At 38.2% G+C, this 144,179-nt stretch overlaps 8 protein-coding genes across 18 annotated transcripts in view; 5 read left to right on the top strand and 3 right to left on the bottom strand.

The window, feature by feature from the left end:
* Nucleotides 1–7,037, top strand: part of trpm5 (transient receptor potential cation channel, subfamily M, member 5) — a 17,473-nt gene extending 10,436 nt beyond the window's left edge. The window contains exons 15-26 of the mRNA XM_083549878.1: nucleotides 1–8; nucleotides 158–256; nucleotides 356–617; nucleotides 2,559–2,677; nucleotides 2,913–3,045; nucleotides 3,307–3,481; nucleotides 3,693–3,861; nucleotides 4,040–4,218; nucleotides 6,070–6,202; nucleotides 6,288–6,360; nucleotides 6,461–6,551; nucleotides 6,641–7,037. The exon at nucleotides 1–8 is cut by the window's left edge and continues 105 nt beyond it. Coding sequence (XP_083406004.1) covers nucleotides 1–8; nucleotides 158–256; nucleotides 356–617; nucleotides 2,559–2,677; nucleotides 2,913–3,045; nucleotides 3,307–3,481; nucleotides 3,693–3,861; nucleotides 4,040–4,218; nucleotides 6,070–6,202; nucleotides 6,288–6,360; nucleotides 6,461–6,551; nucleotides 6,641–6,708 — 1,509 coding nt within the window. The 3' untranslated portion in view covers nucleotides 6,709–7,037. The remainder of the gene's footprint in view (nucleotides 9–157; nucleotides 257–355; nucleotides 618–2,558; nucleotides 2,678–2,912; nucleotides 3,046–3,306; nucleotides 3,482–3,692; nucleotides 3,862–4,039; nucleotides 4,219–6,069; nucleotides 6,203–6,287; nucleotides 6,361–6,460; nucleotides 6,552–6,640) is intronic.
* Nucleotides 7,038–7,913: 876 nt separating this feature from the next.
* LOC310731588 (proline-rich protein 5-like) lies at nucleotides 7,914–12,780 on the top strand. Its single transcript, XM_083551244.1, has 7 exons — nucleotides 7,914–8,288; nucleotides 8,411–8,491; nucleotides 8,775–8,823; nucleotides 9,273–9,380; nucleotides 9,429–9,522; nucleotides 9,638–9,954; nucleotides 12,278–12,780. The coding sequence occupies exons 1-7, from the start codon at nucleotides 8,191–8,193 to the stop codon at nucleotides 12,578–12,580; spliced, it is 1,050 nt and encodes a 349-aa protein (XP_083407370.1). The 5' UTR covers nucleotides 7,914–8,190; the 3' UTR covers nucleotides 12,581–12,780.
* Nucleotides 12,649–21,753, bottom strand: traf6 (TNF receptor-associated factor 6). Of its 3 annotated transcripts, XR_014534967.1 has the most exons (9): nucleotides 21,660–21,696; nucleotides 21,300–21,508; nucleotides 19,171–19,457; nucleotides 16,956–17,106; nucleotides 16,595–16,753; nucleotides 15,765–15,836; nucleotides 15,597–15,674; nucleotides 13,676–14,887; nucleotides 12,649–13,568 (listed from the first exon to the last, which is right to left on the bottom strand). XR_014534967.1 is itself a non-coding variant. In XM_083549993.1 (7 exons), the coding sequence occupies exons 2-7, from the start codon at nucleotides 19,455–19,457 to the stop codon at nucleotides 14,012–14,014; spliced, it is 1,623 nt and encodes a 540-aa protein (XP_083406119.1). In that variant the 5' UTR covers nucleotides 21,300–21,519; the 3' UTR covers nucleotides 12,649–14,011. The 3 variants fall into 3 exon arrangements, 1 of the variants encoding a protein (XP_083406119.1); XR_014534966.1 differs by having other exon boundaries at nucleotides 21,300–21,753; XM_083549993.1 differs by lacking the exon at nucleotides 21,660–21,696 and having other exon boundaries at nucleotides 12,649–14,887; nucleotides 21,300–21,519.
* Nucleotides 21,754–34,357: 12,604 nt separating this feature from the next.
* Nucleotides 34,358–55,970, top strand: acana (aggrecan a). 5 transcript variants are annotated; one of them, XM_083549712.1, is made up of 21 exons: nucleotides 34,385–34,519; nucleotides 38,984–39,069; nucleotides 39,330–39,713; nucleotides 40,718–40,892; nucleotides 41,059–41,186; nucleotides 41,275–41,568; nucleotides 41,720–42,025; nucleotides 42,733–42,907; nucleotides 43,051–43,178; nucleotides 43,859–44,152; nucleotides 44,256–44,354; nucleotides 44,451–44,681; nucleotides 44,730–45,209; nucleotides 45,258–46,760; nucleotides 46,926–47,039; nucleotides 47,856–47,969; nucleotides 50,955–51,113; nucleotides 51,192–51,274; nucleotides 51,358–51,502; nucleotides 51,587–51,769; nucleotides 54,459–55,970. In XM_083549712.1, exons 2-21 carry the CDS (start codon nucleotides 38,991–38,993, stop codon nucleotides 54,533–54,535), a joined length of 5,151 nt encoding a protein of 1,716 aa, XP_083405838.1. In that variant the 5' UTR covers nucleotides 34,385–34,519; nucleotides 38,984–38,990; the 3' UTR covers nucleotides 54,536–55,970. The 5 variants fall into 5 exon arrangements, with proteins under 5 accessions (XP_083405840.1, XP_083405841.1, XP_083405838.1 ...); XM_083549714.1 differs by lacking the exon at nucleotides 47,856–47,969 and having other exon boundaries at nucleotides 34,358–34,519; XM_083549715.1 differs by lacking the exon at nucleotides 47,856–47,969 and having other exon boundaries at nucleotides 34,366–34,519; nucleotides 44,730–45,065; nucleotides 45,114–46,760.
* Nucleotides 55,971–57,264: 1,294 nt separating this feature from the next.
* On the bottom strand, nucleotides 57,265–61,656 carry LOC310730665 (hyaluronan and proteoglycan link protein 3-like). Of its 2 annotated transcripts, XM_083549716.1 has the most exons (6): nucleotides 61,575–61,656; nucleotides 60,782–60,857; nucleotides 60,194–60,346; nucleotides 59,028–59,396; nucleotides 58,519–58,821; nucleotides 57,265–57,682 (listed from the first exon to the last, which is right to left on the bottom strand). In XM_083549716.1, the coding sequence occupies exons 3-6, from the start codon at nucleotides 60,315–60,317 to the stop codon at nucleotides 57,399–57,401; spliced, it is 1,080 nt and encodes a 359-aa protein (XP_083405842.1). In that variant the 5' UTR covers nucleotides 60,318–60,346; nucleotides 60,782–60,857; nucleotides 61,575–61,656; the 3' UTR covers nucleotides 57,265–57,398. The 2 variants fall into 2 exon arrangements, with proteins under 2 accessions (XP_083405842.1, XP_083405843.1); XM_083549717.1 differs by lacking the exon at nucleotides 61,575–61,656 and having other exon boundaries at nucleotides 60,782–60,881.
* A 525-nt stretch (nucleotides 61,657–62,181) lies between these two features.
* On the bottom strand, nucleotides 62,182–77,611 carry mfge8a (milk fat globule EGF and factor V/VIII domain containing a). Its single transcript, XM_083550022.1, has 10 exons — nucleotides 77,356–77,611; nucleotides 76,516–76,641; nucleotides 76,294–76,425; nucleotides 67,336–67,449; nucleotides 66,436–66,617; nucleotides 66,186–66,341; nucleotides 65,942–66,086; nucleotides 65,063–65,265; nucleotides 64,340–64,495; nucleotides 62,182–62,946 (listed from the first exon to the last, which is right to left on the bottom strand). Exons 1-10 carry the CDS (start codon nucleotides 77,432–77,434, stop codon nucleotides 62,803–62,805), a joined length of 1,437 nt encoding a protein of 478 aa, XP_083406148.1. The 5' UTR covers nucleotides 77,435–77,611; the 3' UTR covers nucleotides 62,182–62,802.
* A 1,311-nt stretch (nucleotides 77,612–78,922) lies between these two features.
* Nucleotides 78,923–101,116, top strand: cpt1aa (carnitine palmitoyltransferase 1Aa (liver)). Of its 4 annotated transcripts, none has more exons than XM_083549938.1 (19): nucleotides 78,923–79,291; nucleotides 79,947–80,131; nucleotides 81,873–82,015; nucleotides 82,314–82,485; nucleotides 83,226–83,330; nucleotides 83,759–83,896; nucleotides 85,774–85,851; nucleotides 85,946–86,053; nucleotides 88,369–88,453; nucleotides 89,114–89,309; nucleotides 90,314–90,502; nucleotides 90,588–90,693; nucleotides 90,827–90,943; nucleotides 91,257–91,421; nucleotides 92,168–92,299; nucleotides 97,555–97,707; nucleotides 98,154–98,267; nucleotides 99,460–99,552; nucleotides 99,686–101,116. In XM_083549938.1, exons 2-19 carry the CDS (start codon nucleotides 79,991–79,993, stop codon nucleotides 99,764–99,766), a joined length of 2,316 nt encoding a protein of 771 aa, XP_083406064.1. In that variant the 5' UTR covers nucleotides 78,923–79,291; nucleotides 79,947–79,990; the 3' UTR covers nucleotides 99,767–101,116. The 4 variants fall into 4 exon arrangements, with proteins under 4 accessions (XP_083406064.1, XP_083406062.1, XP_083406065.1 ...); XM_083549936.1 differs by lacking the exon at nucleotides 88,369–88,453 and adding an exon at nucleotides 86,362–86,449 and having other exon boundaries at nucleotides 78,972–79,291; XM_083549939.1 differs by having other exon boundaries at nucleotides 79,051–79,459.
* A 4,835-nt stretch (nucleotides 101,117–105,951) lies between these two features.
* On the top strand, nucleotides 105,952–110,130 carry igf2a (insulin-like growth factor 2a). The gene is made up of 4 exons (XM_083550077.1): nucleotides 105,952–106,239; nucleotides 106,942–107,083; nucleotides 108,337–108,512; nucleotides 109,319–110,130. Exons 1-4 carry the CDS (start codon nucleotides 106,153–106,155, stop codon nucleotides 109,577–109,579), a joined length of 666 nt encoding a protein of 221 aa, XP_083406203.1. The 5' UTR covers nucleotides 105,952–106,152; the 3' UTR covers nucleotides 109,580–110,130.
* The last annotated feature ends 34,049 nt before the right edge of the window (nucleotides 110,131–144,179 follow it).

The following is a 144,179-nucleotide window of genomic DNA, read 5'->3' as shown; positions in this document are numbered from 1 at the left end:
AAATTCAGGTAGGAACCCATTAGAAAACAATGCCATTCCTTATGGCACAGATAATCACCAATAATGATGGTTTGAAGTCAGAATTGAGAGTCGTGTGTGTGTGTGTGTGTGTGTGTGTGTGTGTGTGTGTGTGTGTGTGTGTGTGTGTGTGTTTCAGTGATGAGGAATTGGAAAATAGAGTTGGTGGAGACCAATTTGCAGAGCTGGACAGCTTGGAAACTGAGAAAGCCCTGCTACTGACTGATGAGGACCCAGCGTTAGTAAATTTTTGGGGGGATTTTTCAAAAGGCTTTCCAAATGTTTCCAAACTTTAATATCTGTTTCGTTTCTGTCTCTATGTATATGTTTTTTAAAGTGATGTGGAGGCAGCTGGTGATGCTGCAGCTCAGAGCTGCGGTGCAGCCTGGAGCCAGTTCCTCCTGCGACGTTGGAGGCGTTTCTGGAGCGCCCCTGTCACTGTGTTCCTGGGCAATGTCATCATGTACTTCGCCTTTCTTGTGCTCTTCACCTATGTGCTGCTGCTGGATTTCCGACCTCCACCTCCCAACGGCCCTTCGCCGGCTGAGATCATTCTTTACTTCTGGGTCTTTACGCTAGTGCTGGAGGAGCTCAGACAGGTGTGAATATGAAATAGGAGTCAGTCAAATTACTCTATTTAAAATATAGAACCTGTACTTAGACAAGTCACAGTAGCATAAAACATTTATCATCCCTCATCCCTTCCCATTCATAGTAATGAATATATCAGGAATTGTGTAAGTTAGCCAATGAGGCAATATCACTATATCACATAAATGAGGGAAGGTGTGGACTAACTGCTTAGTGCTTTTGGCCCAAATACTCACATATTTAATAGTCACTAACGGATGTTTTTTCACAGTAAAAATCGCTTTTCAAATACCACTCCTTCTGGTGGAACAGGGTTTGTGCCCAATCAGAATCCTCTAAGGCCTGTTATGTTATATTAGCCCTTCTGAACAATGAACAGTCCATGATTCCTTGATAAAGTTCCGCACTTTAAGGTCTAAAATGCAGTTTTTATCTTTGACACAGAAACAAATTAATTATTTTCACTTTCCAAGAATATGCAAATTGGAAAGGATCTCAAATCTTTGTGACCAGTCTGTTGTGCGGTGATGCACGACCTGCATTTGCATACTGCAACAGGATTGGTTTGGTGCTATGATCTGATTTGACACACATTTCATATGATACAGTTTCACTTTCATTTGCCGAAAGTTTCAAGAGTGACTTCTATTTGTGTGTTATAGACTCTGCACATGTTCTCCTGATCAAACACAAACTGTGACCTTAAAATACCACCAAGATAAAACTGGTACAATGATGGAAATAGCAAATATTTGGGGATTTTACACTTAAAAGTAATTTTAACCCCTTTTTAACCCCTTATACCAATACAAATAATACTCCTGATAAATACACCAAACAGACATAACATTATAAAATTATGAGATAATATCATTATGGCAGGTGAAGTGAACAACACTGATTATCAGTGTTCATCATTGCACTTGTTAGTGGGTGGGATTTATTAAAATGTGTTAGAAGCAGAAAAAATGGGCAAGTGTAAGGATTTGAGTGAGTTTGACAAGGGCCAAATTGTGATGTCTAGACGACCGGGTTAGAGCACTGATTGATGTATATTCCTTGTGTCTTGAAGGAGTAGCTGCATTCTGGGATAGTTGATGTGTATCGAAGTTGCTCGTAGGAAGTCTTGCCAATAGCAAGATTGCAGTAATCCAATCTTGAGATGACAACAGAATGAACAAGCAACTCAATGGTCTCTGGTGTGGGAAACAGAAATGAGGCAGGAAACACGATCAGATTATTGATCAAACAGTATCTGATAAGATCTTGGCATGGGGAGGAACGTCTAGCATCCTTGATGAGATTTCTGCCAGAACTGTGAGCAGAAACATTAGACTCCAAGGCTGGAAAGGGGAGAAAACCTGTCATCTGCCCAGTGCAAGCAATGATGTTACAGGGAGCATGGAAAAGGACCAAGCAGATAGCTATGTGGGATTATATCTTAGCAGATAAAACTGTACCTTCAGAAAACCACTGATATGCTGGGACACAACTTCAACTTCTCTAACAATGGCCAGTTTTGTTGATGAGCATCTCAGTGACTGCTGCAAACTCAAAAATGATCAGTTTTGAAGATATATTTGGCTAATCTAGCCACATGAAGCTTCTAAGTAACTCACTGGGAGTACCAGTGATGTTTTGTAGTTAGCTTTATTATGGTACAAGAAGAGATGTGATGAGGGTCAAGAGTTGTTTTCTGGAGTCGAAATTAGTATATCCCTGTCTAGAAGGCAGTCAGTAAGTGACCAGATGTACGCAAGCCATTTACAGTGACAGTGATCATGGACGTGAAATGATGAGCAAATTTTGTTAATTTCTTTGCCAGAAAATTGCATGGTCATCTAATGATTAGGTGGAAAGGAGGAGGAAGAAGGGAAAACTAGAAGTAGAAAAAAAATTCTCTAACTATTGATTTTGGAAAATGACATTCAATCTTCCATGTGTCCCAGAGTTTCTTTTCGGATGAAGACATGAGTATACTGAAGAAGTTTAAGCTCTATGTAGAGGACAACTGGAACAAGTGTGACATGGTAGCCATCTCTCTCTTCGTCATTGGGGTTTCATGCAGGTATTGTCTTTTATTGCACTTCTACTATAAGCAGCCTTTATTAAATTAAACCTGTCTTTGACAACATATTTCTTTCTGTCCCAATTAATCTTGCAGCTCTAATCGGCAATTCATAGTAATAGTAGTAGTGTTTTTGCATGTGTATGTTTTTTCATTGTTCTGTGTTTATTTTACTTTTGAAATTAAAACATTTTAACCCTTTTCAGTTAAACAATAATGCATCCTGTGTGTATAGGATGGTGGAAGGAACATATGAGGCTGGACGCACCGTCCTGGCTCTGGACTTCATGGTTTATACTTTAAGGCTCATCCACATCTTTGCTATCCACAAGCAGCTTGGGCCCAAGATTATCATCGTGGAGAGAATGGTGACTAAATTATGATAAATTATTTGAAACCCTCAGGGATGATGATATCAATGTAACGTCTTGTAAAATCTCGAATACACACCTTTTTATTTTAATCGTGCTACACATTTACATTGATGTAGTGTTTTCAGCCACAACAAAAAAAATACAAGAAGTCCTAAATTAACAAGGTTCTTTGTTTTCTTCTTTTTGATAGTAGTGGTAGCACCCAATTATCATTGGCTTGGTTACTGATTTGGGAGATTCATGTATTGTTTTCAGATGAAGGACGTTTTCTTCTTCCTGTTCTTCCTGAGTGTGTGGCTGATTGCTTATGGAGTAGCGACTCAGGCGCTGCTCCACCCAAATGACCCCCGACTGGACTGGGTGTTCCGCAGAGTGCTCTACAGACCATACTTGCACATATTCGGCCAGATTCCTCTCGAGGAGATCGATGGTGAGGTGTTTGTGATGCAACTAAAAAATAGACTACTCATTTATCTCTTTTGACATGAACGAATCTTTATCATATGCCAGAAAGTATTAAAATAAAAAAGATTAAATGTATATTTTAGCTAGAGTATTATCAGTTGAGAAACTACCACAAGATGGAGACACAGTGCAGGTTGATCATGCATGTTATTCATCTGCTGCACCTCCATCCACAGCGGCTAAAATGCCCCAGGATAACTGTACCATGGATCTGCACATGATCATTGACGGCACTCTACCCCCCTGCCCAAACATCTATGCAAACTGGCTGGTCATCCTGCTGCTGGTTATCTATTTACTGGTTACTAACGTTCTTCTGCTCAATCTGCTTATTGCAATGTTCAGGTTAGAGAGGGTTCTAAATCAAATAACATAAGTTCATAAGATCGAATGTATACCAACTAAACCATTGAGCCATTCAGTGATTTATTTTATTTTTTTATTCTTTTAATGCCAGATGATGTGAAATAATCTATTGTCAGGCTGCATCAGCTTTCACATTTCTGTTGTGCACCTCTCACAGCTATACGTTCCAGCTGGTGCAGGGGAACGCTGATATCTTCTGGAAATTTCAGCGGTACAATCTGATTGTGGAGTACCACAGCCGGCCTGCTCTTGCTCCACCCTTCATCATTATCAGCCACATCTCAGAATTCTTTCTGTCCCTGTTTGGAAAGGCTGAGGAAAACATTGAGATTCTGGGTTAGTCTTAGTTTTATTAGTAATAGTTTTCTTTTCCTTTAATGATCAGAGGATAGTTTCACATAGTTAGAAGTGGTATTAAACTGCAATTACGTATATAATAGGGGGGTCCTCGACTAGACTTAGGGTTAGAATCAGAATTGTATAACGATTCCTCGTAATATTTTGAAGAAATTATATACAGAACATCACACAAAGATATCGAAGAAAATGTTTAAAAATCATAAATTTATTTCCAGAATGAAAAACATGCCAACAAGATGCTCCTGTGTCGGTCACGGATGATGTGAAACTTAAATATGTTATTTACAACATTACCATAATAGACTGTGTATTAACTTATTGGGAGAAAACTGGTAGTTCTATGTGAAATCAGACACTGAGCACCCTCATATAACCAAACTGGCATGATTCTCATTTCATAGCATCTCTGCGATGATTTTGAGATTGGTAGACAAATCAGGATCCTTCTATCCATGTATTAAATCTTGAAATATTCAGAGTCACCACTAATATATAAAATCACTAGTTTAAGGTGCACTATAGTCATCTTCCAAGTTTTTTACAAGCACAAAATAGGTAATTTATTTTGTTCGAGAAAATTGTTCATCATTATAAAATGCAGAAGTAATATCACGAGTAAGTGTGCATTAATGCTGAATATGAGGATGGGTGTTATTTTGCTGCATACTCAAGGCTGCAAGGCCACGTTTTACCAGACACTTAGTCTACAGTTTTAAAAACAAAGAAACAGCTTTGACTCGTCACATATGTATCACAGCACAGTGAAATTATCCCAGTGAATTTATCGTTCCTAACTATTCCAGTAATGTTAGGAAGCCAGGATCAAAACGCAGTGCCAACCATGATATAGCGCCTCTTGAGTACATAGGGTTAAGGTCCTTGCATAAGGGTCCAAGAGTGGCAGCTTGTAGACACTGGGACTTAAACCCCTGTACTTCGGATCAGTAAACCAGAGCTTTAGCCAATGAGCCACCACTTATTGCTTTGCTCTATAAACAAGAAATTATTATTAATAATATTTAGTGAGAGACTTTTTGCTCAGTGAATAGAAAATAGGTCTCAAAAAATCTACATTCGCTTTATAGACCATTGGCTGGACTTGCGGAACGACAAGAAATTATTTGTTAATACTGTTAATATGAATTATTATAAATAAAAATTATTAATGTTAATAATCCATTAATATTAATACCGTATTTTCAACTGGATTATTACTTTGCATGTGTCTTTTAAACTAACTTGTTTAGCTAGGTAACTTCTTCTCCTTTTGGCGTCTCCCGTTAGGGGTCGCCACAGCCAATCATCTGTCTCCATATCCCACTGTCCTCTTTTAAACCAACTACTTGCATGTCTTTCCTTACCACATCCATAAACCTTCTCCTTGGCCTTCCACTTTTCCTGCTTTCTAGTGGCTCCATCGTCAGCATTCTCTTACCGATATACCCCATGTCCCTCCTCTGCACATGTCCAAACCATCTCAATCTCGCCTCCCTCACCTTGTCTCCAGTACGCTTTCTCTAAATCCACAAACACACAATGCATCTCCTTCTGACCTTCTTTATACTTCTCCATCAACATTCCCAAAGCATATAACGCGTCTGTGTTGCTCTTTCTCGGCATAAAACCATACTGTTGTTCACAGAAGGTCACCTCTTCTTTTAGTCTGGCTTCCACTACTCTTTTCTTCATGGTGTAACTGATAAACTTTATTCCCCTGTTTAGACTAACTTGCTACCCCAAATATTAATTCAAACTAATCCATAATGCTTTACCAGTATTTCCCTGTATAGTAGCTGGATTTAATGTGATACTGTATTAAATGGTCAGAGAGGGAGCTGTCACCAGGGTTGGATCAGAAGCTGATGACCTGGGAGTCTGTGCAAAAGGAAAATTACCTTGCCAAACTGGAGAAACGCCGCCTAGAGAGCAGTGAGGAAAGACTCAAGAGCACATCCTCCAAGTGAGTCCTCCAGTTTTTTTTGCTGGAGTTATGTGCTTTTTTTAAGTTCCTTATTATTAATGCCACTACTACGGTCACAATTTAGGGTACAAAGCTTGCTGATAAGTGCGGCACGGTTTAAAGAGCAAGAAAAACGTTTGGCCTTTATGGAGGCAGAGGTAAAATTTTAATATTACTTCTAATATTCCATAAAAAAAGGTAACTACTACCACTCCACAAGATGACTCTGACCAACACAGCTCTATTTTTGACCTTAAGGTGAAATATTGTGGAGAGGTGCTCTCTTGGATGGCAGAATGCTTCAAAAAGAGTACATTAAAGTGCGAAAGAGATGTTCCCAAAAGCCCACGTAGGTCTTTCTGGTAATAAACACATCTCCAGTGCTCCAAATATAGTGGCTTTGTTATGTTAACTTTACAGCATTCATGTAATTCACAGGCACCAAGTCGAGCAGTGAAAAGGCTGGAAATTCTTCAAAGAAAGATGATAAGGATGGACAAGCTTGAGCAGGAGTAAAGAAGGAACAGTGTCATGTTGTGGAATGTCTGTAGTATCAAAATATTTTTTTGTACTGTAAATTCCACCATCCTAATTAATCAAAATGAAAGTTTGTACTTGTAATATCATGCACTGCTGTTTTTTTTTCCCCCTCTTTATTTTCGATGTTTTATTTTTAACAATTAAAAAAAAACTGCATTATGTATTTAAAACATAATGTTGACTGTTGATGTCAACGCTGTGTGTGAGAATCACAGGAATCACAGAATCTTCATTAATTTATCCTTGTTTTTGACTAAATAAACAGGCCTGAAAATTGCAGCGTTCACACTGTTCACATGATGTCCGTCTGAGCCTTTGTGTGCTGATTAGTCATTATCGGAAGGACCGACGTGATACATTTACATTTAGCAGACGTCCTTGTCCAGAGCGATGTACAAAACTGCTTTGAGTCTCGATCAATGATTAAATCTACACTGGTACGCAAGATTACAACTCAAGATAAATCAACCTACAACTCTGTTTAGAGGTTTTTTACTTATTTTTTGAACAAAGCAAATTTAAAAAGTAGTTTAAGTGTTACACGATGAGGTAGATCTTCACCCGTTGTTTGAAGATAGCCAGGATACAGTGTTCCCTCAGTTAATAAATAAATAACCTAAGGAAATAACCAGAAAAAAACAAACAAAAAAATAGAGCATTAGCAGTTTGCTCAGAGCATTGTTGGAGAAAGTCACCAGCTGAACGATTACTCTCTGGGTCATAAGAAATAGTTTGTTAATTCTAAGTGTAAAGACTTTGAAGATACAAAAAGAAAAAAATGTCTGGATATAACATTTACCTATATAGTTTCTACTTGGGTATGTAGTCTATTTATCATAATCCAACCAGCACTGTCTAAATCTGAGTTTAAAGTATAAATGAGATTACAAAAATGTTATAGTAAAGGGCGTGTCTGGGTGGGTGGGGGAGGGGGTTTAGATCGGGGCAACATATATTTGCAATTCTGCACAATGAAGGTGAAATAAACTGCAAGGTGAATAGACTGTAGACAAGAAGTTAACTGGGGATTAGTTGTTAATAAAATGGGTTAAATTTTTTATCAGTTATATTTTCAACACAGTTAATTGCACCAGGTTTCTCCTAACGTATCACCTTAAGATGTATTCGACGTCCCTGTCACTCAGCTGAAACATCCTCAGGGCTGAGTGGTGCATTTTTTTGTGTTAATCAGTAAACACGTATGCACACTAGGCAGTATTGGTAACAGGAAGTTAGTACACCACAGGAAGTGCAGCCTTCCCACCTGGCCACTTTCACAAGCTCTAAAAATCAGTCACCTTTTACAACTTCCAATAGCTTCAAATTAATATTCAGATATAATCAAATGGGACACTGATTCCAAATGGAGCATATGTTCACATTTTAGCAGAATAAATACGATATGATAGGAAGGATCTTTCTTTGTTGGTGGGTTAAAGCAAAGCAAAATGAGCCTGAGTCAGCAGCGAGTGCTGAGCTCGAGCACCATGACTGTACAGGCATTACCTCAAGCGCAGTCTAACTTCAGTGTCAATGATATGAACAGGTACAGACCTCACCTTTAAAACTAAATAGGATCACTAGACCTGCAAAAGTCAAATTATTCCGTTTTTTTTCTTATTATTAACTAGCAATAAATGTACACACCTTATGCCTAATTTGTTTTAGTATTTATTCTGCAGTCAATAAGGTGTTTCGAGGCGAAGGGCTGCAAATGAATGTGCTGTACTTCTTAAATGAGAGAATTAGGTACGTATATAGATAGATAGATAGATAGATAGATAGATAGATAGATAGATAGATAGATAGATAGATAGATAGATAGATAGATAGATAGAGAGAGAGAGAGAGAGAGAGAGAGAGAGAGAGAGATTGTGACAAGCCATGTATAAGCGTTAAACGATACGAAAAGAACATATATGTAATAAGTAGGGATTTGTATGAAAAGCAATAATTCATATTTCATATTTGGTGATGCAAAAAAGCTGAAAGAACATGATCAATCTCAAATCCATTCCCTTTATTTAGACAGGTGGCTTTTAAAAACAGAAATGGGTTCATTCATTGAAGAGTATTTCCAGGTACTATATATGATCTGCTCGAGCATAAACACCATAAAAGGTTGTGTTTTTTGCTTATGGAGGAAAAAAATGGGTTAGGGCTATACTTTAACAAGTATATTACACACACACACACACACACACACACACACACACACACACACACACACACACACATACACACACACACGACATATAAATCTCAGTAGATATTTTGCTGCACATTTTACATTTTATTAAAAGATAGTATTGATGATAAATCAGATTTTCAGATAAACTCACCCTGTGGCTCTAACAGGAAGCAAAAACCTTGCAAAAACTAATTTTCTTGATATGTTGTTGATTCATTCTTGCACTTTAATTCAGGAATTGGTTGAAGTCTGGTTTCAGCAAGAACCCTAAAGAAAAAGGCTATTAATTTTTAATGTGAGGATTTGTTTGACTTTCATTCTTTTTTTTTCTTCTGGTAGAAGCAGCTTCTAAATAAAGGTCTTGAGTCTATTTTGGAAGAGGTTCCACTTTATAAAGGTAAGAAAATAAACACTGACAGGTCCGTACGGTCCGTACATGGCAGCTTAGTACAAATGGAATACATATACGTAAATGAACAATTTATTTGTTTCCAGGAGAGGGGCAGCTATTTTTTTTGGGGTAATGTCTGGATAAGATTTTTCTCTGAAATTCTGCCCATGCTGCAAGCCATTTTTTTATCCACTACAGGTATATTTGACATCGAGCATATCACAAACCACACAAGAAATTTGGGCTAAAAGCATAAACCCTGAACCAACTGTCCAGTTTATCTTTCCTGTTTTTTGTTATGGCTTGGCCCTAGGTCACAAATTTACAGTAAAGCAGATGGCCCTGCTTGCCTTCAGGGATCGTGTCTTGATGAGGCTTCCACTGGAGGAACTGATCCCTACCAACCTTTCTCTGCTCCCCACATCTATCAGACAGATGCTGTTTGTCCTGCAGGCGCCTTTTCCACAAAAACACAGAACATGGACAAACACGCACACATCTTTATCGAGTGTTCTTGTATTTGCTTTGTTTATGCCCAGGGAGTCCATGAGCCCAGAGGTCCCTCAATGGAATATTTTCGACTTGAGAAAATGTTGGATTCTCCCTATCTATGGAACTTCACACACAAAAGTAACATACTGTGTGTGTGTCTGTGATATATATATATATATATATATATATATATATACAGTGAGGAAAATAAGTATTTGAACACCCTGCTTTTTTTGCAAGTTCTCCCACTTAGAAATCATGGAGGGGTCTGAAATTGTCATCGTAGGTGCATGTCCACTGTGAGAGACAATAAAAAAAAAAAAAAAATCCAGAAATCACAATATATGATTTTTAAACTATTTATTTGTATGATACAGCTGCAAATAAGTATTTGAACACCTGTCTATCAGCTAGAATTCTGACCCTCAAAGACCTGTTAGTCTGCCTTTAAAATGTCCACCTCCACTACATTTATTATCCTAAATTAGATGCACCTGTTTGAGGTCGTTAGCTGCATAAAGACACCTGTCCACCCCATACAATCAGTAAGAATCCAACTACTAACATGGCCAAGACCAAAGAGCTGTCCAAAGACACTAGAGACAAAATTGTACACCTCCACAAGGCTGGAAAGGGCTACGGGGAAATTGCCAAGCAGCTTGGTGAAAAAAGGTCCACTGTTGGAGCAATCATTAGAAAATGGAAGAAGCTAAACATGACTGTCAATCTCCCTCGGACTGGGGCTCCATGCAAGATCTCACCTCGTGGGGTCTCAATGATCCTAAGGAAGGTGAGAAATCAGCCCAGAACTACACGGGAGGAGCTGGTCAATGACCTGAAAAGAGCTGGGACCACCGTTTCCAAGGTTACTGTTGGTAATACACCAAGACGTCATGGTTTGAAATCATGCATGGCACGGAAGGTTCCCCTGCTTAAACCAGCACATGTCCAGGCCGACTTAAGTTTGCCAATGACCATTTGGATGATCCAGAGGAGTCATGGGAGAAAGTCATGTGGTCAGATGAGACCAAAATAGACCTTTTGGGTCATAATTCCACTTAACATGTTTGGAGGAAGAAGAATGATGAGTACCATCCCAAGAACACCATCCCTACTGTGAAGCATGGGGGTGGTAGCATCATGCTTTGGGGGTGTTTTTCTGAGGGCGACTGCACTGTATTAAGGAGAGGATGACCGGGGCCATGTATTGCGAGATTTTGGGGAACGACCTCCTTCCCTCAGTTAGAGCATTGAAGATGGGTCGAGGCTGGGTCTTCCAACATGACAATGACCAGAAGCACACAGCCAGGATAACCAAGGAGTGGCTCTGTAAGAAGCATATCAAGGTTCTGGCGTGGCCTAGCCAGTCTCCAGACCTAAACCCAGTAGAGAATCTTTGGAGGGAGCTCAAACTCTGTGTTTCTCAGCGACAGGCCAGAAACCTGACTGATCTACAGAAGATCTGTGTGGAGGAGTGGGCCAAAATCCCTCCTGCAGTGTGTGCAAACCTGGTGAAAAACTTCAGGAAACGTTTGACCTCTGTAATTGCAATCAAACAAATATTAACATTGACTTTCTCAGGTGTTCAAATACTTATTTGCAGCTGTATCATACAAATAAATAGTTTAAAAATCATATATTGTGATTTCTGGATTTTTTTTTTTAGATTATGTCTCTCACAGTGGACATGCACCTACGATGACAATTTCAGACCCCTCCATGATTTCTAAGTGGGAGAACTTGCAAAATAGCAGGGTGTTCAAATACTTATTTTCCTCACTGTAATATATATATATATTATACACAGTACAGACCAAAAGTTTGGACACACCTCCGCATTCAGAGTTTTCTTTATTTTCATGACTATGAAAATTGTAGATTCACACTGAAGGCATCAAAACTATGAATTAACATGTGGAATTATATACATAACAAAAAAGTGTGAAACAACTGAAAAATGTCATATTGTAGGTTCTTCAAAGTAGCCACCTTTTGCTTTGATTACTGCTTTGCACACTCTTGGCATTCTCTTGATGAGCTTCAAGAGGTAGTCACCTGAAATGGTCTTCCAACAGTCTTGAAGGAATTCCCCGAAAGATGCTTGGCACTTGTTGGCCCTTTTGCCTTCACTCTGCGGTCCAGCTCACCCCTAAACCATCTCAATTGGGTTCAGGTCCGGTGATTGTGGAGGCCAGGTCATCTGGCGCAGCACCCCATCACTCTCCTTCTTGGTCAAATAGCCCTTGATGCCTTCAGTGTGACTCTACAATTTTCATGGTCATGAAAATAAAGAAAACTCTTTGAATGAGAAGGTGTGTCCAAACTTTTGGTCTGTACTGTACATACATATATAAACACACACACACACACACACACACACTGTATATTTCTAATCAGTATCAAGTGGTATCAAAATGATGCTAGAGTCAGCATTTTCACATTTTAAAACCTTGCTAACTAAATTGCACCTTTCGCTCTTCCTCTGCCAGGCTATGAAACCGAAATGAAGCAAAGTAAACGCCTAATTCAACCCGAGATAAGGATCACACAGCATATTTCAGAGGTGTCCCTTTTGACTTCTTTACCAGAGCATGAGGGAGAGGAGCTTGTGGAGAGAGGCCTACGGCGTTACCCTGAATCCAAAGGCAGATCAGTCATCTCTGACAGGCAGCTTCTCACTGTTACAAGTAGAATGCATTCTGAGATAGAAGATGCCTGTAAAATGGATCAGATCAGTCGCACATTTAAAAGCCAAAGTTGTTGAGACAATGCTGAACATTCTTATTTTTCAAACTAAAAACATCACCATTCAGGAAAAGAACGAATAAGAAGTGAGATGTATCCTGAACATTTATTTTTTATGTTTTAAAATGCTTTCAGTATTCTAGCCACACAAAATCAAATCAATCAATAATATGAAAATAAAACATTGAAATGGTGACATTTCAATATCTGGCATATGAACAGTGGGTCGATTCTTGAAACTAGATACAATTACACATATTCAACAATTCCAAATACCTTAAAATACAATTCGGTAAAAAAAAAACTTTAACTTAACATGGTTCATCATATCGCTAATTGTTTTTGTTTTTTTTGTTGGAAAAGTCACCAAATTTATATAATGCCCTTCTAAACATGTAGTCCCCAAGTTGGTTCGACGTACGATTTGTAGATTTTACGATGATTATAGCGATAAAAAGTATTAAAATTGCATTGGGACTCTGCCAGGACGTACGCATCAACCTCCTTTTGAGATGCCTTGCTAGCTCGACAGAGTTTATTTGTCTCTGTGTTTGAGTGTGTATTTTTTCTGTGTTTTTGGTGTTTCCAAGCCCAATTTGGAACACTGAAACAGAGGCTAGCATTTGAACATGCGCCCACTGCCACATAAACAGCAAAGATTAAACATTACTTTACTGTAAATTGCTGTTTTTGTAAATTATATACTGGAATTTGTTAAATTATTAATTACAGTGTACTACCCCATACTGATCAGCACTATAATCCTGAGTAGTATAGGCCATGTCTCGGCTTACGATATTTTTAAGTTCATCAGGAAACATCTCAATCATAAATCAGGGACTACCTTTCATTTCTCATTTGTTGAGTGAAAATATATATATTTTTTAAATAGAAGTATGTCGGATATGAAATTAAGTCAGCACAGTCACTATGATTCAGTGAGGGGGATTTTAGGAACTTAATCATCAGTGCATTTAAGGTAGAACTATGTATAGATGTTAGTTTCTCTCTTACACACACACACACACACACACACACACACACACACACACACACACACACACACACACACACACACACACACACACACACACACACACACACACACACACACACACACACACACACACACACACACACACACCCCTTTATCAATCAATCAATCTTGATTTGTGCTGAAAATTATATATAAAATACAAAAACTAACAGAAAGCAATTTTGAGAGTACACCAAAAAGAGCTGCTCTCAGGATTTCTTATTTCTTTCATTTACTGAGTTGATGGTGCCCCATTTTAACAGCAATTCCAAAATCCTTACAGCTCACTGCTTCAAAAGTCTTACATGTAAATGTACTGTACTGTAAAAATAATCTCTTGAAACAAACTAACAAATAAATGTACTATTAGGGTGTGTCTCTGAGAACTTGTGACGCGGTAACAAAATGACGAGCTTAGAGGGATGGGTCAGGTCCTCGAGGTTGCATTCCCTCTCTCCTGAGGCTGCTGTCAAAGCGTGGATTGACCTCGCATCGCACCAGCAACACGTCGTCCCTGACAAAGCCTCGTTGACGCAGTGCCTGCAGCTGCATGAAGGTGACGTAGCCAAAGCCTTTTGGGTTGCGCTGCACTGTGGGCCTTTGGAAAGCTTGCAGGTCTGGTTTGGTCTCCATTATTTCAACGTGGTGTTGGGATTCTGCCTGGTCCAGAATTAGCAGACGGATGGTACCCTGCAGGGGCCACGGGAGCTGGCTGTCAAACTCACCCTGCATCGTATGTACGAACAACGAGATGTAGTTAGAGCAACGTGGCGCACTCGGTGTCTGCAGGTGCAGTCGCAGACACAGCTTATAGCCTGGTCTCCCAGTGTAGAAAGGTGGGCTATGGAGCACAACTGGTTGTCCAGCTTCTTGTTGGTGCAGGTGAGCTGAAAATCCCTCTATCCTCCAAACATAGTCACCTTGGTACTGCTGAGCTTCAAGCTCATGCACTTTCTCTTCCAGCGATGCCAGCTTCTTGCGTAGCTCCGTGACCTGTGTATGCTGCGTATCATTGCGGATGCTCAGCTCCCGTATTTGGTGGTCTTGGCGCACAAGCCGGCTTTCGAGTTCCACGACAGTCTCACGTAGCTGCTGCATGTCCTGGTTGCACTGGCATGGCTCACTCGCTCTGGCATTGGCACCATGCTCGACCAAAGGCGAACACGAAGGGCTGCAGTTTGAAACAGGGAGAGGGCCATTCATAGTCTGGTTCCTCAGGATGTCGGCCATGAAGCGCATGTGCATCTGGGTGAACTCCTGCATGTGTAGGGCCAGGTCATTTCTCGGCATCTAAGGCAAAATGAGTCAATTATTTTGTGAAATTCTTCGTGAAATTGATAAAAGCACTATACAAATATAATGAAACTGAATACAGGGTCTTATTAAGAATCCTTTCACGAGTCTATTTGATATACACTATATTGGCAAAAGTTTGCAGACACCTTGGGGTAAGTTTGGTACGTGCTTTTTGAGCGTCGCATTCCACATTTAGTCCCAATTTGCTCTTTTATAATTCCCTCCACCCTTCTGGGAAGATGTTCCACTAGATTTTGGAGTGTGCTTGTGGACATCTTGTGTTCATGAGCCACAAGGCTGTTAGTAAAGTCAGCTACTGATGAAGGTGTGGAGGCCTGGGGTGCAGTCAGTGGTTCAATTTATCCAGTAAGGTTGAGATCAGAGCTCTATAGCAGAGTCAAGATCTTCCTCTCCAAATTATGTAAACCATATCTTAATGGAGCTTGCTTTGTGCATTGCCATGCTGGAACAGGCTTGGGTTGCAAAGTAAACGCAAAATTATATGATACCTCATCCAAAGATACAATACAATCCACTATACAACTGTGTGCCTCCAGCTTTGTGGTAACAGTTTAGAGAAGAACCACATACAGCAGGAAAGGTCACGTGTCCCAATACTTTTGCCCATATAGTGCATTCTTTCTTCCAAAGTGAAATAAATGAGTAATAAGTGTGAAGCCTCATCTTTGCAGCATAGCTTTACCTTTTCTTGACAACCAAATACGCTGAAAGTGCAGGCAACAGGAGCTTTCAAGCAGTCCGTGGCACAGTGTGAAGACAACTGAAAGAAACAGATATGCTCCACTTAATAAACAGATTACACCGATCTATATTCAATGGTTAGGAAAAGATGTCCATTTGCACCACTCACCTGGCCACGAATGAAATCCATGTTACAGTACTCGCACACCGTATTTACAAAGGGACACATCTGCTCATGAAACTGCAGAAAAGACCTTAACATTAACCACATGGTAGAAATCCTTTATTTTTTTCCTCGCAGTAGTCTTTACACCTAACTTAACTTCATACTCTCACTCTATACCAAATAATTCTTGCACGAAACATAATTTAAAGTCAGGTTGATGTAATTAATTATTACTCTGTAATACCAGCTTAGAATATGAAGTTATTTAGTTTGGCACACATTTTTCTAGCCTATATTGCTAATTTACAGCATTAATTTGAGTCATGTGTGAGTATGACAGGAAAGTGGTGGCTTATACCACAAAATACCCTCAGGCCAGAGGTGAACCTCATTCTGGTGTTTTAAAAAATGTTTTGGTTTCGACACGTCACGAGACATTTTTAGCACTTATCTTGATTCTACACTGCTAACAGCACGTGCTGTACTAAAGTGTGGACAAGTGGCTGTCCCCAGTGTCAGTGTAAACAATATATACACTGCATAAAATTAAACTTTTTTTGGCTTTGCTTCCTCTTTTGCTGACACCGGATTTTAAAACATATCTGATTAGGCTGTAAAATAAATACCAAGTGTAATGATCAAATAAACATTTCATACTGGTGTCCAGCCTTCAGAGTGTAAAACTTAACCATGCAAAAAAAACAAAGACAACTAAAGGGAGGAATCTGTGAATGCTCAATCTTTGTCTCTCTCGTATACTTAAGCGCATGAAAACGCTTCAAGAGTTGGTTTTAAATCTAAAGGAAAAGTCCTTTACGTGGGTAACCTCCTACTTTTTTGTTATCAAAGATGATACTCTCTGCACAGTCAGGGCATGTGATCAGGCGCTGTAAACAGTCCTGGCTCATATGTTTCTCGATACTATTCTTCCTTACAAGGTCCATACACTGGCAGCAAGGTATTGTGGCAAATTCGCAGGTGATCAAGTGATTCTGCGGAGGAAAAACATGCCTTAGTTAATAAAAAAAATCTAATAAAAAAAACGTGTGTATAAATAATAGAATAGAATAGAATAGAATAGAATATATATATATATATATATATATATATATATATATATATATATATATATATATATATATATATATGAATGTAATCAAGCTGGAATGTTTACCATATTTAAATGACATTTACCTCAAAGTGTCTGAGCTCCATTTTCTCACTACAGCCGTCATTGCGGCAGCGCACAGTCAGAGACAGGATTTCCCTCTTGGCAAAGTTATCTGGAAAAAGCTGGTCTTCTGTCAGTACTTCATTGTCAACTGGACATTTCTGCCCTGTGTCCCTGTCAGAAAGACAAACAAGTTCTACAATAGTTTTGTTGAGTTTTACTGATTCTCACCTGGGAAGATTATATATGTGTAACGGTACACACATCTGTATTAAACCGTTTTGGTACAGGGCTTTCAGTTTGGTGCACATGATAAGGAATGCAATCGTTTTTACAGGCAGAACATGATTAAAATCTGTTTGTATTAAGTGGGGGACCCCTTTTTTTTTTTTTTTATCTCCGCCTTGCACTTCAAAATAGTGTCACTTTTTCCTTATTATTAATATTATTAATATTATCATCATCATCATCATTATTATTATCACCATTATTATTATTATTATGCCAGGGGTATAAAAAGAAACTAGAGTTAGCGCAGTTTCACTTTGGCTACTCGCTCCGTACCGGAAATAGGATTTGCAGTGCGTTTGTTTTTACATCAGTATAGCAGTATGGATTCCATTTATGAGTTTTACTTAAAAGGAAAAAATCCTGACAATTCCGCTCATTGAGGGTGTGAATGAATAAAGGATGGAAGGAATAAATAGACGTTTGTTAAAGTATGCTGAAATAAATAGAACAGTTAAGTAGATCATATCATTAGAAAATGTAATATTAAATGTAAAACACACACACACACACACACAAATTAGGTCTAACAAATGTAAACTATTTAATGAAATTGTATCATTCATTTAATTATATATAATCAATATAATTTGTGCCAGTTTATTTGATTAGTCAATTTAATCAATATAACAATAAGTATATTGTAATCATTTAATGTATTTTATTTGTATATTTTATTTTATAAAATATAATACAATTTTATTTTATATATCATTCAAACCAAACAGGCATTTTATTTAAAATTGTTTTTATTTCTTCTCCTAACTAACAAAATTGAACTAAACCGTGACTTAAAAACCAAGGTACAAACCAAACTGTGAATTGAAAACTGTGCCATCAGGAAAGACAAAAATACATTGATGAAATAACCTGATCATTCAGTATTTTCAGTTAGTCAGCTGACCTCATTCTTAGGGCACATAACGTTGCTGAACCGAGACCTGACCAACTGCAGCAACCCCAGATCATAGCACTGTGCATACAGGCTTGTACGGTAGGCACTAGACATGATTGGTGCATCATTTCATCCGCCTCTCTTCTTACCCTGAAGCTCTTATCACTCTGGAACAGAGTAAATCTGGACTCATCAGACCACTTGACCGTCTTCCATTTATGCTTCATGCTTAATGTTTAATATCTTGAGTTCCCTTCGCACTGTGTGTGGAAATGCTCTTACTTTCACTATTAAACAGAGCCGTGAGTTCTACTGTTGTTTTTTTACAAAGTGATTTCACCAAACGTTTAAGTGATCATTCAAGATTTCTTTCATGAGGATAATGATGATTCCCCACTGTCCTTCCAGTTTTTAATAATGCGTTTGACAGTTTTTAACCCAATTTTAGTAATTTTAGCAATATCCTTAAATGTTTCTCTGCAAAAAAATTATACCATTCTAAAACAAATGAACATATTTCCACGATCCACAGGATGTGTGTTCCGACAAGGTAATTGTACATGTACTGTAGTGTAAAATCAACAAAAATAATAAAAATTAATATTTTATTTACTACTTTAAATGAATAATACAATAATAAATAGTTTTTCAAACATTTTTATATAATTTATTCCTACAAACTTTGTTTTGAAATCTTACTCAGGACTTTTGAGCCATTTGCGACTTCTCGCGAACTACTGGCGAGTTACTCTCAGTCCAGTTCCAAATCAAAAAGTCAAACTATAGAGGTTGCGAGTGTCAAGGTTCCACTGTGTATGTGTACGAGATTTTATATATATATATATATATATATATATATATATATATATATATATATATATATATATATATATATATTTATTTTATATATATATATATATATATATATATATATATATATATATATATATATATATATATATATACACACATACACATACACACACACACATATACATATACACACATACATATACACACACACACAAGACAACAGCAACAAAAAAAGAGATCACCTGATGGATTTTTTAATACAGCTGTTGCAGAAGCGATGGCCACATGGTGTCTGAACAGCTGACCTTAGACCCATTAGGCAGATGGGACACTCATATTTGCTCTCTAGTGGGGGGTCAAACTCAACATCATAGCCTTGCTGTTCTGATTGGAGTCCCGATAAGACACAAAGTGTGGATGGGTTTTCTGTAGGGCTTAGATACGACTCCCTTTCTTTCTCCATTTCAGCCATACATCTGGAGTATGGATACTCATCTGGGTTTGACTTGTGCATGTCTCCACACGCCATCTATATAAATAATAACAGGAAAGGAAATGAGAAGAGGAATATGTACAGTTAATGATGTGTTGGAGCTTTTCGGCATTAGGCATCAAACGTTATCTTACATACATAAGAAGAAAGTTAGTAAAATAATTGAAAATATACAATATTATATAGGACTACACTCTCTCGAGAGAGATGCCACCCAAAAACTTACAGTCAACAAATCCATTGTGATTGAAAAGCTGTCAAAAGGATGAAGACTACACCGCTTTCAATCAGCAGTGGATGAGAAATATAATCTAACCCTTCTGCCTTTTTTATTTATTTATTTATTTTACACGTCACATTTCTACCTCTACCTACCCTTGTTTGGCTCAGTACCACTCGCTCTTTCAATTTATTCTGAAAACAGAATCCCTGATCACTACAGTTACCTCTGACCAATCTTTAATCACCACTGTTAACCCCTGGCCAATCCCTGGCCTACTGATGATCACCACTACTTCCTCCTGACCAATCCCTAATCACCAATCATTCCCAGGGACCAATACTTAATAACCACTGTTCCTCCAGACCAATTCATAATCACCATAATGCCTTCTCTTGACCAATATCTAATCAATACTGTTTCCCCTAAGACCAATCCTTAATTACCACTACTTCAACCTGACCAATCACTAATTACTACTGTTTCCCATCGACTAATGCTTAATCACTACTACTACACCCATGACCAAACCATGATCACCACTTCTACATTCTGACCAAACAATCTATGCTGTTTCCCCATGACCATTCCTAGATCACTAATGTCCCCCGTGACCAATCAATAATAAACATTGTTACCTCGACCAATAAATAAACACCACTTTCCTCCTGACCAATCACTAATCACCACTCCTATTCAATGACCATCCTTCCACATTCTTCTCCGCATTCCTTTTACTTCCTTGCATTCTTTTCACTCCCACAGTCTGCGTTTCTAATAGCAAGTATACCATTTCCAAATGCATACAACTTTACGTCGGCACGACAAACAATGCCTTTTTATCCCCCCCCCCCCCCAAAAAAGAAAACAAAACTCCTCTATTATACACTATTCTAAAAAAATCTTTATTCTCTTGTTTTTAGATTCTAACTGATGCTCTCTTGTACTCTAATTTGGTATTTCACAGGCAGTGATGAAAATATATATATATATATATTATGCAAATCAACTTGTTGCATCATCGACCAGATTCCAGGAGAAACCCAGAGCCAAACCCAAATGATAAGAGAATTATAGTATCATGGGCAAACCCTGATAGGAGACCATTACTGAGTGAAAGAAATAGTAAATAGATGAGTGAATAAAATTTTTAGAAGGTTATCTGATGCAGGACCTCGGTTATGATAAAGATAAAGAAAACACACACATTTGCACAACCAGACACACACTTATTGGTGCACATACCCAAAAACAGATCACTGGCGGGGCTGTGGCTGGTGCAGGGTACCAACTTTTTTGAAACTTTGCTTTCTTCGGCTTAACATTTCCCAACTAGCAACTTAAACTCATATAATACATAATACATTATTCAAAAGTAGGGCAGATATTTGAACAAATTATATTTTGAGTATAAAACAAAGTTTAGTTAACTAACGCTAACTGGATTAACTTCAGTTTCGCTAGTCTAGCTTGCTAACTATGGAACTAGCCAGCTAACCTAGCTTACTCTACTTATTATTATTATTATTTTACAATTCTGCTTTTTTAAGCTAGATATTTGTATAAATCTTCATATATTATTACCCATTCGCCAATTATTATTAATTCGCACAAGTTTTCTGTCAAAATTTCCTTTCTAAAGTATTTCAGCAGCTTACCTTTGCTAGCAACGTCTGAGCTCGTGAGTCACTACCTCTTCCGGAATCCAAACGTCACGAGAGCCAATGCCGCGAGATGAATGTGTTGCCAAGTTCCGGGAAATCCCCTATTCGTGGGGAGAAATTCCCTCCGAAATGGGAGGAATTTGAACAATTTTCGTTGTGCCATTATTTCCCAGCCATGTCCCCTGACCAATTCCTGATTACTACTGTTTTCCCTGACCAATTCCTGATTACTACTGTTTTCCCTGACTAATTAATGATTACTACTGTTTCCACTGACCAGTTTCTGATCAGTACTGTTTCGCCTGACCAATTTCTGATCACTACTGTTTTCCCTGACCAATTCCTGATCACTACTGTTTTCCCTGACCAATTCCTGACCACTACTGTTTCCCCTGACTAAAGTCTGATTACCATTGCTTCCTCCTAACACTTTTCTGATCACCACTGTCGCCCAGGAACTGGCCTCTGATCACAATCTTTTTCCTTATGTTTAGAGTATTAAAACTTTTTTAAAAGAATTTATTTAAGGCACACGTGATTGATTGTGATTAAATATTTTCATAGATTGACAGCCCTAATATTAATTTGACATGAGGTCCAATTACCAGCGTGACACTTAAACAGGTAGTAGTAATGGCTACTTTTAACTTAAGTACATGTCAGAGCCCAAACGTCTTTACTTTAACTTGAGTAAAATAGTGTAGTCAGTACTTAAACTTTTACCAGAGTATTTTAAAACGTGAGCATTTGTACTTTTACTTAAGTGAAGGATGTGTATACTTTTACCACCTCTGCATCTTACAAATCCCTGATCACTACTACCTTCTCCTGAGAAATCCCTGATCACTACTACTTCCTCCTGAGAAATCCCTGATCACTACTACGTCCTCCTGACAATTCCCTGATCACTACTACTTCTTCCTGACAATTCCCTGATCACTACTACTTCTTCTTGACAAATCCCTTATCACTACTACTTCCTCATGGCAAATCCCTGATCACTACTACGTCCTCCTGACCGATCTCTAATCACCACTGATTCCTCTTGACCAATCCCTGATCAGGACTGCTACCTCCTGACAAATCCCTGATCACCACAGTTTTCCCAATGACCAGTCTATAATCACCACTATTCCCCTTGACCAATTTAAACAACGCTTTTTATGATATTCTTTTCTAATCATTCCCACGGAATCCCCCAATTCAAGTCAAGTCAAGTCAAGTCAAGTCAACCCTACACTCAAGTCAAGTCAACCCTACACTGCATTTACAATTTGCTCATGGCATAAGAGTATAGAATCACTAAAAACTGCAGTGCAAAAAAAAAACACCAGACCCCATAACACTGTGGGGTAGTCAGCAGACAATATAGCAGTAGACTATTATTGCATGTGCGGTCTTTGAAAGCTAATAAAACAAAACAAAACCCTTTAAATCACATTAAAATCCATATATGAACATACATTATTTATTGTATATATATTTTGATATTTGAAATAACCTTTTTGTGAGATTCTGTGAAATGTGTGCCATTTGTGTCTCTGTGTGTTGGATGTTACTATAGAAATTACATTGTATTGGTAGAAGCACATCAATATAATCCATTGATGAGAAATACAGATGGAACTTCTGTCTGAGCCATGCGGTTACAGAAAATATTCCACACCTTCTCACCAATCAGACAGAACATTTCAGCAGCCATGTGGTAAGCCACAGCACTGTTGAATTCTTGAATTAGAAAGTGTTTAGTCATTTTCCATAATAGCATGACTGTAGGCAGTAGTTCTGGCTGTAATGAAAGGTTTACATTATTGTGCTCATTCTATATTATCGATTCCGTATTGAAAAATCCTTCACATGTATTATGGGAAACATTTATCTAGCATTTATGGAAGGATTTTTCAGTGTCAGTACAGTAATTCCCTGCTTTACCGCTTTAGAATCTCACATCCCCTCCCAGGTTTATCGCAGAATTGCATTTGCCACATCACAAAATTTGTTTTGCTGATTTTCCCGGTCTCTCGTGGATAACACGATAACACCTAAAATTGAGCTAAAACTAGACTTTGAAACACCAAAAACACAAAACAACACATGCTCTAACACATAGACAACATATTTTCTTTAAACCCTTTAGTCTTTTTTCTTTTTTGCATATTGAGATTATTTTGTTTTGTCTTGATTATCAGTTATAATACAGAAAACAAAAAGAATTGTTGGTGTTCTGTGCTTTAGGCTCAAATCTGGCTTCACTTCACTCATAGTTGTCAGACCTTCCTCTGTGCCTGAGGTTGTGATGTTAGAGTCACAAACTCCATAAAGTTGGATGCAAGTGCAGATGATTTTTAATGTTGAAACAACAAAAAAGACAAATAAAACTAGACAAATGCAAGGCAAAGAAAACTTGCATCCAAGTAATATTCAATTAAATTTGTTTTCATTTGGATGGCACCTTTAACAATGGGCATTATCTCAAAGCAGCTTTACAGAGATAAAGCAGTTATGTATATTAGTAGTTATGTATAAGTTGAATGTATATATAATTGAATGTATAAATGTTCCTTATAATTGTGGCAACTGTGGAAAGGAAAAACTCCCACACTATGGCATGAGAAAGAAACCTTGAGAGGACTCTAAAAGGAACCTCATCCTCATCTAGGTGGCACTAAATGTCCATTTATTACAGTTTTATCATTGTTAAGGTGTGCAGTAAAAAGGTGATTAAATGAAACCTGTCAGCCTGAGCCATAGTAGCAGACTGCTGATATTCATTACAGTCTAAATCAATCCTCAAAGGTCCTCAATATCTGCTCAACAATACAACCCCAACAATACGACCTAATGCTTGCCAACTAAAGAGGAAAAACCTAGAAGGACGTGGGGCAGACAACGTAGGAAGATATTAAAATGTAAGGGTGAGGGTGCCCTCTGATGGTCCGAGGAGGTTTTTGGTTTTCATGTTCATGGTGAACGTCAGAATCCGAATCAAAAAGAGCTTTATTGCTAAGTATGTTTGCATTGACAAGAAATTTGGTTTGGTGTCAAAAGCTTTCAGTTTCACATTTTTATATATATATATATATATATATATATATATATATATATATATATATATATATATATATATATATATATATATATATATATATATATATAAAATAAATAATCAAAGGCCTTTCACATAAATGATTCATTTTATTCTTATTGCTAATGCGGAGAGAATTTACCTGTTTATAAGACAGATTGCCTAGTGGAAGAAACTTTTCTTGTGCCTGGCTGTCCTTGTGCTTAGTGCTCTTTAGCGTCAACTAGACGGCAAAAGTTAAAAAGAAGACGGCTTGGAGGTGAGGGATCCAGAGTGATTTTCTGAGCCCTCTTACTCACTCTCGATGGATACAGTTCATGAAGGGTGGGCAGAGAAGCACCAATAATTTCAGCCATCCAAACTGTCCTCTGTGGTCTTCTGATATCTGATTTTGTAGCTGAGCCAAAGCAGGCAGTTACTGAAGCGCCAGTGGTGGACTGAGTATACAAACCATGTACTTGAGTTAAAGTAGAGATCCACTCAGTAATATATGACTGCAGTAAAAGTAAAAGTGCTCCTTTTAAACTTTCAGTTGGGGAAAAGTACAAAAGTATTTGCAATGTACTTAAGTATCCAACGTGCTATGATTTATTTTTGCTATAATGTTCCTATTATCATTTTTGTCACATGACTCTTTACCTAAACAATTCAGTTTATGTGAAAAGACTCTGATGTGACTCTCAGCACACTGATCTGTTAATAGAATTATGTTAATGAGTCAAACACTGCTTGATAATTTTTTTTAATTGTCATGAACTGAAAAACATATTTTCAACTACTTCCAAAAAGAATCGTGCAAAAAGTCAATCACGGGTGTTGTGGCGAATTTGAGTCAGGAGTTTCTTCCATCATTTATTCTTCTCTAAATGTCTTGCTTGCTGTTGAACTGCTGCTGAACTGTATTTTAGTGATAAGTAGATATCACAAAAAACGGCAATCAAAACAAGTTTGAACAGTTTTTATCCGCATAAATAAAAAAGATTTTGCAAAATGTAGTTGAGTAAAATGTGAGATATTTGACTTTGTAGTATAGTACAGATATTTGAAAAAGCTTCTTAAGTACAGTAGGCACTAATTATTAGTAATTATAATTATACAGTAATTATAGTTAATGAGCTGCTATAATAGTTAATTAATGAACAGGTAATAGTTCACAGTTAATGGTTTAATCAGTAAATATGGATGCTGTGAAACTGACCACAAAATAGGTGCTAACTAATAACCGTTAATAGTTTAAATATTATAAATGGCAAATTTTAATTTAACATTTGGAAACTGAGCTGTTCTTTTTGTACTTTGTTTTTTAGATCATTTACGAATGACTTCTCTACGAGTTTGTTAAAAAAAAAAAAAAACTATAGCATTAATCGCTGAGCCATGATAACCAAAGCTCTGGCACACACACAATACCTCCACTTCCACAATGAAACAAATTTAAGCCATTATAGACAAGCATTCCTGTTTCCTGCATGCAGAACACAGAGGCTGTGTGTGAGCTCACGATCAGAGCCAAGACCTTGTAACTGATGTCAGCTCTTGGAGCTTTTCCTTGAGGCTCCTTTGTTTTTCGCTCGTCATACGCCAGCCTTGCAATTTCAGCAAACCTCCTCTCTGGCCTGGATAGGTGTGGTCACAGTGGGCCTCTATTTTGCTTATGAATAGAGCATTTTATAAATAGCAAGATCAACAATTTGCACTCACAAGGCTATCCATTGAGTGCACTCAACATGCGGAGCCCACCATCTTGCTCATATATAAATGCCATCAAATAAGCTTACACATCCATTTTTTATTTTTTTTTATATTTAACGAACTTCTAGTGGCGAGAAATCCTGACATGAGGTTGCAAAAAGCGCAAGCAGAAACAAAGCATCTAAGCAAGATACTGGCTAAAAGCTAGATCTTCTTGTTTGTGATTTGTGTGATGGTATTAAGAATTCTTCTAACAAATCCTTCAATTCAGTCTTGATGAAGCTCACATCACTTTATCAGATGTGTGACATGTAACAAACACCATGTTCACCTACTGGATTAGTTAAAGATAAATTAAGTCAAGATGACACAATATAGACCTTTATATTATTTAAAGAACCTTTTTTCCATCTGAAGAGCCTCATCGTTACGTCTAATAAACACCAACGATGACTCACTTCACGTGTGAAAGAAAAAAAATACCCTCAATGGCTCCAAAGGTCCAGTCAATGGTGATAATGGTGATTTGTTTATTTCTTTTGGGGAGGGGAGGGAAAAAAGCACCTGGAATCTAATTGTCAGGTTTCACCAGCAAGAGCTTCTTTAATGTGTAGAAAAAATATTAATGAGGAACCTAATGCAGAAGAAGTGGAGACTAAATCTTGGGCTTACAATGCAGCTAGCCAAAGCATTGAAGTTGAGTTATGAGTTAGACACAAGTTGCCTAATTGTAGATCTACAAGAGAAGATGATAATCACAATCGTGTTGAAAATAGAAAAAGTAAAACAGCTACAGTATTGTTCAAAATAATAGCAGTACAATGTGACTAACCAGAATAATCCAGGTTTTTAGTATATTTTTTATTGCTACGTGGCAAACAAGTTACCAGTTGGTGCAGTAGATTCTTTGATTCGTAGACACCCTGAGGTTTGGCCAGCTCCAGTCACCTCCCACCTCGTGATGATTACGGACCTTTGAAGAAGTAGATGCCGAACTCGCAAACATCCCGAACCATCTAGAGACGTACCAGTGCCATTTGGATCCCGCTACATGTGTGGAGTTTGACATTGGACCTCCTGGAGTGATTTATGATCAAACTCTTGATGTCACCCAAATGAGGATGAGTTCCCCTTTTGAGTCTGGTTCCTCTCAAGGTTTCTTCCTCATAACATCTAAGGGAGTTTTTCCTTGCCACAGTCGCCACGGCTTGCTCATTAGGGACAAATTCACACCATTCACCTTAACTGTTGATTTGTGTAAAGCTGCTTTGAGACAATGTCTGTTGTGAAAAGCGCTATACAAATAAACTTGACTTGACTTGACTTGACTTGATTCTCAGAAAACAAACTAGACCCAGCATTCATGATATGCACGCTCGTAAGGCTGTGCAATTGGGCAATTAGTTGAAAGGGGTGTGTTAAAAAAAATAGCAGTGTATGCCGTTGACTGTACAAACTCAAAACTATTTTGTACAAACGTTTTTGTTTCTAGGATTTAGCAATCCTGTGAATCACTAAACTAATATTTAGTTGTATGACCACAGTTTTTTAAAACTGCTTCACATCTGTGTGGCATGGAGTCAACCAACTTGTGGCACCTCTCAGCGGTTATTCCACTCCATGATTCTTTAACAACATTCCACAATTCATTTACATTTCTTGGTTTTGCTTCAGAAACAGCATTTTTGATATCACCCCACAAGTTCTCGATTGGATTAAGGTCCGGGGATTGGGCTGGCCACTCCATAACATTAATTTTGTTGGTTTGGAACCAAGACTTTGCTCGTTTACTAGTGTGTTTGGGGGCATTGTCTTGTTGAAACAACCATTTCAAGGGCATGTCCTCTTCAGCATAAGGCAACATGACCTCTTCAAGTATTTTGACATATGCAAACTGATTCATGATCCCTGGTATGCGATAAATAGGCCCAACACCATAGTAGGAGAAACATGCCCATATCATGATGCTTGCACCACCATGCTTCACTGTCTTCACTGTGTACTGTGGCTTGAATTCAGAGTTTGGGGGTCGTCTCACAAACTGTCTGTGGCCCTTGGACAAAAAAATAAAAATTTTACTCTCATCAGTCCACAAAATGTTCCTCCATTTCTCTTTAGGCCAGTTGATGTGTTCTTTGGCAAATTGTAACCTCTTCTGCAAATGCCTTTTTTTTAACAGAGGGACTTTGCGGGGGATTCTTGAAAATAGATTAGCTTCACACAGACGTCTTCTAACTGTCACAGTACTTACAGGTAACTCCAGACTGTCTTTGATCATCCTGGAGCTGATCATTGGCTGAACCTTTGCCATTCTGGTTATACTTCGATCCATTTTGATGGTTGTCTTCCGTTTTCTTCCACGTCTCTCTGGTTTTGCTCTCCATTTTAAGGCATTGGAGATCATTTTAGCTGAACAGCCTATAATGTTTTGCACCTCTTTATAGGTTTTCCCCTCTCCAATCAACTTTTTAATCAAAGTACGCTGTTCTTCTGAACAATGTCTTGAACGACCCATTTTCCTCAGGCTTTCAAATGCATGTTCAACAAGTGCTGGCTTCATCCTTAAATAGGGGCCACCTGATTCACACCTGTTTTTTCACAAAATTTATGACCTCAGTGATTGAATGCCACACTGCTATTTTTTTGAACACACCCCTTTCAACTAATTGCCCAATTGCACAGCCTTACGAGCGTGCATATCATGAATGCTGGGTCTTGTTTGTTTTCTGAGAATCTACTGCACCTACTGGTAACTTGTTTGCCACGTAGCAATAAAAAATATACTAAAAACCTGGATTATTCTGGTTAGTCAATTTGTACTGCTATTATTTTGAACAATACTGTATTTACGTTTCTTGTGTCTTTAGAAACAGTATATAGAGGAGATGTGAATTAGCTGAACAACTTAACTAGCTAAAGAACTGCCACATCACTTTCTTTAGATATACACAATATAGCCAAAGGTCTGTTGAACATAAAATTTGAATGTGCCTTTTAAACATTCACATATAGTCCCCATTTGTTATTATAACCTTCACTCTTCTGGGAAGATGTTCAACAAGATTTTGGAGTGTGCTCGTGGAGATCTGTGCGAATTCATCCACAAGGGTGTAAAGTCAGCTACTGATGTACAAGAGGTGAGGATGCCCGAGGTGCAGTCAGATTCACATTTATCCCAAAGGTGTTTAATAGGGGTGAGATCAGAGATCTTTTTTGTAGGCCACACAAGATCTTCTATTCCAACTAATGTAAAGTATCTTTAAGCTAATAGAGCTGGCTTTGTGCACAACAGCATTGTCATGCTGAAACAGGATTGGGTTTCCTAGTTTACATAAAAAGGAATATGTAATAGTATCACATGCAAAGACTTTCTACTCATTTGTGTGCCTCCAACTCCAAAAACCACATATAGATGTCCAAACACTTTTATAGTGCAACAGCAAGTCAATTAGTACTGAGGCTAGCTAGAAAATGTCAATGCAGTCTCTTATTACAAATCTTAAATGCTATTTATAAAAATGTGTTGTTATTATATAGATATATAATACTAATAGAAGTCATTCAGGGTGGATGTTTTCTTTTAATTCACTCCCCTTGAACTGGACAACTGAAACATTTATTGTAGCCTCAAACACAAGTTCATCTTAATACACAGTTTTCTTTTCACGTCATGAACTAACGTACATCCATGAGAGCAGTGGAGAAGTATTCAAACCGCTGACAGAAGAACCAACAGACTAAATAGGACCTTTGCCAATCTAATACAGTTATCCATCAACCTCTGGCTTTAACATACAAAAGCAGCTCTGTTTGCAGGCCCTCAGGAGCCCACCTTTCACATGTGTTTTCTATTTCGTGAAGGGTGTTGCGCATATAGCGTGGAGTCAGAGCAGTACAACGGGACCATTATAAATGCTCTGTATCTGTCCATTCTCTCAGACCGTACCAACGTGTGAGTTTGAGTTACACTGATAAAAAAGTGTGCTTATTTTAATGTTGCCTCAATGTTCTTATCAGCAGCTGTAAATGTGTCTGTATTTAAAGCCTTCTTTGGGCAGTTACACAGCCTCCAAGTCTGCTAGGTGATGGAATAAGATCATGTTATCTTTAAGTGGAAAAAACAATGTTAGCTTTCTGTGAAAATGACCTCAACGACCCAGCTATTTCCTACACACACACACACACACACACACACACACACACACACACACACACACACACACACACACACACACACACACACACACACACGCTAGTGGTTATATCTACCATATATTGCTGTTTATTTTAATTGGAACGTCATCATAGTAAAATTGCTTAAAGTAAGATTCTAAACTCTTGAAAAAGTATATATATGTATATGAATATTAATAATGAAAAATGGAAACAATCCATAAAAAAGTATGTGAATACCTGACAATCACATTCAGATATGCTTGTGGAAGATCCTGAACTGACTCTTTTGCTATTATAATAACCGATATTTAATTTTATTAATATTTCTTCGGCGGCTTTTGCTAGATTTTACTAAAGTGAGGTCTGATTGGAACTACAGTCGGTACTATTACCATACTGGTCCTGCTAAAGAAAATGTATCGACAATTCCAGAGAATTGTGGTGGTGGGGTATAAATATATATAATAGGTTTAACTGTAAAATATACATTTATAATAATCTACACACAAAATAAAAATCTGGTCGTTTTTGGTAACGTATTTAGGGGCTAAAATAACAACAGTTAGCATCTAATCTTCTCACAATCATGACCAACCATTAAATCAGATTTTAGATGATTGAGACTCTCGGTTTCTACAAACCTCTTTAGAACACTGTGACTTCTGACTGGTGGACGAGCACGTGTGAAAGTATGTGAAACATGCTAATTGTAAAGGACGCACTCTTTAATCAGCTGTTGGAGCCAGGCAAGAAGAATGCCCCTCTATGCCTTAGCATAAGGATATACTGTTCTGCTACTCTCTTCTCCAAACATTCGCATACTTCAGAAAACACATAGACCCTTACAGGAGCCATGCCGGGTTTGACTCCCCTGCAGGACGAGCAAACTATGGAGAAATTCATCGAGCGAATATTTAGATTTGCCTATGACGCACCGCCCTCGTAATTCTGCAGAGAGAAACAGTTAGTGGTGAAAGAGGTTGAATTAATTCTAGGAATTTCAGGAATCTATGTTTACATTCGCTAAGATATACATTAGCTAAAAATCACCCTTCCTGAAAAAGAGGTCATATAGAAACAGTATATTAATAGTTATACGTGCAAAAATGCGTCTAGAGTGCATCAATTACCGACAAATTGACCTGATTTTGAAAATGATTGTATTATTGGTTCTCACAAAGAAATAACTAATTTGCTCATAGCAGTAAGCATGCTAGAGACTAATCATCAAATGATTTTCTATACACGTATATAGGTGAAATACATCTTGTGCAACTCCAACACAGGTAAGTAAAACAGAAAGGGCATTCATTGCCATCTTTTCCACATAATGCACAATTCTTGTTTCATTTAAACTGGCCAACGCAGTGTTAGTCAAGTTCTAACAGTGCTGCTGTGTGTTTGACAGGTTAATGCACATACGTGCAGTGGGGTAAGTGGGCTTGTGTTCCATAAAGTCCTGGTGAGAAAAGGCTGGCTTCTGGGACTAGGATGGAAATCTAGCGATTCATGAAATACAAATGCCCTGTTCAACTTCAGCAGGAAGTAAAATAAATATATACAGCCCTCTCTAAAACCAGCACATGAAGCTTTAACAGAAGCACCCTGTCATAGAAATATCTGTTGGCAGGGGTCATTAGGTGGAAAAAACTGCTTAGGGAGTTTAATGAAAGACTAAAAAATGAATCAGTTGAGTCTTGCTGATATCGACATATTTCATAGTGGGTTTGAACTTTATGGCAGGTTTAAAATAAAGTGCAATAAAAAAACAAAAGGTCTATCATTCTACGTTCTCCACAATTGCATATTAGTCTCCAGTGTCCCTTCATCCTTTTGTCAGGTTGCTCAACAAACATTTAAATGCCAATAGGCAAGATAGTAGAAAAGCACTGGGAATGACAAGTGGCTGAAGGAACACTGTCTCCTCGCACAAATTTGTGAATAAGTTCATGTATTTCCACTGAGGTTTCAGTTTACTCTTCCTCATGACTGGCAATGAGGATGCTTGAATGATTCCAGCATTTGGCCTTTTTAATGAAAAGAGCTCTTGAGTACATTGAAATGGCCCCTGGTCTCTTGAGGCTTAAATTGAAACCGTGCGTGTCATCAATGTCAATCACTTGTTAAAGTCTACTATTCGGTTGTCAATAACATGTAGTCATGTGAGATACATTTTCTACTGGATTTCAATCATTTAAAATGCCAAACTTTATTTTCTCTGACAGCTTTTGGTAAAAGAAACTTATCACGTTAAAGTTGTCCAATGGGTTTGCAAGAGATGCAAGATAACATTCAGTGTTTGTTCATTCAGCAAAAAAAAAAAAAAAAGTCTGTTTCTGAGGTTTGTCTGTTTTTGGAGTCCTTGATAAGGAATTATGTGATTGAGCATCAAGTGGCACAGATTTTCACAAAATTATTGTTTAGTGAATGTCTAAAACCAACCATGTATTTAAATCCCATCAGATTTATCATAAGGTCAAATTGTATGAAAGATCAGCTCAATTCGATTTAAATTCATTCATGCATGGCCATGAAAGTTTGGGGCAAGTCAGAAAAGTCACACAAAGCACAAATACACTGACACAGTGGGAACCCGTTTGAAGTTTGCTCCAAGTAGTTCAGTTACACTTTTCCAGTTGGAATAAGAGACCCTGTCCCTCCCACGTCAACCTTTCCAGGGTTTGAATGGGAACTTGTGCTCTTGGAGAATCTACAACTGTAGCATGTAGATTATCGATGAGGTGATGGAAAAAAGTGCAGTATCCATAGAGGAAGATTTTTTTTTTGGGTGGGCATCATGAAGAGTTACACCCTTAGCAACACTGCCTAACGACTCATTCAAAACACTTAAAAAAACTCAAATTTAACCGAAACTGGTAAATGCAAGGAGTTAGGAATGTTAGATGTATACCTTAACATTAAGAATAGCATTAACATTACAAATATTCTGAAATATAACACTAGTGTTGTCCAGTTTATTACTTTTTTTTAATATGTGGTTTGCACATATATACATTCTGTATAAATCTGTGTTCCTTTAACACCAAGGATTTTTCCAAGTAGTACTGATTGGCGGATTCTCTGGATAAAATACTTGGTACCGGACTAGAAATATGTAAAAACCATTGGGGACATCGGCTCTCAACATTTCCACAATTCAAGAAATACAACGACATGCGTTTTGATTGCAGATTGAGCTAAATATGTATTTTGCTGCCTAATCTTTGGAATAACTGCTCATATGGGCCAAGCTGATCAAATAAGGGCTCTGTTTTGGGCCTTTCCTGAAGGCCTCATTTAATTCCACTCAGAGCAAAGACTACTCTTTCTTTTTCTAAAAAAAAATATGACTCTATTTGCTCATACTTTCTTGTTTTAGCAAAACCAATTTTTTTCCTCAAAGTTGCTTTTGCCCTACCCTGCTAAAACATAAGCAACATTGTTAAATGGCTCCATACTAAATTTTTAAACAAACGGAAAAAAAACATTTGCGGGTACTTCAGTCATCTCTGAGTCATTCTGACTACCAAAAAGTACATTTCAGTCCATTTAATGCATTAATTAATGCATTAATTGACATGAACCAACCAAGAATTTCAGCAGTAAAACACCTTAAGCAACATTAACAATGTACTAGCACTGTATAATTTTAATAGCCCAATTAATGACCTAAAAATAATCAGGTTTCATTCGATCATTGAGTAAAAATGGATGTACCAACACCTTTAACACATTATGATGTTTTTGGCAATGGGATAAAAAGATGGTATCCATAATGGGTGAATAATCTTTTTATGTTTACTAATGCAGAAAAGTTTCAGCACCGATTTTATAATTTTTTTCACATAGAAATGAGTTTTACACCAGCAGTACCAGTAAGATAATTTACGGTTTACCAATTAAAACATCACTGAGCATCCTTGTGATCTTTAGGGTGAACAACTAACGTCATGCCCCATCACGCGTGCGTGTTGCACACGAGTCTCGCACCATTACATCATTTAATTCAACACATAATCAATGCCAGAATAAAGTAAAGCTGCCTTTGTACCCTCCCCTTACAGAGCCTCGGTGTACTGACAGCTTGGAAGGTTTCTTCTTTCAGCCGGCTCTTTCTGCTCTGCGCTCTGAGAAGACACACAGCTCTCCAAACGCACCAAAAGCTGACTGTTTGCTTACCCAGAATTGCTTCAGGCGCCTGGAGACTCAAAGGATTATAGTTTTGGGGCTGCAGCAACAGGAGAACCTTAGCAACAAACAGGTAGGCTTCATCTTCAGTTTTTCCTGCATAGAATTTAACCTGATAGATAGATAGATAGATAGATAGATAGATAGATAGATAGATAGATAGATAGATAGATAGATAGATAGATAGATAGATAGATAGATAGATAGATAGATAGATAGATAGATAGATAGATAGATAGATAGATAGATAGATTGATAACCATCTGCTGTGAGCTTAAGTCTTAAATGAACTAATTAAGTGTTGAATGAACACCACAGTGTTGACAGTTCAGTCAGATAGATTATGGTGGAGAGAGAGAGAGAGAGAGAGAGAGAGAGAGAGAGAGAGAGAGAGAGAGAGATTGCAATTAATATCCATCTGCTGCAGGCTTAGATTTTAAATGAACACATTTTCGTGAATGAACAACATAGTGTAGATAGATAGATAGATAGATAGATAGATAGATAGATAGATAGATAGATAGATAGATAGATAGATAGATAGATAGATAGATAGATAAGATAAGATAAGATAAGATAAGATAAACCTTTATTCGTCCCACAGTGGGGAGATGATGATAGATAGATAGATAGATAGATAGATAGATAGATAGATAGATAGATAGATAGATAGATAGATAGATAGATAGATAGATAGATAGATAGATAGATAGATAGATAGATAGATAGATAGACCATATGCAGTGACCTTAAGTCTTAAATTAATTAATTAAATTAATTAAGTGTTTGAATTACAATTTGTTGATGAAGGTTTCATGGCTGCTTTTACATTTCAGATGGATATGGATATCTATAGATATTAACCTAATTAGATTAAGTGTTAAATCATTAAAAACTTCACCACTGATGTAACACCTACAATGTTCATTTGTCTTCATCTTTGTGAATGTTAAAAAAAAGATGAAAAGAATAGAAGAACTGAATCACTTTAATATGCCACAATGTAATTTGTATGTAATGTAGAAAGCAAGTTTTGAATGTATTGAAATTAATGAAAAGGAAATACATATAATTAAACTTTTTTATTATATTTTTGCTGAACTGATTTTTGCTGACTTGACCTGATATAGTTCTGAGTGGATTCTGGATCAATGTGATAATAATGAAGGGAACACTAGAATTATATATTATCAATAGAACTTATGGTAAATCAGACATGATTTAAACATGTTGAACAGCTGATTGTTATTGATGATTCTAGCCAGTTATTGTAATAACTCCTGCCTGTTTTCCATAATTGTTCCTGAATGTGGAAAAACACAAACATCATATTATTGCATTACAGGCCAATTTTGTATTTTTATTTCCATTTACTTCAGTTAATTCCCTTTCTCTGTTCTTTCAGGGTTCTCTGTGATTTTTTTTTTTTTTTACATGATTATACAATATGTGTAAATTGCACCTTCAAAGTAATAATGAGATGTAATTCATTTGTTTTATTTTCTATAAATCTGTATTATCCTGAAAAGCAAAAATAACCATAGGCACTGCTCATATGCCTCAGCTGCAGTTGTGCACAAACAACACTTAGTCACTATCTGTCATAGGAATATCCAAATAATCCTCGAGTTCTTTGAAGGACAACTTTTGGGACACTTTTGGAATGTTACATGGCAATGAGATTTGAAAGGTCATGTCGGACCATGAGTGAGAAAGTGACATTATTTCCTGCAAGAATATGCTGCAGCGAAATATCCATGGCGTATTGACTAGACGTTTACCAATGAAGGCGTGAAGGCCATAGTGTTAAATTCAAATGCAATCAAATGCTTTTACAAGAGGCCACAAAAGGCACACGGCAGGTTGCCTTATATTATCTAGGAGTCTATTTTGAATAGCCAGGGATACTGCTTTATCAGTCGGTTCCCAACAGCTCAGGCGCTAATTATAGTCTAGAATTCTTTAACAGTGCCACAAAAAACATTTGGTGTATTTTCTAAATGACAGATTGTTTAATATGCTGCAAATCGGCTGAGGTTGCTTTGCTTTTTCTATGCTCCTGGCCAACGACTGTATTTTTTCTAAAACAAAAAAAAAATATTACTTCCTGTTGAGTCACAGAAATCATATCATTAATTTTTCTATAACAAATTAAACTTGAAGTTGTTGCTTAGTGTGAAGTGAGGCAGGAGTGGCAGGGAGGGTATTGTGATTAAACAGATTTCTTTTTCGTTTGCGCAAACTTTTCATTTAATCATGAATAAAACACTCTTGACTTATATAACAGAAGAATATGAATATTCTCTTTGTAGCAAGAGCTAATAAATGTAAATCCACTATCCATCTTAATATAACTCTTAACACACATACACTCACTCGAACTCAACCTAAATCTGAAGCTTTCCTTGTGACTCACAGATTTTCCAAACTCTCGTTCAAGGAATAACATAAGAACACTAGGCTTTTTCTTTATTCATCCACTGCTGGCATCTGGTCATAAGTTAATGACACTTACAAATTGCCTGATTAGGTGGTGATGGAAAAAGTACCATACAGCAGCTTAGGAACTGTGAAGTTACTGTTTGTCTACATAAACCTAAAATTACAATGTAGTCTTATCACAAAATCACAAGAATCAGGCAAAAAAAAGATGAGTTCTAATGATCAGTTCCTAGAACTCACATTTTCCTAGATTCACTCTCACATGTAGGAACGTCTCACTATGCCATGCATCCAATGCATCAATAAATCAGTGTGTATATTACATTTAACTGATACACTACTGTCAGAGACTGCATGCCGGAATTACCGTAGCGGTCATATGTCGTTGCTTCACTGTTCAGAACAAACCATGGTAGCAATAAAAGCCGGAAAAAAATTTGCTGTGAATGAAGTTGCATCTCAAACATGTTAAAACTTTAATGCAACAGATCCCTTGCTAGCTCATGCTAACACATTGGAAGCTAGTGATAGTATGTGGTTGCTAGCACTAGCAGATCTGTTGTCTAGCTAGTTTTCAAATCGTTGCATTGGTTTATAATTGTCAGATCATTTAGGTTGGAAAGTTGAAAATGAAGAGATGTGGTAATAATAAAGGCAATTTGTAAAGCATTTTGACTCATTTTCAGGTAGAGGACTGAAGTGCTAAACCACTAGTACCCTCTCCAATCATCAATCTCTGCCTGGTATGACGAAGAAAACTCAAACATAGAAAGAAAATCATGCATGCTTTATTTATTTATTTATTTATTTATTTATTTATTTATTTATTTATTTATTTATTTATTTATTTTTTGCTAACAAGAACTGCTAGGAACACTAACACTATATGTCATGAGGCAAATGTTGATGCAAGAACATGTAAACAGCTGATTTATTGAAGATAAAGCTAGTGTTAGTACATGGTTTTATGTTGTAACATGGAAGACTATATCAATACAAAAGCTTCCTTATATACTGTGGTCTGTATTTGAGAACAGGTATGTGTAATGAGTAAGATTGCAAACTGTTGGTCCTTTGTGTTGTAGTCTGGAGGCCATGTTTGTACGCCTTGTAGTTAATTAGAGTTTACAGCATTGGCATGACAAAAGCTCCACTCCCCGAAAAAAAACCATGATAATCTGTGAGAAGCTCCTGAGTAATGATATATTAATTGCATTCTGCTGGTGAAATCTTCTGGGAGTGAAGTAGGCCATTCTATGGATTTTAGGTTTCTCCCCAAACCGTTTTGACAGGGCGGACTCTCACTCCTGTATCAGAGGCTTCCACTAGTGATAAGTCATTCATTAATGATTCATTCATTCTAAATAAGCCTTTAATATGACTCAGAAGAACAAGTAGTCTCAAAGAGTAATTCGGTTATTTTTTGCTGGATGCGCATGAGCAAAGCATCGCAAAATAAGTAGTCTCAAAGAGTATTTCGGTTATTTTTTGCTGGATGCGCATGAGCAAAGCATCGCAAAATCTCCATAGGTTAGGTACAGGAAACAGAATTGAGTAGTTTACCTCTCAACTCTTTTAGTCTGAGCCATTCATTCTTTTATCACGTTACTCCATTATACGCTATGCAGTCCATTACTCAGAAAACAGAATTGAGTAGTTCATCTCATGAGTCCTCTGGTCCGAGTCATTCGTGACTCCTATGCAGTTGTATAGAGCCCAAGAGGAAACATATAGCAGATGATACTGATACTTTACAGTGGCTTGATTGATCCCAAAATCGTCAATGCAGTGTCTTAAACCACCCTTTTTCTACTCCACAAAAAAGAAGAAGCTTGTGATGTTCAGGGAGTTGGTGTAGCCTTGCTGTAGAGCTTTCTAAATGTATTTCTTTATGATTTCCTTTAGCTGACAAATGGTAGATGCTGTTTTAGGGTGGTGTAGTTCCTGGCAGGAGCTCAACATTAAAATAATATGGCATTAGACTTGCACTTGTGATACAGTTGGGCCTGAGTCTAAGGGCTTTCTTTGGTCATCACAATTCTTTACATAGTATTTTTACTCTGGATGTGCTAACAACGTGTTATCAAACTTGCAGGTAAGCCATGACATCTTTGCTGTTACTTTGCTTGTGTCTTCGGGTAATCTCAGCAAAATGGATCATTCCAGACTACTCATATACAGGTGAGTAATTTTCAGCATTGCACTTTGGGCTTCCCCATTCGTATTAACCAGAATTAGTCTTTCTGCTAATAAATCCTTACAGATTCTCCAAGGTTTTTTTTTTTTAGCACTGTATTTTTTGCTTTTGCCCCATTGAATATTGAATGTGTACTGTTATTTTAGTAAACCTTTTAGCAGTTTTAGTTGGCTGTGAATGTGTAGTGGTATATGTTAAGATTATTAGTTTATTATTAATGACTGTTTCGTTGTATGTCTTTCAGAACCAGAAAAAACTCTAAGCGTTAGCATTCCCATTGCTGACCCTCTTCAACCCTTAATGGGTGATACAGTGGTTTTGCCCTGTTACTTCCAGGATGACACAGTGGATGACCCAGGTGCTCCCACCATATCCCCTTTGTCTTATCGCATCAAATGGAGCATAGTCACCGAAGAGAAGACCACAGACATTTTGGTGGCGATGGAAGGTCATGTGGTAGTGAATAAGAAGTACACAGATAGAGTTCAAATGGTGGCATACCCCACCAGTTTAAATGATGCCACCATTAAAATCACACAGCTTCTTTCTAATGAATCGGGAATGTATCGCTGTGAAGTCATGCATGGAATCGAAGACAGTAGTGCTTCTATTAATGTCCAAGTGCAAGGTAATGCACATCTTTTTTTTTTTTTTTTTTTACATATATACATTGACATTATAACATTATGAGTGGAGAAGTGAATAACACTGATTGTCTCTTTATCATATCACCTGTTGGGTAGCAAGTGAACATTTTTCCTCAAAGTCGGTGTGTTAGCAGCAGGAATAACAGGCAAATGTAAAGATTTGAACGAGTTTTACCAAATTGTGACGTCTAGATGTGTCAGGGCATCTCTGTTCCTGGTCTGCAGTGGTCAGTATCTATCAAAAGAGGCATGTGGTCTGAATGGTCCGATCCAACAGATGAGCTCCTGTAGATCAAATTGATAAAAAAAAAAGTTAATGCTGTTAATGCTTTTTTTTTATGCCTGCTTGGTGTGCCTGATCAATGTATATACAGTATCCCACAAAATTAAGTACGCCCCTCACATTTCAGAGGACAGTTAATCTGTACTGCTATATAAGCTGCACATTGGCTACTCTAAAATATATCCAAGTTTTATTTATTCATTCATATAGTATCGACCCTTGAGAAGATATACTACAATGTTTTCTAAAATATTTAATCACGATTAATCTCATGATTGTATGTTTATTATTAGTGAAACCATACTTAACATAGAGCATTAAGACAAAATATTCTTGTAAATGTTTTAAAGTTATGATATTTTAAATTAAACATTTTTGCTATGTTTCCACACGGACCGTTTTAATTGCCGGATTTTGGTCCTCAAATAGAGACTTAAAAAGATTTTTCGGTTAAGTTTATTCTTTTTTTTATATCTGAGTAAATAAGGGATGTTGTGAATAACTGTGTGTTGTGCTGAAGGTTTTAATTTCGCCTCTTATATTTATTTATTTATATTATCAAACAGAAATGCATTAATCGCACGTTAATTTGCATTAATGTGTTCATTCTGACAGCCCTGAAGTATATATATTAGGGTGCTGATATTTTCACTTAATTGAACACTTGAGTTATTTTCAAATGCGATATAATATTTTCTGTAGGCATTGTGTTCCACTACCGTGCCATTACTTCACGTTACACCCTGACGTTCGAGAAGGCAAAGGCGGCCTGTATTCAGAATAGTGCTGTGATTGCCACACCAGAGCAGCTACAGGCAGAATATGATACAGGATACCACCAGTGTGATGCCGGCTGGCTTTCTGACCAGACTGTTAGGTGAGTTCAGTGAACCTTTTCATTTTTATTAATTCAATCAATCAATCATTTAATCAATTATTCACTTATAAACAAAAACAATACACAATATATTTTTTTTTATTTAGTGCTTGTAAATTTCTCTGCAATTCTTTATATGATGTAATATTTTGGTGCTGTTCATAAGGTATCCTATCCACGAACCCCGAGAGGCCTGCTATGGCGACAAGTTTGAATTCCCAGGAGTGAGAACGTATGGAGTAAGAGATGTAAACGAGACCTATGATGTGTATTGCTTTGCGGAGAAGATGTCAGGTATACAAATGCAAACTTCAGGCAAAGTCCATTTTTTCTTTTAATTAACTGTTCACACATTTTATTTCTTCCATGTTTTATTTTACAGGGAGGGTATTCTATTCAAAATCCTATAAAAAGTTCACCTTTGATGAAGCTCAGGATCAGTGTGCTAAGCTGGGTGCTAAATTAGCCACAACTGGTCAGCTGTACCTGGCCTGGAAGGCTGGTATGGATGAATGCAATGCAGGCTGGCTGGCAGACAGGAGTGTCCGTTATCCCATCAACATTGCCCGACCCCAGTGTGGAGGAGGTCTTCTTGGAGTGCGTACAGTGTACCGATTCGTTAATCAGACCGGCTATCCTCCACCAGAATCAAAATATGACGCTATCTGTTACACAGGTGCACATATTGAATTTTATTTTCTATGTCCTAGTCCTGCCCAAGGTTTTTTTTGGCTTTACATAGCAATATAGATATATCATTAACAAACAAATATTTCTTTCAGCCATATGGATTTAGTGATAAAATATGTTTTTTTCTTGTTCTTTAGATGAAGAAGAAGAGGGCTCAACCTTATTCGACCATAGAATTCCAGATATACTGACTACAGAGGCTACAAGTGAGGTAATAAGTGTGGATATGGTGACAAGCAGCCCACCCGTATTTATTCCGCAGACCTCACCTGGGAGTGAGCTTATTGGCGTGGTTGAAACCCACAAACCCCCCACCACAACTGCTGACCTCCTGTATGTAGAACAGGAAATCACACAGCTGCCTTTGTCTTCACCACCCAGCATCATTGATGACTTTATTGCGGTGACTGCACAGCCATTAGAGCATCCAGTGTCCTTTACTGGTAAGATACACACACACACACACACACACACACACACACACACACACACACTAAATTTGTATTTATTTTAATGTCATATATATATATATATATATATATATATATATATATATATATATATATATATATATATATATATATATATATATATATATATATATTTGCATTGCATTTGCATATTCGCATAGATAAAAAAATGATTTATTCATATACAATAGCTAGTAGGTGTGAAACTTGTATTATTTAAAAAGTCACCAATAATATGTGACCAATATTTAAAACATAGATTGATTTCTCCTCGCTAAACTGTTTCTCACGGGCGTTCTCTCAGCACCATTGCTGCTACGTAAATATGACACTTCAGTGATCGAGGCGTCTCCTGAGAGTTACATAAAATACAGATTAACATGGCAGAGGTAGAGCTGCATCTTCCTAGAGACAGAACAGGAAACGAATGTCTGGTTTTATTTCCATTTGTCCGTTTTTTTGCACTACAAAGGCGTGCTTGTGAAAGAGCATTGCGTTAGAAGTCAGAAGGTAAATTAACTTAGGTAAATTGATGATTTGCTGTCTGTCTGAACCACAGAAATAAAAGTCAAACTAAAAAGTCGAACTATATTAGTTATGGAGATTTCCGATATATATTATAAAAAGACTTAACAATTATAATAGGGTTTCAGTAGTTGTTTCATGTCTCTTCCATCCAGGTATTGTCTTCCACTACAGGCTACGCCAGAGTCGCTATGCTTTCACGTTTGCCGACGCTCAGTTAGCCTGCCAGGATATTGGTGCAGTGATTGCTAGTCCTCAGCAGTTACAGGCTGCCTATGAAGCAGGCTATCACCATTGTGATGCAGGCTGGCTGGCTGACCAGACTGTTAGGTAGCTTACAATGATACCTTTCAGTTATTATAACATTTATTAGTATAAAAAAATGCATCAAAAGAAACAAGTTAATTTAATGTTAGTTATTACTGTGTTGTACATGCATTGCTTTTTTTTTTTTTATTTCTTACACAAATTAGGTATCCTATTGTACATACACGAGAGAGATGCACTGGTGATTTGGAACATTTGCCTGGTGTGAGGTCTTACGGTGTACAATCTGCTGATGAGCACTATGATGTATACTGTTACATGGACAAACCAAGAGGTATGAAGGCTCCAGCTTCAATATTTTAACAACTTTGAAGACAAATTAGATTTGGTTTGATTCAGAAATGCTGTTACAGAAAAAAATTATGTTATAAAACTGGAAATCGGAAACCCCTCCACAAAGAAAACACTGGTTTAATAAACCTACAGTATTATAAAAAAAAAGAAAAAAATATATTGTTATGCAAAAAACCCACAACCCTTAACCATATTTGGACCCCTTTTCTTGACATCTCACCACTGTATGACCCTATTGAATGACAATTCACATTTACTTTTTATTAATTTTTTTTGTTTGTTTGTTTTTTACTTCTGGACCTTATTAGTTACATATAATTACATTTATCATTGATGTATGTATTTGTATTTTTGGTTAAAAAAATGTTATGATATTACAAACGTACTGTGTGGACTAAATTAATTAATTAATTTATTAATTTATTTATTTTATACAGATGGTTTGTTTGTCTTTATAATGCAATAAAAAAATTAATGTGTTGATACATTTATTTATTTATTTATTTATTTATTTATTTATTTATTTATTTATTTATTTTTAATAAAACACCAGGGTAACTAGAAAAAAAAAAAGCATTTAGTTAAGTTTTAACTAAAAATTTACTTAATACATAAGAATGTAAGCCAAAAAAAGATACATTTCACTATTTTATTTTTCAGGGAATGTTTTTCATGTGAGTTCATCTGGGGGTTTCACATATGATAAAGCAGTGGCTTCTTGCCAGTCCCAGAATGCCTCCTTGGCCTCCACAGCTGATCTGTATGTGGCCTGGAAACTAGGCTTTGATAAGTGTCGTCCTGGCTGGCTCATCGACCGCAGTGTCCGCTATCCCATTAATAATCCCAGACCTCAGTGTGGAGGAGGGAAGCATGGAGTTCATACTGTCTTCAAGTTTCCCAACCAGACTGAATATCCTGATCTTCACTCCAAATTTGATGCCTACTGCTTGCAAGGTATATAACATTTATATAGTACTTACAACATAAATACTGTAGAGGAATTGTCCCAAGTTTTATATATAAATGTATACTGATACTTATTTTTATTATTTCACAGTTGATCTCCAATTAAATTTGTATGAGAATGAATATAATATGACACATATTGAAGAGGACTTGGTGAACCTGACCACAATAACTGATCTTTCCATGGCTGGTAATTGATTATATTGTCTGCATCTACAAAATTAAGCCTAAGCTTTTTAATATTTGGTTATAAACATTGTTAATCCCCATTCTTCCACTTTCATAGTGAACCACACCTTCACTTCATCCATTCCCATGGACATCTCTGGTTCTGGTTCTGCAGGCCTGCCATCTGGGGGCAGTGTTTTTTCTGGTGATGTATCAGCTAGTGGAAGTGAGGAGCAGCCTAGTGGGTCATCAGATTTAGGAAGAGAACTTTCAGGATCTGGACTTCCATCGGGGTCTTCAGGTTTTAGTGGCGAACTTTCAGGATCTGGACTTCCATCTGGGTCTTCAGGTTTTAGTGGAGACCTTACAGGATCTGGACTTCCATCTGGGTCTTCAGGTTTTAGTGGAGAACCTTTAGGATCTGGACTTCCGTCTGGGTCTTCGGGTATTGGAGGAGAATTTTCAGGATCTGGACTGCCATCTGGGTCTTCAGGTTTTAGTGGAGAACTTTCAGGATCTGGACTTCCGTCTGGGTCTTCGGGTATTGGAGGAGAACTTTCAGGATCTGGACTGTCATCTGGGTCTTCAGGTTTTGGAGGAGAATTTTCAGGATCTGGACTGTCATCTGGGTCTTCAGGTTTTGGAGGGGAACTTTCAGGATCTGGACTGCCATCTGGGTCTTCAGGTTTTGGAGGGGAACTTTCGGGATCTGGACTGCCATCTGGGTCTTCAGGTTTTGAAAGGGAACTTTCAGGATCTGGACTGCCATCTGGTTCTTCAGGTTTTGGAGGGGAACTTTTGGGATCTGGACTGCCATCTGGGTCTTCAGGTTTTGGAAGGGAACTTTCAGGATCTGGACTGCCATCTGGGTCTTCAGGTTTTGGAGGGGAACTTTCGGGATATGGACTGCCATCTTTGTCTTCAGGTTTTGGAGGGGAACTTTCAGGATCTGGACTTCCATCTGGGTCTTCAGGTTTTGGAGGGGAACTTTCAGGATCTGGACTGCCATCTGGAGCTTCAGGCTTAGGAGGAGAAATTTCAGGATCTGGATGGCCATCTGGGTTTTCAGGTTTAGGAGGAGAACTTTTAGGATCTGGGCTGCCATCTGAATTTTCAGGTTTAGAAGAAATTTCAGGATCTGGACTCCCATCTGCATCCTCTGGTTTAGAAGGAGAACCTTCAGGATCTGTACTGCCAAGTAGGTTTTCAGGTTTAGGAGGAGAATTTTCAGGATTTGAACTGCCAAGTGGTTCATCAGCCATAGGATGTGATTTTTCAGGATCTGGGCAAAGCGGAGACATGTCTGGCTCAGGCCTTAGTGATTTAGGCATAAGTGTGACTTTCTCAGGAAAAGACACAATAATCTCTGGTGATGTATCAGCTTCAGGGACACCTCAGGAACCTGGGGAGGGCAGTACAGAGATCCTCACTTTCATGTCAGGTCTTGGTTCTGGCTTCTTCAGTGGGGATGGGGATGGGTCTGGGTCAGGAAGTGGTTCAAGTTTTGGTTCAGCAGAGAGTGGGTCTACGACAGATATATTTAGCATTTTTGGAGAAAGCAGTAGAGGGGAAACCTCTGGGATTTCTTCAGGTCTTGATTCTAGTGGGGAATTCTCTGGATTCAGTGGTTTGCCATCAGGTGTAATGTCTTCTGGAGATGATAGTGGTTTCTCTGGAATTAGTGGCAGTGGAATAATGATGGTGAAAGGCCAGTGGATGGACGTATCCACTGCTTCAACTCTTACAGCTCAAGAGCTGGGTGGTAGTCAAATGTATTTCAGTGGCTCTGGAGCTCAACAGGGGTCTGGTTCAAGTGGCTCCGGTGTGAGTGGAAGTGCTGATTTAAGCGGCTCTGGAAGTGGTTCAGGATTTCCTGACATCACCTTTTTAAACTCAGGTCTTACTGATCTCATAGACCTATACAGTACAGAACAAGAAGCCTCTGGAACTTTGACATATGGATCAGGAGAAGGGAGCGGTGATTTCGATGAAGTCTCTGGTCTTTCATCAGGGGACACATCTGAACCATCAGCTAGTGGAGAAATTATTTCATTTACTGATGAGAGCTTGGTGGAAGTTCCTTCAAAATCCACGCAAAACCAGGAGCTCAGAAAAGGACCGGTCGAGCACAGCGGGAGAGAGAGTGAACTATTTTTGAGTAGTGGGCACCACTATACTACTATGTCAACAGAAGAACACCATCCCACATCCATCCCTAGTGAAGATCAGGTTCATTTAACTGATGAGCCAACAGTTCAAGTTCCCTCAGGGCTGCTTAGTAACAGTGAACTGCCACAAGAAATCTTGTCGAATGCTGCTAAATCCTCCTGGAATTCTGTGACTCCAACATCTATGACCGGCACCACTACCGACCCTGCCTTTTCAATGCAGACTCCGACTGTCATAGAGATCCCAGCCATCGAGAAAGGTAAACTAGTAATTAGAGATGCTAGCAAAACAAGAATACAGTAATCGGAAAGGATTGTCCAATATACTTAACCAAACGAATCATGAGCTAAACATGAGGTAATATTTTGTTCCACTAGTTCAAATGTTTCATTTTGTTTTCCTGCTGTCTATATCCATTTTGTAGCTGCTGTGGACCCATGTCATCCAAATCCCTGTGGTGCTGCTGCGTGTTCTGTGCAGGACGGGGTTGGCATATGCCACTGTCCACCTGGGGTGCCGGCGGAAGAGTGCCACTTTGGTGAGTCATTTAATCTGGCTATAACTTCTATTTAAAGTGTCAAACATGCATTTTAATATGGCATTTGAGTTTAATGTGATGTTAGACATTCTGTTGTGTGCATCTCTGTCACAATGATCTTATTCCCATAACCTGTTTTTTGTTTAAGTGTTCTCTCTTAGTAATGGAACACTCCTGTCTTTCCCTGTCATCGTTCCCTATCGGTGTGTGTGTGTGTGTGTGTGTGTGTGTGTGTGTGTGTGTGTGTGTGTCTTTGGGTCTATTTGCTTGTGCCTGATTGGCTTCCTCCGATTTCACAGGTTGTTTGGCATGTGTGTGACGATATCTGATTCTACCTGATCTATTTACAGGACCTACCAGTTATCAATTCAATTAATTGATTGTGCACCCATGTGTTGTTTTTGTTCAGCTCTGCCTTTACTCAAGTATGGCTTAATCATCACTCCATTTTCCAGCCTGCTACACGCCTGTTAACACCTGGTACATGCCTCTACTTTTCCTTCTACTTGATATAAATCTGTACCATGACCTGATGCAACACTTTATAAGCTATATGTAAAAAAAATCCATTCATTTTGAATCACAAGGGATTCCACTAAATTTATTTCAATCATTCAAACAACGATGCAAAAAAAACCCCATTTTCTCCCAAACCATTTGGCGAATTGGTGGTTTATTGATTTGAATGGGCCATATAAACATGTTGCATGGTTCATGGTTCCAGATTTGATCAGCGGCCGTGTTCTACCTTGGCGTGACCTAGCTCAAGGGTCTCTTTATAGTTCCCAGTCTTAACCGCAGAACCTTTATTTTCAGAGGTTGATGTGTGCCATTCAAACCCTTGTGCCAATGGAGCTACGTGTGTGGAGGTACAGGATGCTTTCAAATGCTTATGCCTGCCCAGCTATGGAGGGGATCGCTGTGAGATCGGTACGAGGTTGGCTTCAGCTAATTCTACTAACAATCTCTCAAAAACAACCAAACCTGATACCACTAAAGGCAGTCTCAGTGCTCTGGAAGCACTAGCTGTTGTTTTGTGTGTCATCAGTGTGCTGGAACATGCTTATGTAAAATTATAAAACTAGCCATTCATGTTTTTTTGCAAAACGGTGTCAAGTGGTTGGGATGAAAACTGTGCTAGTGGAAAGGGTGCTGTAAAGGAAGAAGTTGATCATTTAATGGTCAGTATGAAAAGGCACTTGGGGAAAACAGACGTTCCTGAGTGACTTAAGCAGGTAGGGAAATAATAACACTGGGCCAGTGATGTTTATGTTTTTCATTTGTGCCTAGCACCAGACTGTTTTTGTCCTCTATGTTTTGCCTGTTTATTCCGGACTACATATAGAAATAAATGAACTTCGTACAGCATGTGTGGATGAACAAAGAGGTATTGATATCCTTAGGGTGTATTTTGTCACAGACTTTCTTCCAATTCTATATATTCTATAATAACACATCCTAATATATTCATATTGCATTAAAAATGTATTCACAATGTGTTGCATTTCAAACACAAAAACCCACTTACTTATAAATGCTGGGCATTTACCATATAACTGTTCATAGATATTCTTATAACACAAAATGTCATTATAATACAATTTTATGATTCTCTGTGCTAGATTTTCTGTTTTCTTTATGATCATGTTGCTATTCTTTCTGATTCTATGTTGATCATATGAGGCTGCTACCTCATCACAGACACTGATAATGTCATATTTATTAGAGGACAAGCAACTTTTGTTCCTATTCTGGTTAGGGTTTATACTGCAACCCATAGAACTGTCCAGTTAAAATGTGGTGCACTAATTGGTGAGGGTCTAAATAACACACTGAACAAATTAAGCCACCATTGGGTCAGAGCCTGGTATCTCTGTATTTCTTGGGTCGAGCTTAGAGTGACTTCACCAGATTTTGCCCAGTTTTGCAAATGCCATCACCAGAGTCAGCCTCAAAAATGTCCAGAGCTGGAAAGTAACGAATTACATTCACTCACGTTCTACTTTTTAAAGTAGTGATTATAATCTACTATAATTTGAATTAGGTTTTTGTTCGTACTACTAGTGAATTGTAGTTATCTAAATTTTTAAATCATATCTGTTACTGCGTAAAAAGAAATAAAAAATATGCAAGGGGATAAAAATTTCGCCCCCGAAACGACTGCACTGATTGATCGATAGGCGGAGAGCAGTTGTGCTAAACTCGCAAGAAAAAATTATGGAAACAAACAAGATGGAGACTGCATAACGCCAGTGATAGAGACCCAGCCGAAAGCGAAATACAGTGGAATATCGATACTTGCGACATTGACACTCGCGACCTCGATAGTTCGCGACTTTTTATTTGGAACCGGACTGAGAGTCATTTGCAAAATATCTGCTAGTTCAAATGTAAAAATTTTTGAAAAACTATTAATTATTGTTTTATTTATTAAAAGTAGTAAATAAAACATTTATGACAAGTAATTCACAATTCTTGTTGTTTTTACACTACAGTACATGTACAATTCCCATTGAAAAAGGAACCATTAAAAGTAGAGTCAAAACCTTGCGATCTTTTGTTACTAACGAGGGGTTATAGAACGTAACCCCCATGAGTATCAAGGTTGCACTGTACTTTCAAATCGAAAGTTGTTCAATGCGTGCGGTCACTGTCTGAATTCTGAATCAGCATTTTTATAAATTACATTATAACAGGAATTTTTTTTGCTGCCAAAGGGCATAATTCATGTTAGACTCAAGTCAGTGTTTTTATGTGTTTTTTTTATTTATTCATACTTTTTATTTGTAAACAAATAGGTTGAGATTTCAAAATTCAATCAAATTGTATTTGTCACATACACATAAATACAGAGTACGACATGCAGTGAAATGCTTTTTACGTCTGTCCGGCATTTAAGCATAAAAAGGAATAGAATTTAAGGATAAAAATAAAACCAGAAAAAAAAGGTTGATAAATAAAAAGTAAAAACTACATAAAATATATGAAAATATATGTGAAAATATTAAAGTATATGCATATACATGGATGCGCATAGCAGATAGTGACAGTAGAAATTAAAGTGATTTAGTAATTGTCCTTAAAGTGTCCATGAAAGTGTCCTGAAAGTGTCCATTTATATCTCCTTGTCCTTTTTAACTTTAGTAGAATGTTTTATTACTCTTTCCACCCCTGCTAATGTTTCAAAAATAATTTTAATACGCAAAAAATTTTACCCTATAATGAGTCAACAAATTTGCTGTCTAGAGTTAAGACTCTGTTTACCTCCACCAACAGTAGCACATCTGTGAATGCGTGGCTCACTGCTTGGCCCTGGAAAAAACACTGCTTGCAGCATTAATATTTAACATTTTTCTTTCTTACTATTCTCACTTCTAAGCAACTATAAGGCATTTGTTTTCCAATGAGTGTTTACTGAAAGTTCAAATCATGATATCAGTTCTCAAGAGCGTTATATACATATACATATATATCCTTATGCACTATAACACTAAAAACAACTATAATATATAATATTGTGGGATTTTGTCCATGCGTATATTATTCTTAATGAACAGATGTTACATGCGCATTATATTATGAACCAATGTACTATTGCCTTAAAAGTGTTATGCATGTGACTGTAGCTGTTAATATGCAGACTATAATTTTATGCACTACAATGTGCTAATTATGTTATGTAACACACTATAAATGCTTTTATAATGCATTATAAATACAGGATTTGTAGGAAATGCTACACATATTTCTCATAACAAGTGTCGACAAACTTCAAGTTAAATTGTTTATCTAATAATCCTTTGTCTTCTCAGCTGAAATGTTATGCAAGTGTTTATATCCAGCCCAGTGCATACCAGGTTATTGCAACTCACTGGAATAAAGTGTGACCTCCACTATGCTTATATATAACTGCAGACACAGAAACATGTGAGGAGGGCTGGACTAAGTTTCAGGGTAACTGTTACTTACACTTCTCTGAGAGAACCATGTGGGAGGAGGCTGAACAACACTGCCGAACTCTTGGAGCTCACCTGGTCAGCATCACCAACCCGGAGGAACAAGCATTTGTTAACGGTAAATAACAATAACTGACACATTATATTTGTATGTGACTGGATCTTCACCATTATAACCGAGTGTCTTTTTTTCAAGGCAATGCACAGGATTACCAATGGATCGGCCTAAATGATAAGACTTTACAAAATGACTTCCAGTGGACAGATGGAACCCCAATGGTAAGTCTGTTCGGTTTATACTGCTAATAGAAATTAGCGTCATTTTCATCCAAGGTCATTTTTTATTGTAATTTTTGTCCCAGCAATATGAGAACTGGAGGCCTAATCAGCCAGATAATTATTTCAATTCTGGTGAGGATTGTGTGGTAATGATCTGGCATGAATACGGTCAGTGGAATGACGTACCTTGCAACTACCATCTACCATTCACATGCAAAATTGGCCCAGGTATGGTGTCATTAAAATTTAAATCATCTAGATCATATCTTAGTCGAGTGTAATTAGCATTTACATTGTGTTTCTTTTTCTCAGTAACATGTGGCCAGCCTCCTGAAGTGAAGAATGCTCGGTGGTTTGGGACTAAGAAGGAGCGCTATCAGGTCAACTCAATAATTAGATATCAGTGCCATGATGGCTTCAGGCAGCGCCATCCACCTGTGGTCCGCTGCATGGCAGATGGACACTGGCAAGAGCCAAAGGTGGAATGCATACCCCGTAAGTGACACGTTTACCGAGTAGGAAAACGGTTTCTATTACCAGATTCATTCTAAAGTCATGTCTTATATATATAGTGTCATACACTTACTGTCCACTTTATTAGGAACCATATAAACTTGCATATTAATGTTGTTATACAATCATCCAATCATGTAGCAGAATAGAGTTCAAGCATTAATAAACATCTCTTGGTATTTTTCTAATACAATTGAGTTTTATTAAAATTTTATTTGTACATTTCTTTTTACAATGGATAAATAATCTTAAATGAAATAAATGGCTTGGGTATATATTTTTATTTTTAAATTGGTCCCCGTAAGTTTTATCTCTAATGGGTACAGAAAGCTAGTGGCGATGTTTGCAAGAGAAAATACCTTGAGATGTTATTAGAATGAAATTTTAAGTGGAACCAGAAGGCAACCCACCATCATCTTGGTGACACCGAATGTCCATTCAGTGTAGTTCTCTCATTGTTGAGGTTATCAGCTGTTCTCTAATGGAGACTTGAGTGCAAAATTGCTAGCCATTGTAGCAAACTGTTTACATGAATCACTGGCCAAATCCATTTTTATAACCCTAAAGTGGAATTTTCCACAATAATCTCATGTATCTTTAGGATGTTGAGCCCCTCAGCGTCATTGAGTGGTTTTCAATTTATGAGAACTTAATTTAGAAGTAGGGCATTGGGAAGTAAAAGTAAAGTCCAGAAGTCAGAGAGGGACAGGATCTCTGGTATCTCAGGAGCGATCTTTAACTAGTTTCAGAGAGCCTGTGGCCATATTCTTGATCTTGGCTGACAGTAGTGGAACCCAATGTTGTCTTCATCTGTTTTTACATCATAAATCAGGCTCACAGAAGTTGGATGGAAAGTAGGACAAGATTGTATTGTCAAAAAGGTCATTAGAGATAATAAACCAAACAGTCTTAAAGGTGGACTCATTCAAAAGTGTTGAGGCAGTAACAAAAACAAGTTTTTGGCAAAAACACGCAAGAGAACAGAAATTGTTACACAATTAGAAATACTTTAAAGTATTGGCGTAAAACAGAGATATTTTGGGCAAACAGGGTCAAAATTGTGAAATAAAAAAACAGGCAGAAAACCAAAAGAATTCCAAAAAACACAGATAAAACAGAAGGCTTAGTAATGTCACAAGCCAAGGGAACAGAGCAAACACGTTGCGAAGAGAAAGAAAGGTGCTTCTAAAATGGAAAGCAGAACACATTATTGTTATTATTATTATTATTATTATTATTATTATTATTATTATTATTATTATTATTATTAATAATCATTATTATCATTATTAATAATGATTATTAATAATGATAATAATATTAATAGTTAATAATAATAATAATAGTTAATAATAATAATAGTTAATAATAATAATAATTATTATTATTATTATTATATAAAGTCCGCTGGTGATCGCTAGTGGTTGCTGATAGTTGTTAAGGGTTCCGTTTGTTTGTGTTTGTTGGATTAAAACAGAATTTATGCTGTGACACTTTAGTATTCTGTGATGTTTTTCTCCTCGTCATAGTGGTTATGAGTGATTATTAGTGGTGCTGGAAAAGCATCACTATTACAATCTTGAAAATTCTTCCGGACAAAATTCCGGAGTGTCCAGGGTTGCAAGCAAATCGTGCCCACAATAAGGTCACAATAATACAGGAGGGGGGGGGGGGGGGGACATGTGATATATCAACAGACTCAGCCCAGTATACAGAGTTGCACTGTGGGTAATATAGTGACGTCACATGAAATCGCCTTAAGCCACGACCCACCATTGGTAAAAAATAGGGGGAAAAAACAAACGTGCTCAGAAATTAGCATATGATATGTCGAAACACAGTGAGGGAGTTGAACCCCGGGTGAATTTTCGGTGTCACATGATGTCATAGGCCACGCCCACCATGCAAACATATTTGCTAACTGCGTCGCTATCCTCTCTCCGACCCGGACGTGTGACACCAAAAACCGCTCGGCACAGCCTGGGGAATCTCAGCCATATCGACGTGGGCACAACCATGCAAAAAAAGCAAAAACGGCAAAACGTAAAACGTAAAACACTCAGCATGGCGACAGCATTTGAATGGCGGGTAAACTTATGATGTCACACGACGTCACTGACCTCGCCCCTTCGGAAAACGAGAGCAATAACAGGCATGTGTGGTGTCGAAACCTTCTTTTTGAGTACGATCACATCTCACGGTTGGCACTAAAAATGACACGCCCGGTGCAGAGGTTCGTGCCCAGTGTCGAGTTTTGCACCGGCAAGCACCACTCACATTTTTTTCAGGAAATGTCATATTCTAGTTTGGGTTACTGTAGCTTTCCAGTCAGCATTATGCAGAACAGTTTGAATGGCATTTTTGCACCATTCTTTGTATACCCCAGTGTGTAAATCTGCAGTCTGATCTCACACTTCAAGTCAAGTCTACAATTTTGTTTATTTGATATAAAAATTTACAGCTTTTTTTGTCTGAAACTGCATGATTTCATATATTGTACTGCTACTACATGATTGGCTAGTTAAACAGGTATGCATTTGTTTCCTAATAGTGACCATTAAGTGTATGCACAAATGTATATACAGTGTGTATATGGGTATGCATGTTGTATATTGTTGAATTTTTTTTTTTTTTTTATCATTCAGTTTACATTATTTTCTTGTTATCTTAGAAACCAAAAGAAGACTACTGAAGAGATCCATTAGGCGCCAATCTGTTAAGAGGTCATCATTGAGGAAGCACCTCTAATAACTTAAAGAAGAAATAATTAAGAGATTGAAAAAAAAATCTTTTAAAACACATTTTTTCATGGCCTTGAAATTAATGAATGCATTATGTATTAAAAAGTGTTATTTTTAAAATAACTTCCCAACCTGTATATAGTGTCACTCCCAACATGTTGTAGTGCTTCGATAAGAAAAAGTAATCTGTTTTGTGATTCTTTTCCCAACCTCATCCAAGAAGCCTTTTTTTTTTTTTTTTTTCGAAATTAGTATTTATTCCCACAGTTAGTGTAATTTGATCTCTGAACTTACTGAATCAGATTGTCTCAAGGTATCAGCTGAATTTTACCCCAAAAAAAAAAAAAAAAAATTTCAGAGGAGGATCTTTCATCCAGACAGTCTGGAATTTTGTGGCAAAAGGAAACAGCTAAGAACCGTGTGCAATCCTTCTTCTTAGAGGGACAACGAAATAGGTTACTGTTTTTGTTTGTTTGGGGGTTTTTTGGACGCATGTTCTGTTTGCAAGTTAGAAAAAAATATAGCACTTATTGTATACAAGATAGTACACAAATTAAATTATGTGATGAATTATTATAATCTATAATCTATCAGAATGGATAGTGTGTCTAGAAAAATAATGCATAGCCATAAATAAGAGAGTTTACATACAACTAATTTATTTCATACAAATTATCAAAAAAAAAAAAAAGCTATCCTTTTTTGATATGTCTGATGACAGTAATGTGAAATTAAATGTATTTATTGATTTCTCAAAATATTACATTCTACCTGGCCATTTGACATGGTATCCCCATCTCGTTAGGCCTAAAATACAAATAAAAAATAATATATATACATGCATTAAAAAGCAGTGTTCGATGGCCAGATCCTGCAAACTGTCATCTTAAACATGCATATAGATCATTTGTGCTGTATGTTCCCATGTTTTTGACATATTGTAAGCTGTGCAGGGCACAGTACTGTGAGACCATCATCACTCTCCCTCTTTTAAATAGTTCTCAGTTTGAGTTCTCATAAGACCTCATTGATGTTTCTTTCTTTTTTTTTTTTCCTCTAATGCTTTTTCGCTAATATCAGTTATAACACGTGCCTTACGAATGTCTTTCTTACGAACTGCCCACGTCTTGGGTTTTGTTGAATATCAATTAGGGGCTGTGCCTCTTTCTTCCATCTTATTTTTAATCAAGAATGTTGAAGTGATAAGTGTAACAGTACAGTAGATAACTGTAACCCAGGAAACAAATGCAGACTCGAAAAAAGAGGACCAAAAAGAAGCCCTGCTGAAGAACAAGAACGAAAGACTGAAAGACGGAGGTTGCCATCAGATTTGACTTTAATCTTTTCACAGATGACGACACACAGCCTGTAATACATGTATGAAACAAAAGCAAAAAAAAGTGAAGAGATGAGAAACGCCAAATAAAACATTCTACAGATCACTTTTTAAGATTAATTGTGTGTTCTTTCAAAACAGTTACAAGCGAATAGAAAGTCACACGTCTGGTTTTAGGACTCGGGACTCGAGAACTTGCACTCTGAGACGTTATTCACAGTTCACAGGTGATGGAAAGTGTTTGCACCTTGGCCAGCCCAGTCTAAAAATGCAGCTGGGTTGCTTATTGAGCAGAGCTATAAGTACCCTGGGACTTACAAGAGTTGTAAAACGACAGGCATTGCAGTGTGCTCAGAAGGGTGGAGTGTAGGGTGGTCTTTGGCTGAATGGGCTCTTTTAGGGCTCCTCTTAAGCACAAGGCCCTTTCTCCTCTCTTACCTAGAGCTCCTCCACGTCCGCAGAGTAAACTCACACACTGAGACACCTACTGGAAGGACAAGCTCAGTTTCAGAGCTGAAGTGAAAATACTGTATGTAAAGCAGTAACTCATTTAAACACCTTGAATGTAATAATCTACATTCTGGTCCTCCTAAAAGGATTTATTCAGATGTAGATCTGAGCCTCTGAGGAACTGAGAAAGTTCATCTAGATTTGTTACTATAGTTAATGAGACAGAAAAACTCTAATGAGAGAAATACACACTATGTGGTCATTTTGATACTCCTTCAAACATTTTTAGCATAAAAATAGATTGTTTATGGTCAATTAAAACCACCACCTTTTACAATTCATAAAGGATATCATATTTTTAAAAAAAGGTCACAACAAAAACATACATCCTGTCTGGTAGTTCATAAAAAGAAATTCGGGATAAAATAACAATAATAGATATCTACAATTCTATGATTAAATAACCTTTTTTTTTAGCTCGTAAAGTGTTTCAGGGTTTCAAAGCTCCATGAAAATAATACTAAGCAATTCCCCAAAAATATAATGAATGTAACCGAAAAAAAAAAAGCTTAACCTTTCCTTATAAGAAAATCATGCTGGATCAATCAAATGATGATTTTTATTTAAATACTTTTTTAGGGAACAATTTGGTGTTTTTTGTGTCATTTTTAATGAGTTAATACAGTTAATACGGTAAATATTGTTCCCTGAAGCTTCATGCATAATGCAAAATGAAACATATTTTTAGAAAAAGTGTGTCTAAAAGTTTTCTCTGCACCAGAGTATTATTGACAAGAATGCGTAAAAAATATTTACTAAAAAATTGTCATTGAAATGATTAACTTGATACAATAACGTAACTCAGATTTCTCCCATTTACCTTAGCTGTTCTAATCAAACTGAGGGAGAAATTTTATGTATATATTTATATCTTAATTATATTTGGACAATGTGTACGGTTAAAAAATTAGTCCTTCCACCTCTTTTCATCAAAGTTCTTAGAAAAGTCCAAACCTACAGTTGGATAGAAGGTTGTTGTGTCTCATATTTCACATTCAGCAGGCGCAAAGTATCAAAGAGCTCTTTACCTAGATCTATAGCAGTAGACACCATGTTTATTGTATGGTAAAGGAAAGCCAAAGCTACGGACCCCTGAAATCTGAGGACCACAGCTTGGGCGAGGATTGCTGATCGGATAGCGCAGACTTCCATCTGCCAGCCATCCTGCATCACACTGATCCAGCTTGAGAAACTTCCACGCTGCAAAGAGCTGACCAACTTTGGCAATCTGAGCACCATCATCAATGCAGGCCTGGGCTGCCATGGTAAAGTTGAACTTCTGGGGACGCTGCAGGAAGTACACTTGTCCTGAACGAGAATAGAATAATAGATCACATGGGGTTTCATTTCGGTTATATGGTGAGACCTTTTGCTTGTAAGAGTTTGTTATCAAAGAATAAAAATAGCTTTGGCTCCACGGCTATCTGCAGTAGTTATCTGCAAGCGAACTGTCTAACGAAATACAGCTCTATACTAATCCTTCCGGATAAACAGCTTATCTAATGATAACCTCTTCAACGACTTTTGAATGATCTCTAATCAAGGACTCCGTTATTGCTTTTGAATTGCTTATCAAAGTGTTGAGTGTGGTTGAAGTAAGAATTGGTTATCAGTGGAGAAAATAGCATCGGCCTTCTAGTTATCTGCAGTATTAAACGAGGAAAAAGAAGTGTCTATGTACAACAGTGTCCAGAAACCTAGACAATGCACTATGCAAATAAAAACACTAGCAAATTAAGTTTGCAAACATCCTGGGTTTAACATTCGGTGTCATGCCAATAAACCCAAGGATTACCAACCTAGCTAACATGAACATTATAAATATGAATATTGTGGCAAGCAGTAGTCAAGATTTTTAGCAAGGTATTTTATACATTGTAATAGCTAACTAGTGTAAATCTTATGTCTACTTTGCTAGGTCTTGGTTTCAAATATAGAATATTTAGCTTTAGTTTAACTGAAAATAAATGATCAGACATGAATTAGCATGGTATTGTATATTATTTCAGTAGCCATTCATAAATTTTTTCAGGACACAGTTTTTTCCATAAATAATTGCACAATTAGTGAAAATGTACCATAACTTAGCATGAAGCATAACATAGTCAAAAGCCTGAGAAGTATGGGAGAAAATTTTGCTATACCTGTAACAGTGGAGGTAAAGCAAAAGACATCGTAGCGGTTTCTATGTTTGTGTCTGGCTCCATAGCTGCGTACCCCAGGAGCTAGTTCAAGGCCTCCACAAGGCTGTCGGGGCTGGACAATAGGATACTGCACTGTGCCATCTGACAGCCAACCAGCGTTACACCAGTCCAGACCTTCCTGCCAGGCAGCAAAGAGCTGAGCGAATGAGGCTACAGTAGCATCTTGGTCATTACAGGCTTTTTGGGCTTCCTTAAAGGTCAGGTGGTAGCGGCCATTATGCGGTTGGTAGGGAAACACCACACCTAAAACACATGGACCTAATTTATGATGCGCATGTTATAGATATATACATACACAAACGAAAGTAGGGCATGGATTTTCCTGACATTCAATATGATTGATGAAGGAAATCAGACAATGGGAGAAAATTCTTGACTACAACTACTACAACTAAAACAAGTTAAAGTGTTATGGTCAGTATTTGTAAGTATTTGTATGTAGTTCGCACCTCTGAGCCCCAAATCCACTGTTGCACTTTCATCCTCCAACCCGTCAATAACCTCACAGCGATACTGCCCACTGTCCTCCAGGCTCAAGTTGGTGATAGTGAGTGAAATGTCTCCATGGACGTCCTTGTGAAGATGTACTCGATTTTCAAATGCCCCAAAGCTTCGTTGACGGTGACCAATAGACACAAGCACATCAGATTCATGGTCCCTGGAAAGTGGTAATAGGGACCATTTCACTCTCACCCTGCGTGGGCTGATTAAGGGAGGCTCGTACCAGAAGCGGCAGGGCAGGGTGACATTACTGCCCCTCACAGCAAACACAGAGTGCGGCTGAGCCTCAACTCGAAGTTTAATGCCGTTGAAATGAACTGTAAAGATTAAACAGGACTTAATCATGATACATATGTGGCAATTGATTTGAATGAATTGTAGCAAACAGTTAAAAAAATCTGAGCTTGACCAAAATTGCCCTCAGGAATATATTAAGTTATGGACTACAAGTTTATTTAGCCTCCACCTCGCACTTTAAACCCATTTTTTATTATTATTATATCTGTATTACCTAAATGTGGTCTAAAAATTGTAAACTTTTTAATATTTTCATTTATTTTATTTTATTTAATCAATTTAATTGATTACTCAATGCAACCAATATAATAATAATGTATTGCATTATTTTGATTGATTCTATTTTATTTGTATTAAATATTATACAATATCATTTGATTATTCGAACTGAACCGTGACTTAAAAACCTCACTGGTACTCACTGAACCCTGAATTTTGTGTTCCGTTACACCCCTTATATATGACATTATATGTGACATTTGGACATTGTGTGTGTGTGTATGTATATATATATATATATATATATATATATATATATATATATATATATATATATATATATATATATATATATATATTATATATACACAGTGTTGAAATGTCACCAGGTTAGGAGTTTCATACACACAAATGTGTTTAATACAAAAATACAGAAATTGCATATTTATAAAAGGAGCATGTGCAAGCAAACATTCTGTTTAAAAATAAATTAAAAAAATTCTCTAAGGCCATAAATGTCAAACTGTTCCTGGAAAAATGACCAGTACAGTAGTATTCTAGATATAGTAATCGAAAGGCACTCCCATACATAACATACTTTCTCCATTTCCGTTTCCATTCAAGATGTCCTGGTAGAAGAAGCCATTAGAAAAAGTGGAGGCTGCATGGACAGTGTACAATACTTGCAGCATGAACACCAGTAGAGTGTGCACTTTTCCCATTTGGAACAGTTGTCTTGGAAATCCTCCCACTATAAAAGTGATAGCAGAACTGTTTAGGCAATAAAAAAAATATTTTTTTTAAATCACTGCAAGACACCCAATGGTAAAGAACCCCAAGTAAAACAAAGCCAAGAAATGAAAAAAGTAAAAATACAGAAGAGAAGGAATGAGAGGAACAAGAAATCTTTTCTGTTAAAATAATTAAAACATAAAAAAGTTTTTACAAAAAAAATGTCAATTTTACAGCAACGAGTTGCAAATTTATAGATTGTTGCAACTTAATTGTATTTAGCATCAAATATATAACAGATACATATAACATAACATATATAACATATACATATAAATACAATAGTGTAATGTATGATACAATAACCAATTATATATATATAATAACTATAAAATAAACAAAGCAACATACCAAGTTTCCAAACTTTAACAAGTGAATCCACATGTTTACTCACCCTGTGGTCATTAATTGCACTTTCCTCAATTCCCGTAGCTGCCTTTAAATGCAGGTTTACTAACGCTAAGGTGACGCTGAGGCGAGTGGATTGAAAGAAGGCAGAAGAAAAGTTGAGACATGGGACAAAAGGTCATTCAAAGCCCTGCTAGAGGAGGACCTTCTAGCCTTAATATATTCACATATGTCATACTGTAGAAAGAACAGTAAAGAATCTTTATAACATCTGAAAATTGGCGTTGTAATTTGCAATGAATTAAGCTAAATAATACAATAATTAAGAGGGTACAAGCATTTCATCGATTACTGTATTACAAATTGAAAACCATTAATTCATTGAAAAAAAGAGCTAAGATTAATTGCATCATTCAGTCAAAATGAATTATACTTGTGATTGTTAAAACCATTAGGATGTTCTAAAACAATTGTTTTCTTTGGTCCCTCAATCTTGGGATTTGTGGCTCTCAATTCTGCTGACAATTTTTTCCCTCTCTTTTTTGATGATGTTTTCATCGTTATGGTTCATTTATCACTACAGTCTGAACCATAACAGATGAGCTCAACAGGAAACAACTGTCATATAGTAAAGAAAGAAAGAAAGAAGAGAGACATCTTGCTACAAAGCATCCACAAATCTAATAACAGGGTGGGACAGTGCCAAGAGGATAATAATAGCTTTGCAGAATTGCAGTATCATGCAGCTGGTGTAAGTCCTAAGTTAAAAAAAAATGTTTATATTAATATTAACATTAAAAAAAATCACAAAATTTAACACATTTTAATGAAATTCTTACCTTTTCTTTGGAAATTAAAAAATCAAAAAACTGCACAGTTTCAAGACATTAAGAGCTACGTCTCACCACCGGTACCTACCAGCACAGACTGCACACACCTGGGCAGATACCAATCTGAAACTCCAGAAAAAAAAAAGAAAGGGGCTTAGCTGATTCGTCAGCTGTCTGAGAACATCTTGATTTCCCTGTCTGTCCTCACAGACAGAGAGCCATTACGTGGGTTAAGAGGGTGGTGTGTATACACTCAGGATCAGATGAAAGGCTTTGCTCCAGGGTAGGAATGCTGATCGGGTGCAGGGAGCTGAGGAGGAGCCTGTAATTTGTGTAATAAAGTTTAGACCACGAAGGCCTCGGCTGTAAATGTTAATATAATCCCTGGCATTTACCAGCTGTAGTATGACAATGTTTCTACAATGTGATGCAAACAATGAAATGGGATTCTTGGAAGACTGAATAAGGCAAAGTTCTGTTTTTACACTAGAGCACTATAATTGGGCATCAAGAAACGCACTATGCTGGAGTAACTTTTTTTTGGAGTAAATGTTTTTTTTTTTTTGCTATTTATTGCTTGTAGAAAGCGCTTCATGAAATCACACAAACAAAAAACAATTCTTGAACCATTTATTATGACTGACTGTTAATGGGAAACATACAGTGTATTTTTTTTATTTTTTTTATAAAAAGTACAAAAAAAGCAAAACAATGTTCTACACTTCTGTATAAATTTGGTTGTTGTACATACTCTACTGTAAATACAAAGCAAACTCATTAGAATTAGATTGGACTTAAAAAATGTATGCAGAATCAAACCAGTGTGATGTAGTATTGGGACAATTTCATTTTTACCAACAAATTAAGTTTTGATTTGCCTCAATTTCTAGAGCGTAATCCTTTACATTTTAGTATTTATGTTGATTCTACTTCTTTATTGCACATTCCCTGACTACACATAGTCTTTATCCAAAATCATGAGCGAAAAAAGTATGGACATCAGGGGACCAGGATGCTGCATGGGATATCAAAAAAATCACAAAATAGTGCAAGTATTAATCTAGATATATTAGTAACAGATACCAAAACAAATGACAACATTTTATGGTTCTAAATCAACCGTAAGCTCCAGTCAGTAGAATTTATTCTATATTCTTCGCTGAACTATTAACACCTAGTGACGTGCAGAGAAATCGCACACGATCAGACGAACGAGCCAGAATCCTCTTTGTGATTTTTAAGCATCGCAGCCCAACAGCTCCATCCTTAAAGTGATGCGTTCGTGCCAATCCCAAGGCAAGAAGCGCACGAAGCGGGCAAGGAAAGGTTGCTCGAACAAGTTCTTTTTGTGTGTATTGTTGTCAATGTTGCCTTGAAAGATCTGAAGCAGAAAATAAAATCTTGTGAGTCTATGGAGATATGACAAAATGTTTGGGTTATATACATAGTATTGTGATAAGACTTTTTCTGGAGCACTGGAATCATATAAGTGCAGTAATACTGCTTCTTACAATAACAATGAGACATACGCTTTTCTTTTGAGCTACAATGAGGAAAAATGCTGAGAGGATCTTCAGGAAAAAAGAAATTGACCATAAACTCTCAGAACTAAAACAAAATGAGAAATGAGAAATATACAATGCAAGAAACCACTGGCAGAGAAAAACATGAGTTTGTGCATACTAACCACTCGGAAATAGAGATAAAATTACAATTTTATTACAATATACAGTAAATATCCACAATTATATTGTCATAATAAAACCTGAAAGGAATTAAAGACTCAGGAATAGAACAATAAACAGCTGATTGCTTTCAAATACTGAAACTTATACTGTATGGACATATACAGCATACTGTGTACTGAAGTGTTTAATATCTTTTATACCATAGCAAGTTTACAGATACATATAATGGTGTCTTAATGGAACGTCTTCATTATTAAGCATTCGGAAGTTCGTTCTTTCGTTTGTTCATTCGGAAGGAAGGAAGGAAGGAAGGAAGAAGGAAGGAAGGAAGGAAGGAAGGAAGGAAGGAAGGAAGGAAGGACGGAAGGATAGAAGGAAGGAAGGAAGGAAGGAAGGAAGGAAGGAAGGAAGGAAGGAAGGAAGGACGGAAGGACAGAAGGAAGGAAGGAAGGAAGGAAGGAAGGAAGGATAGAAGGAAGGAAGGAAGGAAGGAAGGAAGGACGGAAGGATAGAAGGAAGGAAGGAAGGAAGGAATGAAGGAAGGAAGAATAGAAGGAAGGAAGGAAGGAAGGAAGGAAGGAAGGAAGGAAGGAAGGAAGGAACATTATATTTGTCACATATATTTTTACAGCACAGTGAAATTCTTTCTTCGCACATCCCAGTGATGTCAGGAAGCTGGACAAAGCGCAGGGTCAACAATGATACAGCACCTCTGGAGCACAGAGGGTTAAGGGCCTTGTTTAAGAGCACCATTAGTGGCAGCTTGTTGAGATTGGGGGCTTAAACTCTAAACCTTCCCAGAATCTTCCCAGCTACTACTTTCTCCATGAGTTCCTGTTATCACTTATATCATCTATAAGCATTTCATCAACAACCTCTATTTGTTTCCATCTTACAGTCCCTGTGAATGTCCATCTTCCCAAGTTCCTGTAATCTTTGTGTGTATTAATATGATTATTAATGAAACCAAATGATTTGTCAGCTGCTATGGAAAACAAAGCTATCAGATCAATTAGATTTGACCTTTCAGCTATGGTGGGGTTTAAAAAGCAGTAGAAAAAGAAAGTGAAGTAAACATTCACTAACCTTGTCTGCCTTGTTTTTTGCATCTTTTACAATGCTCCATGACTGACCATCATCGCTGTATGCGATCTTAAATTCAGACACAAACTGCACAGTGCCAAAGTCTTTTGCTCCCTGAGTGATGATGCCTGTGATTTTTTTCGGCTTCTCCAGGTCCACCTGATGAAGACAAAACAGGAAAGTTAAACCTTGATAAACAGCAATGGACCCATGGTATAACCGCTGAAACGGATTTATTTCAAAATAAATAAAAAAAAGCACTAAAATGCTATATATTTACCAAAAGATTAACTTTAATAGACTTTTAATCAGGCAACTGCATTAAAGTCAAACTAATTAATATGCAAATGAACCTTATTAGCATACAAATGTTGCAAAGCAGAATAATTGTAGTGTATATTTATCTACATTCAAATACTTTTTTTTATATATCTGGTGTATATTTTGAAGACAGAGACACAGCTGATATGAGTTTGCATGCAGCTATTTGATCAGTTAAAGCCTCATCCTATTATTTATTAATTTATCTGAACGCATATTGTCCTGAAACTACTATAAAATATTGAAGTAGCTAGAAAGAAACTAATCAAATTGAATAAATAATTCCAGCAATTTATGCCAAAATAAAATAAGTGTCCATGCCTCTTACTTATTCAACACACCAATACAATTGTTTTGTTTTGTCTTTTCAATGTGAATTCAAAGACTTTTAGAAGCACAAGTCACCTGAAGCCACTCAGTGCGGTTGTTGATGGCAGGGGACCAGGCGTTGGTTTTGCCCTGCTTGTCCAAGCGAGCATAGTGCGGAAGCCATGTAAACGCATCTATGCCCCAGGTGCGGAAAGCACTGGAAGCCGACAGCTGGGTGTCTGAGATAAGACGAGATTTCATACCCAGAGACTCAGCGCAGCTTACAGCATTGGAGTTGACTGTGTAAAAAAAAAAAAAGATGAAAGAGGAAGGTGATGATAGATGGTAGATGTGCTGGCAATGATATGATAGATATGCTGGCAAACGCAAAGAATAACATACTAAATAAATAACACATGAAAAGAAGAGCTCAGTTTCAGCCTGGGAGTAAGAATGGATGCTTTAGATAAAGATGGGAATAGGAAAAGTAATAGGAATAAAGTGAAGAAAGCTTCGAGTATATTGAAATTTATAAAAAAATGAGACAGGGACAACTGAACTCTGTCGACCGCTGGTGAGAGCAAAGCATCTCAGAAGTCATCTCCCGACGTATTGTAAAGCATACGCTTGTACGTTTGCCTGCCGTGCGAAAATGTAAAACGTATCGCTATGGTTATTGTAATGAAATGGAATTGCAATCATAAGATCGGGAACTACCTGTATTAGTAGACGAAAGCCTGTGGTTTTTTTTATATATCTATTTAGACATATGGATAGTTAATATATGAACATATGGATATATAAATATATAGATATTTTATTTAAATTTTAACAATACTGAGAGATTTAAGTAATGTATCTAAACAATGTGTGTGTGTGTGTGTGTGTGTGTGTGTGTGTGTGTGTGTGTGTGTGTGTGTGTGTGTTTGTGTGTGTGTGTGTGTGTTTTTTTTTTCTTGAAGTAGTCTAATTTACCATTGAGTTCACAGCCAACCAGCTCCAGGCGCAGTGTGCATGCTTTGCGGCACACCACAGGGATGATACGAATGTACTGAGCCACAATCGGTGGATCAAACAGGTTCGTCTTGCTGCTGTCATTATCAGTGTTCCCAATAAACACCTGCAAGAACGCAATGCGATGCGATACATGCGACGTAAATACCAAACTTAACCACAGAAAGAAATTGGAAATAAAAATGCAAAGAATTAATTTATCTACCTTTTCTTTCTTTTGGCCCGCAACTCTGTATAACGTGAACGTTTTACCATCAAAACTGGACGACACTTTGAAGGACTTGACAAACTCAGCCGTACCCATGCGACTGGCTCCCTGTGTGATAATGCCGGTCAGGCGCATCTTCTTCTGTAGATCGATCTAAAAGGCAAGTCAGGGTGCACATAATTATTTAACATGCACGCACAAATTATAACGCATGACCACGGGTTGTGCTATTGATATTTTGACCTACCCCAAGCCAAGGGTTCTTGTCACTGGGGTCAGAACTCCAAGCATTGACAAAACCCTGGTTGTTGAGGCGGGCGAGCTCAGGTCCCCAGCGCTGCAATCCCAAAATGCCAAAGTGAACCGAAGAGGCAGAGATCTGGGATTCGACAATTCCCCCTTCCTCCATTCCTAATAAAGAGATACAGCCTGCAAAAAAACAGAGACAGATTGTGATCAGAATACTTTACAGGGAAATTGTTAGGTTTCAATTTCTCACATTACAGTTGAAGTAAAATAAAATTTGAGAAATTCAAATAAAACATACATATTGTATTATACATTAAGTATCGATGCTGTACAATTAATTAATTTCCATTCTTATTGAAATATACTGTACGAAAATGTGTAGCAACAGTGAAACACAAAAGGTCAGGCTACATAGATACAGTTATACAAGTATATATTATATTGCACATGAAACAATTATTGCACTGAAATTATTGCACATCATTGGCCAAGATATGAACATTATATAAGTGTGGCATGAAAATCTATAACTATAACTATATCTATATCGTACGGAAGTCCTAAGAGGCAATGAATTATAAATGTTTTTTTCATACTTGTTTTCTCATGAGCTCGTCATAAAAGTTGTCCATAATATCACGACTTAATTTTCTCATGATCTTGTAATTAGTACTTAATTTGTCTGTGAATTTGGCATAAGAACATGTTCTAAAGGCAGCATCACTGCAGCATCATGGATAATAACTGCAAGCCACAAATGGTTATGGTAATTATGCATAATGCTGCGATGATGCTGCCTCTAGAACATGTCCTTATGCCGAATAAACAAAAAAATGAAGTACTCATCACGAGGAAACGATATTATTACTATTACTATTGCTCAGATCTATGAACTTACTTAGCTGACATTGCTTCCCTACATAGGGAGAACGGCAATGGCACATGTAGTCTCCATCCAGGTCACGACATATGCCTCCGTTCTTACAAGGTTGGTTATCACAGTCATTCACATCTGTAAAAATGGTGGGATATGTTATTCCAAGTAAACAGTAGTTCATAAAGCAATGTTGTGTAAACCGATGATTTTGATTCCAGTTAGTAAACAATTGTGCGTTCCATGTTTACACTTTCCACTAGGATCATTCAATCATTTCAGCTCCACTATAAGAACAAAAGATTGTGAACAACAGGCGATAAGATTCGTATGAGCTTTTTCATTTCACATTTTGTCTCCATTAGCTATTATGATAACCTTCACTTTTCACTGCGGAGGTGTTAGTGAAATCGTGAAATCAGGTACTGATGTTGGTAAAGGTGAGGAGGTCCGGGGTGCAGTTAATGATCTAATTCATACTAAAGATGTTCCATATGGGTGAGGTCAGAGCTCTATAGCAGAAGATCTTCTAATCCAACCCATGTAAACCTTCATGAACATGTCTTTGTGTTACAGGGGCACTGAAACAGATTTGGGTCTCTTATTTCAAGTGAATGGGAAATTTCATGCTACCGCATCCAATGATATTACAGTGAGGAAAATAAGTATTTAAACACTCTGCTATTTTGCAAGTTCTCCCACTTAGAAATCATGGAGGGGTCTGAAATTGTCATCGTAGGTGCATGTCCACTGTGAGAGACATAATCTAAAAAAAAAATCCAGAAATCACAATGTATGATTTTTTTAACTATTTATTTGTATGATACAGCTGCAAAATAAGTATTTGAACATTTGAGAAAGTCAATGTTAATATTTGGTACAGTAGCCTTTGTTTGCAATTACAGAGGTCAAACGTTTCCTGTAGTTTTCCACCAGGTTTGCACACACTGCAGGAGGGATTTTGGCCCACTCCTCCACACAGATCTTCTCTAGATCAGTCAGGTTTCTGGCCTGTCGCTGAGAAACACGGAGTTTGAGCTCCCTCCAAAGATTCTCTATTAGGTTTAGGTCTGGAGACTGGCTGGGCCATGCCAGAACCTTGATATGCTTCTTACAGAGCCACTCCTTGGTTATCCTGGCTGTGTGCTTCGGGTTATTGTCATGTTGGAAGACCCAGCCTCGACCCATCTTCAATGCTCTAACTGAGGGAAGGAGGTTTTTCCCCAAAATCTCGCAATACATGGCCCAGGTCATCCTCTCCTTAATACAGTGCAGTCGCCCTGTCCCATGTGCAGAAAAACACCCCCAAAGCATGATGCTAAAACCCCCATGCTTTACAGTAGGGATGGTGTTCTTGGGATGGTACTCATCATTCTTTTTCCTCCAAACACGTTTAGTGGAATTATGACCCAAAAGTTCTATTTTGGTCTCATCTGACCACATGACTTTCTCCCATGACTCCTCTGGATCATCCAAATGGTCATTGGCAAACCTAAGACGTGCCTGGACATGTGGTTTAAGCAGGGGAACCTTCCGTGCCATGCATGATTTCAAACCATGACGTCTAAGAGTATTACCAACAGTAACCTTGGAAACGGTGGTCCCAGCTCTTTTCAGGTCATTGACCAGCTCCTCCCGTGTAGTTCTGGGCTGATTTCTCACCTTACTTAGGATCATTGAGACCCCACGAGGTGAGATCTTGCATGGAGCCCCAGTCCGAGGGAGATTGACAGTCATGTTTAGCTTCCTCCATTTTCTAATGATTGCTCCAACAGTGGACCTTTTTTCACCAAGCTGCTTGGCAATTTCCCCGTAGCCCTTTCCAGCCTTGTGGAGGTACAATTTTGTCTCTAGTGTCTTTGGACAGCTCTTTGGTCTTGGCCATGTTAGTAGTTGGATTCTTACTGATTGTATGAGGTGGACAGGTGTCTTTATGCAGCTAACGACCTCAAACAGGTGCATCTAATTTAGGATAATAAATGTAGTGGAGGTGGACATTTTTAAGGCAGACTAACAGGTCTTTGAGGGTCAAAATTCTAGCTGATAGACAGGTGTTCAAATACTTATTTGCAGCTGTATCATACAAATAAATAGTTTAAAAATCATATATTGTGATTTCTGGATTTTTTTTTTTAGATTATGTCTCTCACAGTGGACATGCACCTACGATGACAATTTCAGACCCCTTCATGATTTCTAAGTGGGAGAACTTGCAAAATAGCAGCGTGTTCAAATACTTATTTTCCTCACTGTATATACATTTATGTGTCTCCAACTTTGGTGAAGTTTAGGAAAGGGAACCATGTATGTCTGGAAAAATCAGGTGTCCCAATACTTTTATCCATATAGTAAAAGTTTATAGTAAATTTGCAGTGAATGAGAGAGGTACATTGCAGGCACATTGTGTTTTTGCAGACAGATGCAGTTGCTCCTTGCTGTAAGCAAGTTGCAGCAGATGCAGATGCAGTAGATGCAGTTGCTGCTTGTTGCTCCTTGCCTGTATGATCTCCTGGGACAGTGGACTCACTGTGTCTCGCTCTGTGGGATAAGAAATCTCTACTCTACACAAAACACTCTCTAGAAATCTAAAAGGCTTACAATGGGCTGTAGAGCTTAATGTTTACGCAAGGTAAACGTTCACCAGTGTACTGCATGTAAAGAGAATTTCGGCTCGCAAATCTTCTACTCTTTCTTTATAACGGGTGGTAATTTACTTAATGACTGCTTTTAAACAGGCACCATTGTAGGAATGTGGTCACAAACAGAGGGAAGTCTGGGAATGCACAGTGCAGGGTCATGACCTCAGATCAAACCAGGAGCAATCACAGACAATGAAACATCTGCAGAAGGCACGATTCAAGTACAGATACCAGATAAAACCTATTAAAGGTTTGCTTTTAATAGAATTAAGAGGATAACATTTTGTGCTTCACCCAAGGTAAGAGTAAAGCTATAATGCCTGAATCCTTTAGTGGACATACAGCCTTTTGGTATATTTTACTGTACAATATATAACTGTATATAGCAAATATACTGTATACGTTACAATTTGCTCATGGCAAATTGCAGCCAAGTACTGTATATATGTATGTATTAACTTTATTATGCATAAAGTGCAATGCTTCAATTATATATTTATTATTCCCTCACCACATGCGGCAAAAGAGGCTTTCTGAAGTCATTAAACTGTGCGAAATGCAATTTTTGAATACATACATATATATATATATATATATATATATATATATATATATATATATATATATATATATATATGCGCACACACACATACACACACACACACACACACACACACACACACACACACACACACACACACAAACAGGGAAAAAGTGAAGCTCAGAAAGGCTCTAACATATATTGCTTTTATTTTATCTATTTATCATATTTGATAGATTTTGACCTGTTTTATTATTTAATGTAACTGACCTTGTGGGTAAGGCTCTTGAAATAAATATTTCAATGCATGCATGTTTCTGGACAGATTTATTTTTAATGGTCCTATAATCCTCTTGATGTCACCCAGATGAGGATGGGTTCCCCTTTTGAGTTCCCCTTTTGGTTCCTCAAGGTTTCTTCCTCATAACAGCTAAGGGAGTTTTTCCTTGCCACAGTCACCATGGCTGCTTAACAGGGATAAATACACATCGTTCACCTTCACTGTTAAATTCTGTAAAGCTGCTTTGAGACAATGTCTGTTGTGAAAAGCGCAATAGAAATAAACTTGACTTGACTTGACTTAATCCTTACTCAAACTTTTAGCTGATTACAGAGCCTTGTATTAGCCATTCAAAATAAATAAAATCTTCTTCTTCTTCTTCTGGCTTCTCCCATTAGGGGTCGCCACAGCTGTCCTCTACATCTGTCTCTTTCAAACCAACTACCTGCATGACTTCCCTCACCACATCCATAAACCTCCTCCTTGGTCTTCCTCTTTTCCTCCTTTCTGGTGGCTCCATCCTCAGCACTTTTACTCAATACCACTGTCTCTAATTTATACAACATCGCAGGTCTCACCACAGTCTTTTCCAACTTTCCCTTTCATTCTTGCAGATACTCTTCTATCACAAATCACTCCTGCTATCACTCTTCTTCACCCACTCCACCCTGCCTGCACTCTTTTCTTCACTTCTCGTACACACTCTCCATTACTTTACACTGTTGACCCCAGGTACCTGAACTCCTCCACCTTCTCCACCTCCTCTCCCTGCAACCGCACCACTCCACTGCCCTCTCTCTCATTCACACACATGTACTCTGTCTTACTAATACTGACTTTCATTCCCGTTCTCTCCAGCATGTACCTCCAGGTTCTTCTTACTACACTCACCACAAATCACAATATCATCCACAAACATCATAGACCAGGGAGACTCTTGTCTGACCTCATCCGTCAACCTGTCAATCACTACTGCATACAGGAAAGGGCTCAGAGCCGATCCTTGTTGCAGTCCAACCTCCACTTCGAACGTCGTTCCTACTGCACACTTCACTGCTGTCACACTGTCCTCATACATGTCCTGCACCACCCTCAAATACTTCTCTGACACACCAGACTTCATCATACAATACCAGAAAAATTATTTTAAATACAATAACATTTAATTAAATTACATTTAATTGTGTCTGGGATACCTTGCTTTCTTGTTTTTATTATCTGGAATTTTTAATTGTCAATAAACAAATATGTATTTTCACATTTATTTTCCTATTGCAATTTGCAGCTGTAGTTTTGTGAGGGGAAAATGTGATAGTCAACAAAATCTTAAATCAATTTATGTTGATTATATTATGTCACAAATTATGTTAATCTCATCAGATCAATTTAAAATGGCATTTCAAAAGTGTTTTATAAAATTCTAAAAAAAAAAAAACATTATTGGACTCGATAAAAACTTCCAGCAATCTTAACACATAGTGTACATTGTTACTCAGAACTGAAAACAGAGCTTCTGTCCTTATTCTATATTTTTCAATTAGTCAAAATTTAATCTAAAAACATACACATTAGTTTTAACACCGTCTGAACAAATTTGATCTAGTTCCAATTTTTCGTTCGTTTCCCTGTAATTCCCATTTGTCACCACTGAGTGGCAGTATGCTCTGGAGCTAACCAGAATCAAGGTGAAAAAAAACAGCCCATTCTGTCAAGGCTGTATTTATCATAGGCTTAAGTTACTGCAGTCCAAAACAAAACACTGAAAGACTCTAATCTACCGTCACACTTCTTCACATGGCAGCACCAACAGTTTCCTAAAAAAAACCCTAAGAGGATTGATGGGACCTGAAAACAGCTCAGCCTCAAGCCAAGATCACCTTCCCATATGCAATCCCACAGACAGACAGAAACACTTAATCTGGGTCAGGAGTTTTTCTGAAGAAGAGATTAAAATGTCTATATGATGGAGACCATCAAGAAGTATCATCTCTATATATATATGCTTCTGCAGAAATTCCTGGATGTTTTCAGAGTTTTCCAGGAACTCCCTAAATCCCTCCAATATATTCTCTGTGGCTCAAAGCCCAGACAGTAAAACTGCTTATGAGTCGATTAGAGCTTGACTAATTACACTGAAGCTATAGCAGCTGCCCAGTGTAATCCTAAGGCTTTGTCACTGCCAGGAGTAGGGGATCATGTATACGGAGCATTAAGGGGGAAAAAACACTGAATGAAAACACAGCAAGACATGCCAGGACTGGAAAATCAAGACAAGCCTATTATATACAGTGAACCTCCTTTTGAGTCACAGTACCACAAGGGTACATTCTACATCCTGGGTGCGTCTGTCCTACAATAATTACAGCAGATGGGCCACTACACGTCACAAACCGGAATAAATACCCTCCATGATTCAGTGTTGTAGAATTGATTTTGGTGTGGCCGGGGTGGAAAAAAACATAATAGAAGATTGCTGCTGATTTTAGAATTTTCAGGATGATAATTTTCTTAAGAATAATCCTATAAAGAAATGGAAACACGTAAAGATCTATGCACACTTTTATGTATACACGTTTTTTTTTTTTTGTCTTTTTAGTTACACAGTCTGATTGACTACGTGGACTTCAAGCTCGAAAATTAAAACATAAACCTTTGAACATAAACCAGTTAACTTTATCAGTGCAAGATACGTTGAAAAAGTTTATTTGGTTAAAGAGAAGAGTTTTAGCAGTTTTTTGAGGATGAGTAAATGAGAATATCTCATATTTCCTAATTTCATTTCATTTCATCTTCTCCCGCTTATCCGTAATTCGGGTCGCGGGGCAGCAGTCTAAGCAGATTCCCCAGACACTTCTCCGTGTCCAGGGATCGGGCTGTCAAGGCCCCCGCCTTCGACTGCTGCCCAATCCTCTCAGCACCGGTCCCTTACGGTCCCTCCTGCAGGTGGTAAGCCCACGGGAAATATTTCCTAATTTTTCTGGAAAAATGTTATCCATGGTATTCCATTAGCCATTATTTGGCCATGTTTGCTGTCTAAATTCACTGTAAGAACTCTAATGCCAGCGCTTATGCAAAAGCTGTGTTGTCCAGTGGTAAAGTAAATGTAATTCGTTACTGTACTTCAGTAGCTTTTTCGCATATACAGTGGGTACGGAAAGTATTCAGACCCCCTTAAATTTTTCACTCTTTGTTATATTGCAGCCATTTGCTAAAATCATTTAGGTTCATTCTTCTTCCTCATGAATGTACACATAGCACCCCATACTGACAGAAAAACACAGAATTGTTGACATTGTTGCAGATTTATTAAAAAAGAAAAACTGAAATATCACAAGGTCCTAAGTATTCAGACCCTTTGCTGTGACACTCAAATATTTAACTCAGGTGCTTTCCATTTCTTCTGATCATCCTTGAGATGGTTCTATACCTTCATTTGAGTCTAGCTGTGCTTAATTATATTGATTGGACTTGATTAGGAAAGCCACACACCTGTTGATATAAGACCTTCCAGATCACAATGCATGTCAGAGCAAATGAGAATCATGAGGTCAAAGAAACTGCCTGAAGAGCTCAGAGACAGAATTGTGGCAAGGCACAGATCTGGCCAAGGTTACAAAAAGATTTCTGCTGCACTTAAGGTTCCTAAGAGCACAGTGGCCTCCATAATCCTCAAATGGAAGACGTTTGGGACGACCAGAACCCTTCCTAGAGCTGGCCGTCCGGCCAAACTGAGCTATCGGGGGAGAAGAGCCTTGGTGAGAGAGGTAAAGAAGAACCCAAAGATCACTGTGGCTGAGCTCCAGAGATGCAGTCACGAGATGGGAGAAAGTTGTAGAAAGTCAACCATCACTGAAGCCCTCCACCAGTCGGGGCTTTATGGCAGAGTGGCCCGACGGAAGCCTCTCCTCAGTGTAAGACACATGAAAGCCCGCATGGAGTTTGCTAAAAAACACCTGAAGGACTTCAAGATGGTGAGAAATAAGATTCTCTGGTCTGCTGAGACCAAAATAGAACTTTTTGGCCTTAATTCTAAGCTGTATGTGTGGAGAAAACCAGGCACTGCTCATCACCTGTCCAATACAGGCCCCAACAGTGAAGCATGGTGGTGGCAGCATCATGCTGTGGGGGTGTTTTTCAGCTGCAGGGACAGGACGACTGGTTGCAATCGAGGGAAAGATGAATGCGGCCAAGTACAGGGATATCCTGGACAAAAACCTTCTCCAGAGTGCTCTGGACCTCAGACTGGGCGGAAGGTTTACCTCCCAACAAGACAATGACCCTAAGCACACAGCTAAAATAACGAAGGAGTGGCTTCACAACAACTCCGTGACTGTTCTTGAATGGCCCAGCCAGAGCCCTGACTTAAACCCAATTGAGCATCTCTGGAGAGACCTAAAAATGGCTGTCCACCAACGTTTACCATCCAACCTGACAGAACTGGAGAGGACCTGCAAGGAGGAATGGCAGAGGATTCCCAAATCCAGGTGTGAAAGACTTGTTGCATCTTTCCCAAAAAGACTCCTGGCTGTATTAGATCAAAAGTGGGCTTCTACTAAATACTGAGCAAAGGGTCTGAATACTTAGGACCATGTGATATTTCAGTTTTTCTTTTTTAATAAATCTGCAACAATGTCAACAATTCTGTGTTTTTCTGTCAGTATGGGGTGCTATGTGTACATTCATGAGGAAGAAGAATGAACCTAAATGATTTTAGCAAATGGTTGCAATATAACAAAGAGTGAAAAATTTAAGGGGGTCTGAATACTTTCCGTACCCACTGTATATGTACTATTTTTCTGAAGTATTTCCTTTTGGGGAGACTTTAACTTCACTACATTTCAAAGTTTTACTCAAGCGAAAACTTTCGCCGCTTTTTATGTATAAACAGATAAAAAACGGTCAAATACGCAGGAATCCACCAATCAGGGTCGAGCGTGATAGAATCATTTTATTCGATTTCAATGTTTGACAAATGAATATCATTTTTATTAATAGATCAGTGTGCTGAGAGTCACATTCGAGTCTTTTCACATAAACTGAGTGGATTAAGCAAAGAGTCTTGTAATAAAAAAGGTAATAGGAACATTATAGCCGTAATAAATCACAGTCATTTGGATACTTAAGCACATTTGAAGGCAAATACTTTAGTACTATTATTCAAGTGAAAGTTTAAAGGGACACTTTTACTGGAGTCGTATTTTACTGAGTGGATCTCTACTGTTACTCAAGTACATGGCTTTGTGTGATTTTTCTGTGCTGTTGTGGTAGTGTGTTATTTTACTTAACCATTAAACAACTCAATGTACATATAGCCTTTATATTTATTTGTTGCATATATATTTAGATATTTATCTGCACTTGCCAGGTTGCATTTCTGGTAGATGCTAATCTACAGTTTTGTGGCTGTGTATGTAAATGCCAATAAAGTTGTATCTATATGTGTAAAGTCTATACAAACTTGTTAAAGCCAACTAATGCCACTCTATGTACACTTGCTTGTTATAATAAGATAGTATACTCACTTATTTGGCAGTTGACGCCTTCAAAGCCAGACTGGCATTTGCAAACATAGTTATTAAAAACGTCTCCTCGTCTGGAGTTTGCAATCACCTCACACTCGCCATCGTTTTTGCATGGATTTGGGCTGCATGGACCTGAAAGGACACAATTGTGGACATTTGAAGCCTAAATGCTTTTGTTTTAAACAGAAAATCAATGACATAAACATGATGTAAATGTGTTACCATTTTCCTTGGCAGTACAGGTCTCTCCTGCAAATCCTTCAGCACAGATACAGACAAAAGTTTCCTCTCCTACACCAGTCACACACGTCCCTCCATTATGGCACAAGTTCACCTCACAGTAGTCTCCTACAAGGACATGAGAATTCAACTCAGTTTGGAGCTGAAGCAGGGATTGTGTACTCTTTTGACATGTTTTTTTGGAAAGGGGATTGACTGGTCCTGAATGTTAAGTTTTGTGGAAGAATAACAAGGAGAACAGGAGGGGACGGTTTTTCAAGCTGCTCAATTCGAGCAGAACGGTACAAAAGGGGTCCGAGCTGTGAGCAGCATGTCCAATGGGGCCGGTGAAACTGCAAACACCAACATTCTTTTTTTTTTTTTATGCTTTAATAATGAAAAAAAAAGTTTGTGAATAGCTTTTGGTCAATATTTTGGTAATTGGCTGTTTTAGAGAATATTTCCCATTTCAAGGAGTTTTATGCCTTTGAAAGACAAACCAACAGATGGTCAAGTTACACAACAAGCTCTACAAGGTTATAATACAGGAAAGAGACAGAGTGTCTCAGAGTTTTTACACAACATAAACATACAAAATGACCAAACACACAATGGCAACTGAAATGCACAAATGCTCGAAATATAGTTTGGGTCAAATCACATTCACATTATGGTCCAATCTTAAGAAGTCAGAAAGAAGACTTAAAAATAAAAAAATAAAACTTAAAATAACATTTTTGTTCCATTGTCTGATGAGCCATCAATGCAGTATAATAGAGAATAACAACTAAAGCAAGAAATACATGAGATATAACACAATCAAAAATACTGCTAATGTCTTACCATTCACTCTCCAAACACAGCAAAAAATGAAACTTGCAAAGATAAAACTTGAGGAGCGATAGACACTGCTCAGCTTCATATTGTTCCAGTCCTTACAGTCTTTCCACTGACGTCTCTCTGGGTTGGATTGTGCCAAATAGAGTGCAGCAAAGCTATGGAGTGGAGTAAGGATTAACTCTGTGGACTGGAGCAGGCAATAAATCTGTAGACAAGAGTTGGGAATAAATCTGTGGAGTGGAGTAATGACCAGATCTGTGGACTGAAGCAGGGAATAAATCTTTGTAATGAAAGAATGCCTAAATCTGTCATCTAGAGTAATGACCACATATAGGAAGTAATGACCAAATCTGTGGACTGAAGAAGTAAATAAATCGCTGAACTAAAGTAATGACCAAATCTGTGGACTGGATTAATGACCAAATCTGTGGTTTAATGATAAAATCTGTGGATTAATGACCAAATCTGTGGACTAATGACCAAATCTATGGACTGGTTTAATGACCAAATTTGGTTTGTGCTATATTTACACATCTGCCAGCATTTAATTGGCTATTGTTTAATGTCCACACATTTGCCTCTTTATAAAACAGTTCATTTATTTCTGCTGTTTATCATATTAAAACGTTTACGATTTAATTTTTGTAGAGGAAAAAAGAAGCTCATGTATCTTAGAGAAAGGGTTGTGGCTGCGATAGGAGCGCCATCTAGTGTTGAATTTGCTGAACTGCTTCTTACTACTACTGCTTCTACATCCAGCGGAGGAAGAAGAAGAAGAAGAAGAAGAAGAAGAAGAAGAAGAAGAAGAAGAAGAAGGAGAAGAGGAAGGAGAATCAGAAGAAAAAGAAGAAACAAATCTTTGTATGGATGAAGTTTTCTTCAATTGGAGTCACTCTGTGCAGCTGAGGAGTCTGGGTTTCTTCCTCTTGCGGACTCAGGGAATTATTTATTAATACAGTCACCACTAGCTCGTTTATTAGGGATAAATGTATAGGCATTAATCTTTTAAGCACGATTTAATCAATTAAAATTTTACCCCTGGGAAGCTGCTTTGGGACAATGTATTGCCAAGCTTCCAATATTGGGCCCTTAAGCAAGGCCCTTAACCCTCTCTACTACAGGTTTGTATCATGGCTGACCACGTGCTCTGACCCCATCTTCTTAATCAGCTGGAATATATGAAGAACGAATTTCATGATTTATAACATTATTATTATAATTGTTATTGTTCTTTTTCTTCTTCTTATTTTGATCATAATTACAATAATAATTGTAAAAAATAAGTATTATTATTATTATTATTATCATCATCATCATCATCATCATCATCATCATCATCATCATCATTACCATCATTTTGAAGCCTCTTTCTTGTGATTTTATTTTTATCTGATTTATAACAGTATTAAAATTATTTTTATAAAATAAATAAATAAATAATAATAATACTATTATTGTCGTAATTATTTGTATTATTAGTTTTTTTTTTTGTTGTTATTATTGTTGTTACTGTTATTATTGTTATTCTTTTTTTTATGTTCATCTTAAATAAATCACTTCAGCCACTAGGGGGCGATTAGTTTTTTTTTTTCTTGTCAGAGCAAGGTTTAATCTAAACAAACCCTGTACTATAAACAAAGTGCACTAGAAAGGGGCGTGTGAGCCCTTACCTAATGCAGGCTATAGTGCACCTATCTAGTAAGCGTATGGGTAATCGGTATTCGACCGTTTCCTCTATACGTCGTACTTCGGGCTGTAGTGTGGCGCTGGCTTACGTACTTTGCGTACTGCTTAGTGTGCTAGTATGCGGTTTTCAGCGTAATCGGTATGTGTCAGCCTGGATGCTCCTGGTGAATAATTATTAGCCAGAGGGCATCAGGGACGGGGCAGGACATAGACCTGGACATCGTCGTGTCTTCCAAGACTGAGAAAATATCAGGTAAATGTGAATGCTTGAGCCTGTCATCGCGCGTGAAGGTGAGCGCTGCGTTCTTCATATAGAGAGTAAACAAAGATGGCGGACAGTGCTGACTAGCCGTTTAGCTAGCATCCTAATTAGCAAGCGTCAGGGATTTGTGATAGGACGTCTTAGTGATCATTAGACACAGTAATTATATTGCATTTTTTTTATAATATTGTTTGTGGCTTTGCTCGTTGTAGTTTGCTCGCACTTTGCTTGCATTTTACTAGAGAGCTCCGGTCATTCAATGTGACTTTCAGAGCTTGATCAGTCACGTGCACACGGAGCACACTAATTTAGATTGATAACGTGTCATTAACACGAAGCAGAGTTAATATGTATCAAGAATATTATTAAGACTATTTATACAAAGTTATATAACCAGCACTATATGAAGAAATTGAGCCAAAAACATGCACCTGTATGCATTTAAAATCGAATCATAAAAGCATGTACTTCGAGAAGCAGTGTTCTTTATGGCATGCTTTATTACTGTTCATACCAATAGAAAAAAGTTTTTGCACCCCTGACTGTGTGCATATTAAAGAAATCATCACCGTTCTTTTGACATGCACAAGCCTGATCATGCATTAATTGTTTTTTACTTTTTAAATTCTTCCTCTATTTCCTCCAGCATAGTGTTTAATTTGCTCAAGGTGTCCCTGTGACCCAGTCAGCATGGCAGAAGCTCACCAAGCCGTGGCCTTTCAGTTCACTGTCTCCCCTGATGGAATCGACTTGCAGCTAAGCCATGAAGCCCTGCGGCAGGTCTACCTGTCAGGCCTCCATTCGTGGAAGAAGAAGTTCATCCGCTTCAAGGTACCAACAAACGTCCTGCATATCTCTCTGTTCTCAGAAGGGCCGATCGATTGGGGTTCATTGCGAAACCTGGAAAACTGCATTCAGAAAACTGGGGTTATGTATGCATTTGAAAGTAAATATGTATGGGTTTAAAGTAACCGTGAGTTTTTGCACAGGGGTGATATTGATTGTACGTTATAGAAATGCACACACATATTTCAAATGGCACGGCTGCACTTTATTAGACTGCAACATATAAATGCTCAATATTTTTAATTTTTTCATCACCAGATGTCATACTGTGTACGCTTAGACGTGACAAAGTAAAAAAATGGCATGTGAAATGCATTAGGGAGTATTTGGTCATGTGACCATTCAGAGAGAACTCAGATCAGTATTGAAATGGCATTGTTTCCATTCACTTGCAAAAGATTTGAATAGCCTTTTAAAGTCTATCGAGTTTCAGGAAGTATGTGCATAAATTATGCTTCAACAGGTTGTTCTAGAAAAAAACACCCTGAAAAATGTTGCTTGCATAAGTATGCAAACCTTTCAGACTAGTACATGGTAAAAACCTCTTTTCCTATTAGATCTGCACACTGTTCCTGCACAAATTTTAACCTATACTTCAGTTTAGTTGAATGTTTTTTCACTGCAGCTTTCAAATAGTGCCACATTTACAGGACACTGTATTCAATTCACTTGAATCAATATAATTTGTGTAGCAACTTTAACAATGCACATTGTCCAAAAGCAGCTTTACAGAAATTCATTTACATTTTAGTGCCATAAATTAGTCCCTGTACATTAATTTCTAATGACCAAGCCAGTAACGACAGTGGCAAAAAATCCCTGACATGGAATGAGGAAGAAACCTGGTGAGAACCAGGTTTCTTATCGACTGTTCACTAATGGACACTTAAAGGCAAACTCTTCATGGCAATTGAAACTTCAGACCATTGTAACAAACCATTCACATTAATCATAGTACAAATTCAACCGCATCGTTCCTAAGTTTAACCTTCCATGGTAACCTTGTAGATCCTTAGGCTGTTTGAATGTAGCCATCTTCAGCTGCAGAGTGATTTCCAATTGAAGAAAAAAGAAGATATGAGCAAGTGGCTACAAAAAAAAGTGATCCAGAGATCATAATACAGTTGTTAAACTCTTTGTTGTTGCGATGTGTAATCATCATCATCTCCCGTTAGGGGTCACCACAGCAACCTCTTTCAAACCAACTACCCTTCCCTTACCACATCCATAAACCTTCTCCTTGGCCTTCCTCTTTTTTCTCCTGTCTGACACCTGCAACCTCAGCATTCTCCTACCGACATACCCCATGTCCCTTTTCTGCACATAAACAAATCATCTCAATTGTGCCTCGGTGCACGGTCCCTCTATTAAACTCATTTCTAATTCTGTCCATCGTCGTCACTCCTAATGCAAATCTCAGCATCTTCAGCTCTGCTACCTCCAGCTCCACCTTCTTTTGTCTGGTCTCACCACAATCTTATTTACTTTCCCTTCCTTTGTTATGATGTGTGTTAAAAAACAAAAAGCTCTTAATCTGTGCCATATAGAGAAGAGATATAAATACTTCTATACCTCCATCATTGATTAAATCTATATATAGTATAGAAGTATTTATATTTCCTCTCTATATGGCACAGATTAAAAGCTTTTTTTATTTTCATATCTGAAATCATTTCTTTGATGTTTTATGGAAAGCTGATGTCCTCTTATATAAATGTGTCCCCAGAATGGCATTATGACTGGCGTGTACCCAGGCAGCGCCCCAGGACTGATGCTGGTGCTTGCAGGGTACATGGGAAGGGCAAAATACGCTCAAGTGGACCCCTCCTTAGGTCTCTTCCTCAAAATTGGAAAATACACCCCAGTAAGGTAATAAATTATATATTTTAATTACTAATATTCATATTTATTTTATTTTGCACATTTTTCATACTTCACTACTATATAATTTTTGTAATAAAGTTCAGTACTATTTTACGTGAACTGTTATGTTTGTTATTTATTTATTTTGTATCAAGTATCTATTTTAAAAAATTGGTTGATTAATCGTTATCGGCAAGCACGATCCAACATCGCTGTCGTTATCGGTAAACACCCGTGATTGGTCGACGTTCTCTAATATGTGTCCCGACTCTCAGATCCGCTATGTCTCTTCTTCTTACTGCAGTAAATACATGTCCCTGGACAACCAGAGCAGAGTCGGGGGCATTATGGTGGGCACAGGGTTGTGGGTGGTCATCATATTCAGCATGAGAAGCATGCTGAAGTGGCTGCTGTCCTGGCATGGCTGGATGAGTGAGCGTCACAGCTCTTTATCCTGGAAATCACGCATCTGGCTGGTGAGTATTTCAGGTCGGGAGGTTGTGGTTGTTTGTAGACAGTAATAGAATGGTTTTATTTTTTGTGACAACTAGTTAAAGTTGTAGTGGAACCCAGAGGCAGAGTCTTTAGATATCTCCCACACCCACAAAAGTATTATTTTGTAAATTATATCAGATTAATACCACACCACAAGATTGTTCAGAAGGATCTGGCTATATCAGCATAGCTGTGACAGTTAGTGCAGGCGAGTCACAGACTTTATTTATCATGCATTATAATTTATATAATAAAGGCTGTAATAAAATTGTTGCTGTAACATAAGTGATAACGTTGCACAATATTAATACATACGAGTTTAAATATAGAAAAATATCATAAGTGCAAATCTTGGTCATCAGTTTGTGGACACCTGACAATAAGATATATATATATATATATATATATATATATATATATATATATATATATATATATATATATATATATATATATATATATATATATATATATATTTCCCATTTAGTCCCCATTTGCTCTTATAATAACATCCACTCTTTTGAAGAGATTTGCTGCTAGATGTTCAAGTCAAGGCAAAATGTATTGTATAAAACCATCCTATTAACAGTTTGGGGAAGAACTACATATGGCCTGAAAAGTCAGTTCTATATAGTGGCCCTGACCATATAGTGTATAGTTTTTTGTTTGTTTGTTTTTTTGCTGTACATTTTATGATTTTTTTTTAATTCTGCATTTATAGCTACTCGTGAAGATTTTCTCTGGCATGCAGACACCAAATCTGTATAGCTTCCAGACGTCTCTGCCTAATCTGCCCGTGCCCTCTGTGAAAGACACGATGAAACGAGTAAGTGCAACACTTTAAAAACATTAACACACGATAATATTTCCTTAGTCAGCTGATTGTTTGAATTTGCCAGTTGTTTAATCATCATTTGAATCACAATTATAATTTTTGCAGATGGGTTTGTAAAGACACAGCAGTGGTTTTTACCGTGGTATTTTATCTCTAAAAAAATATAAGGTACATTGTGTGTGGTGTTCATTAACCCACTAAAATGCACGCAGTTTAAAGCCGTATTTCTAAACTAGCTCTTGTGTTGGAACTGATGTGTGAATGCAGGCATCACCTGGTAACCAAGAATACACTCCGGTTTCATTCATAATAGCAGAGTGTGTTTTGAAAGTGCAGAATTGCATCATTTCCTGATGAAATACTGGAGATATGTTTGAAAGTGCTGTTGCGGTTAATGACTAAAACCCTCATATCCACAGTATCTGGAGTCTGTTCGCCCTCTCCTGGACGACAAGGAGTACAAAAAGATGGAGGAACTTGCTTTAGACTTTCAGAAGACTCTGGCTCCCAAACTCCAGTGGTACTTGAAGTTAAAGTCACTGTGGGCCACTAATTATGTAAGTTTTAACACGCACACATATGGACAAAAGTATTAGGACACCTAATTGTCCGACCATTTTTGGTTCTTCCCCACATAGTTTAAGGCACAAAATTGTATAGAAGTTTTTACTGCAATAGCTTTCAATTTCACTTGAACTAGGAGACCCAAACCTGTTTTTGCATCACAATGGCTTTGTGCACACCTTAAATGGGTTGAAATGGAAGATCTTAAGTGGCTTACTATAGAGCTCTGACCTCAACTGAACACCTTTGGGATAAATTAGATCGTTGATTGCACCCCAGGCACCTCCTCACCCTACATCAGTACCTGATCACTAATCTCCACAAACACACTCCAACATCCAACACATAAAAAAAAAATCTTTGTGTTTTTTTTTTTGGTCAGGTATCCTCAAACTTGTCTGTATATTGTTTGTGGGTGTGTGAGAGAGAGAGAGAGAGAGAGAGAGAGAGAGAGAGAGAGAGTGAGAGTGAGAGTGAGAGTGAGAGTGAGAGTGAGAGTGAGAGTGAGAGTACAGACCAAAAGTTTGGACACACCTTCTCATTCAAAGAGTTTTCTTTATTTTCATGACTATGAAAATTGTAGATTCATACCGAAGGCATCAAAACTATGAATTAACACATGGAATTATATATGGAATTATATACATAACAAAAAAGTGTGAAACAACTGAAAAATGTCATATTGTAGGTTCTTCAAAGTAGCCACCTTTTGCTTTGATTACTGCTTTGCACACTCTTGGCATTCTCTTGATGAGCTTCAAGAGGTAGTCACCTGAAATGGTCTTCCAACAGTCTTGAAGGAGTTCCCCGAGAGATGCATGACACTTGTTGGCCCTTTTGCCTTCACTCTGCGGTCCAGCTCACCCCTAAACCATCTCGATTGGGTTCAGGTCCGGTGACTGTGGAGGCCAGGTCATCTGGCGCAGCACCCCATCACTCTCCTTCTTGGTCAAATAGCCCTTGATGCCTTCAGTGTGACTCTACAATTTTCATAGTCATGAAAATAAAGAAAACTCTTTGAATGAGAAGGTGTGTCCAAACGTTTGGTCTGTACTGTGTATATATATATATATATATATATATATATATATATATATATATATATATATATATATATATATATATATATATATATATATATTTCTTTTTTTTTTTTTTTTTTTTTTTTTTTTTTTTTGGATATATATGATTTAAAGGTCTGGATTTGTCCTTCTTTTAAAATATCAATAGGCTATTCTTTGTTTCCAGAATGAAAATCTGAATAAAAATAATTTCTCTTAAAACGAAAATGTATTAAATTTTGTTTCATCAATTTTATCCATTTATTGAATTTTATTTTATCAATTGAATTTGTGCTCAATTTAATTAATAGAATAAAGAAGCATTAAGCATTAATTTGATTCATTTTATTTTATATATATATATATATATATATATATATATATATATATATATATATATATATATATATATTTATTATTATTATTATATTTTTTTATTGATTTTAAAAATGTGTTGATTTTTTACAAATGTTAATAATAATAATAAAAATATACAAAGTTAATAAAAGAAAAAAAAGAAAAAGGAACAGCATTTTTATCATTTGCATTTCTTCTTCTTAACTGTAGCGAAATTTGCCAGAACAAAATGCACTGAACAATGATTTTTCTTTACCGTTACACCCGTAAAATCCATCAATGATTTTTGATAGACATTTTCTTGAAGGCATGTTTCAATTAGCAATAAAGACATTTATTTTATAATTGGTTTATCACCATAGATTTGGTTTATAAATTCACGTCAAATGAAAAAAAATATATGCTCCTTCATGCATTCGTTCATGACATTTTTATCGATACCTTTATTTCAGGTCAGTGATTGGTGGGAGGAGTACATCTATCTTAGAAGCCGTAACCCAATTATGGTTAACAGCAACTATTACGCTATGGTAAGTGAAGTCCTATGCTTGAGGATGCTCTGAGGTTTTTTGTGTACTGTTTATTCTAATTTATTCATTTATTCAAATTATTTTCTCCCTCCAGGACTTCCTGTATGTTTTCCCCACGAATTATCAGGCAGCGAGGGCCGGTAACACCATCCATTCCATCATGCTGTACCGCAGGATGCTGGACCGAGCTCAGATTAAACCGGTTAGAACATGTTGGCAGAGATGTGAAATAACTTGTAATAAGCTGTAATAACATAGCATTATTTATTTATTTTTGTGGGCTTAAAGACACACTAACCAAACAATAGGCTTGACTTTGCGAGAATAGTCTTTGATAATGCGGTTTCTTACCCCATTATACATATAAATGCATGCGACAGTGATCCGACTCGATCGTTTAGATTTATGTAACGGGAGGTTTTTTTGCAGATTTGTTTAGATTTTATACTGAGTTTTTCTGCTGGTTTTTCCGTTTCATGCTTTCCTGACATTGCACTCACGGCGGCGCAGCTCTTTGCGCTAGCAAACAGGGTACCATTCTGTTCGGCCCAGTGGGAGCGGTTGTACAATACCAGCCGTATCCCAGGCCAGGAGAGGGGTAAGATCAATCAGTTTTGGCTGCCTGCAGTAGCTCATTGAGATCATTTAATACCCTGTAGTCTCCTGGTGGTACAGGAGTTCTTCTCATTTGCCATTCCATTCCTCCGTCATATCCTTTTTTGTGTGTGTTTGTTTGCTTTTGTTTTTTTTGTTTTTTAGTTGGATCCTTCTCCCTCTATTTTGACCGACTGAGTTCAGACTTCCTTCACTGCACCGTACCCTAAGATTGACAGAGAAATTTATTAGCTACATAACCCAGACAGACAGATAGATACAACTTTATAGTCATTGCATAGTACAGGGACACAGCAACCTTGAGCGGAAACAGATTTAAAAGGGGAACCCATCCTCATTTGGGTGATATCAAAAATGTGATTATAGTCTTTAAAACAATACAGAACACTGGAGAGTGAGAACTAACATGAGCACCAGAGTGTCAGATTATAAGTAATGTCCTTTAAACACTCAAAGAGGTCCAATGTCCAAACTTAACATGAAGTGGGATCCAAATGGTGCCGGTACGTCTCTAGATGGTTCGGGATGTTTGCCGGGTCGGCATCTACTTTTTTAAAGGTCCACAATCTTCATGAGGTGGGGCGTGACTTTGGCTGTAGCAATCTCAGGATGCCTCGGGATGGGTAGAGAAAGAGAAGCAGTGGAGAGGAATTAGCGTAGCTGCTGTTCATGATATTACAAGCACAAGTTAATAATGCGCATGTGATCAGATGTACTGAAGCACAAGGTTAGGATATGTGATGTGTGTTATGTATAGGACTCGCTAAAAAGATGCATATTTAAAACTTCTGCACTTAAACTGGGAGAGTGTGTCTGAGCCACGAACACTGTCAGCAAGACTATTCCAAAGTTTAGGAGCTTAATGTGAGAATGCTCTTCCGTCTTTAGTGGACTTTGCTATTCAAGGAACTTCTAGAACTCCGGAGTTTTGAGATCTCAAGGAGTGTGATGGATTTTAGCGTGTTAGAAGAACGGAATGATACATGGGAGCCAAACCATTTAGGCCTTAGTAAGTAAGTAGCAGTAGTTTGTTGTCGATTTGAAACTTAACAGGTTACAGTTTAGGGATGATAAGATTGTGATTATATGGTCATATTTTCTCGACCCTGTGAGAACTCTGACTGCTGCATTCTGGACAAACTGTAACTTGTTTATAAATGATGCAGGACAACCACCTATTAATACATTACAATAGTCCAAACTGGAGGTTATTAATGCATGGATGAGCTTTCCTGCATCAGATATAGACAACGTGACAGTGGAGCCTCCGTACCATACAGTGATTGAGGGTGTCAGGATGCTCTCGATGATGCAGTGGTAGAAACTTGTTAAAATCCCTGGGGATAGATGAGCTTTCTTAAAACTCCTCAGAAAGTACAGGCAATGTTGTGCCTTACTAACCAGAGCTGAAGTGTTATGGTACCAGGACAGATCCTCAGAGATCTGAGCTCCCAAGAACTTAAAGCTGGAGACTCGCTCTACTTCAGTTCCATTAATGTAGACTGGGAAATGTCTCCTGTTGTCAGATTTCTGAAAGTCCACGAAGAACTCTTTAGTCTTCATGGCGTTGAGGGTCAGGTTATTGATGGCACACCATGCAGTCAGGCTTCGGATCTCCCTGTAGGCCAATTCGTCGTGTTTGCTGATCTGGCCGATGGTGGTGTCGTCTGCATACTTGATAAAGATGGAGTTATACAGAGCAGGACAGTCATGGGTGAACAGGGAGTAGAGTATTGGGCTCAGAACACAGCCCTGTGGGATGCCAGTGTTCAGATTGAGGGTTGAGGATACCCGTTTGCCCAACCTAACAGATTGAGGTCTGTTGGTGAGAAAGTCTATAGAAATATAGGGAATAAAGGCCACCACACATTTTTTTTGACCTTTTTTTGCTTTTCTTTTCAGCTTTTGATACAAAACACTATTCCTATGTGCTCATCACAGTATGAGCGCATGTTCAACACCAGTCGCATTCCAGGCATAGAGACAGGTACAGAACCCGCATGGCACAGTCCTCATGCTTAAGCAAACTTTTGAGCCACTTTTATACCTCCTTGCCCTACATCTGGTGTGTCCTCTTACACTTTTTACTCAATGATTGTCATGTCTACTGTAATTAGTAGCTCAAAAGTGCTTTATTAAATCAGCAAATGTACTTGTTTAATCTAATCCTGGTTGAATCTATGGAACCTGTTCCGCTGTGGCAAATGGAAAGGAGTGAACATTGTATAATAACACTTTCCTATAATTGATACTTTCCCCAAAATGAATATATCACCTAAATATGATTACTTTTTTCTTTTATAACCATGAATCATATATAACCCCTCAAAAGGTCAGACATTTGTTTTAATATTGAGTTTAAATTCAAATTTTATTATTATTTTTTTCAAAATTCAAATTTTTTTAGAGTTATAGTAAATTGAACATGATTTTTCAGAGGAAATAAAAAACACAACGACTTCATATACAGAAACGAAAGTCTAGACCTATTTACCATTCCTGCATTTCCAGTCCAGTGGCTTGTTGTGTCTATAATTGCATTCATTTTCTAAAAAAATTCATGCTTCTGCCATTTTGCTATTCACTATGCCTGGTACTTTTTTGGACCAGTTTTGAACCACCATTTTATTTTCTCCCATGAGTGTAGATTCCCTCCAGCATGTGTCCGACAGCAGGCATATTGTGGTATACCACAAAGGGCGCTATTTCAAGGTGAGCATGTTTTACGACGGACGTCTGCTCTTGCCACGAGAGATCGAACAGCAGATTGAGAGGATCCTTGCAGACACCTCAGAACCCCAGCCTGGAGAGGAAAAACTGGCTGCCCTGACTGCAGGAGACAGGTAACTGTATAGTATGTGGAGACCACTTACTTACATTGTTGCAACTCGTTGAGAATGAGGTTGCATAACTGTTACATTAAAATAGGGCTTTTCTATAGGATTAAATGTTTTCAAATAATTCAAATGTAAGATTTTTTTTTTTATTTTTTTAGAATAATTATGACAATATTTTCTGACCACATGATGGCGCACCGGATTAACTGCTCACATGTGAGGGCATTCTATGTAGGAATGTAATGTAGACATAGCGTCATAACATCATGGAGACGGATGGTTCTTTACATCAGGATGACCTTGTCATAAAGAAAGGTAGTAACGCTTCCTCTGCGGTTTGGAAACGGTTCAGATTTGAGAGGTCAAACTTTTGTCAAATGCGAAATATGTCGAAAGTCCGTTATAACGAGTAGTGGCAACACCGCTAATTTATTCCAGTATTTTGCAACAAAGACACCAAGATGATCGGTTGTAATTGTTGTAATTGTAATTATACGGGTTTTTTTTTTTTGACTGAAATAATCTTTAAATTGGATAAAATGGGTTTTTTCTTAATCTGTAAAATAAATAAAGTTTATTTATTTAGAAATAAATACAAATATTTAAATAAATATTTAAATGTTTAATGTTTAATTTAAATTGCAAAATATTTCCTTTCATATTTCATTCAAATCTTCTTCAAAGATGTTTAACCAAATAAATTGTTTAACATTTATTTACGCCTTGTGTACCACTTGACAAAAAATACAAGGTTCCTTAATTAGATGGTTTTTTAAATTACTAATAAAGAATCACAGTCATGTAGTAGTTTTAGGTTGATTAGTTACACATACAATTTAAAATATATTTCGTGAATTGGTCAAACATAAAAAAAAAAAAAAAAAAAAGATTTATTTAATTTTTTTTGCCATATTGCCCACCCCTACATTAAACATGTTTTATCAGTTAGACCCCACAGTATCGATGCTTTGTGTGGTTTCTCTATGCATTTTTTTTATTTTGTGTGTCAGGGTGCCTTGGGCATGCGCCCGTGACGCCTACCTTAGACAGGGAAAGAACAGGCAAAGCCTTGATGCTATTGAGAAGGCAGCATTCTTCGTCACTCTGGACGACACCGAGCAGCATCATGATCCAAAAAACCCCTATGAATCCTTGCACAGTTTTGGTAAATCCCTCCTGCATGGCAAGTGCTATGACAGGTAAATCTTCTACTTCGATAAACAGTGCCACCAACTTGTACCTGCTTGCTTGGCATGACTCACATCTTCGGCCTTTTCCGTTCAGGTGGTTTGACAAGTCTTTCAACCTGATCGTCTACAAGAACGGAACAATCGGCCTGAACGCGGAGCACAGCTGGGCTGATGCTCCAATTATAGGCCATCTTTGGGAGGTATGTACGTACATAATCGATCATGTCATGTATGTACTACATTATAAAATTATGATCATATAGCATATTTTCATCAGTATAACTTTACTTTTACATATTTACGTTTTATTTATTTTGTATTTATTCTTTTAAGCATGTGCTGTCGACTGATGCTATTAAACTGGGATACACAGAAGACCGCCATTGTAAAGGACAGCCTCACCGCAACCTCCCTGGACCTCAAAGACTACAGTGGAACATCCCTCCTGATGTACATCACAAACAATCTCACATCTTTGTACAACAGGGTTTAGTAACAAGTGGACTGTTATTGCTACAAATCATAGTAAAAAACGAAAATAATACTTCATGAATATTCGATTCACCCCTGAGCCATTTGTCATTTACAGCTATAAGAAAGTTCCCTCTTAAAAAAGGAGACTTATGCAATCTTGGTTAAAAACTATAATTACCACTACTTTTCTGTTATGTCGCCTCTTAAAAACCCAAAATAGTCTCATTTTTTGTCTACTACACACTATTTTTTTCCTCTTTTTGATTCTTTTTTCTCTTTAAATATACAGTGCCAAACCATGATTGCCAACTCCCTGGCCGTGGCTCAGGCCTTGGCTGATGATGTGGACATGGCCATTATTCCTTTCCAAGAGTTTGGTAAAGGACTGATCAAGAAATGCAAGACCAGCCCGGACGCCTTTATTCAGATCGCTTTGCAACTCGCTCACTTCAGGGTAAGCAAACGATAAGCGATGAATGTTAGGGGGGGAACAGTACACATATCCGTACTGAGCTGTTTCGTTACAGAGCTTTCGGTTCGGTGTACGTGTGTACCGAATGCAATCCTTTTGAATCTAATCTGAGATCCCTCACAAACGTATTTTTTTTAATTTAAAACACACTTATATACACATCTGTAGTACTCAAATAAGGTCGAACAAGTCTAAACTGTTAATATAATACAAAAGAATTTCTAAAATGTTATTTTATATATCATTTAACCAAGCAGGCATTTAATTAAAAATTGTTTTAGAAATGTAAACTTTTTGATGTTAACAGATGTTAATATTAATATGACAATTTTATTTTTTGCATTTCTTCCCCCAAACTACCGAATTTGAATAATACAGATCGTGTCCTTTGTAAAAAAAAAAAAAAAAATGCATACAGTGACCTCTGTAATACTTCACACTAATAATAATAATAATAATAAATAACTACAACACTATTATTGTAAAATTCTCTGAATGAGATTACAAAGGTCACTGTCTGCATTTTTATGCATTTTTACAAAGGACACAGTCGGCATTTGCATAATAAAAACAGGAAAGGCGAATTTTACACAAAACTACCAGTTTACCTCTGTTAATATTTTAATGTATGAGTGAATTATTAATGTATGTGGTATTTTTGTGTAAAAAAAAAAAAAAAAAAAAATTCATATACATGATTTGCATATCTCCACCGCTGTGCATCTCAGGATAAAGGGAAGTTCTGCTTGACCTACGAGGCATCCATGACTCGTCTTTTCAGAGAGGGCCGGACGGAGACCGTGCGATCGTGCACCAACGAGACCTGTGCCTTTGTCAAGGCCATGGTCAACAATGATACGGTACTTCAAACTTCCAAACCCCCCTTCTCTGGCATTTAGACAGATAGAATTATTCTGTTTCGATGCGTTTGCAAGGTTCGGTACGTAATGTAACTAAGCTGTCATTTTTTTATGATAAACAAGCCTCTTCATCACTCCACACCTCTCTTGCGAGTACAACAACCGTCTTCGCCAAGCACGCTGCTGCATTCGCACTTCTTTCGCCAAGCAGACGATCAGCTTGTGCTGCCACTCACCAAACCGTGCAACATGATCTTTTTTTTTTTTTTTTTTTTTTTTTTTTTAAAAAAAGGTTGCCTGCTGCAAGATTTCGCCTTAATAACAATTGTAGTCCTGATCCTTTCATTCGCTCAAATCAGGACCAGTGAAGCACTTTTTGTGTTTTACATGTTAGTTTTGATTATTTATAATTTGTCTCGGTATTCTTATTGAAAAAGTGCCTTTTGTAGTGCGGGAGAGTTACTCAACCTTTTTACTGACTAAGGTATTTTACACATTTATACAAATTTTACACAAATAATAGATACTGTATTTTTTTTATGTTGCAAAAACACAAGTGAGAAAAGCTCTTTAGGCTTTGTTTAGACATACACTATATGGACAAAGGTATCGGGACACCTACCTTTTCCAAGCATTTGTGGTTCTTTCCCAAAAAAAACAGTTTTTGGAAGTGATGACATTTTCCCTTCACTTGATCATATGGGTTATATGGATTGGACTGGAAGATCTTGAGTGGCCTGCTATAGAGAGTCTTTCATGGTCTTTCAACAGCAAATGGGGAATAAATGTGGAATGGGATGTTTAAAAGGCACGTACAAATTATGCCTTATAGGCAGGCGTCCGTAATCTTTTTGTCAATAAAGTGTAGTACAGACATGTATCTTGAATCATGAGTGTTAAATACAGGTGTTAAAAGAGTCAAATGTACCTGGTGATCTGATTGTAGTACATGTGATGGTTATCAGGATGTACAGTGGATTATAATGAGGCAATGACGAACACGGCAATTGGTTGACATTAGGATTTGTTTGTTTATTCGACAGCTTACATTCTCTCCTTTATATAGTCATGTTTGATAGTCCTTCTAGTCGTCATGTTGTGAAACTTCTGTAAAATCATTACTGCTAAAGTCAGTTAATAAAACCAAAAGATTCCATGTGATATCCTGAGAAATCTCAAAGGTCCTTTCTGATGAATTTCCTTTGCTGGGAAATTGTAGATTAGGTTTATTATAAATCAGTATTATTATTGATTATATTCTAGCACTTTGTAAAATAAGAATTTAACAAAATTTAAGTGTTAATAGTTTACTGAATGATTCAATGGTTGAAAGTTAAACTTTTTGCAATGATGTCCTTGATGCAGGTGTTTAAACAGTACCAAATTCTAAATTTTTTAAATTAATTTGGTATTGATTATTTATTAGGAATGGTCCTAAAATGACTGAATTGCTTTTAACGGATAAGTTAACTCTGCTAACGATAAATTGCAATTAATTGGTATAAATTAGCTATTAGGTATTTAATAAATTTTACTGTAGCAGAAATGGCTTGTGAATTTTGTTCATGTATTTGAAATTGTTAGTGGCCAGATATTTCATTTTGTTAACATTTAAAAAAATTTTTTTTAATCTATTGCATTTATTAGGATTGGTCCAATGCTGATTCAAGGTTAGAAACTGGTATTGTCTACTAAAATATATATATACAGTGAGGAAAATAAGTATTTGAACACCCTGCTATTTTGCTATTCTCCCACTTAGAAATCATGGAGGGGTCTGAAATTGTCATCGTAGGTGCATGTCCACTGTGAGAGACATAATCTAAAAAAAAATCCAGAAATCACAATGTATGATTTTTTAACTATTTATTTGTATGATACAGCTGCAAATAAGTATTTGAACACCTGAGAAAGTCAATGTTAATATTTGGTACAGGAGCCTTTGTTTGCAATTACAGAGGTCAAAGGTTTCCTGTAGTTTTTCACCAGGTTTGCACACACTGCAGGAGGGATTTTGGCCCACTTCTCCACACAGATCTTCTCTAGATCAGTCAGGTTTGTGGCCTGTCGCTGAGAAACACAGAGTTTGAGCTCCCTCCAAAGATTCTCTATTGGGTTTAGGTCTGGAGACTGGCTAGGCCACGCCAGAACCTTGATATGCTTCTTACAGAGCCACTCCTTGGTTATCCTGGCTGTGTGCTTCGGGTCATTGTCATGTTGGAAGACCCAGCCTCGACCCATCTTCAATGCTCTAACTGAGGGAAGGAGGTTGTTCCCCAAAATCTCGCAATACATGGCCCCGTCATCCTCTCCTTAATACAGTGCAGTCGCCCTGTCCCATGTGCAGAGAAACACCCCTAAAGCATGATGCTACCACCCCCATGCTTCACAGTACTGATGGTGTTCTTGGGATGGTACTCATCAAACTTCTTCCTCCAAACACGTTTAGTGGAATTATGACCCAAAAGTTCTATTTTGGTCTCATCTGAACACATGACTTTCTCCCATGACTCCTCTGGATCATCCAAATGGTCATTGGCAAACTTAAGACGTGCCTGGACATGTGCTGGTTTAAGCAGGGGAACCTTCCGTGCCATGCATGATTTCAAACCATGACGGCTCCTCTAATGTAGTTCTGGGCTGATTTCTCACCTTCCTTAGGATCATTGAGACCCCACGAGGTGAGATCTTGCATGGAGCCCCAGTCCGAGGGAGATTGACAGTCATGTTTACCTTCTTCCATTTTCTAATGATTGCTCCAACAGTGGACCTTTTTTCACCAAGCTGCTTGGCAATTTCCCCGTAGCCCTTTCCAGCCTTGTGGAGGTGTACAATTTTGTCTCTAGTGTCTTTGGACAGCTCTTTGGTCTTGGCCATGTTAGTAGTTGGATTCTTACTGATTGTATGGGGTGGACAGGTATCTTTATGCAGCTAACGACCTCAAACAGGTGCATCTAATTTAGGATAATAAATGTAGTGGAGGTGGACATTTTAAAGGCAGACTAACAGGTCTTTGAGGGTCAGAATTCTAGCTGATAGACAGGTGTTCAAATACTTATTTGCAGCTGTATCATACAAATAAATAGTTAAAAAAAAATCATACATTGTGATTTCTGGATTTTTTTTTTTTAGATTATGTCTCTCACAGTGGACATGCACCTACGATGACAATTTCAGTCCCCTCCATGATTTCTAAGTGGGAGAACTTGCAAAATAGCAGGGTGTTCAAATACTTATTTTCCTCACTGTGTATATATGTATATATAATATATGTTTGATTTATAGCATATATAAATATATCTTAACATTTCACACTTGGTTTTATGTTTATTATTATTTTTTTTATTATTAGGTCCCCTGGTGGTCTAGTGGTTAGGATGCGGCGCTCTCACCGCTGCGGTCCGGGTTTGATCCCTGGTCAGGGAACCAACCCCAGCCACTCTCAGTGCCGGTCCCAAGCCCGGATAAATGGGGAGGGTTGCGTTAGGAAGGGCATCCAGTGTAAAAACATGTGCCAAATCAAAACATGCGGAGGATCCGCTGTGGCGACCCCTAACGGGAGAAGTCGAAAGAAAGTTATTCTTTTTTTATTATTGAAAGAAAAAAAGATTTGTGTACTTTTTTCAGAGCTTATGAGAAATATTTGAGAAATGGTGGTTGGATTGAAGAGGCTGATTCACATGCAGTCAATTCCATTATTTTTCTAAATATTGAACTTTTTAATATACATGCAACCCGGGATAGTAGAACTTTATTTGACTTTATTATGCCCAACATGTTTGGTCAACATGAAATATTCTACAGACCTGAATTGTCCTCTAAATACTGCTCATTATTCATTATACTTTAGGGTAGCTGTCAATCATAAGTGGAATTTATTGGCCTAATTACCATGCCTTCCATTAAAAAAAAAAAAAAACACACAAGAGATATCCTTGGATTCTCCTTCTTTAATATTTTATATGGTGCAGACATCCAAAGAGTACATGGCATAATTAGTGTCTGAACCTGTATCCTGTAAGTGCTCTGAATTTAAATATGAATCGGAGGCACTTTGACCGCAACAGCCAATTTTTGAACATCTACAATGAGAAGAGAGAGTTATTGCAAGTGTGCTTGTTTTTGTGGCTCGCTTTTGGGCCTGACAGTGATTTTGTAATAGTAAATTGAGTTAGGGCATATTGAACAGATGGTGGAAGCAAGAAATTAGGGGTTTTTATTGTTAATAACCAGTGAAGGACAACAAAGAAGTACATGTAACTGTACTTAAGTAGCTTTTTTGTATATTGTACTTAACTGAAGAATTTCCAATCATTTTACTTTAACTTCACTACATTTCAAAGTCAAATATTTTCTTTCTTACTCAACTACATTTTGCCAAATCAGTATTTCTTTTTATTTATGAGCGAATAAAAACTACTGGGGAAACACGCAGCAATCCACCAATCAGTGTTGAGGACGCGCTCTGTTTTGAACTTGTTTTGATTGCCGCTTGGTGCATCTCCTCATCACCAACTTACAGTTCAGCATCAATTCAACATCGAACAGAACATTTAGAGAGGAATAAATAATGGAAGAAACTCCAAACTCAAACTCGCCACAACACCCGTGACCTTATTTACGCGTTTTTTTTTTACGTTTTGTGCTCGTGATATTTTAAATAGATATCAATCAGTGTTTGACTCATTAATATCATACTATTAATAGATCATTGTGCTGAGAGTCACATTAGAGTCTGTTCACATAAACTGATTGTGACAAAAATGATAATAGGAACATTATAGCCATAATAAATCATAGTACTTTGGGTACTTAAGTACCCAAAGTATGCAAGATACTTTTGAATGCAAATACTTTTGTACTTTGTGTTCTTTGTCCACCACTGGTAATAACCCTCTACGATGTGAGTAAATTACCAGATAGACGAATAAAAATATCTTTATATAGGCAATGGCTTGTAAATTTTCCAATTCTTCTAAGAAGTGGTAGGTTAGATTAATGTGGAAACATAATTAATAAATCAGACAGACAGGAGTGTTTTTTTTGTTTGTTTGTTTTTGTTCAGTTGCATTGGTCTTGCGTTTCATGTCAAAATTCTGGCGAGGTAAAAAGAAAAGAAATAAACTAGCCGATGGTGAATCGAGCTTCAAATGTGCCTGTAGAGGGTTGAACAAACTAATTATTTGCAATAATCTCTGTATCCTCATAATTAGTGTGACAGTGACCATTTTTTTTGGTTTGTTTGTTTTTCTTAGAGAGAGAAGAAATTAAGTCTGCTGAAGCAGGCAGCAGAGAAGCACCAGCTGATGTACCGAATATCAATGACCGGGAAAGGCATCGACCGCCATCTTTTCTGTCTCTATGTAATCTCACAGTATTTACAACAGGACTCTCCCTTCCTTAAAAAGGTAAGCAGAGAATGAACCTGACTCCAGTTGGTGTGTCCTAGTAATCTTACAATTTTGAAGCACAAAATCTATTTTATTTTTTTATCATACAATAATTAATTCGCTTGGCAGGGCAGGTGCAGGAAAAGTAGCACAAGTATCTACAGTTTTACAATTAGAAACTACGTAATCTAATTTCTATGGATTTTTTTTTTTTTTTTTTGCCAATGCTTCCAATTTTACACAGTTTCTCTCTCTTGGAAAGCGGCATGGCGTATGTGATCGCTTATTTAATAATTTAGTTATTTTTCTCCCATTTCCTTACAAAATGTGGCATAACAGTTTCTACTTAGAATTGAATAATAATAGAAGAAAAAAATAATAATTTTCCAGGACCGTTTGCATTCTTTATTGCAGTACATCAGTCTCGCACTGTCACACCTTCACATTATGTGATGCACTTACAGGTACTGTCTGAGCCGTGGAGGTTGTCTACCAGTCAGACGCCACTGCAGCAACCGGAGCTGTTTGATTTGGTGAACCATCCTGAGTTTGTTTCCAGCGGTGGTGGTTTCGGCCCGGTAAGTCTTCTGCAGTCATTTTCAGGTCAATGTTTATATGAATAAACAGTTATTTATTAAAATCGGGTTATTTGGCGATGGTGGTACGTTATACCCACACCAGGATAACATTAGGATTTAAAAAAAAAACTAATAATTTAAGAATTATATCTTAATCATATATATTAAACAATACATTGTTTGGTCAAAAGTATCTGGACATCATGCCATCCTCTTTTTAAAACCTTGAGCTTTGATAGAGTTGTTGGTGGGTTTTTTTTTTTTTTTTTTAAACCACATTAGTAATGTGGAGTACTTGCAGCAGGTGAGGTAATAAGACACAGCTGCCGTTTCTGTTCATATTTAATATTTTCAGTGGGTTTGAGGTTAAGGCTCTGTGCCAACAAAACAATATGTTTATCGAGCTTCCTTTGTGCATGGAGCTTTGCTATGCTGGAACAGGTTTAGGATTGAATTCTTTAATTCCTGTGATGAGAAATTAACAGGTCAAAAGGGTAAAGGGTGAGATGACACAGCGCCCTGGAACACAGAGGGTTAAGAGCTTTGCTCAGGGTTAAGAGTGTTGAGTCTTGTAATTGTACATCATGCAGATGTTCTAGATAATTGTTTGCTTCTAAGTTTGTGAGAAAAGTTTGGGGGAAGGCTCACAAGTGGTTACGACGGTCAGGTGTTCGTACGTTTGGCCATTAAACGTGCATGAACACTTGAATATTTCTGTATATTTTAATAATTTGTGAGTATTTACCAAAAAAAAGAGTAAAATATCAAATATTTACATGAATTTGCTCCATTATAGGAGCAAAAGTTATGGACAACTGAGGCTTGATAGTCAATTCTGAGTAGGAATGCTGAAATGTCTTATTTTAGGCCAGAATTGTACCATTAGCTAGAGGAATGTTGTATTAGTTGCAAGCAAAAACAAATAAGTTGCATATTATGTAGTGCAATCATATAACATTTAAACACAAAAGGTAACGTATAGACGATGGTGCTATTCAGAATCAATCGTGGTCTTTAACTGCAACAATAGAACAAGAAGTCTAGCTGGAAAGTCGATCATTAATTGGCAATAAGTTTTCACTCACAGCTCCACATGCTCTAACAACCCAAATTTGAACAGAATCCTCCAATGTCCATATTGAGACCTGATATATTACAGGTGTTTTTAGCTGCTCGTTCTTTGCTCCGACAGGTGGCCGATGATGGTTACGGAGTAGCATATATTATTGTGGGAGAAAACCTCATTAACTTTCATATCTCCTGCAAGTGTTCCAGCCCTGAAACGGTGAGCCAGATCTTTTTTTTTTTTTTTTTTTTACCCAATACATGAGCATCAATACTTTAAAACTGCTACTTTCAGTAAGGAATGTCTGGATTGTTGATTGATTGGAAGTGCTTTGGATATGTTTTACATGCAGGATGCTCAACGCTTTGGCAACAACATCAGACAGGCGATGCTTGACATGCTGGAACTGTTCCATCTGGAACCACTCAAATGATGAGGCAATGAGGCATTTATAGAATTAATTTTGTGTTCCTTTCTTTATTATTGTTCGAATGGGTTTGACATGCAAGTTCTAATTTGAGGAATTTCAGATTTTATTATTCATGGAAATATGATGTGTGCTTTTAAAGGAGAAAACGCCAGATGTCTGATCGACTGACTGACTTATTTACTGAGTGTCTGACTGACTGAGTGTCTGACTGACTGAGTGTCTGACTGACTAAGTGTCTGACTGACTGAGTGTCTGACTGACTGAGCGTCTGACTGACTGAGCGTCTGACTGACTGAGCGTCTGACTGCCTGAGCGTCTGACTGACTGCCTGAGCGTCTGACTGACTGCCTGAGCGTCTGACTGACTGCCTGAGCGTCTGACTGACTGCCTGAGCGTCTGACTGACTGTCTGAGCGTCTGACTGACTGTCTGATCGACTGAGTGTCTGACTGTCTGATCGACTGACTGATTGATTGACTGATCGACTGACTGATTGATTGACTGATCGACTGACTGAGTGTTGGTTCAGTCACTGAGTGAGTTATTGACTGACTAATTGAATGACTGACTGACTAAATGAGTGAGTGAGTGTTGGTTTTAATATAAATATATATAAAGAGACGGGTGACGCAGTAGCCACTTCAAATAAAAAAATCAATGGAAGAATTATGTAAATTCTAAAGGCAATGATCTCATACATAACACTTTCAGCTTAAAAGGTACTGAGCTCTCACCACACCATCTAACAGTCTGCTGACATTTTAGCTTACATTTCAGCGGACAAACTAACCGCCTAAGCATAGGTCAGTAAGGAAGCAGTTCTTTTTTTACCTTCGACTAACCCTTCAGCGTGGTTTATTGCGTCATTGTGGTAACGCTTGCTCAAAGTGATTTCAGTGGCCTCGTCGGCTCTCCAGCCAAACGGTTTCCTGCACACATCTTACATTACCGAATCATGCTGAAGTCCGTATTACTATAATATATTAGGTAATATACATTTATGCAAGAGTTACATATTTGGAATGATAGAGGTTTAAAGCGTTTTCAGGTTTGTTGTTTACATTAAAAAAAAAAATTAGGACACAGTTTGTGTCTGAGATTCCAGCCTTAAAAAAAGAAGGGAGCATTGAATGTTAATGTGCATTTATTTTTATCAAACCGCAGTTAATTGTTAATTAATTTGTTCTGTTAAAATTATTTCAGCTCTGAAAAGATCTAAATCAGTAATTTATTTATTTTGTTTTGTTTGAATGTAGTTTAGCGCTTGAATTGAACAAGTCATAATCCGTAAATGACTATAATGCTAATCTACTGCAGCAAATAAAGAAATATGGATGTTCTTTATTATAAAAAAGAGGAATTTCTTTCTTTTTTTTTTTCTGTACAGTTTCTCCAAAATATATTTCAGAAACCCTGAGTTTTACACAATACACTTTCATAAACATTGATCAAGTGATGGTTTTGTAAGTGGGGAAAAGCCTTGCTGAAAAGAATCATCAGAGAAAAAAGCCTGGAGTGGGTTGAGCTGCTCTTCTGCTGTATCTCATCCAGCTGAAGTTTTGACGGATTGTAAAGGAGCTTTTAATTTTTACATTTACGACATTCGGCAGATGCTCTTATCAAGACCGACTCACAACTGAGCATTGGAGGGTTAAGGGCCTTGCTCAAGGGCCCAGCAGTGGCAGCTTGGTGGTGGTGGGATTTGAACTACCTTCTGATCCAAAAGCCAATGCCTGAGCTACATGTACTGTACAACACAGTGAAATTCTTTCTAGGACACATTAGAAAGCAGCTAGGGATGCGATACGATTCACCCGTTACGATGCAGTGCGATCTGTGTGATTTATTTTTTTTTTTTTCATTTGATTCCACACAATGCAATTTAATGCAATACAACGCAATGGTAAAAATATGCTACGCATTTCAGTATGGTACTGATAGTTCACTTTTTCTTTTGGTTCAGACAGAAAGCAGATCATCGATTTATTTAAGTGACTTTTGACTTCAAACATATTTCAGAAACAGGTCTTTGTAGTGCAAAAAAAGAAAATATGACATAAAACCAGCCGCTTTTTTCCAGTTGTTTCCAGGACGACGCAGCTCTACCTCTACCATGTTAATCTGTATTCTATGGTGCTCTCAGGACACGTAGTGTTGCGATTCATTTAGCAGCAGTACGCAGTAGAGCTGAGAGAACGTGCTCGAGAAACAGTTTAGTGAGGAGAAATCAATCTACATATCAAATATTGGTCACAAATTATTGTTCACTTTCTAAATAATATAAGTATAGAACCTCTACTAATGATTATATATCAATTAATTTGTTTTTTTACTGATGCCACTAACAGTTAGTCACAGATATCATGCTGTTTCTCCATTCGGATGTTTGGTGTCAAAGACTATCTGAAAGTTCTTGATTTGTTTTTACATGAAGATTTTTCAAGGTTTGGGAACCAAATCAATTAAATTGATCAATGTTCTAATTCCTCTTGCCTTTAGATTTTCTTAAGCCAGGTGCAATTATGAGGAAAATAATTTTAATGACTCATAAAATGGTGCAAAAGAGGTGCAAACATCAAGTTGTTTTTACATGCACTTTAAGCTTCTCATCACATAATATAAAAAGGTCGGGTAACACCTAGACAGGAAATGGCCCTGTTTATTCCTGGGGCATGATGGTTTAAAATCAGTTCTATCTCAGTGTATTGTTCAGCAAATAAAGAAGAAGCAGGAGGAGAATAGAATAATGTTGGTTGAAGATGTGTTCAGCAGGAGCATGTTCAACAAAACCACACTTTTCCTTATCCAAGCCTGTTATCAGCTGAATATCATCGATCTTCCTGACATTTCCTTTTTACCACCTTCACAGGTAGGCTGTGCACTCAACATATTTCTCTCATTCTTTTTTTTTTTTTTTTAATGCATTACAGTATATACACTGATCAGGGATAAGATTATGAGCGGTAAAGTGAAAACTGATTATCTCTGATCATCATGGCACCAGTTATTGGGTGGGATACATTAGGCAGCAAGTGAACATTTTTTTACTCAAAGTTGATGTGTTGAAAGCATATATTTAGCAGGTGGTCATGAAGTTATGTCTGATCAGTGTATACGCAAAATATACGCTAGTGGCGTGTATGGAACTTTTGAACTTGGATCTGATCTGATTAAGATCTATAAATAACAACCTGACTGCATTTTGGCCACAAACTCATTTACAGAACATGGAAACATGAAACAGAACTTAAAATAAAGACAAATTTCCACAACTGTCTCTACACCTTTCACATCAAAGATTGATTCTAAAACTGAAGCGTAATAAATGCATACAGCTATGCGCTAAACCTTTACACAACTATACTATACAAGGATACGTTCAATTGCCTTCCTTTATGCCCTGTGCTAACATTTTGAATGTTAAACACACTATATGGATGACATTTTGTGGACATTTGAACATAAGATATAGATCATACATGCTTTTTGAACATCCCATTCCACATTTAGTCCCTCATTTGCTGTTATATTAACCTCCACACTCCTGGGAATTTGTTCCTCAGGATTTTGTGGAGATTTGTTTGATAATTTATTCCAAACACCAACCAGTTGACAATCGCTTATATATATATATATATATATATATATATATATATATATATATATATATATATGTTTTTTTTTGTATTTTTATTTTTTTTTTGCATTGTTCTATTACTTTATTTGTCTTTTATAAGCTCACCCAGAAATATAATACAACATTGAGTCTATACATTGTAATATTACATTGTCATATCTCGACCCGCCATTGGAGGGTGCCAGAGTGCACGTGTCATATTACAGACCCTGAAACAAAGAAAACACAAAGGAAGTGTAATTCTTGTTTATGAGTAGTGCTGGAAGAGCAGGGATCCAGATATGTAACAAAACATCACTTTTACATGATTGAGGGATCATGTGGGATGTCTTGTTTTCGAAAAGAACGAAGCCATGATTTGTAGCAAAGATGTGCAAGTGCGGTCCAAGTGATGTTATTTTTTCTTTCTTTTTCTGTTCAACCACATCTGATTCCATTCATCTGGCTTAGTAGGAGGAAAGTCTAAAAGGCCAGTCTTATACTAGCCATTATGGGTTCTACCAAAGCTATAAAGAGCCAAATGGAAGGGAAAAAAAACAATTAGTAAGGTGTTGAGGCACAGCTTTAAAAAACCTTGGCATAATTTCTCTGGTGCTGTTTTGGATGGATGATTATTGTTCTTCCAAAACTTATTCCATTAAATGGTGTTTGGATTATAATAGAGAACATAGATCCAAGATCTTCTATTGGACTGAAATTTGGTGACACTACAGACCATAGATTTTCATCATTTCATCGTTATTGAGTCATTCAGTGAGGCCTCAGCTTGGCGAATGGGGATCTTGTCATCCTGGAAGAAACCACTCCTATCAGGGTAGAAATGTACCATTGTAGGTTAAACAGGATCGGTTCGAAGAACTTTGTATTAATTTACAGGGCTTTTACTCTCTAAAGGGGACAAGTGGAGCCGACGCATGCTAGCAAAACATAATCTGTAATCATGTATCTCAGTTCACTACTCGTCTGTTATCCTGTGCACTTTGGCTGCAACCGTCAGGCCTTAGGGAGTGCACTAGGGGGAGGATACACATGCTCTAGCTCCATCTAGCAGGAAAAGAGCAGTTCTAAGAATGTCTTCAACACAGGGCATGTTCAGACACATCCCCAGCTCATATTATAATATAAACGCTCAAATTTATTCCTAAAAATGTACAATTACATCCGAAACCCTGAATTCGGTTAATTACAGAATATTGACCAGGGGATGAAAAAACCCCGTCTCAGCATTTCTATATGCGACATTTTCCGAACTGAACACCGTCTGCCTTTAAAATAGCCTGAAATGAATTTAATGTACAGTAATTTAGGGGAAATTATATTTGTAGTGTTCACACTGAGTATAACAAGGTGTTAAAACCAGACCAGGCTGACAGCAGGCTGCCATCCAGGACACTTTGGGATATGTCAAATCCACACTTCTGAATTCACAGCAACTAACATCAAATTAACTCTCGCAGCATGTCATCCTGGGTCTGAGTGGACTTATTTTGAACCCTGTAAAAGTTTCAAAAATAGGGCATTTCTTTTATTTTTTATTTCGATTTTGTTAGGTCCAGGTACCCCCGAGGTGCACCACCACATCCGCTGCTCCGTCGGTCGCTCGACGTTGGTCTCTGGTGAACGAAGGTGAATTCTCCCTCTTGCGTGTTTGCATACACTGGAATGCGTCCCCCCCCAAACCCCCTGCTTTTGTTATGGTGAGAAGCAAGAATGCGGCCTACCCTCAATTAAAATTCCTTTTACTGACCTTTTGCCAAAAGGTAGACTGTTTTAAAGAAGAAAGCCCATTTGACTAAGAATGCACGTGGTTACCTGACGTACAGTTGTGTTGTCTACTAAAGCCGGGCATGCATATGAAAGCAGGGTGCAAACACACACACACACACACACACACACACACACACACACTTAACACTTAACACATATTCCAGTGTTCAGAAAAACAAGGTTTATTGCACGTTATCTTCAGGAACATCATCAGACATGAATGTTCACGCTTTATTGAAACTCAATATTACAATTTCAATTATAAATGCAGATATCAGATCAATGTCCATTCGGCACTGCACATGTGCACCACATCAGTACCAGAAATGAATGCAGAGTGTGAATGCATCATGATAAGATGTTTCAGATGGTGTCATTATGGTGTTGCACGCAAGAAGATGTGACAGGCGTCAATTCAATACACTGTTATAACGTGACTTCTCAAGTTCTCGCTGGTTTCAGCTCGGTCGTCCTGTCTCGCCCCTCACACATGCGCACGGGGCCAGATCGGGGTAAAAGGTTGCCAGGTTGATTCCATTCACCCCAAATTCTCACGAGATGTCTGGTTAAATGTACAGGGAATAAAATCGACTCTCTGTTTATTTGTGATCTCTGGTGCACCCGTAGAGCGATGTTCTCGCCACTCGGCGCTCATGTGGCTGCGCAAAAGCATGTCGGAGCTTTCTGGTGAATTGGGCGGGGTTGCCAAGCGTTCAGAATGAAACTGGCAACCCAGCACCGGGGCAGATAGGGGCGGGGGGGTGGGGCAGGTATAAAATGTGTCTCGCTACCATTCCGCCCCCGACTTTGTCCTGTGAACTTCGAGTAAGAACCCTCGAGCATCCCGACAATCGTGATCCTCCTCCTCCTCTTCTTCATCAGCCTCATCTTCATTCTGACCTTCCTTATCCTCAGGCTCAGCCTCACTCTAATGCAGCGGCGTGGAAATTAAAGCCCAAAGAGGACACTTTTTTGTTTGTTTCTGCATGAGAAAGGCAATGGAGGAGCAGAAAGTCAGCACAGATCATTCAGTGTGTAGATCTTGCAGAAGAACCGAGAGACACACAACAACGGTAAGAGCACAGCAAAACTCCTTCATGCATCATTATTATTATAATAATACATTGTTTCTCCACTCTGTGTTATTTCATCATTATTTCCAACACCATGACTTTCTATGAAAAGCACCTCTGATTGGACTTCAATCAGTCCTCTTACCTGAAAACACATCCAGCATCAGTGGGACATTGATGTGGCTACAATGTTGTGCATCACTCTTACAATGCATGCAAAAGAAAGTCTTTCAGATGGTTTATTATCACAGATTTGATGTCTTTATACAAGATTTGGTCCATGATAATAAACCTTTGAAAATCAGTGTACTTGTTTATACAGACAGGTAGACATGCTTGTTTTTTTGTTTTGTTTTTTGGAGATGCAGAATAAAAATCTCCAGTGGTTAATTAACTCTTACAGTGTTACAATGAACTCCTTCAATGTTCATTTGTGTCCAGCTGGACTTACATAAACCTGCAGGGGTTAACACCAGGGGATTTCACCCTATAGTCTGGTCGTCTACTGCATGGATTTTGCTTGAAATAATATGGAATATGTGTGTCTTTGCTTTTAGACATATATCAAATATAATATAATACTCTATGCATATCATAGTAATAGTCTACATATTCTATATATTTAGACTATATCAGTCTATACAGTCTACATAGTCTCTATATATAATGATATAATTATGTCATGTTTTTTTCCATTTTCAGATGTCTTCTTCCTGTAGACTTTTGCTTTTCACTGTGGCGATGTCACTGCATTTGTCCCAAGCCTCCTCTATAGAGACGCTGTGCGGCGGTGAGCTGGTGGACACTCTGCAGTTCGTGTGTGGGGACAGAGGCTTTTACTTCAGTAAGTTTTTAATGACACTTTCCATGCTGAATACTGAGTGCTAACAGGTTCCAACTGGCCACTGCAGCTCCACGCAAGCCACTAAAGCAGTCATCTTCACTGCATGAACTACATGCAATTGTCCAAACCATGCCATTTTAGAAATGCCTAATGGATTTTTATCTAATCTAATCTTAATCTGATCTGATCTCATCTCTTTGGCTGGACATTGAAACAAACCCAGTAATGGAACAAATTCTGATGCCAGTTAATATTATTCGTATATAAGCCATGAGCTTTTTATATGCACTTTAAATGTCTTTTAAAATGGTAAAAAAAAAAAAACACAAATGTACGTCTTTTTTCAAAAATTAGTTTTAGGATGTGCCTGCTTTTGCTTTTTTTTGTAAAACTTCGGATTGTTTGATGGCTTTTGAAAGATCAAACTCGATTAGCTTCCACTCCTACCTCCCGTCTAGTTTCTGTGTACTTACAGTGGACTTCCCCCTCTTACTCTTTACCTCTTATCTCTGTTCAGTAGACAAGGACAAGGTTAAATGATATTTGAAGCCTGGACATTGGCATGCCAGTTTTCTTTGTGTGTGTGTGTGTGTGTGTGTGTGTGTGTGTGTGTGTGTGTGTGTGTGTGTGTGTGTGTGTGTGTGTGTGTGTGTGTGTGTGTGTGGTGGGGGGGGGTGACTGTTATCTACAGTTCTATCTACTGAGATATTTTATGAGGTTTTTCAATGAGTATTGTATGAATATTACACAACATGTTTCATGTTACACAACTACTGCTACTAACGCTCTACTACTACTACTAATAATAATACTAACACTGTGTATAAAAATGGAAGCAGACATGGACACATTGTATATTATAATATTATATACACCAAATCTTAAATGATTTTTCCAGAGCATTTCATTAATCCACAGAGAAATGAATTCAATTCAATTATAAATTAAAATCAATTGATTGTAAAAATAATCTGAAATGATGCACAGGCCTGATTTGATTTCTCCACTTCTACTACTAATAATTGTTTTTTTGCTTATATTGTTCAGCAAAATGCCCGTAAGAAGCTTCAACTCAAGTTTGTTTTAATTGTTACCCAATTGACACCAAGTGACGTAAATGATTGTATCTGCAGAACAACAATGCAGTATACATGAACATTCTCAGTCCAGGTGCAAATAGTGCGATAAGTGGAACACCTCCCCCCCCAAAAAAAACCCGTTAACGAGTTTGCTCCGTTTCTCTCTCTCTCTAGGTCGGCCGTACAGATCGAACAGTCGGCGTCCTCCCCGAGGAATAGTAGAGGAGTGCTGTTTTCGGAGCTGTGATTTGCATCTTCTTGAGCAGTATTGCGCGAAACCTGCAAAGTCCGAGCGAGACATCAGCGCCACTACGCTGCAGGTCGTCCCAGTGTTACAAACGCTTCACAAGGTACATACAGTAGCGTATCTCCTCCGATCTACTGCCACTCACGTTGATTCTGCTGAGCCAACAATACACGCTGAGCACACAGGACGTTTTATCAGGGGAACATCAGTGTCAAGCGTGTATTCTATCTAGAACAGCTGAGTAATGTGGTGGGGGGAAAAAAAACCGGCAGAAATAATGAAAACGGGTGATAATTTCAAATAAAATGTCCTAACTGCATGGAGAAAGACGGCTCGACAACCATATAGTAACACAATGCTGTTGGAGCGCACACGGAATGATGTCATTATTCAAAACACCAAAACAAGTGCCGCGCCACATTCTGGTGCGTGGCTACGCCATGTGGTCTTGGCATGAAAATATGTTAAGCACTGGCAAGACTGTAGGCCAGCTGGCTGACCAAAGGCTTGAATTTCAGAACAACAAAAACAAGAGAACCAGCAGAACAACAATTGGGTTTTAAGAACAGAACATTGACACTGAGTACGTGTACAGAGTCACACTCTGGACGCATAAATCGGAGCGCTGTTGTTTCTTTTTAACCCTGCATTCGATCGTCAGACGAGCGGCATTATGAAACGCCGGCGTGTTACATTCCAGCTAAACCTACTCTACTCGAAAGCTTAAAATCAATTAGGGCTAATGGAGCTTTAGCAGTAATGGGGAACTAATCCAGGAAATGAGATAGCAAACAGAGCATATGGGAGGGGAAATGAGAAATAAAGAAGCCTGAACGTCTTCTAGTGTTACTGCGGTTCACGAGCCTGCTCTCTCGAGTTGATCAATCCGTTTTTTTTGTTGTTTTGCAGGATAGCACAAGGAAGCCTCTTAACGTGATGTTATCCAATTACGATCCGTGGCAACGGACAGCCGCTCAAAGGTTGAGGAGAGGAATACCTCTCGTACTGCGCTCCAGAAAGTTCAAAAGGCTCGCCAAGAAAACCCGAGAAGATCAGGAGCAGCCCGAATTTCACCGGCCTCTGATGGCTGTGCCCAAAAGAAGCCCTCAAACCCCACATGCCTCCAGAGCCTCGCCGTCCATAAGTGAAGTGAAAACTGCCGAGATTTAAAGGGATTATGAGTCTCGAGGCTTTTTTTTTTTGTAATGAACCCTGCCATCAAGCATCCTTTCGCAAAATACAGACATGAACACTCTGTGTTATCTCCTGCCTTACCCAGCCGAAGAGACTTTGAGCGATAAAGCTGAATGTAAGAGTGATGGATCCGGAGGCCGACAAGGTTAATGAAGTCTCTGATTTACAGGGTGCACAGCCAGAATCATTCCCAATGAGTTACCAATGGAGTGTGTCTAGCAGTGAGTATGGCAATCCTCATTCCGCAAAATCCCAACCCTGAGATGGAGGGACTTCAGTTTCAGTCTCTCTCGTTTTGCACCTGCAAATCAAAAGTTACAATATTGGGAGCATTTTTTATTTTTTATTTTTATTCAAATGATATTTGCTTTATATGCACCTTCATTCACCCTAGCCCCCCCCTCCCCTCCTGCGGTGCAATAATGAAGAAGAAAAAAAACATCGGCAGATTGCACATTGCCACGGACAATATTTTAATGGCACTATTGTATTTTTTTTGTTTTCATTTAAAAAAAAGAAAAAAAGAACTGCTCCATATGGTAATATTATGGTGCTACCTTTTTGGGAATAATCTCGAAGAAGAGGCTCAAAGCAAACACCTCTTGCCATCGCGTTCGACTTTTCCGTTTTAGGAAAAGCAAGACTTTGTAAGAGAGGTGAAAATTGAGAGTGGTTTGATTAGGGAGGAGCAAAAGTGACCTGAACTCTGCTCTTAAAATCCATTACATGGGCTGTGGAGAATGAAGGTGAAGTCCAAAGGTGGTGTCCCTGCGAGATCTTTGGGGGTAAAGGAAACCAACAAGGAATACGGTCGTGGAGGACATCAGTGACTTACAGTCGAGAACTTTGAGCGAGTTAAAAGAAAACGCCACATACTTGTACCATAATATTAATAACTCTTTCCAAGATCTTTGCCATTTTATCCATACTTCCCTGTCTTTAAAACATATATACAGTACAACATAATACAGAACAATCATTTCAAAGGGAAAAAAAAATACAGCAATAATGTCTTCTTGCATATTTTCAATGTACAAGAGTAGTATTCCAGTGCTTTTGCTTGAAATGAAATACTTGAATATGTATAATGTAATTGGTCTCCAGGGACATCATGTCATTGACCTTATGAGTTGTCTGCAGTCTTCTTGCAAAAAATGAGCCGCCAAGCATGTTTCTTGGTTCAGATAGTAATGGCACTGTAAAAAGGCATTATTTATTTTGAAATAAACATATAAATGGTCCCAATGATAGCACACATTTATAACTGTTAGATATGTGTTACACAATGTTTTTTTTTTTTTTTGTACTGCTTACTGTATGTAGATGCTTTGTACCAAAAAAAAAAAAAAAAGTCTTCTTTTTTAAGTAAAGTCAGTGGAAGCTTCTTAAGGATTTTGTCTCCCTTTTTGTGCAGCCTTGCCTGCGAATCTGTGCAAGGAATTCGAAACAAAACCAAAAAAAACAAGATCTCAAGCGCTGTGCATTTTTCGGTTTAATTCTGAACATTTTATGCAGGCACTGACCTGGCCTCCCTGAGGGAAGGGTAAAGGCTAGAGAACATTCGCTGTTCATCTTTAAGAGACTCATTTTCAAAAGGTCAAGAGGTCAGTTAACAGGCATGCAGCATCCTTAGGATTTATGTGCTCGCTTTATACACCTATGGATGTTTGTTAGCTGTCCGGTTTTTTACTATATTCGTGCAAAAAAATAAGGAAGAAATCATGTTAGTTCATATGAATTTTTTTATATAGCTACCTGTCCTTGCTCAGACACCTGGCTCGGCTTTACTTCGCTTAACCCCGCTTCCAGCCTTGTCAGTCTTGCGGGCCTAAACCTGCACTTACTGCTTTTCTTCATGCCTTATGAATACTTGAAAAGTCCAAAATACCACATTAATTTATCTGTGTTTTTGCCCCTCAGGTGTTTATATAAGATGTTTTATGAGCATTCGATGTTATTTAAGGAAATTTTTTTTCTTTAAGGCTTTTCTTTTTTTTTAGGTTTGTCAGAAAAAAAATAACCATAGAATAACACTGGAAGGCTCTGGATCAAACGAAAAATAGGAGAACACATTGTTAATATGTACTTATTAAATGTTAATATTCAAAAGCAGGGGAAAAAAACATTTTGTACAGAGAAGGTTTTGTTACCTGCAGCAGTAGACCTTAAGGTCCAGGTACATTAAATACGGACACTACATCACTTTCGCAGGCCCCCAAAAAAGGCAAATCCTGAAGTTTATCACCCTTAGTGAGAAGTTGAGTAACATAAAATGCAGTTATTTCATTGTTGTATTTGTTTTTATCTGCTAGTCTTAGCTTCTGGTAAGCTTTTTGTGACCATCGAAGCATTGCATTTGTGAAACCAGTTCAGCAACAGACAGACAGACGGACGGACGGACGGACAGACAGACAGACGGACAGCTCTTTATTGTCATTGCATAGTACAGTTACACAGCAATATACTGCAGTTTGGCATCTACCAGAAGTGCAAATAGTAGCAACTGTGCAAATAAATATGTAAATATATGTACAGCAAATAAATAATAAAGGCTATGGCAGTAAAAAAATGCATATATATATATTTTAGAGAGAGAGAGAGAGAGAGAGAGAGAGAGAGAGAGAGAGAGAGAGAGAATGAGGGTATATAAATAAATGGATATAACTCAAAATCATTGTTTTATTACCTATCTCTTTTAATTACAGTCTGACTGAGAAAGGGTTAACCCAAAAAAACCAATCCAAACCCCAAAGTACAGATTCACACTGACACACTGTGCCTGTTAGTCACTCTATTGTGAGAAGTGATGACCGCAACTACAAATGCCCCACTGAGCGTGATATCTGTCACTCGATATGTGGGCAAGTATCAAAACACGATCCTAACCAAACAAGAAACGGCTTGAGAAAAAAAACAACAACAAAAAAAAGCCACACAGAAAAAAAAGCAGTCTAGTGAACAATGTTTTACAGTCCAAATCGATGAAAGAGCATAATTATTGCCAGATCAGAGCTATAGTGAGAAGAATTAGTCATAGATTGGATCAGTCCTTGTTACCATCTGGTGATGGGTCGTGACAAGATGTCTGCTAGCAACATAGTAGTGTTTCTACACTATCCAATTGTGTCTCATAGTAATGTGTTTGGTTTTTTTAAGTATATGAAGATAATAATACATAAATGTAAATGAGATTTTAAAGCATTTATGTCATGGACAGAGAAATGATACACAGCATTACAGTTTCAGGTGGAAAATGTAAAAAGCGCATACAAAAAGTGGCATTTTAATCGATTAATTTTTGATTAGGAGTCCAATATTGTATACATATAGATATAGTTAAATAGTATACAAAAAAAATTTATATTATAATTTCACCAGCCGCTGATTCTTATGCCCAAAGTAGCCTTCAAATCCCACATACCATTAGAGCCTAACAGTCTGTAAGTGAAGAAAAATTCTCCAAGATTTCAAAGGCTTATAAGACCTTGACCAAGCGAGGCTTTTGACCAAGCAACATATAGATGATATGTTATTTCCTGCATTACTTAGCTGAAAAGACTCCAATATAAGAGTGATGGATCATTCAGGAGAAAAGTTGAAAGTCCCTGATTTACATGATCATTCCTAAAGAATAACCAATGGAGTGGTAAATTAAGAGAAGTATGGGTGATCTTTTTGGAATTTCAGGAATGTACAAAGTCCTGGACCTTAAACTTGTTCCTTTTATAAAATTAACTTAGTGTAATAACGTAATAATAGGTTAAATACGTGTTACCATACCATATGATATTCCTTTTTTTATCATTCCTATTGCAGTATTTAGTCAACTAGCATTCATATATAAGATTAGGCAAAGTAAGTGTGCTTTACAACATATGAAATCCATCAAAATCTAGCTATATATGGTTTTTCCTGACATAATTCTATTTTTTTAATAAGAAACTGGTTGTTTGGTGAATAGGCATCTATATAACAGCTGTTGCAATAACCCAATACTCGAAATACCTCTGCTATGCTGAACATATTTGACACCAGTTTCAACAAGGGGTCTTTTGTCTAGTTGGGGACGCAGGTCACTTCATTACCGCACTCGAACAAGTTTCTTTGCCCTCAGCAGGACATTGTGCAACCTGATTATTTGAATAAACAAATTTACTTTTGCACACATGTTCCTGGAGTATAGCATTCGTTGTGACATTCCAGCTACTCCAGCAGGTTGAGTACTCTGAGTACAAGGTGCACTGCCATCACTGTTCCTGACTGAGAACAGTGTGTCAGAGGTGAAGGGAGACTGGGATTGAGAATGGCAGGTTTGGAGATTGTGTTCACACTCACTAATACACACAATGCATATGCGGATGTACACGGACGCCAAAACATACATTCATGCATACAACCCCAATTCCAAAAAAGTTGGGACAATGTGTCAAATGTAAATAAAGTCAGAATGCAATGATTTGCAAATCTCATAAATGATTCACAAGAAAACATAGAAAACATATCAAATCTTTAAACTGAGAATATATAGAATTTTCAGAAAACAAACAAGATTTCATTGCTGAAAAAGGTGTCAAAAAGGCACAGGGCCATGTTTAACATTGTGCAGCATCATGTGTTCTGTTTGTAAACATCTGGGAACTGAGAAGACCAGATGAGGTATTGGGAAAAGGAATTGTCCCAAATGTGTCTGATACAAGATTTTAGCTGCTCAACAGTTATGGGTGTCCTTTGTTGTCTTTTTTTTTCATGATGCGCCAATTATTTTCAAATGGTGAAAGGTCTCAGCATCCAGACTTTTCTACTATGAATTCTGCCTCTCTAAATAAATACATACTTTATACCCAATTATTTTACTGACTTGTTGTCAATTAACCTAATTATTTGCATGTTTCTCCAACTGTTTAGTTGTAATAACAATGACTTTTTCCAGACTTGTGTTGCCCCGTCCCTATTTTTCTGTGACGTGTTGCAGACAGGTGGTTTCATATGTTTGTTTTTTTTGCATACACCTTGTCCCAATTTTTTTGGAATTGTGGTGGTACATAGAAACGCTTCAATAGACTGATATTATAAAGCCAGATCACTTTCTAAGGTTCAAAGTTCTCCTATATGCAATTGCCATGCATGCAATGTTTGAATTTTGCAATAGATGCTTTAGGATACAATTCATTACCCATCATATTTTTCCACATTGTTTGCCCTGACTAAAATAAATGTCTTCCAATTTACATTTAATTGTACTTACATAATTATTTTATTATAATTATTTCATTTTCATATTACAGAAACAAGAATATACAGGATGAATAATTAAATGATGACTGCACATAACAAAAACACAAGATTAGGATTTTCTCTGCACTCTTATGTCTGCATGCATAACAATCTCAAAGGCAACAAAATGACATTTTTTCCTTCATTGGCTTCAGGGTTCCGGGTTCAGTTATCAGCTTGGGTTTCTGTCTGTGTTTGCATTTTTACCCTGTGTCTATACTTTATGGATTTTCTTTAGGTTCTCTAGTTTCCTCCCACCTTTTTGCGATTCAGCATGTATTCCTGCCTCTTTCTTTGTGATTCCTGCAAACATCACTGCACCCTTCCCTTCCACACTCAACTCCTCTCCAGTTAGCTGGAGGGCACCCTTATAAAGAGGTAACACTGGGCTCCCAGTAGGAGTTCTGAGCCCCTTCCCCAAAACAACCCACTTTCCGTCCATACATTTGTCAATCTTAATGTCATCTTAAATTAGTTGTAAACAGCTACAGATTTTTTATTTGACTTACTATTCCAGTCATGTCACTCTTTTATTAAACTTTAAACTTATTATGGTTTGTCTTGGACAGGGTTGTGGTTCTACATCAAGAAACCCGGGGTACAAAGTCTTGAATATTTTTTTACATTTTAATTACATTTTTGTGTGGAGTCTGTTACAAACTAAAGACTTTCTGAGGAATGATAGGGAGCGCCAGACAGAAAGCTGTGCCCCATGCTCATGCATACTTCACACTCCTATGTCTACCACGTTCAGTATCACACAGCCTTGCATCCAGATGCATGATGAGTATTAAATCTGAGTAGTTTTTTACTATGGAGAAAGAATCTGTAACACTCGGCCATACAGTTGCATTACATTTCCATCTAGTCCACCATTGGGCAATAATTGGTGACCTTGATTAACCAGACTTCTTGACCGTTTGACACTTTTACTCTTAACGTCTCAGCAAATAACTCGTGTGCTGTCCATGGTCCTGAAAAAACCTCGCCTACTGCTAATAGAATGTTGCCCTTGCCACAAGATTGTTTATTAATCACCAAGTCTTATAATTACTAGAGACGTAGTCCCTATGTTATGACCCTGGCCATAAAGCTTTAGATTTTAGTAATAAAATGTCCACCTGTGTCAACATGCAGCATCTTTAAACCTTTGAAATGTATTTGACTGGTCTTTTACACACAAAGTGTATGTAAAAAAATATTTATTTCAAACTCAGATTTCTGACACAACCACAACAGCATTCATTAATACCTTCTCATCATTATTAAGCTAAATGAAGAAGCAGTGTGTAAAATTTGCAGTTGTGGACACGAGTGGAACATGAGTGGATAGTCTATCTCCAGATATACCAACAAAGTGGTATCTGAGTGGCATTGCATTATGCATTGGATAGGCACAATGGGCTGTGAGTATGGCTATTAATTTTTTAAGCATTTTTAACAGCAACAATTTGGAACTCTGGCAATTGGCACCCAATAAGTACAGCAAAAGTAATGTCAAATCTTTGTCTTATTTTACATATCACAGCGATGATAAGAAGCTCGGTCCAGCTATGTTACAGTACCCCTGGAGCACAGACTGTTAAGGGCCTAGCTCAGGGGTCCCAAGAGTGGTGGCATGACTTGAACCCCTTACCTTTTGATCAGTAACCTTATCCACTGAGCTACCACCTCCCCATGGCTTCCATCTTTAGTAGTGGGCTGTAGGGAACATGTGACAAGTATAATGCACATGGATGACAACTCCTATGGTCTACAGCACTCAGAATTGAGCACAGGTTTTCCTCATGTCTTACACATGCACAAACAAACGCATAAATAGACTTTTTAAAGTCACTATCCTTAACCTTGTTACTGTTGTTCCTCTAGGTGCCGATCTTGTTCTTGTATATGGCTCATGACTTATGTTTCATCCTGCTTATTCCAGTTTGCAAAAATATGTCATGAATGATGAGGGGAAGCAGATGCAAGTGCAGGTAAAGAGTGTTGAATAAAATCAGGCAAACTGATCTAAAGAATACAATTTTAAATCATAGTGGGGGGGGGATGGGAACACGCAAAGGGGATCGGTAAACAGGCATAAATGGTAAGAAACAGAAAACAGAATACAAAATACAAAAACAAAAGGAACAACAGAAACAAATAGCTTAGTAAGGTGTGAGTGGGTGTCATGAGGAGCACCTGTGCTCAATTCGTAGCTTAGTGATTGGGAGTGCTGTAGACTGTGGGAGTTGTCATCGTGGTCATTGCTGGGAGATGGAGTTTAGCTGAGAGAAAGAGTGAAACAGTAAGCTATGAATATTAGGTAAATCTGGCCAAGAAAGTGTGCATGAGTAGCCACAATCAAAAAAAAAAAAAAAAAAAAACATTTGCCCAAGAATGTCCAAAAATCTTTGGCCTTTAAAAATCCTGTTGAAATATGAGTTGTCCTCCTCACAGTTTGATCTTCCCAAGTTTGAACTATGAGCTAACCAAGCAAAAGCTAATATTGACCTAGACACTTTAAACATCCCAATTCCTGGGTTATATTCCCCTCAGATTTTTGGCAGACATCCAGTGCAATAACACGGCAGTTCTTTGGTCAGTTCCTCAACCCCATTGTGCACGAGTCAAACGTTAACAAAATCTAGATAGTTTGCGACGATCGCCAAAGATAAGATCAAATTTAAACATCAGAAGACCAATGACACTAATGGTGATATGAAACTTGATAAGATTTTCAGGTATTTCAGCCAGAGTTCCTGGCTGGAAATGTATTTTTGTCATGTGCCTTATTTGAAGTGATTTCTAAGTTCAAGTAATTGTTCTCAATAAATTAGTACTTTTACATTATTTTATTTTATGAATTGGGATTTCATGAGTACTGTGGATCTGCTTTTAATTACAGCCAATTCCATGAAACGGTAATTGGCAAGTTGTTCTGGTGAGCAACCAGAAAATATAGATTTTGGCGAGACATAACCAGCCCTCAAATTTAGGATATGTTTTACCTCATTTCTACTAAATGCAAAGTAAAGCATTTCTCTGCACATGGTTTAATCCTTTAATAGGGAATTCAAAATGTCAAAAGAAGTAGAATAGTATTATATAACAGAAATATAATTTTAGTTGCAACTCTTATTAGTATTCAGTCATATACTTTTTGAATGTATACTTGTACTGTTCAAGCCCATATGAGCCCATTTCCATGCAGATGTGACTTTGATGGACATGTACTGAACTGTCAATATGCATTATGGAAGTGCTGTTATACTGTAAATATATGCATTCCAAGAATGCTTATATAATGATTAAATAATGTGAAAAAACAGTGCCAATGACATAAATGCTGCCTTTGTATGGAAGATGAGAAGAAGATTGATTTTGAGAATGGATTAATAAAATGTACAAAGTTGCAAAACTGAAAAAAGTAATGATTATTTTAGACCATCCATGGTTGCTGCAGTAGGATGAATGAGCACTGATTGATCGGTTATTGGAACTTTGACACCAGGCCACATATAACAGAGAAAAAAAGTGTATTTCGCAACTGTAATTTAAACAGACAGAATTCTATCTGGAAACCTTAAATTACACAGAATTTAAGCATTGGGACGAAGCAGCGAGACCAGACTTTGATACTCTTTCTAGGTATAACACAGTAGTGGAGTCCTTAATTTTCTATGAAATCTAGCAATTCATCAGTTTCCTATAAACTATATGTTATGAAAAATATGTATAAACCCAAGTTCAAAAAAGTTGGTACACTGTGTAAAATTTAAATAAAAACAGAATGCAATGATTTGCAAACCTCATAAACCCATATTTTAATCACAATAGAACATAGAAAACATGGGGCAATAAAAGTCTGGAAAAAGTAAGTGTTATTAACAGTTGGAGAAACATTTAATTAGATTTATTAACAGCACGTTAGTAAGATGATGAGGTATGAATAATTTATCTTAAAAAGGTAGAGTCTCTCAGAAGTAAAGACGGGCAGAGCTTAAACCAATCTGTGGAAGACTGTCTACAAATTGTGGAACAATTTCAGAATAATGTTCCTCAGCATAAAATTGCAAAGCAGTTGAATATCTCATCATTTACAGTACATAATATCATTAAAAGTTTTAAAGAATCTAGAGAAATCTCTGTGCACAAGGGACAAGGATGAAAACCATTATTGGAAAACCGTGATCTCAGGCGGTATTGCATTTAATACAGTCATGATTCTGTGATGGAAATCACTGCATCAGCTCATTAACACCTCCAGAAATGATTGTCTGTGAACACAGTTTTCTCTTTCATTCACAAACGCAGGTTAAATCTCTGCCAAGCAAAGAAAAAGGTATGTGTGAACATGATCCAGAAATGCCACCATCCTCTCTGGGCCAAAGCTTATTTAAAATTTACTGAGGCAAAATGGAAAACTGTTCTGTGGTCAAATGAATCAAAATTTACCGTTCTTCTTGGCAACACATCCTCAGGACTTAAGATGAGAGGGACTATCTGGCTTGTTATTAGTGCTCTGTTCAAAAAGCTGCATCTCTGATGGTATGGAAGTGCATTAGTGCCTGTTGAATGGGCAGCTTGCACATTTGTAAAGGTTTAATCAATGAAAATGTCAAGAATTTATTTTTAAAATATACAAGGCCTTGTATATTTAAGCAAGACAATGCTAACTGCATACTGCATCTACTAAAATAGAATGGCTTAGTAATAGAAGAGTCCGTGTTCTGAGCTTGTCTGCCTGCAGTCTAGACCTTTCACTCTTTTAAAACTTTTGGCAAATCATGAAACAAAAATCACAACAAACAACACCCAGAACTGTTAAACAGCTAGAATCCTGTATCAGACACATTTTGGACAACATTACTCTCCCAAATTTCAGCAACTGGTCTCCTCAGTTCCCAGATGTATACAGACAGAGTACGTGATGCTACACAGTGGTAAACAGGGCCCTGTGTCAACTTCTCTTTAAAACCTGTTGCAGCCATCAAATTCAAAATGACCGTAACATTTTATATATTCTCACTTTAAACATTTGATACATTTTTCTCTGTTGTTTTGTTTAAATGTGAATAGAATATGAATTTTTGAGATGTAAATTATTGCATTCTGTTTTAATTTACATTTACACAGTGTGCAAAATTTTTGTGGATTTTAATTTGGAAATGCTCTGACCCAGTGGGATTCCCTTTGCTTACAGTGGTTAGCATTTACCAAAAGTGCTCCAAGAAAGATAATATTGCTGAAAAATAGAAATAACTAGAACTAAAAGGTGTCAGAAGACTCTCATCTCAGCTTGCTGTATATAGGGGCTGTGTAGCATTCACGTTACTTTGAGGCTTGCCACCTACCAAAACATTGCTGCAGACCAAGTACACCCCTTCATGCCAGTTTTACTAATGGCAATGGTCTCTTTCAGCAGGATAATGCTTCTTCCCACATTCACACCCACAAAGTGGTGACCTGGCCCCCAAATTTCTCAATCTAATCAAGTGTTTGTGGGATATGCTGACTGAATAAGATTAATGGTAGAAATATGACCTAAGCCATCAATATATAAGCCCTACAAGCCATGAGATATCTGGCTGGAATAGTAAGATTGAGAAATGAGGAGGAAGGGATATCAAAGAACACCAAGTTTCTCTATGGGCAGATAGGGAAGACACAAGACATTATGCAATTCTACCAGTGGATAGAACAGGCCAGCCTGATGGCCACATCACCAACAAAAACATGGTGTAAAAAGCAAGCTGGGACAGCATACTTGTATAGTGTATAGAAACATCTGTGCCGCTTATGGGTTAGAAGTCCCCAACTCCCAATGACAATGAAAAAGTGGTAGAGAACATTAGATCCTATGTTCAAAACTGGCAAGCAAATGCTAAATAACCAACCAGACTTAGTGGTTGAAAAGGAATTGTGATAGATGTAGCAATCCCAACTGAGAAAAAAATCATGAAGAAAGAGCATGAGCAGATCGAGAAGTACCAGGGGTTGATGGAACAACTAAAACAGATGTGGAAGATGAGGTCCAAAGTGGTCCTAATGGTAATAGGGGCAATAGGGCTGTGACCCTGACCCTCTGTCCAGAAGAGTGCAGCCCTACTGGAACAGCTAAGATACTGCACAGAACCTTCAAACTTCAAGCCTCTGGTAATGAAGCTGAGTCTGACATGCACCACCCCCATCCATGTGGTATATATACAGTGAGGAAAATAAGTATTTGAACACCCTGCTATTTTGCAAGTGTAAACATACTATTCCAGCCAGATATCAAAATTGTACACCTCCACAAGGCTGGAAAGGGCAACGGGGAAATTGCCAAGCAGTTTGGTGAAAAAAAGTCCACTGTTGGAGCAATCATTAGAAAATGGAAGAAGCTAAACATGACTGTCAATCTCCCTCGGACTGGGGCTCCATGCAAGATCTTACCTCGTGGGGTCTCAATGATCCTGAGGAAGGTGAGAAATCAGCCCAGAACTACACGGGAGGAGCTGGTCAATGACCTGAAAAGAGCTGGGAGCACCGTTTCCAAGGTTACTGTTGGTAATACACTAAGACGTCATGGTTTGAAATCATGCATGGCACGGAAGGTTCCCCTGCTTAAACCAGCACATGTCCAGGCACATCTTAAGTTTGCCAATGACCATTTGGATGATCCAGAGGAGTCATGGGAGAAAGTCATGTGGTCAGATGAGACCAAAATAGAACTTTTGGGTCATAATTCCACTAAATGTGTTTGGAGGAGGAAAAATGATGAGAACCATCCCAAGAACACCATCCCTACTGTGAAGCATGGGGGTGGTAGCATCATGCTTTGGGGGTGTTTTTCTGCACATGGGACAGGGCAACTGCACTGTATTAAGGAGAGGATGACCGAGGCCATGTATTGCGAGATTTTGGGGAACAACCTCCTTCCCTCAGTTAGAGCATTGAAGATGGGTCGAGGCTGGGTCCTCCAACATGACAATGACCCGAAGCACACAGCCAGGATAACCAAGGAGTGGCTCTGTAAGAAGCATATCAAGGTTCTGGCGTGGCCTAGCCAGTCTCCAGACCTAAACCAATAGAGAATCTTCGGAGGGAGCTCAAACTCCGTGTTTCCCAGCGACAGGCCAGAAACCTGACTGATCTAGAGAAGATCTAGAGTGGGCCAAAATCCCTCCTGCAGTGTGTGCAAACCTGGTGAAAAACTACAGGAAACGTTTGACCTTTTTAATTGCAAACAAAGGCTACTGTACCAAATATTAACATTGACTTTCTCAGGTGTTCAAATACTTATTTGCAGCTGTATCATACAAATAAATAGTTTAAAAATCATACATTGTGATTTCTGGATTTTTTTTTTTAGATTATGTCTCTCACAGTGGACATGCACCTACGATGACAATTTCAGACCCCTCCATGATTTCTAAGTGGGAGAACTTGCAAAATAGCAGAGTGTTCAAATACTTATTTTCCTCACTGTATATATAATATTTATAGATAGATAGATAGATAGATAGATAGATAGATAGATAGATAGATAGATAGATAGATAGATAGATATACAGTCTATCTATCTATCTATCTATCTATCTATCTATCTATCTATCTATCTATCTATCTATCTATCTATCTATCTATCTATCTATCTATCTATCTATCTATCTATCTATCTATCTATCTAGGTCCCCTGGTGGTCTAGTGGTTAAGATGCAGCGCTCCCACCGCTGCGACCCGGGTTCGATTCCCGGTCAGGGAACCATCCCCAGCCACTCTTAGTGCCGGTCCCAAGCCCGGATAAATTGGGGAGGGTTGCGTTAGGAAGGGCATCCAGTGTAAAACATGTGCCAAATCAAACGTGCGGAGGATCCGCTGTGGCGACCCCTAACGGGAGAAGCCGAAAATAAAGTTTTTTATCTATCTATCTATCTATCTATCTATCTATCTATCTATCTATCTATCTATCTATCTATCTATCTATCTATCTATCTATCTATCTATCTATCCACAATTAAGTGATCATCACATCCATAGAAGCACATTCTCCATTGGAAACTTTAAAAGTTAACTTACATTTTATAATTATCAATATGGTTTTCTGGAACTTTAAAAAAAAATATTTACAACTACATAATGCAATCTTAAATATTAAAATATGGATCATTACAATTCTATTCATTTTTCAAAGAAAGTTTCAAAGAAAACCAATTCTTATTAATACATAAAACCTTTGTCTCAGTTGCTGACCAAAAACTGCCTTCGCAGAAACCTGTTTCTGTGTAACGTGTTGAATGTGACAAATAGAGATGAGAAAACTTTGCTCTCAGAATGGCCTTGAACAGATAGGGCTGTTTGATCATGTGGTGGAGAGTCATCATGTGGTGGCTGGGCAACGGTCGAATAGGTATCACATTGGAAAACCATGCTTTATTCATGATCTATTAGTACGTTTTAATATAAAATCACAAACCCATAAATTAAACCAATAAACTAAAATATAGGTTATCCTTATGCATGTGTTTGGACACTGAAATATTGTGTATGTTTGTAATAATGTAGCAGTAGTGTTTAATGGGAATGGAAGCTAATGGCTCATGAGTTTTAATTGTGGTTTCATGGCTAGGCATTATAAATATTGCTTGTGACTATTGACAAGAAAAATCCATGAAAAAGTGTGTGCTGCACACCACTGTTGAATTATTTGCTTAAAATGCCAGGTGTGCCATAGCCAGATATTGACTATGTGTCCTTATGAGTCATTAAGTACACAAATAACCATGGCCTAATTGGGGCCTTATACTCCAGTAACAAATAAAACAAATCTCATTTATTTACAGCCCAATCTAAATACAAGGTGCTTGAAAAAATAATATCTAGATAAAAATCTAAATAGACTTTTAGATATCTAAAAAATAATATCTAAAAGTTGTTCTCATTCTAGGTAAGTTGGGTCTTAACTATGAGTTAATTAGCCAATAAAATGCAATGGCAGGTTTCTTTTGGGTTAATCATTGGTGGATGAAGTACACAATCCATGCACAGTTAAAGTAGAGATACAATCTGAAAAATATATATTTCCAGTAAAAGTAAAAGTGCTCCTTTTGAACTTTCACTTGAGTGAAAGTACAAAAGTATTTGCTTTCAAATGTACTTAAGTATCCAAAGTACTATGATTTATAATGGCTTGATGTTCTCTTATCATTTCAGTCATAAGACTCTTATTTAATCAACTTAGTTTACGTGAAAAGACTCTTACTCTTAGCACAACAATCTATTAGAATGATATTAATGAGTCAAACACTAATTGATATCTAATAAAATTATCATGAGACCAAAACTTTAATAGAAATCACACAAATAAGTCTACGGGTGATGTGGGGAGTTCGAGTCAGGAGTTTCTTCCATCATTTATTCCTCTTTAAATGTTTTGCTTGATGTTGAACTGATGCTGAACTATATGTTGGTGATAAGTAGATACACCAAGCGCCAATCAAAACAAGTTCGAAACTGATTGGTGGATTGCTGCGTGTTTGACCAGTTTTTATCCTCATTAATTTAAACAGAACAACTGATTTGGCAAAATGTAGTTGAGTAAAAAGTACGATATTTTACTTAACGTTACAGTCTCCCCAAATATAAATACTTTACTAAAGTACAGATGCGCAAAAAAGCTACTTAAGTACAGTAACGGATTACATTTTCTTTGTTACTGTCCATCACTGGGGGTAGGTGTTTAAGAGTTCAGGCATCCACATGAGAATGGATATTTGACAGGAGTGACCTAAAACTCAAGAACTACTCGAGATACAAATGCAGTGAGCTGAAAGGAGAAAAATATTGGCAACCCAGTAAAATGTTGATTTGTGTACAGACTTGTTTTTTACTGCTTGATTGGTCCTATGGTCCTTATTTGTTACTCTCTTTCTGAACAGGAAATGAAAGTTTTACATATCGAGTAAATATTTGCTTGTACCGTTACAATATCTCACCAGGATATTGTTGCTGCTGAATCAAATCTATCTAATCTTTCTGCCTTTCAGATTGAGTCTCTGACCACACAGAGAGAGGGGGAAATCGAGAGAATTAGAGTAAACATCATGGTTTTCCCTGGCCTCACTGTAGCTAGCTGGTAATAACAAGTCCTTTGGCCTGACCTAGTTGAGCTATTTTCTATTTTCCCATAAAAACACCATTGTATGAGGTCAGGGAGATGCTGGGGTAAAAAGCGATAGTAGGGGATGTATTTTGAGGTCTGTTGTCTGGATGCTTGATAGATGACATCACTGTTTTGTGAGTGTTCCCCACAGCGTCCCTCCACATCTCCACAGCAGGGGAAACTGCTTTCAATTTTGCTACCACTGCCTTAAAGAGACGTCCTGCTGGTTTTTTACCAGCTCACCACTTTCCTTTACCTTATTAGCACTCTATAGACGGCAGCTAACTCTTATTGCACTGCCGAGCTTGCTACATATCAGCGCTAACATTAGTATTCTTGATGATTATAAAAATTTGACTGAAACTGCCTCGCCGGTTGATTAAGTGTTTATTAGCTCGATTTAAACTCGATTTAAGACTTGACAACACTTATATGTGATTATACATATGGCTTTGGGTTACTTATCTGGATTACTTATTAGAAGGTAGAGGGTCCACATTCCAATACTGCCAAGTTGCCAATGTTAAGCAAGGTCCTTAAAAATCTCTGCTTGAGGGGTACTATATGTATCATTGCTGACCTTGCTTCCTAACCCCTGCTTTCTAACAAATTGGAATATACAAATGAATTATTTTAATTGTGCTGTCATGTATTATATATTAGAATATTATTTAATTAGTATATTTGCCAAAGAAAACTTTTGCTTACTAACTGCTGTAGGTGCACAGCTTCCTGACAACTGCCTCCATCCAAATTACTGGAAAACAATCAATGTAAGTGGAATTTTTTCCAAAAGTTTGGGGAAAACTCCTTCACCTCTAGTGCGGATCATTAAAACTGAAAGCATGCGTCCAAGAAATGTGATCTTAGCTGGGAGGAAAACAACATGTTGCTCCAACCTCTTTCTTGGCTTGAGCTGAATTTGGACTAAGATACAGATTTGTTTTCACTGGCCTGTGATGAGGTAGGGGAATATAGTGACAGGCATCCCTGAGAGACGGTCATTTTGGGTAGACGGCAATAATTCTGCCTTATACTTCCATAACAGAGTAATGAAGTGTCAGGAAAAAAGCAGCACAAAGCCAATTAGAAAGAAAAACATGATTCCTTTCAGGTTATAACTTGCAGTGTTGAGGCCTTGGAAGTTTAATCCAAGGTCATTTCATAACATATCCTGTTTGATTCACTTGAATTCACCTTGAATAGTCGTAACTAGACACAACGTTCCAGAACTTTTTCCTGAAAATGATGCCGATCGTTCTTTGATGGATGATAACTGACTTACTGGATGTTAGTAATTAGTACTTAAATGACAATGAAAACAAGCATTCGCATATGTGCAGGGATCTCAAAACAATCGTGCAGCAATGAAACCTAAGTATGTGGAGTGCAGCTCAAAACTCCTGAAAGAACTCTGATCAACATCTGGGGTCATGACTCAATTGTAGGGAATCTACCATAAACCAAAACTTCCTGCTATTGTTTTGAAGCACATGCCAACTGTCATTTCTGAAACAAATTGAACTAAACACAAAAAACAATGCTGTTTAGTTTTTGGAGTTTGTGCGGAATGTAACGTTGCCCCGTTGTGCCCCACAGCCATCACATGCAAATGACTTCTAAAAATGTTTTCGAAGAAACTTCTTTGATAATGTTGATGTTGCAAAGTTATCTATTGCTTTGCCAAAAGAAACGTATTCAACAGATCTGTATCACATCAGCCTAGGACCCCTGGAGGCTTTTGCCAGATTACTAGAGTAGATCTAACTTTCTATTTTCAGTTCACTCCCTGATTTTAGCTAATATTATACTAGCATGCTCAGCTAACAAAGGCAAAGTCTATGTGTTTGTGTTCTGTACTAATTGTTTAGAATTTTCTGTTCTTTTTGATTACTCATTTGGATTAACCTTTTTGGATTCACTTCTTTTGGATTATCCTCTTGTCTTTTCCTGATCACTTACTTCCATTTTGATGGCATTGTTTGTACCTCAATTCTCAAAGTTTGGTCGTAGCTTCAATTAAATTCAATTAAATTAAATTAAATTCAATTCAATTCAATTCAATTCAATTCAATTCAATTCAATTTGTCATTTTTATTTGTATAGCACATTTTATTTGTATAGCACAAAGCAGCTTTACAGGGATAAAGCAGATAAGAATGTAAAGAATGTATACGTTTGTTCTTTATAATTGTAGATTAGTTTGTCACTAATGTGCAAGCCAGTGGCGAATTTGGAAAGGAAAAACTTCTTGGGATGGCCGGAGGAAGCAACCTTGAAGCCTAATGTGCAAGCCAGTGGCGACTGTACAAAGAAAAAATCGTCCTGGGATGGCCTTGGGAAACCTTGAGACTCAAAAGGGAACCCATCCTCATTTGGGTGGCACCGAATGTCCATCATTGTTGAGGTGTGCAGTGATAGGAGATTAAGTGCAGCCTGTGGTCTTTCCCAAGGCAAACTCTTCAAAACAGACACCAACAACATTGATAGACCTCGGCATCCGTAGAGGAACTATCTATGTTTGTTGAAACAGTCATAAACATCGAATTCATCAGAAAAAGCTTCCTCATGTTCAACCAAAAGAATATGATAGTTTTTACAAACATGTAAGGGGTTTTCTATGCAGTTCTCTCTCAGTGCACTGCTGAGATATAAACAACATAACATTATTAATATTGTTACACACTGAGACTCTGCCATTTACCACAGTCAAACAAACATTCCAACACAATCTTCCAACTTATGTTGCAATGCGTTTTCAGGAAGTTTTGTTCATCATTTCTCCGATGGGGATCCTAGGGAATAACTCGTGTCGTTCGGGAAGAGAGGAAATTCTTCAGCCGATTATGTATTTCGTTTCCATGTCCTTGCTGCTGAAAGTGGCCAGACTGAGCCAGAACTAAAGGAGGCCATAAGACTAAACATATTCGGATTTTAGCTTTGTTTATTTTGTAAAACTTTCTGGGGACTTTACCAAAGACCACTGTATCAGAACTGCCCCACATGGTCTGTGGGACTGTGCCATGGCTTTGTATTGATTTTTATTTTATTGATATTGGGCACATCACAATTGGACACATCAACCCATCCATATCCTTTGCAATTACAGGCTTCTTTGTAGAAAAGAATGACAGTACCATGTTTGATTGCAGTGTGATGAATGTAGTTAGGATCATTAATATGTATACATTACCACTCGTCCATCATCAATTTAGAAAGTGTAAGGTGCTCAAGTTTTCACCAGGTTAGAATTTTGTTGTGTCTTCAATCTTCACATTTTTTTTACAGTATGATTCCTTGGTTCATGGTGGGCAATATCATGAATTATGTATTCTAATTAGGTACTTGTTTTTGGAGTTTTTTTATTCCTGGGTTTTTGACACGTTGTATTTAATTTGTAATAATTTACACACGCATATTTGATCCTTAATTTCACTAGTTGTTTTTTAATTTCTTTGTTGTTTTGGCAGAGGCTTTAAATAAGCCCTTTTGGGTTTTTTCGCCTTTTCCTGCTCACTGCACAGCATATGGATTGTATTTTACTGTCTTTTTTTTTTTTATGGTATATTTTTTTTCTTGTGCAAATAAAAAATATATTTGTCAGGTCATACCAACCATACTTAGTTCGAACTAAGTTTAAGAAGAATTTCAAATGTTTTTTTTTTAAGCAGTCTAAATGTCTAAGGTGTTAATATAGGCAAAACAAATTGAGAAGAAGTAAGATAATGGCTTTAATGCCGAAGAGAAAAAAAATGCAGAGAACTTTCTTTTACTAGAGGTTCATATAAGGTTTCAACTCTGTGGCAATTTCTCACTTCACTGGATAAACCAAAAATGCTAATATGGCCTGAGTCTCAAGGATCATTTCACCAGTGACCCTGTTCTCCATTCAGATCCCTCACAACTATTTGTGGTAGAGATGGATGCCTCTGAGAACAGCATAGACATGATTCTATCTCATCATGGTGTTCCCCACAAACTGCATCCATGGGCCCATTACTCTAGAAAGCATAGTCTTAGAACAGATTTATGGCATGGGAAAATGTGAGCTATTGTCCATCAAGACAAAAACTTTGTCTCCCAAACTATGCAGAAACAACTCATTCAGCAGGTTCTCATGTCTTCTTTGCTGAGGGCCATCCATCAATTCCTCCAAGTCACACATCATTTATTTAGTTCGTTACACATATCCAAAGGTTTCACAATGTTCTTATTCAATTAAGTATACCTTTCCTGTGTAGAATACACCCGAAATATATTCATAGACTCTGTTGTTCAGTTACAATTATAAAGGAGATTAACTCTCCCCAAGAGTTCTAGCAACGCTCTACATACAGTAGAATGGATTTGCCTACACAGAGGAGTGATTTGGAGGTCATAAACTCAATTTTGACATAAATACACTTCACATGGTTAAATGTCCATGTTTCTACTTTGACATTTCTCTTAACTTCATGTTAAATCAAGACTGCAAGCTCAGTTGACTGGTTAACAAAATGTGCTGATATGACCTTGGCAGATTTTCTGAAATTGGCCTGCAATCATCTTGCCACTACTGCATGCAAGGCAAGGCAGAACCGTTTCACCTAAGAGCATACAATACTCTGGGTTCAGCAAAATATTCCACTTATGCTAAACTTATCTAAAATCTTGGACACCAAATGTGGGTGCATATCTTACAATGTATAGACTTCCTAAACAAAGTGACAGCTGCATTATTGTTCTATATTTTAGGATTAATGTATTTTTTTAAAATGATAATGTTCAATAAGACCAGCATGTCCCAGTGCCTCAGAAAACTCTCCAAATAAAAACCCCTCCCCCATCACCCATTTTTTTATATAGTTTATTCCGCTGTAGTCTCACACTGGCAAGCCACATAATCTTACACACTATCACCTACAAAATCGCCTCTCTCGGTGTCAGGAATCCCCCTGCCACGCCCCCTTCGGAGGCTGTCATACCCCGGGATTCCCCGACGCACCTCGCTCTTGCTCTCGGGCGTGCCCCGCCCGCACGAGGCTCATTGCAATCGGGCTCATCCCGATCACCTGGGACTAATTTCATGCACCCATCACACCACCTATAAAAGCCTCACACTCACATACGCTTGCTGTCCGTTATTGTATGTTCGTGCGTGCATGTTCGTGGGTGTCTGTGCAGGTTCACGGTGATGCTTCTCTCCGCATATGCTTCTCCCGCTACGCTCCGTCTCTTCCCGGACTCCGCGCTCTCTCCACGGCAGCGTGCATCACCCCCAGTGCACCTCGGACTACCGACGCTTCCCCGTCGCTGCCTCCGCACTGCGCTTCCTTCCTCCTGCACCGTGGATATTATTTACGGACTGCCGTTTGCCGGTTTATCCCGCGCTGCGGGTGCTTTATGTTGGCTCTGCCTTTTTTGGTTCAATAAAACGCGATTTGCTTTCACTTTGGCTTCCGCCTTCGTTCACGCCTGACAGAATAATGGACCCCTGAAAAGGAATAAAGGACTGAGAAAAAAGAAAGGACATGATCGGATTAACGCCTTGTTCCCGGCGCGAATCGCACCTCGGTGGGCGGGTTCGTTTGGCCGAAGCAGCCAAGCCCCGCCTCCAGGAAAACCCGGTAGCTCGCGGCCGGCTCGCGGTCATGTTCGGCGGCGCCACACCTCTCCGATGACGTCACGGATCTCCCAAACTGCTTCTCGGGCAACAGACATGAATGGGGCGAATTTGTACGGAGCGTGAGAAAGTATATGGAGACGAATCCGTCCCATTTCCCGACGGAGAGAGCCAGGGTCGCGTGGGTCACGTCTCTTCTAACGGGGAAATCGCTCTCAATCGCTGTAGAGCTGTGGGATGCTAATGGTGGTGAGTTCGGCTCGTGCACCCGGTTCCTCCAGCTTCTCACCAGGGAACTCGGGATGGTCACGGCTGATCTCCATCTCCTCACCTCCACCTCCAAGAGCACGGTTCCGCCCCTGAGTCTCATAGAGACCTCCGCCCTGCTTCGAGACCTTCAGGAAAGCTCCGCTCCGCCTCAGGTTCTCCAGGGGATCTCCGCCGTGCTCCAGGCCATCCAAAACGGCTCTGTTCCGCTTCAGGACCTCCAGGAGCTCTCCGTCCTGCTCCAGAATCTCCGGGAAGGCCCAGTTCCGCTCCAGATCCCAGAGGAGAGCTCGGCTCCGCCCGAGGCCCTTCCAGAGAGCTCGGCTCCGCTCCAGGCCCGTCCAGAGAGCTCGGCTCCGCTCCAGGCCTGTCCCGCGAGCTCGGCTCCGCTCCAGGACCTACCGGATAGCTCTTCCAAGCTCCAGGTCCCGCCGGATAGCTCGGCCCAGCTCCAGGTCCCGCCGGATAGCTCGGCCCAGCTTCAGGTCCCGCCGGATACCTCGGCCCAGCTCCAGGTCCCGCCCGAGAGCTCCGCCCAGCTCCAGGTCCCGCCCGAGAGCTCCGCTCAGCTCCAGGTTCTGCCCGAGAGCTCCGCCCAGCTCCAGGTTCCGCCCGAGAGCTCCGCCCAGCTCCAGGCTCCGCCCGAAGAGAGCTCCGTTCCGCTCCAGGTCTCCGAAGAGAGCTCCGTTCCGTCCCAGGTCCTCCGTCAGAGCTCCTCTCTGTCCCTGAGCGACCCAGTGGGCTCCTCTCTGTCCCTGAGCGACCCCGCGAGCTCCTCTCCGCTCCAGGGTCCCGAGGAGGGCTCCACTGCTGCCCAAGACCTCCGTGAGCGCTCCCCTCCGCTCGAAGGCCTCCAAGAAAGCTTAGCTTCACTCCCAGGACTCCCGGCTAGCGCCTCTCCGCTCGTGGCCCTCCAGGCGAGCGCCTCTCCGCTCATGGACCTCCAGGCGGGCGCCTCTCCGCTCGTGGATCCCCAAGCGGGCTTCTCTCCACTCCCAGGCTGGCCTGCAGGCTCTGACTTGCTCCCAAGGGTCCCCAGGAACGCCCCTTCGCCCAGGGGTTTCCCTGTGCACTCACCCCGGCTCCAGGACTGCGAAAGGGACGTCGAACCGCTGCCGAACCGGTTCCACCGAAGGCGACGGCTCGCCCCACAGTCCTGCAGAAGGCGAAGTGACTCCTCCGAGTCCCTCTCCGGACGACGCCACGTCCCCGAGCTCCGCTCCCGGCGACGTCTCGCTCCCGAGCTCTTCCTACGGCGACGTCGGTCCTCCCGGTCCCTCTGACGGCGACGTCAGGCCTTCAGATTCCTCAGAGGAGGATATGGCATTTCAGGGGTCCTCCAAGGGCGTCGCTCGGCCTCCTGACTCCGCCGAGGACGTCCTCCAACCTCCAGTCGGGATCGTGAGCACCCTCCAGTTCCGGTTCCCCGCCGTGGAGGTCGTGCCGCCTCTGAACACCACCGGGAACTTCACTCCGTCTCCGGCCTCCATCCTGGGGGTCCACCAGCCGGTAAGCCTCGCGGACTGCTCACCCCCGCCTCTGGCGGTCTGTCCCTTCCAGGTCCCCGTGGGTGAGAAGGCTCCGGTCCTCGCCGAGGTCGTCGTCCAGGTCTCCGTGGTGGACAGGGTTCCGTTCCCGGCCTTCCTGGATGTCGTCGGTCCGCCCCAGGTCTCCGTGGTGGACGTCCTCCCCCATCCGGTCTGTCGCGTCAGGCTGTGTTCCGGTTCTGGGTCCTGCGGTGTCCGTGGTCGACTTCCGGCTGTCCACGGGGGTGGTCCCTCGGCTTCGGGTCCTTCCCGGCTTTCCCCGGCTCCAGGGCGGTTCCAGCCGGGTCCCTTCCGGCCCTGGATGAGCAGGAAGGCCCTCCTCCGAGTGCCCCGGCCCTCCGGGCGTTCTGTGGGTTGGGGGTGTCCGGTGCCACCCCTTCGGGAGAGGGGGTGGTGTCAGGAATCCCCCTGCCATGCCCCCTTCGGAGGCTGTCATACCCCGGGATTCCCCGACGCACCTCGCTCTTGCTCTCGGGCGTGCCCCGCCCGCACGAGGCTCATTGCAATCGGGCTCATCCCGATCACCTGGGACTAATTTCATGCACCCATCACACCACCTATAAAAGCCTCACACTCACATACGCTTGCTGTCCGTTATTGTATGTTTGTGCGTGCATGTTCGTGTGTGTCTGTGCAGGTTCACGGTGATGCTTCTCTCCGCGTATGCTACTCCCGCTACGCTCCGTCTCTTCCCGGACTCCGCGCTCTCTCCACGGCAGCGTGCATCAACCCTTAGTGCACCTCGGACTACCGACGCTTCCCCGTTGCTGCCTCCGTGCCGCGCTTTCTTCCTCCTGCACCGTGGATATTATTTACGGACTGCCGTTTGCCGGTTTATCCCGCGCTGCGGGTGCTTTATGTTGGCTCTGCCTTTTTTGGTTCAATAAAACGCGATTTGCTTTCACTTTGGCTTCCGCCTTTGTTCACGCCTGACACTCGCACAGTATTACAGCGCTCCCAACATTCCTGCCACTTCTGGAATTTGTCCTGGAAATCGCCTTTTCGAAGCTTGTCAAACTCCATCCAATAATGCTGATCACCTTAGTGGTGTCAAAATGGTGAAACCTTTGAGCTGGATCTTCATCCTCTGGAGGGGCAAAATCCACAGGAGTCAAATCTGGTGAGTAGGGTGGGTGCGGAAGTGAGATTATGTGGATTGTTTTCTGGCGATCATCATGCACAAGTTGCTGAATGGTTTCGTCTTTTTTGGCAGTTGAGATCGATGAAGGTCTTTCTCAACGCCTTCCAGTGACATTCTTATGCTCTTTAACTTTGAACTCATTGCAGCATTGCTGTATGTCATGTCAAACATCTCGGTGGCAGATTCGCCCATTTTTATGCAGAATTACACGTTTGCTTTTTGTTCTAAATTGCTGACCATAATGAACTCGCAGAGGTGGTAATGCAGTGGTCAGAATAGCACTGGTTACCACCATTAATCTCAAAACCTTTTGATACCACCTTGTACAACTGAGCAGTTGAGGGTTAATGCCCTTGCTCGAGGGCCATGCAGTGGCAGCTTACGGGTGCTTGGATTTGAACTTGTGACCTTCTGATCCAGAGTCCAGTGCTTTAACCACTGAGCTCTCACCTTCCAATCACAAGCATCTTACACCTCTCATGCAACCTTCTGTGGGTGGGGTTGTTGTTTAGCACAGACAAAATGAGTTGAATTTGGAGGGGTGTGTCCATGCACCTACTAGAGATCTAAGAAAATCAGTCTGTTCTAGACTGGGATTGAGTGCAGAGCATGTCTAGGCCAGAATGGGGAATAAGTCTTAATCTTAGTCCTTGTCTTGTGGAAGATTCTAAACTGAGATTCTAAGGGGAAGAACCCTTTTAAAGTTTCTTTAGAAGGAAAGGAACTACTGAAACATTCATAGCCATAGGTCACAACATGGGGCATGATTTAAAAAACATGCGAAAGAAAAGACCTCCAATGGATCCCCCTTTTAAGTGAGGGACTGAGGGAGCAATTACTACTACTGACAAATATAGACAACTAATAAAGATAGCCACAGAATTATAAATGGACTCTAAAAATGTTGAAAAGAGCCAGCCTTTATTTGTCACATGTATGCTGCAGCATGTAAAATGTTTATTCTTTAGATTTTCCAGCTTGTTAGGAAGCTGAGGTCAGGGCATAGTGTCAGTTTTGATATGGTGCCCATGACACAGAAAGGGTTAAGGGATATTGCAACTTGGCAATGCTGTGGCTTGAACCCCTAACCTTCTGAAAACTGAAGCGCCGATTAAAAAAAAAAGTTTACGTGTAAAATGTAAATAAAACCAGAATGCAATGATCTGCAAATCTCATAAATCCATATTTAATTTAAAATAGAACATAGAAAACATTTTAAATGTTTAAACTAAGGAAATGTTCCATTTTAAGGAAAAAATAAGGTAATTTTTCAATTTGATGGCTGCAACACATTTAAAAAAAATTGAGACAGGAAAACAAAGTCTGGAAAAAAGTAAACGTTATTAAATGTAACCATTTGGAGAAACATTTCACAAGTAATTAGGTTAACTGACAACAGATCAGTAAGATGATTGGGTATATAGTGTACTTAGAGAGTCTCTCAGATGTAAAGATGGACAGAGATTGGTAATCTGTGAAAGACTGTATCTACAAATTTGGAACAATTTAAGAATAAGGTTTCATACTTGATGTGGAACATCATATTCCAAAACACTTGAATATCTCATCATTTACTACATGGTTGGGCAAAGATACATCAAAATGTATTTAAAAATAAAATAAAATGCCAAATACCTTTATAAATACATTCATAAATACAGCATCCACATTAGGTATCAAAATAAACTACTGTATTTTTGTATTTTAAGAATACTAAAAAATACTTTTACAAGGGAGCATGACATTTCTTGACAAACCTTCCATCAATTGGCCTATTTGATCTGTTTATTCACCATAACACACTGAGTCGGTTGATTAAGTAAACAATGTTTGATAGCAAAAGCTTTTTTTATTCGAGTCATGCAATAAACCTGACATATGCAACCGGTTAACAGATCAAATATTCACATCTATTTCCCTGTGAACTCCCAAATGAAGGTTAGTTTTAAAGTAACCAACAGTATAATGTTTAACAGTTTGCCAATGACTTATAATTGTATCCTAATTTAGCTACTAGGTGTGTACTAGGACTACTTTGCATCAACAAACAACTAATTTTAACCTGTATTAAAAGCAACTGTTTGTTTTTTTTACCTTCACCACTTTCTTCCATATGGATACATTTTCAGTTCTGATCTCAACAAGTCTGGGCAAAATACTGAGTAGGCACCAATCAGAGGCAGCATTTTTAGGATGTCATCGTGTAGACTTCTTTCAAAATATTTTACAGTATTTAAAAACTAAAAAAATACAAAATTTGATATAAAATCTGAAACCATTTTCATCAATCCTATCATATACAAATTACAAAATCGTATTTTATATTTAAAATACATATTTAAAAGATTTAAGTATTTATGTATCATAAATACTGCCTATCCCCTATTTACAGTACATAATATCATCAAAAGTTTTAAAGAATCTGGAGAAATCTCTGTGAACAATCTCTGCACATTTAAATAATTGTTTGTGAACACAGTTTGCCATGTCATCCACAATTGCAGGTTAAATCTCTATCATGCAAAGAATAAGGCACGAGTAAACATGATCCAGAAATGTCACAATCCTCTCTCAAATCTTATTTAACATGTACTAAGGCAAAGTGGAAGACTGTTCTGTGGTTAGGCAAATCAAAATTTCAATTTCTTTTTGGATACCTTGGACACCACGTCCTACAGACTAAAGAGGAGAGGGACCGTCAAAGCTCAGTTCAAAAAGCATGACTTCTTAAAACACTGAACTGGCCTGCCTGCACTCTAGATCTTTCATTATTTGAAAACATTTGGCACATCATGAAATGAAAAAGGACAATCAGAACTGTTTAGCAGTTAGAATCCTTCAGCAAATGGTCTCTTCAGTTCCGAGATGTATACGGAAGAAGAAGACGTGATGCTACACAGTGGAAACATTGGCCTGTCCCAATTGTTTGAGACTTGTTGCAGCCATCAAATTCAAAATGACCCTTTTACCTTTAAATGGTTAATTATTCTCAGATTAAACATTTGATATGTTATTTTTGTTTTATTGTGTATAAAATATGGATTTATGAAATTTGCATTTTTTTATTTACATTTTACACAGAGTCCAACCTTTTTGAATTGGAATTGTACTAAACAAATAGTGTTTGTATTTCGAAAAAAATATATATGAAAATCACATTGACTATTTATATTTATATATGGATAGGGAGTAGTAGCGCTGGGTTACTGATCGGAAGGTTGGGGGTTCAAGCCCCGGTATTGCCAAGCTGCCACTCTTGGGTCCTTGAGCAAGGCCCTTAACCCTCTGTGCTCCAGGGGTACCGTATCATGGCCGACCCTGCACTTTGACCCCAGCTTCCAAGCTGGGATGTGCAAAGAATGAATTTCGCTGTAATGTAAATGTGACAAATAAAGGCTATTTATATATAGTTTGATATGTTTATATTTAGTTTATTCTAGCTTTGGAACACTGTGGATGTGTCCATTAGTCAAGAATAATACAATAAGATGTCTGTAAAACAACAATATTGTTTATATCATTACTTTGTGACTTTGTTGGAAGGTCTTGGCATGCATGTGCACTGCAGAGCAGATTCTCACCTTCATTTGACTCTCTCTTCCTTTCTACTGTGGCCAGGAGCCAATCACTGCAAGCATGGTGGTACAAAAATGAATCCCAGTGAAGTGAGAAGAAGCAGGGATTATATCACCTTCAGTTAATACAATTTTCTACATTCGAGCACCTCAGACCTGGAGAAAACCAACATCTCTAACATTTCAGAAACCTGACATCCTTCACTGAATCTGAGTTCTTCTGAACTTCAGAACTCATCAATTAGCCCAAGTCTAATACTGTTACATATGCCTAATAATGCCTACATGGCTCTCGGTTTGTAACTCTGATTTGCATCCGTGCTCTGTGCTTTCGTTTTGTTAGAGCATCTTAAATCAATGTCTTGAGTGCCTCTTTTTTAGGAGAGTAACCAGTGCAACAGCGCACAGAAAACAACAGGACAGCTGCACTCCACAGCATGGCTATCGGCTTCTCTTCAGACTAAATAAAACTGTACAGCAGAAGAGGCCCACAGCTTTTCCCATGAATGCCAGGTCACTGTTTACCATAACCGTATTAAGAAATCCAGCTGTTGGGCCTGTGCTTCTCTGTGGAACCCGGTTTAACCTCAGATGTATTCTGAGCTCCAAGAAACTGAATGAAAACCTCAGTCACTAAACTAATGGGATTTTCCTGTGGCGGGTCAATTTCAAAATAGATAAATTAGACAGAGTGAGTTAATGGAAAGCTGCATTTCACATAAAGTTAGCTACCTCAATGGATATTTCAGTTCTGAAATGGGATGTTAAACTTTTATTAATACTTATTGTGGGTCCTGTTTTAAGATGTGCTATAAAATTCAGGTGACTATGAATGCTAAGCAAGATCTTTAAAATGATCTTAGGAGCACATATTCAAGATTTCTTTACTGTTTCCTACTGAGTGGTTTTCTCACAACCTCTTTAACTCAAGGTAACAAACATTTGTCGCCCTTTACTGACCTTTAAAAACTTGGTCATGAGATCCCTGCACAGCTCTCCACATTGTCCTCCATACTGAACAGTGTACACGCCAAACTCGGTTCCTAGTAGGGTCAGTAAAGCCAAGACCTTTGTCTCCAAGGCAAGTTGTGGGCTGCCATTCTTACACTGCAATCTGAGGCTTCTAGCACTACAATTACAACCCGACGAGACATTTTGGCTTGGATCTACTGAGGTCTGAGAGAACAGGGTTCATAGGGAAGTGCTAGCGAAGGAGAGTACTGTTTTAGTTCTCGATTGTCCTCAAATTTGTCTCATTGTTGCATGTACTGCAAAACAGAGGATGTGGATATAAAAAAAACGAACGGCAAATTTAATTATAGTGGATGGGTTTCCCGCTGTTTGCATGCAAATGCTTCTCAGTGTATTTGTTGCATCCACCTACAAGAAGAAGGCTTTAATAAGAAAAGGGCATACATGACAAATGTATGCTACATCTACAATCTTGTATATTTGTACCCACTTTGTAATCAAGAAACAAGTGCCAGTTTTGAAATAAGTTGTTTTGTAACTTTGCCTTACATCCTAACTCAATTCAGAGTTATCTATGAGTTCATCTCTGATTGATCTGGATTAATAGGTAATAAATCGGTTAGGAAAGGGATGACCATCTTGCTGAACACTTTCCTTGCTTTCACTCTCAGAGAAGTCATTGCTCTTCAGTGTTTTGATTCAGAGAAATCTTGTCATGTATTATTTGCGATTTTGTATAAAAAAAAACAACAAATCATACAAAATGAAAAAAAACAAAAAAAACAATATAAAAATGATTGCAGGGTTTATGCAGGTTTCTTCAAGTCAAATTGAAGACTTTTTAAGACAATTAAGAATTCAATTCAAGGCTTATATCACAACATCAAAAAGACACATACAAATACATTGTTAGCAACTGGACCAAACAAAGCCTTAAATACATTATTTAGTATCGCTAAACATGCTCTTTGCTATAGGTGAAAAATTAAATCAATTTTACATCCATCCTACAATCTAAGAGAGATTCGCCCCAATAACATAAAGCTGATTGGCTGCTGCATGTTGGTCTCATTTCTAGTGAAAGAAAGAACTACTACAGCAAAGAAACAACAACAAAACAACATTCTAGTGCTGTGTGAGCATTTCAGTGAGCGTTAGAGGAAGTGTTACATAGACACCAGAAAATTAAGACCTGTTTAAAAAATTTTAAGACCTAGAACAGCAAATGCAAGTCTTTTGAAGGCCTAAAACTTCTTTAGACTTAGACTTATATAGACTTTTTAAGACTTGGTGGAAACCCTGGATTGGAATTACAATTTTGTAAGTACAATTTTGCCTTTGCCAATCATGGACCCCTGCCTTCAGTTTTTCCACATGTATAAATGTCCTTCCCTGCCTTGGAATAGATTCATCCTTTAGCTTGGTTTCCTCTCGTGTGTGAGCGTGAACCCTGTTCCTGACCCTTCTGAATGGGCGTCTGTCAGCTGGGTTGGGTAGGCTAAGGCCCGGTGTTGGCACAGGGCACCATCCTGTTCCTCTATTTCACTGTTAATCTGCAGGGTGTCTCTCTGGCTGCACGCAAGCCACCAGCACATCCTGACTGAATCACGCAGTGGTGAGAAAAACAAGCTAACAGCCGCCATCTTGAAGGCTTACCTTACACGCAGGAGGGGGGAAGGTTCAAACACTGTAACATTTGGGGGAAAATAGCGAGATGATTAGCAAAAACACATAAATAGGCAACTCAATGACTTAGGATGCCAGGCTTTTAGAGGAAAACACCTCTATGTATTTGGAAACTATGCAACCTCCATGAGGTAAACTTGAGACAAAGAACCTTGACCTGAAACTTCACAAGGCTCTCGCATATTTCGTGTGCGTCCAGCTCATATACCTCGGCACGCTTGCATGCATGTAGGCTACATGGAAAGGAACTCCTTGGGAAGTGTGAGGCGAGCAGGAGACCTTTTCATGTGAGCCTATTATTATTTGATAACCAGTGTTTTGCGTTCAGTCTCCCTAGTGTTTTCCATTAAGAAAGGAATCACCTTGGCTTTGCCAAGACTTAACCAGAAACAGCCTTTGCAGACGTTTAATTGAAGCAATCTGGACCTCCATGTGCTATACAATGCTCAATATGTGGCAAATTTCAGCACTGGCTGCAGTGTTTATTTAAAAAAGAAAAATACAGTGCAGCATGAGGCACCCCTGTCTGGAGATTTAGTGATTAAATGCATGATATTTGATATGGCAGTGGATGATATCGACATATATCATTTACGACGTCTTTATTTCATTGAATTTATTTCAAGGGTTATTTAATAATGATACCAAAATTGACCTAATTCCTGTTAAGACTGAGCATAAGTCGTGTGTGTCGCGTGCTAAGGGAATATAGAGTCAAATGGGGACCACATTTGTTTTTGTCTGCATTGTGTGGCATCCACCCAGCCTGAAATAGCATAGCCTTTTTTAAGAACAATGTGTTTGCAGACAGCCGAATTTAAAAAATAACATATTTCGAAAACATTATCAGTGTAATGATGTTCCAGGGTGTCTTTACGTTGTAATGTGGCGTATCTGAACCGTACTTTTTTTAACGTAAATGGAAATGGGAAACGAATAAGCTCAGTTAAAGTATTCAGGCCAAATCTATATTCAGGGTGTGTCCCTGGTGTGTTCTTCAGATGCAACTGATTTTCCACTTTTCCTTTCTGTCTGGTTATGTCTACAGGCAGCGTGTAAAATATTTTAAATAGGCACAAGTGTCGCTGATGAGCCACAGACATAATCACACAGTGGGCGTCTTACCAAGCTTCCTCTGTGTTGCATTGTTTCCTCATCCGAAACAGAACGAGACAAACAATTCATGACGGTCACTGAGTGAAACCTAGGAAAGGAATCTGACCAAAGCAGACCATATGCCCTAGCTGTAGTCACGCTGTAGTCATGTCGTCTCACTCTCTGTAGACAACAGCACAGAGTGCGTGCGTGAGACAGAGGCGGGGAGACACAGAAACATAGTGTGATTGAAAAAGGAAAAACAAAACCACTGACTCACAAACACTGACCTCTGCCAGTGCCCATATGCCAATTAAAACATTAGCATGGTACTCATTTAAAAAAACTGGGGAAAAAAAACACTATTCATAATTTGCCCAACATGTTTCAGTTAATAGGTCCTCTGCTCACATGCCAGTTGCTTGCTGTTGTAAACAGCATGTAGTGGGTATGGCTTTAGCACAGTGTTATGGGAAAATACTGGAAATAATCAACTAACTGAACGTGTGAGGGTCAGGATGTTTGGTCTGAGATGAAAATCAAGTCTGGTTATTCAGTAACTGGGCTTCATAAAAAAAAAAAAAAAAAAAGAGGACTAAATCTTTTTTGGGCCAACTTGGCTTAAATGCTGGACTATGAATAGGTTTCAGAGCCTCATCGCAAAGGATCGAATACGCCGGGAATAGAAGTGAAAATTATGCACTTCATTTCAAGGATGCATGGATATACAAAGCTCTTCTTTTGATGTGTGTGGATGGTTTGGAGTATCCGGTCATAAATGTGTGCAGATTGACATAAATTGACAAAAATACAGCTGTATGGTTTAAATTCATGCACCTTCTACTACATTATCATTTCTGTAGTTAAAAACACGTGTAACACTACTAGTAAAGGCGTGCAAACCAACAGGCCCGGGGCTCCAGCGGTTGCTGGTGAGTTGGCTGGATTATCTGTAGTCTTTGTGTTACTGAATCTATATTTTTATGTCACGGTGCCTCCAAAATGTAAATAACAAAAAGAATTGACAGTAGGTGTTCACTATTACTCTTGCTTAAATAAACTGAATAACACAATTGGCTTTGTGAGGGAAGAATATCGCTTTCAAATAACCGAATAAAAATACACAATGAAACATATATAAAAGTAGTGAAACAAAGATTATTTTATTTTGTATGTAACAAAAAAAAACAACCTAAAGCTAAAGAAAACTAAAGAACAAAAAACAAACCTTGTGTTTAGGTTAAATGCAAATCCATTCTCTTTTAATTATCAGTAGACTATAGACTGAACAAAGAATCAGAAACAGCATGGTGTCGAACTTAAAAGGATAAATCCAGCGGCTAGTTGCTGTAGTATACCTATATGAATTAAAACAATAACTGAAATCAAACCTTCACCTTTCAAGTGTGTTAATGATCCTAAACCAAGCGCTTGGATTTTGTTGGGGCCCAAATTCGGTGGTGCACTTACAGGCAATCAGGAATGAATGACAATTTTGCAGTGCACAGTCAAACTGTTTCCTCACTCAGTTACTTCACTCTGTTATGGTAAAAACACCAATAAACCACAGATAAATGGTTATGTGAAGTTTTTGGTCAGTAGGAACCAGGAACCAGTCTGACGCTGAGGCGTCTCGAGTCAGAAAATGGCCCCTCACTCCAACCCGGGAATGTTAGCCTCCTCTCCCTTTTAACAAGTGGAGCTGTCCAGTTTCGGCAAAGAGATGCGTAAATCCTTTCGGGCGATTTGTAACTCAACTCAGTCCCTACATTCCAAGAAAAAGAATGGTTAAGAAAACCTCCAGTCCTTTTTTTCCCGGTGGAAAAATCCCAAAAAACGAAAAATAACCCGAAACCCCCAAATATTGCGCTCTGACAATCTTGAGCCCCCTCCACCTATCCGGTGACCCCACCATTCTGATCTCTGTCCATTCTGACTGGCTGATTGTCAACACACCATACCTAAATGGAACATCTCATTGGGTGTCATTTGAAAAGACTCACTTTACATGACAATATTCACATTCTAATGTATCTACAACGTGATAAATCAATGTGCACCAACGTTCACTGGGTTACACATTGAGTTTGTATGGTGGATGCATCAGCTGGTGAAGGTAAAGTAGTATTAAGAGTGGAGGAGTGGTATCTCAGTGGAAGAGATGCTGGATTTCTGATCAGAAGGTCATGGGTTCAGATCCCAGCATGTATTTGGCAGATGTCTTTTTATCTCATTTATACAACTGAGCTGCTATCGGGTTAAGGGCCTTGTTTAGGGGCCCAGTGGTGTCAGCATGGTGTAGCTTGGAGTTTGGACTCATGACCTTCAGATCCAAAAACCAATGCCTTAAAAACTAAGCTACCGCTTTCCACTCCCACCGCAGCACCACCAAGCGGTTACATCTGGGCCCTTGAGCACGGCTCTGAACCCTCAATTGCTCAGCTATATAAATGAAAAAACTGTATTTCTTCTTAAATAAGGGCATATATCCAATGATGCCAAATTCTCCAGAACATATTCTAATATAGTTTTGAAAACTATATTCGACCTGCATTCTACCTGTAATATAGCATAATTGCTAGCCTAGTACATCTACTACTGTACATGCACACATTTTGATATTCTGCCACAGTGAAAAAAAGGGTCAGAGTCTCCTGGAATAAAGTACATGTCTGTTTTTATATATTTATTATTGAAAAGATAAAAGAATATAAATATAATTCATTACAAACGACTCCTACAAATACAATTGATTCAACAAGGCCGCAAAATTCCCCCCAGTCTGGTCTCTTGCCAATTCTCATGTACCAGCCACCTCTCCCCATCACACAACAGCTCCCACCACCTGTGGCAGAGAGTGAAAGTTAACATGTGCTTCCTCCAAGCACATCTTGAATTTGCTGCTCATGGTTGATGTAAAAAGAGAAAGCTATACTTTTGCCCAATTTTGCATATTTGAGCACGCTGCCTTCCACGCAAACACTTTTCACTAGGTCTTAATGGGAGAAGAGTATTTATTATGTCGTCACTTTTTACAGCATATAAATCATTTGAATTTGAGAAAATTTGTTTGAATGACAGATTCATTAATGACAGAGGAAATTCACTGCAGATCCGGATCATGAACCAGTTGGGGTACTTCAACATAAATGTGCTACTGAATCACTGTTGTTGACCTAGTGTAAACTGGGTAACAAGGAATTAAGAGCAATATTTAAGATGAAATTGACACAATTGTAAAAGTCATGTAACATCTCTCCAGAACACAATAAATCAGAGGTTACAACCATC

This window comes from Silurus aristotelis, assembly GCF_946808225.1.
Source record: "Silurus aristotelis genome assembly, chromosome: 9".
NCBI classification, from domain to species: domain Eukaryota; kingdom Metazoa; phylum Chordata; class Actinopteri; order Siluriformes; family Siluridae; genus Silurus; species Silurus aristotelis.
Note: the sequence above shows the minus strand (reverse complement) of the source record. Positions and strands in the feature narration are given on the sequence as shown.

Bases quoted from the DNA above. Each gene is read 5' to 3' on its own strand.
- acana (XM_083549711.1), top strand. From the start codon at position 38,991: ATGACATCTTTGCTGTTACTTTGCTTGTGTCTTCGGGTAATCTCAGCA. The intron at 41,187-41,274 runs GTATACAAATGC...TTTATTTTACAG, and splicing joins CTTTGCGGAGAAGATGTCAG to GGAGGGTATTCTATTCAAAA. The intron at 51,770-54,458 runs GTAAGTGACACG...TTGTTATCTTAG, and splicing joins AAAGGTGGAATGCATACCCC to AAACCAAAAGAAGACTACTG.
- traf6 (XM_083549993.1), bottom strand. From the start codon at position 19,457: ATGGCGTGTGGAGACATGCACAAGTCAAACCCAGATGAGTATCCATAC. The intron at 15,675-15,764 runs GTGAGTGGTGCA...TGTTTCTTTCAG, and splicing joins TGGATTTCATTCGTGGCCAG to TTGTCTTCACACTGTGCCAC. The intron at 14,888-15,596 runs GTAAAGCTATGC...ATTTTGCCTTAG, and splicing joins TATTTGGTTGTCAAGAAAAG to ATGCCGAGAAATGACCTGGC.
- LOC310731588 (XM_083551244.1), top strand. From the start codon at position 8,191: ATGAGCCTGAGTCAGCAGCGAGTGCTGAGCTCGAGCACCATGACTGTA. The intron at 8,492-8,774 runs GTACGTATATAG...TTATTTAGACAG, and splicing joins TTCTTAAATGAGAGAATTAG to GTGGCTTTTAAAAACAGAAA. The intron at 9,381-9,428 runs GTACAAATGGAA...ATTTGTTTCCAG, and splicing joins GGTCCGTACATGGCAGCTTA to GAGAGGGGCAGCTATTTTTT.
- igf2a (XM_083550077.1), top strand. From the start codon at position 106,153: ATGAGAAAGGCAATGGAGGAGCAGAAAGTCAGCACAGATCATTCAGTG. The intron at 106,240-106,941 runs GTAAGAGCACAG...TTCCATTTTCAG, and splicing joins CCGAGAGACACACAACAACG to ATGTCTTCTTCCTGTAGACT. The intron at 107,084-108,336 runs GTAAGTTTTTAA...CTCTCTCTCTAG, and splicing joins GGACAGAGGCTTTTACTTCA to GTCGGCCGTACAGATCGAAC.
- LOC310730665 (XM_083549716.1), bottom strand. From the start codon at position 60,317: ATGGGAAAAGTGCACACTCTACTGGTGTTCATGCTGCAAGTATTGTAC. The intron at 59,397-60,193 runs GTATGTTATGTA...TAATCTTTACAG, and splicing joins TGGAAACGGAAATGGAGAAA to TTCATTTCAACGGCATTAAA. The intron at 58,822-59,027 runs GTGCGAACTACA...CATGTGTTTTAG, and splicing joins AGTGGATTTGGGGCTCAGAG to GTGTGGTGTTTCCCTACCAA.
- cpt1aa (XM_083549936.1), top strand. From the start codon at position 79,991: ATGGCAGAAGCTCACCAAGCCGTGGCCTTTCAGTTCACTGTCTCCCCT. The intron at 90,503-90,587 runs GTAAATCTTCTA...TTTTCCGTTCAG, and splicing joins CATGGCAAGTGCTATGACAG to GTGGTTTGACAAGTCTTTCA. The intron at 98,268-99,459 runs GTAAGTCTTCTG...TTGCTCCGACAG, and splicing joins GCGGTGGTGGTTTCGGCCCG to GTGGCCGATGATGGTTACGG.
- mfge8a (XM_083550022.1), bottom strand. From the start codon at position 77,434: ATGAAGCTGAGCAGTGTCTATCGCTCCTCAAGTTTTATCTTTGCAAGT. The intron at 67,450-76,293 runs GTGAGTATACTA...CCATTTTTACAG, and splicing joins AGGCGTCAACTGCCAAATAA to ATGTGAATGACTGTGATAAC. The intron at 65,266-65,941 runs GTAAATTAGACT...TTTTTTACACAG, and splicing joins GGTTGGCTGTGAACTCAATG to TCAACTCCAATGCTGTAAGC.